This window comes from Pholcus phalangioides, unplaced genomic scaffold (assembly GCF_987345545.1).
Source record: "Pholcus phalangioides strain wild (caught in Gottingen) unplaced genomic scaffold, Ppha-v1.0 ptg000041l_1, whole genome shotgun sequence".
Classification (NCBI taxonomy): Eukaryota; Metazoa; Arthropoda; class Arachnida; order Araneae; family Pholcidae; genus Pholcus; species Pholcus phalangioides.
In genome coordinates, this window is record NW_028301627.1 from 3,243,363 (window position 1) to 3,376,191 (window position 132,829).

A 132,829-nucleotide genomic window follows, 5' to 3' on the forward strand; every position below is an offset into this window, starting at 1 on the left:
CCAATTTTTTTTTTTTTTTTTGCACTCATGATTGATTTTTGAGCGTCATGACATATAGGACTTGAAATCAAAATATCTTCTAGACAAAATGTCCGAAAAGGCAATGACCGAAATATTCCTTTGGAAAACGAATCGTCCATGTTTTCAGTGATGGGAGCTTGATATAACATAATCAGTTGACATATATAAGTTGGCAAACAAGAAGTAATAAAACTGTCTTGCCACACACATAGAAAACTTGTCTATTTTGTGACCTCGGTGTGTTGTCACTTAATGCGAGGTGTCCTTTCAACCACCAATAATCGTATTGGTTACATTCCAGCGAATGAAACCGATACGTTTACTAGTTGTATTTTTCAAGTTTTATGAAAGAAATTTTCTAAATATTTTATAGTGTTATCCCGTCAGACCAGACGCGACCCATGCTCTGTCCCTCTCGGGATATAAGCCTTTTACCCGTGTGGGTTGGGTCGTGCTGGGGAATATAGTGTTATCCCGGCATATTTTTTCACATTGATGTATGTGACGAAACGTTTAAATTTATCTAGTTTATCGGTGTGCGTTTTACCATATAAATCAACGCGAGCAAAACAATGAGAAAGCTTATCTAAAGCTGTTTTGTCTAGACGTGCCCAACCAGTGTGGCTCCCATTCTTAGGGTATGCGCATAGTGCACGCATGTTTCCGATTCCCGCTTTGTTTCTGATTGGTTAAAAACTCGAAAATTTCATCAGTGCAGAGTGTTTCGGCCTTTAGACTGTTATTTAATTCAATTGTCCATCCCGGAGTATTTTTATTACACGTCATGCAAAGCGTGGTTTAATTGATTGTGAAATAATGTCCATCAGTATTTGATAAAATTTCTCTCTCGTTGATTTATATGCACAGTTTATGTTATATTTTCAATAATTTTCTCTGAAATTATTTGTTTAAAAAATTTAAAAATGATTTCTTTCAGTTATTCTGAATATTCATTAATTCTGAAATTATTTCATTTATAACTTTTGAGTTTTCATCAATTTTTTCGAAAATTATTTCTTTCATTTATTCTAGAATTATTTTTTTTCAGTGTAATTCCGAAATTCTTTCTTTTATTCTGGAATTAATCGTTTTTCAATATTTTCAATTGTTTTTTGAAAATGATTGGCGGCTCTTCAAAAGAAATTCGAGGACCAAATGTGGTCCGCGGGCCATGTGTTGAGAAGCTCCCTCCTCCCTACTTTAGGCGAACGCTAAGAGAACTGTTAAGAATGAAACAGAGCATTCTATCCGATTTTTTGTGTTCAGTAAACCTAAGCCATTCGTCAATGAGAATTCCCAATTCGGTGACTAGTTCCATGTGGGATAGCAATCCCATTACACTGGTAAGTGAAGCCTAGATTGTTCGAACCAAAATGAGTGACTACACCACTTATCAATACTAAGAGTCATGATCCATTCAGTAGACCATGCTGCAATCAGTGCCGTAACTAGCCATTCCTGTGCAAGAATTTGCATTTAGGTCCCTTCTGTTTCTTTCTTGGGCACGGAAGCGATTAATTAATTAGTCATTCAAATTCGTGGAAATTAGTAGAATTGCGAATTGAGTGGCATGTATATCATGGGCCATATGTGAGGTGAATATTTACATTGTATTGAAACTTCCTATGAAGTCGCCATCTGGTGGGCATGTTTTGAGTGACTAACATTTCTGCCTTTATACGTAATTATTTAAGTAGTCCTCAATTGCCATTAATTACAGTATATAACTTCTACCAATTTGACAATAACCTTACTTATCTACATCAGTTTGTCCATAAGTCGTTCTTATCGTTGTAGGACTGTTGCTCTCTCTGTGGCGAGACTTTTTAACGGGAGATCGGCTGGCATTTGCGCCTTGAAGTTGGGAACCACAGAAAACCAACTTCAGCCGACCACCACTGTGGGGTTCGAACCCGGATCCTCGCATCGCGACTCCGTCACTATAACCACTCGACCACCACAGCGGCGATATCCCGTATTTTTATTCATAAAATTCTAGTTTTTCATATTTTTCTAACGAAATATGGTCATCGTGCCGTGATTTGATTAGGCGATGACAAGAACCGACACAAACAGATGTCGTGACAGTGATTAGTTAAAAACCGGGACGTCTGGCCACCCTTTATAAAACTAGCAAAAAACTTGTGTTTTGCACTGGATGATCATTTAAGAGGTACGCAGTACATTTACAGATAACTAAAATGACCCGAAGCACATTTACAGATCACTTAAATGAGGCAAAGCACATTTACAGATCAGTGATTGACTATATGAGTGACAGATTAAGTCAATTTCACACTCACTTGATCACTCATATGGTCGCTGAAGCGCGCTTGCGCTAACTGCGCTAACTTTCGTGAGTGACCATATGAGTGACAGAGTAACTGAATGTAAGAGTGACCTAAGTGATAGGGATTGAATAATTTACCGTATGAGTGACCAAGTGAGTGTTTGAGTGCTTGAGTGGCCGACTGATTGACCATATGAGTGGCGAAACGATTGACCGTATGAGGGACCGAGTGACTGACCATATGAGTGATCAAGTAAATGAGTGAGTGGTTGACAGTATGAGTGACCAAGTAAGTGATCAAGCGAATGACCAAGTGATTGACCGTATGAGTGAACAAGTAAGTAAATGAGAGCGAGTGAGTGATGACATATTTACAGATCACATGAGTTACCTGGACAAAGTTCCAGAACAATTAGAATACAATTAAAAGAAATATTACTCAGATGCCGTTCCGGAATATTATCAAATTTGGAATCCGATTTCACAGAGATGTTGGTATTACTCAAACTCCTCCCCCAACCCCCAAACTACATTTATTTAATGTAGCCCTTCATTTCCCCACCACTCCGTAATTTTTTGGAATTTCAGCAATAATCGGTGACTTTGCAATGTTATGACGTAATCACCAATTTTGTGATAGTTGGCATTGGAAATCTGGGGCCGTATTTCCGGCAAAATTTTAATAGAAAATGGCATGCGTATTTGTTATCATTATAACTTTCACCGTTAGGCGTCCTATCGCTTATCGCGTTTCACCAGAAAGAGTTATCTCCACTACAGGAAATAGCCTTAGATGCTGAAAATCCTGGATAATAAAGTCACGTCAAGTCAATCCCACAAATAGGGCCGGAGCCGTCACACCGCAACTTGTTGCAGTGTCTCAACGTTAAACTTTATTTATATATATTTATATTATATATATATATACATACATACATATATATATATATATATATATATATATATAATATTTTATTCACACTTTTTTTTAATATAATGAATCACAGATTGCGCTGTACAACCCTTATCCGTTTAGGATACAGCCTAGGAAAATTGGCTGTCTCTTTTCCCCCTTCTTCTACCCTCTGTACCGCCACCAGGTGGTGCCCAGCAGCCTAAGAGCTGCATAAATCTAACGCCCCTTACACCAACCATGGCAAAATTTGCACATCTGTGACTACAATTGGCAGAACAATGATGAAGTGGTTATATTGTGCCATAATGGCACCGAGGCACCACGTCTGACAAATTATGGCTTTGGCCAATATCACCTGTAAACGTGAAAACATATTTTGAACCTTCCAAAAGTGATTCTGCTGTCGCTGATAAATTTTTTGGTCACAAGGGTGTCACGCTTCAAAAGGTTTGCGCAGATGGCAATAGATGGCAAAAGTAGAGGCATATTGAATTGCTGCCATCTATTGGTAAACTTTATAACCTACTGTTATATCATAATGATGTGTTTCGGTTCATGGGCGAAGACCCTTTTACATTGGACATTCGTGTCCTATTTCGAATATTCTACTATAAATATTGATTAACCGAATAATAAGTTATATAAAATACAATATTCTAATAACTAATACTGTAGTTGATATTTCTAAAAGGTATGCGTGTATGAGTAATATTTTAATCAAGTAATGGTACAAAACGTTAACGAAATTATACGAAAGTATTTGATGACCGCTTGCGAATATCAGGAGCGGTTGATTTACTCAAGCATTTAAACCTCGCGACCAACTCGTGTATTTTTGCAATTGGAAAGAAAATTCGTTAAGTACACTTGGACAGGTGTTGCCTTGGTCCGACGTTATCCAGATTTTATCAAATTTTTATACGGTATCGAAATGTACTAGATGCCCTCTTAAGAAATTACCATTAGAATATAAATATATGTGAAAATAGTGTGTGAATCAATATGAAGTGGGAAATAGAACGAAGTTTGTCCATTACATTGGGGTCATTCAAGTATTACATCAGCATCGATGGGGAGGAGGGGGTTTCCTATTTGCTGACAGGCGGGGAGGGGGTTTGGATGATATCTTACGTCATCAACCACCCTTTATGAAAATATGAAATATTTTATCTTATGAAAATATGAAATATTTTCAATGGCGTCTTAATCGGTGCGTCAAAAACGCGAAAAACCTTTCGATAGTTTGTGGGCACTTGAAGTAACATTCTCCCCCACCCCCGTATGATAAGTGCCCTACAGAGCCACTGTAGGGTCTGATATCTAAATGTTTCGTGGATCTACAAGTGATCTGGAAATGTGTCTGGGCCGCTTAAGTGCTCTGGAACTGTGCCACGCATCACTTAAATAATCTGAGAATGTGCCGCGGGTAACTTGAGTGATGTAGAACCGCACTGTGGGCCACTTAAGTGCTCTAAAACTACGTCACATGTCACTCAAGGGATCTCTAAATGTGTCACGGATCGCTTAAGTGTCCTGAAACTGCGTCCCGGGTCATTTAAGTGATCTGAAAATGTGCCACGGGCCGCTTAAATGTTCTGGAATTGTACCACGGGACACTTGAGCGATCTGCAAATGTGCCACTTAGTTCATTTTTACAAAATTAGGTTTGAAGAGGGTAGGCCGCATCTGATAACTCCCAGGGCCATATTTGGGCCAAGGGCCTTTATGGGATTTACCATTATATGGCTTAGAGAGTGGGTCGCAATGAATTTATTAAAGATAAATTTTGAGTTCATGGCCTTCAAATGACATTAAAATGAACAGAAATTGATTAATTATAATATCATATAAAGGTATTTTCTTCCAAAATTTCAATTTAAAAAAAATATTTTTTTTGCATTGAAAAAATAAATTTTTGATTTACACCCCGCCCCGGTGTACGTCTTTGATCCCACCAATATGCGTTAAGATTCAGAGGGGCAGAGCTGATGACGTAATTTTGCTGACAAGGTGGGGGGGGGGGGGGGTCAAAAATGGCTAAAAATTTGCTTACGTAATACTTGAACGGCCCCCCTAACGAAATTTCGTTACAACGAAGAGATTTCTCTGGTCTCTTGGAGTTCGTTATAACGGGATTCGACAGTATTACTTTTTTGCAAATTTTTTCTCAGTGAGATTGGCGAGAATCGGCCATACCTTACCGAGGCTGCGCATCGATACATTGGTTAAGAGGCTTTCGTTCCCATAGCAACGAGTGATGCGGTTCCCTCGTAGCTTCCCCTTCACTGCAAAGTTAACCTGAAACGGACTATAATAAATATATAAACCTATCGAAACAAGCTACACACACTAGACATGGTTATGGCGATACTGTCGTGATACAGCGCCATCAAAAACAAAAAAACATTGGCAATATCTTGGATAATTTATCCTGCAGTTCGGTAGCAATAAAATGAAGTTACTTAATAATGCAATAAACCAGCGGTTCTCAACCGGTGATTCGCGGAGCCATTGGGGTGTATTAAAATACCTCGGCGTGTACATAGATTCTAGACTAACTTGGAGTCCACACATAGAAAAACAAACCGAAAAAATTAATAAACTTCTTCTCCAGCTCCAAAACAACGGCGGAGCGAAATGGGGAATCAAATATCGACACCGACGAGTTCTCTATTGGACAATAGCAACACGAATAATGGCTTACGCAACACCAAGCACTTCGGTAAAAGCTGACATTTCGTAACTTTCATGAAAATTAGTGAAAATGGGAATTTTCTAATTTTCATTAAAAATTTGAGAGCTTGTAATTTAACAATCACAACGATCTTGGTGCTAATTAAGATCATAATTAATTGGCTAATTAGTCATTCAAATTCGTGAAAATTATTAAATTTGCGAATTTACTAATTTTTATAAATTTGAAAGCTTGTAATTTAATAATCACAACGATCTCGATGCTAATTAAATTATTAATTAATCAACTAATTAGTGCTTCAAATTCGTAAAAATTAGTAAAATTGCGGATTTTTTAATTTTTATAAACTTGAAAGCTTGTAATTCCGCAATCACAACGATCTTGATGCTAATTAAAATCTTAATTAATTAACTAATTAGTCGCTCAAATTCGTCAAAATTTGTAAAATTGCGAATTTCCTAATTTTTAAAAATTTGAAAGCTTGCCATTTATCAATCACAACGATCCAGATGTTAATTAAAATATTAATTAATTAGCTAATTGGTGATTAAAATTTGTAAAAATTAGTAAAATTGCGAATTTTTTAATTTTCATAAATTTGAAAGCTAGTCATTTAACAATCACGACGACCCCTCCTATCACTATAACAACCCGAAGCACATTTACAGATCACCCAAATGACCCGAAGCACATTCACAGATAAGCTGATTTTTTCCAGTTAGCCCTAGCACCGAGAGAATAAAGAGGACATTGGTTGCGATCATTGGTTTCAATAAAATTGATTCTGCGTGTGTATTTAACATATTTTCAGAAAACACATTATTTAAGTGAATGAATGGATTTCTGAATAACTTTAAAGAAACAATTTGCATTTAAAAGCCAATTCCTTTTGCAAGTTTGAGCAAGATTCGGGCAAGAGACATTTCTGACAGTTCTATAATGTAGAAAAGCAATTTCTCATTGACTTAACATTGCATGAATGAGCTCGGAAAAACATCTGTCAAAAATCGAATATTCTTTCCAAATATTTCAAAAAATGTCCTGGTAATGGAGGCTATTCGAGGCTTCTGCTCCACAAAACTAATAATATTTAGAGAATAATTATTCCAGTAAAGAAATCATCAATAAACAGTTGTTTTGCGTTGCTTTATCATTAGAAGATGTCACGAGATGAATCTGATGACGTCACTAAAACTTTGAAAGTGAAAATTAAAAATCTGGTTTTACGGCCCTTCTGACGAATGACGTCACTTATCTCTTCAATGATTCGTTCCTCGTTCGTTCGCCCCTCCTACAACTGATGACGTTGCACGGTCTACGTCTCTCATTCGTTCGATGATGACGTCATGAAGTCCTTACGCTGAAGCTCAAGAGTCAATGCTAACCTTTTGAATCGGGGCACTTCGTTGATTTGAAAACGTGTCACGGGACACATAATCAAGTAATCTGTGAAGATGCTGTAGATCAGTCAAGTGATCAGCAACTCGTCCCTTTTTCAGAAATTTTGACACAGTTTGTAATTTTGCCAACATTCTCAGTGATATACCGTATTTTTCTTCATAAAATTCTAGTCTTCCATATTTTTCTAACGAAATATGGTCATCGTGCCGTGATTTGAATAGGCGATGACAAGAACCGACACAAACAGATGTCGTGACAGTGATTAGTTAAAAACCGGGACGTCTGGCCACCTTTTATAAAACTAGCAAAAAACTTGTGTTTTGCACTGGATGATCATTTAAGAAGAACACAGTACATTTACAGATAACTAAAATGACCCCGAAGCACATTTACAGATCATTTAAATGACGCAAAGCACATTTACAGATCACTTAAATGAGGCAAAGCACATTTACAGATAATTTGAATGACGCAAAGAACATTTACAGATCAGTGATTGACCATATGAGTGACAGAGTAACTGAATGTACGAGTGACCTAAGTGATAGTGATTGAATAATTTACCGTATGAGTGACCAAGTGAGTGCATGAGTGGCCGAGTGATTGACCATATGAGTGGCGAAACGATTGACGGTATGAGTGACCGAGTGACTGACCATATGAGTGATCAAGTAAATGAGGGAGTGAGTGGTTGACGGTATGAGTGACCAAGTAAGTGATCAAGCGAATGACCAAGTGATTGACCGTATGAGTGAACAAGTAAGTAAATGAGAGCGAGTGAGTGATGACATATTTACAGATCACATGAGTGACCTGGACAAAGTTCCAGAACAATTAGAATACAATTAAAAGAAATATTACTCAAATTCCTTCCCGGAATATTATCAAATTTGGAATCCGATTTCACAGAGATGTTGGTATTACTCAAACCCCCCCCCCCAAACTACATTTATTTAATGTAGCCCTTCATTTCCCCACCACTCCGTAATTTTTTGGAATTTCGGCAATGATCGGTGACTTTGCAAAGTTATGACGTAATCACCAATTTTGTCACAGTTGGCATTGGAAATCTTGAGCCGTATTTCCGGCAAAATTATAATAGAAAATGGCATGCGTATTTCTTATCACTTATAACTTTCACCGTTAGGCGTCCTATCGCTTATCGCGTTTCACCAGAAAGAGTCATCTTCACTACAGGGAACAGCCTTAGATGCTGAAAATCCTGGATAATAAAGTCAAGTCAAGTCAATCCCACAAATAGGGCCGGAGCCGTCACACCGCAACTTGTTGCAGTGTCTCAACGTTAAACTTTATTTATATATATTTATATTATATATACACACAAATACATACATACATACATATATATATATATATATAATATTTAATCACACTTTTTTTAAATATAATGAATCACAGATGGCGCTGTATTAATATCAACATAACCATGTCGCTACTGTAGCTTGTTTCGATAATTTTACATATATGTATATATTTATTAATTATTTATATATATATAGTATTATATATAATTACATAGATATATGTTACGGTAAAACGCTTGTAAATAAATACATTTCGGACTTTCACCACGCACTTTGGTAAATGCTGTGAGTTTTCTGATTTTTTATAAATTTTTAAATCTTAACATTCATTAATCACAGTGATCCTGATGCTAATTAAAATCATAATTAACTAATTACTCATTCAAACTCGTGATAATTAGTGATGCGATTTATTCAACTTTCATAAATTCGAAGGATTGTCATTTATTAATCACATCGATCCTGATGCCAATTACGATCCTAATTAGTTAGCTAATTAGTCATTCAAATTCGTTAAAATTAGTAAAATTGCGATTTTTCTAATTTTCATAAATTTGAGAGATTGTCGTTTATCAATCACAACGATCCCGATGCTAATTAAAATCATAATTAGTTAATTAATTAGTCATTGAAATACGTGAAAATTAGTAAAATTTTGAATTTATATTTATAATTATTTTTCATCCTGATGCTAATTGAAATCATAATCGATTAACTAATTAGTCATTCAAATTCGTGGAAAATATTAGAATTGTGAATTTAGTAGCATGTGCATCATGGGCCATATGTGAGATGAATATTCCTATTTGATAGTCGTAATTATCGTATTATGGTTTATGAGTTGGGAAGAGATAGTTTTAATACTTGATTTCAAAATGAAGAATAAAAGTTGATTGAGATTTCGTAGAAAAAAAAGGTACATCTTCCAAAAAGTCACAGGATGGCCAAAATGACGTGAAAATACGGGATGTTCCGAGAAATACAAGACGTATGGCCATCCTTAATATAACAGCATAGTATTATATTAATTGGAAAATTAATTTTAAAATTGCAATAAATGTATTTAAAGCCACTTATGACAACCGTGTGGAAATGCCATTGAAAATATAAATCAGCGTGTTTTTCATCTTTTCAGGAAAAGTAATCAATTTGCAGGAAAAGGATCAATTTGCATCCATAAAACAAGGTGTGCAGGAGGCACTCTCGGTATGGGAGTAGATCCAATCCGAATATGCTGCCACATTGACGTACACTGCAGTTCTTTCTCCACAAGGCTTTCCTAAATGGAATGAAGTGACACCTACTTGAATGTATTCCTTGGTCACAGGATGACGTAAAAGAATGGGACCTCCTGAATCTCCCTGAAAAAATAAATGGATTTTTTTTATAATTTTCTTTAAAGACAAAAGATAAAGTGAGAATCGAACGATATTTCGGGAAATATTCAAGACAACTGTATAATCATTCCCTCTTACAATAATTAATTATGTAATTAGGATGCGTTCCAAACGGAACTAAAAACGTATCATGTAACATCATCAAAGCAACTATTCGCGTGTCTTGCGGCGAGATATTTGCAGGTAAAAAAAACGATTGGGAAGGAAAAGTAAGGTGAGAATTTCATGCTCCTAGAATGCTTTTACAAGCGATCGAAACCGAATCATGGAGTGTGAAAATACATTATAATTTGATCGAACGGCATTCTGCGTACCCTTTGCCATATGTTTGCCGCAGTCAATCTATTCTAATTCTCTATTTTTGACAATTTTTAATATTCTTTGCATCAAGGCTTTTGCTCTGAAAAGATCTTGATGTAACCCATTTATTTTAAGTGCGACCATTTATGCAAAAATTGGCACAGATTGGATGAAAATTGTGTGAATTTTTTCGAGATTTGAGGCAAAGACAACTGGGAAATAACCCACGTGGGCATTTTTAACGCCAATTTTATTTTATTTTTTTGCATTCATGATTGATTTTTGAGCGTCATGACATATAGGACTTGAAATCAAAATATCTTCTAGACAAAATGTCCGAAAAGGCAATGGCCGAAATATCCCATTGGAAAACGAATCGTCCATGTTTTCAGTGATGGGAGCTTGATATAACATAATCAGTTGACATATATAAGTTGGCAAACAAGAAGTAATAAAACTGTCTTGCCACACACATAGAAAACTTGTCTATTTTGTGACCTCGGTGTGTTGTCACTTAATGTGAGGTGTCCTTTCAACCACCAATAATCGCATTGGTTACATTCCAACGAATGAAACCGATACGTTTACTAGTTGCATTTTTCAAGTTTTATGAAAGAAATTTTCTAAATATTTTATAGTGTTATCCCGTCAGACCAGACGCGACCCATGCTCTGTCCCTCCCGGGATATAAGCCTTTTACCCGTGTGGGTTGGGTCGTGCTGGGGAATATAGTGTTATCCCGGCATATTTTTTCACATTGATGTATGTGACGAAACGTTTAAATTTATCTAGTTTATCGGTGTGCGTTGTACCATATAAATAAACGCGAGCAAAACAATGAGAAAGCTTATCTAAAGCTGTTTTGTCTAGTCGTGTCCAACCGGTGTGCTCCCAGTCTTAGGGTATGCGGATAGTGCACGCATGTTTCCGATTCCCGCTTTGTTTCTGATTGCACTGATGAAATTTTCGAGTTTTTAACCAGAGTGTTTCGGCCTTTAGACTGTTATTTAATTCAATTGTTCATCCCGGAGTATTTTTATTACACGTCATGCAAAGCGTGGTTTAATTGATTGTGAAATAATTTCCATCAGTATTTGATAAAATTTCTCTCTCGTTGATTTATATACACAGTATATGTTATATTTTCAATAATTCTCTCTGAAATTATTTGTTTAAAAAATTTAAAAATGATTTCTTTCAGTTATTCTGAATATTCATTAATTCTGAAATTATTTCATTTATAACTTTTGAGTTTTCACCAATTTTTTCGAAAATTATTTCTTTCATTTATTCTAGAATTATTTTTTTTCAGTATAATTCCGAAATTATTTTTTTCATTAAATCTGAAATTATTTCTTTCTTTTATTCCGGAATTAATCGTTTTTAAATATTTTCAATTGTTTTTTAAAAATGATTGGCGGCTCTTCAAAAGAAATTCGAGGACCAAATGTGGTCCGCGGGCCATGTGTTGAGAAGCTCCCTCCTCCCTACTTTAGGCGAACGCTAAGAGAACTGTTAAGAATGAAACAGAGCATTCTATCCGATTTTTTGTGTTCTGTAAACCTAAGCCATTCGTCAATGAGAATTCCCAATTCGGTGACTAGTTCCATGTGGGATAGCAATCCCATTACACTGGTAAGTGAAGCCTAGATAGTTCGAACCAAAATGAGTGACTACACCACTTATCAATACTAAGAGTCATGATCCATTCAGTAGACCATGCTGCAATCAGTTCCGTAACTAGCCATTCCTGTTCAAGAATTTGCATTTAGGTCCCTTCTGCTTCTTTCTTGGGCACAGAAGGCCCATTCTGGACCCCCTTTCCAAGTGGGCCCTGTGTGGGTGCACCTGTTGCACCTGCCTAGTTACGGCACTGGCTGCAATCATATTGTCGCGGATAATTTTCCACAAGACTTCGGGATTGCAAAACAAGAAGCGGTTCGACGGACAAACACAAATTTTTTTACAAAACAGCAATTTACACGTATTTACAGATTATTCAGAGAGCTAACAACTTTCTCGCAAAGTTTAAACACAACTGACCGAATCTCCTTGTGCCTGTCTAGCCTGCCATCTTGTGAGCGCCGCACTATTTATAACCCCGACAGAAACTTCGAGAAATAGAACATTCCACAAAATTCTATCTTACAGTTTCCTAGTCGGCGGCGCTACTGTACGGAGGGGTTGGACCACTGTCAGGAGAGGCGGGGCTTTCTAGAATGTTCCCGCCAATTTTCCGCCAATCGCATGCCTATGTGCCAGACCGAAACCGGTACCAACTGAATTCGACATTTTCAGAGCCATCAGAAGAAATCGCGCCATCTATCGTCGATAGTTCGTAACAATATTCAAGTTTGTCTGAAGCATTTCCCCATCGCTTGTGATGCGGCTGTAACATAATTTTACTTGATAATCACGCAAAGAGCATTCGCGCCGGGGCACATACAGTAATTTGGCGTAATACCGAATACTGTTGACGAGAAACAGAAAAACTATGTGCGCATATAATTTTTCTCTCAATTTATATGGGGTAAAAAATTACTTTCGACAATTTATGGGGTAAAAAATGATTTGAAACGAAACATCGTTATCACCCCGCGTGATGAGAAAATAATGATAAATTTCAAAATTGAAGCGGACTCGCATCGCCGTCATATCGGGAAACCCTCTCATACAGTTCTCGTGCGGTAAACACTGATACAACTTACCAATGAAAACATGGATTATAATGACGTCGCTAAATAAATCACACGAAAAGCATTGTGGGTAAGAGATGAGGGTTTCCCTCTCAGCGTTTAAAGTAGTAGTTTCAAGAATTCACACACACACACTGAAAGTACACTGCCGATTCTTCAAAACGCGTGTCGTCAAGTCGAAAGGTATTTGTCATTTTCAAAAACACAATTAATGTAGTCATATGAAAATCATAAAAACTGGTGGGGAGGGAGACGGTTAACTAAAATTTTATTGAAGGTAATTTAAAATCGGTGATCGGTTTCTTTCAACGACATGACGACACACGGAACAAAGGATTATTTATTGCATATTTATTGCTTGATTATTTTGCCGCTGTGGTGGTCGAGTGGTTATTGTGACGGACTCGCGATGCGAGGATCCGGGTTCGAACCCCACAGTGGTGGTCGGCTGAAGTTGGTTTTCTGTGGTTCCCAACTTCAAGGCGCAAATGCGAGCCGATCTCCCCGTTAAAAAGTCTCGCCACAGAGAGCAACAGTCCTACAACGATAAATCATTCAATCATAACACTTCACTCATAGTTTGAAAAACTGGTGGCAGATGGCAGCACTACACATAACAAGCATTACAAGGAAACAAAAATATTCACGTCAGGTTTCACTACACGTACACGCATATTCCCGCATGTACCGATTCGTTGGGGGGTTCCGCGGGGGGAGGGTGCATTTGTGGTGTAGCAGTAGTAGGTAGGGCCTCCATAAAATGGCTCGGGGATCCATGATGTTCTTAAGTCAGCCACCTCGTAGGGCAATTTGCCTGTTGTGGCGTTGTATTTGTATTATTGAAGATAAATTTCTCTGGAAAAACGCGTCTAAAGTTGTATTGTGCTGTATAGATGGCGGTGCATTGCTTATCGAAATCAGAGTGGGAAACCTGCAATTGACTATTTGCAGGCATTTGCAGTGCTTCGGGAATATTTTACTTGACGAATTAAAGATGATGTGACGAGTAGTTATATTCATTGGAGGAGGAGGTGGGGGCGTGGAGTTGGACACCGTAGGCGTCGGAGACAATGCCCCCCAGTTTACAATGTATATACAGAGACATTGTTTGGAGCGTCATTATAGTTCGTGCCATGGGAGGTCCCAGATTTGTTTGGGACCCCTGTATTTCCTTAGTTCTTCAGTGTCATAGTTTACAGTGTCCTGTATATTTTAGTGCTGAAACCCGACCATCTTATCGCTCCCTCTCATGTCGCTAAAAAAGTTTCACTTCAAAAAAATTCGCACGTCATTGCAATGTATTTTCAAGCATGTTAATAATCTGTTTTTTGTTGTTTTTTCACTGCATTCACGCGAACTTGCTAAGAAAAACTAGCAACACCCTTCTCATAAGGTGATACTATGGCTCAGCATATCCCAATTTTTTTTTTTTTATAATCTATTCCCAGTCACTTTCTTTTAGCAAGTTGTTTAGTTGTATAAAAAGGTTTTTGTTCGTATTGCCTGAACGTTTTGTGCTATCTATGATATTATATTCTGTTGCAGTAGTCTACTCACAGAGCAAGTACCATAGTTCAGGATTTCTCCGGCGCAAAATCTTATCGTTCTGTTTTCCTCTGCCCCAAACAATTCATCGCACCGTTCGGGTGGAATCACTGGAAGGTGAACATATCGCAAAATGTCTAGCGGTTTTGAATCTGAAAAAATAAATGTCAGACATCCCGAAAAAAGGATTAAACTCAAAGAAATCCACATAAAATAAAAATTGTGTTTTTAAATCAATCAATTGAAAAAGAAATCAGTCGCAAACAAAAGTATCTTGATAAATTTCAGCCAAAATTAATTCATATGAATTTCGATGAGAGTATTTATCTCATTAAACTATAAATCTCATTAATATATAATTGGATACATTATGAAAGCATCTGAAATTACGATCATTAAAGAAAAAGTTTTACCGTTTGTGAATCGGCGACCCCAACCAACTGCAGTTAGCCATGTTCCAGGTTGCAGCGCAAAGTTTTTTGTTGGTAACTTGGCCGTTGTGACGGGGATTGCACGGGACCGATAATATCCAAAGTCGACGGGTGTGTCAAGCTCGATCAGTGCGAGGTCGTTATTAGCTGTTGTTCTATTATAATCCGGATGAATAACGTATTTAGCTGGACAACTTGTTAGCCTCTCGATTTCGTCCAATATATTTACTTCGCCGATGATCAAAGTGATACAATGTTCTCCTTCGGAACTGACATTGCATTTGAATGAAATTGTACAATTAGATCATGTATATACTGAGATACCGGTGCAGCATTTTATATAAGAATTCAACACACTGATAGGAACACAGTGTCTGACGTTTGCAGTCTCATTAAGACCATCAGGACGAGAGTCTCGAATATAGCGTCATTGTATAATTTCAAGTCTGCTTGTATTGTAATTTCTTTGAATAGGAAGTAATTTGGAAGATTAGTTGTGTATTGAACATTTTCATCATACGCTACTTTCAATTCTATTTCTTTGTTTCTTTCTGAATTTTTTGTACATTTTCATTAAGTTTTTGTTCGGACGCGATGAGACTACGACGACATTCAGACGGCCATCATGTGGCCTGGGTCAAAACGTTCGTCTCGGTGATCGAATCTGAAGCTGCAGAAATCAGACGCTGCGGACATTCCACACATAAAGACATGCAATGCTAATCGTAAGCTGCGCGCTTACATGATCGCGCTCATGAAATGACCATATGCACCACAACGGTATGCCATGGTTAACTAACTGCCCTGTGCGCTTTAAAAATGCTTCGATACTCGAAAGGAAAAATGCCGGTGCTTATAATATGAGGCTGACTTTTATAATCCGTGTAATAGGAAAATGAATGTGCAGAAAACAAATATTTTTTGCACTGGCGGGGAGGACCCACGGGGCCCCAAAAAATTATAGAAAAACATAAATTATATATATATAGGAGCTAGTTATTACTTTTTACCCTCTTTCTTTTTCTGTGCTTTACTTGATCCCGTAATGTTTGTTTGATTGACGTTGCTCTAGGGTTGCGGGATTTCAAAGTTGATTCTGGGCCTGGAGGCGTTCTCAAAATATAAATATTTAGATTATTTTTCAAGTGACCCATTACAATTCCTTCGAATATTTTTATGCATATCTATATGAGTTGGATCAGTGACAATTTTTTCAAAACTTTTTTAAGACGTTACCCATGAACCATTTTCTTGTGAGCTGCAAAATATGTAAGCTCAGCATTACGTACAGTAGATGTAAAATGTAGAGTAAAGGTGGCTACACACACACACACACACACGCTACTCTAATGAGACGTAGTCCCACGTCACGACAGATTAGTCTGTAGGCACTACCCTAAAAGCTGAAACACACTACACTGACGTGACGCTATTATCACGTCACGTCAGAAAAGTTGTGAACGTTAATTCGCGAAAATTCTGTGACGTTGAATTCATATGACGTGAAATTCCCACGTCACAAAATTTGTACGAATCAGAATTTACATCTCTGAAATTACGCCGAGTCACATCACGTCAGTGTATTGTGTTTCAGCCTTAAGGCTCGTAAAAACGTGGCGGTCACCTTTGGTTACCTAACTCAAGCGTTTTAAAGATAACAGAAATGGTGGTTGAAAAAAGTATTTTCTTTTATGTGTCAACTCGCAGAATTATACTAAATTGTAAATTACTATTATCCACCATTGCAGTCAATTATTAGAATTGGAAATTAAATTAAGATGAGATAGTTTTTCACATCATCGTAACTCACGTGTTAACTGGACGCGTAAACACTTTCTTTTTCTTCCTCCGATCACACATTCTTCTTGTAGGCGCATGCGCGTTTTTGGACGCATCACACTTTTCGGTCATAAATCACTAGCCGCCGCACAGAGGTTTCACTATTTCTTCCAGCGTTTCTCGAAATTTCTGTGCCAAAGCGACACCGATAAATCTAAAAAATTCGACGGATCAATGATTTACAACATGAGTATAGTGACTATAAGTGACATTTTCACTTATATTGGGCCGCTTTTGTCTTTCTTTATATTATTCCCCAGTTTTTCAACGAACCGCGTTGGAATTTGTAGTCTTTACTGAAATAGTGAATGCAAGATGATTTTCATAACTTATAAATTTTTTATGATATAATTATGGTTATAATTTAAAAGAGTACATACTCATCGCACATATTGGCATTGTTCAACATTTTCCCCCGTGAACTACATTTCGATTAACGGCAATTTAATGTAGTCCTTCATTTCCCCCATCACTTCGTAATTTTTGCAATTTTAGCAATGATTGGTGACTTTTCCAAGTTATGACGTAATCACCAATTTGGTGACAGTTGGCAATGTTTTTTTAAAGATCCCCCCTATCTATATTCGCAATTTCTTCCAATGAAACACGACCGCCTCGTGATGATGAACTTTTTTATTCCTTAAAATGCGTTTTTTAGCCCTTTTTTCCCCTGCGCTTTAGCACTTTTGGCATAATTTTTTTTTCCCAAAAAAAAAGAATTTTCCCGCTGCAATTGGTATTTGGGATCGTAATTTCCAGCATTTTTGTCGATGGGATACGGTGAACCTTCGTATATGAAAGTGAATTTTATTTATTAGGAACCGATGAGCACAAAGAGTATTCATTCTTACGGACAATGCGGGCCAATTGAAGTTTCCATCGCTGTCCTCGGGCTACCAAGTGATACCGCGATTTTACCGTTTATTAAACAGATTTCTCCAAGTTATTGAACACTTTTATTCACTCAAATTATTTCTTTTACTAAATTTGAACTTTCATTTATTTTGGAACAGCTTCTTTCACTATTTCTACATGTTTTATTAACCATTTCTTTTCTTAATTCTGGAATTTGTTCGGATGATTCTGAAATTATTTTCGAATCAATTTTAAATTTTCATCAAGAGTATGAAATTATTTTTTTTTCACAAATACTGCAATCATTCATCTCAGTAGTTCTGCAATTATACGTATCTTACAGCCATTCTGTAACTTCTTTTCGTTAATTTACATTTTTCATCATCAATTATGAAATTATTTTACTTAATTATTGTAAAATTATTTCATTCATCAGGGTGTTTTTCAGCATTTCAGTTTTCTCTAATCATGCCAGAATTCAGGATGCTGAATTTTGCCTATTGAAATATTAGGAAATCATAGTCCTAAGTGTGACCTCGGGTCTCACGAATTCATTACGACGACCCTTTTGATGCGCACACCGTTAGCACTGAACCTGGTAAGTATCTCACAGTTCTACATACAGCAGTACAGATTTCATTGGCCAGTGCTATTTAAAGTATTTTTTGGTTTTAATTTATTCATTTTTCTCTGTGAAGTAACTATCTTCTGAAAATGGTCTGCGGGCCACTTCAAAAAGCCCCGAGAGCCACATTTAACCCACGGGTCATAGATTGAAGATCATTGTTATTAGCTATTGTAATACCTGCGATAAAAGAGTCAAAGAGTACGACTACTGTCATAGTCTACTGTAGTGACATAGTCTAGTATTGACTACTGTCTGCGGTCGTCACGGACCTCGAGATGGTCCATGGTTCCAGAAATGCTGATTTATTCGATTTGATCAAGGGTGGAGGTTCACAACTTTCAGCTCACATGTCTGATATTGAATCACGCTTGTATTTAATTTATATACTTACGAAAATACACAGTGAGCAGCCGTCAACACGTGTCTGTCCGTGAGTAATGTCCCAGTACAATCATTACCTCCAGCGTGATTTTTCGATGCTGTCCCTTCGACTGTATCCGATTGAACGTAGACCTTGTGATAATAAAATTTGCACAGTTATTCACTCTGATAAATTTTATCGCAGTTACAAAATTCAAAATAATGCTCGTCAAATTATATGGAAGTTATAGCTCGACAATTTATAGCTTGCACTGATATCGACGATGAAATACGTCACCTTTTCGATTTTTCACGTCATACATGATCCAAAATATCAATTGAATGAATAATAACTGACAGATATATTGATTCCCGGATTATTGTTAAAGAAACTTAGAATACAGCACAAACTCACAGCAAAAGGGAACATCCCTTGAGGAGCGACTTTTCCACCGACGATTTGTTGTGGTTCTGCGAGGGAACAATGGCAAAATGGTCCTGCAATAGCAACGAAATGAATTCATGCACTGTTTCATAAAGACACGTTCACATGTGAGTGAACGAAAACCAAAACTGGAATATAACTTAACACAAAAATTTGATTAGGGGCCATTCAAGTATTACGTAAGCAGATTTTCAGCCATTTTTGACCCCCCTCCCCCCACCACTTGTCAGCAAAAGTCAGCAAACCACTGACCCTCCCCTGTCAGAAAAATTTCGTTAGCAGCTTAGAATATTTCATATCTTCAAAAAGTGGTGGTTGATGACGTAAGTAACCTCAAAACCCCCCTCCCCACATTATCAAAAGTCAGCAAATCCGAAAAACCCCTCGCCCTCGATGATAACGTAATACTTGAATGACCCCCCTCAATATCACTCTGTTAAAAGTGTTACATAAGAAATCATGCTCTTACGTAGTTCCTGAACGTGTTCGTATCTCGAGATGCGTGGTTCCCTAATTGATAAACCCAGCGAAGGTACCTGCGGAGCTTCTTGAATCTAAGAAAATTAACGGATTTACCATCAACACTTGACGAGAATAGACACCGAGCACAAACATACTCTGCTCAGAGAAACGACGTCATTTCTCATACAAGGTATTAATCAATAATTGTATACCTACCGGAGATGAATTTTCGAGGTAAATTTCTTCATTTACCTCTGCAGGGAATCGAACCACCGTCTCTTAACCTGCCCTTGCGAGTGCACGAACCATTATACTACAGATGAATGATATTATTTAAACGGAACTGTGTGTGTGTGTGTGTATTTCTTCCGACGCCGGTGCATCCGACCCGTAATAGTATGGGCCATATTTACACCCATCAGTTCAGGTTCCAGTCTCTCACCTCCACGCAATTTACCAACATGCAATTCAACGACTATAGCTAGATAATGAGCGAGTCAGTGAGCACTCCCTGCAAACTGATTTCCTCAATTACTCACTCCCATTCGCACTTACTTACTTAATTGGCACTATTATGCTCACTTACTCACCAATTTTCTCTCTCATTCACTCATTCCTATGCTCACTTGCTCATTCACTACTCCTGCAATCTTTTCCTCAATGTGCTCACCTGCTCTTTGCTTTGGCCACTTGATGTCTCATTTGAATGAGCAAATCAGTGAGCTAGTGAGCGTAGAAATGGCGATTGAGTAAATAAATCAGCTAGAGAGATTAGGAATGGCGATGGAGCAAATAAATGAGCAAGGGAGAATAGGAGAAGCGATAAACTAAATAAGTGCGTAAGTGAGCACAGAAGCAGTGAATGAGCAAGTTAGTGAGCAAAAATAAATATATAAAATACAAGAACCAAAAGAGAAAAATAACAATAAATAACAATAAATAAAAATTTACACTTTTTGCTTGCGATGTGGAAATAAAGCGCAGCAAAACTTGCAATAAAACTGCGAGCTTGAAGTGTCCCGATGCCATTTCTGCGGTGGAACACGCCTTGATTCTTAAGTGAAGTAAGTAAGACTTTTTCTCTTAGAAAGTAATGACTTTAAAGAAAGAGACTATAATTGTGTGATGGAAGAGCGAACACGGGATTGGTGAATTACTGAAGAATCAATGTTCAGTAACGCAATTTATAGGCTAATGACAATCGTTTCTGTGACGATTATATTCATTTTCAACAGGTGCCTATAAACGATTTCTCCACTCTGTAATTTTCACCAAAAAACATCAATATTTCTTAATTCTTTCCGAAACAAAGCACCATTGTCATTCGGAAATCTTTACTACCTATTCATTGAATTCAATCGATTGACGCACACAAATGCACCAATCACGGTCGATGAGGTGTGTATTGAGGAGAGATAGAACAAACGTAATTGCAAAGAAAGTAACAACATGTACACTGTTGTGGATCTGAAAAATCACAATTTTTTTTTCTTTACCCGAACCGAATGTTGCAATAGCACGCCGTGATGAATATTTGCAACAACAACTCCTCGTCGACACAATAGGCTGAGAATAAACACTTTTTATTTCCATGCATATTGGATATGGGCATCTTTTTCTCAGCCACATCGTTGGGCATTTCGACTGTTGAAGCGTTGTATTTGTAACCGCACAACATCATCATGTAACACTTTCACCCTGCAAATGTCATCGATATCAATATTAATCGATTATTTAAATTTTGACTCCCTTCCCCGGAACCCATCAATTGATGAAAAGCTTGCACACACATCCAAAAACATCTGGCGTTAGCACATTAACCCTGGGGATGACAAAACAGGATTTGGCTAACAAGACATCCACAGCCGAATGCCGTTGTCATATTATTTTTCGCCATTTCTTGTATTCACTATTCATCCTCCCAATGATGTGCGTCCCGTTGAAAGTGTGGGGAAAGAAAAACAGCAGTGTTCAATGAGAAGCCCGCGGGGCACCATGGAACTCGAGATGTAAATTGCAAACGAATATTGTGTTAGTAACTCCCGCCAGCATTGAAACCAAACATTTATATACGAAAAAAAAATTGTACACTGTACACCCAGAACACGTGCAATTTTAGGGAAAAGCGAACTGCTGATAAGCATACAGTGAATGAATGCGTGTAATCAAAGATCCCTGGTTGTTTTGTAGAAGAATATAGGACCTATATATTCTTATATTTAGTATATTTCCCACTCGAGGGAAAAAAACTCGTTTCTATGGTACAGCATCACCAATGCTCCCCCACGCAAAGGTAGGGCCGAAACCCCAGCCCTGGGGCCCGAAACGATTAACAATTTTTTTTGCTTTCATAATAGAAATTCACCATAGAAGGAGACCTTGAAAAGTCTGGTTGGTGGGGGGGGGGGGATGGAACGAAAGATCCCGGCCCTGCTCCAGGATGGGGGGGGGGGGATATCAATACTTACCATGAAACTATGGTGTGTTGCAATTTCTTTCAACTCAACTTTGTCCGTAATCCAGCTGCATATAGAATGGGATTTTTTATTGCCGTACACGAGGGCAACTATTTTTTTGTCTCATAGATAATAATCACAAAGTTGCACTATTGGAATGATGAAAACAAGGTCTCTGCACAGGAGTAGGGTCGAGAGGGCTCCAGCCGGGAGGGCCCAGGAAATATTTTAATGTATTTGTTTTTTCACACTATAAATTCACTACACTGGAGCTTGTAAAAAATTTAGCTGGGGCCCAACATAGATGGCAGCATAGGGGCCCGGCTAAAGGATGTGGGGGGGGGGGGGCCCACAGATGAAACTCTCCTATGCTGAGAAGAAAAAAAAAAGGACTATTGCTTAAGATATATTTCCTAAGAATTTCATAGTGACACATTGAATGAAGAACTATGGATTCTACTTCACTCAAACGCTAAGTTTTCTTTTATTGAAATGAGTTTTCGGTGGTTTTGTTTTTGCTTGCTTGGAAAAAATAAACCTCAATCGTTTAAGTAGACTGTGTCGAATTCAGCTAAGAAATGTGATCCGCTTCAATCTAATTTTTCTTTCGCGATTCCAGGATGTTCCCGGTCGAATTTCACGCACGGGAACCCAGGAGAGAAACCCTAGCGGGAACTTGGGGGGATACACTTTTTCCTGACTAATATATTTGATCATTTTTATCGCACCACGGACATTTTCTGCACACGAGAGCTAATTAGACCGTACCTACAGTTTATCGATTCCGAACGGCGGATTTTTTATACTCACAGAGGGGTTGGTGCGCTAACACATCGGTTTGTACTCCCTGCTGCGGTAGCAATCATTTTTTGTGGTCATGTCGCCGTTTGTGCTTTACCCCTGTGTCAGGAACGTTTCAGGACGAAGCGACTGATATATACAGGATAACGGTCAATTCTATTGTGCTATCTCTTTGGTTCCCTTGTTCTTGATGAACAGTTGTGACCTCCCGGCACAGAATTCTGTCTACGACCCTGATAGAACATGACATAGTGATATATATGAGAAAGAATCTTCTGCAACAAAGATACTTTTATTGGCGCCGGTCGGGGCTTAGGTGAGAGCCTTTGGGCTATGGTTGACCATCTGGGGAGATAAAAACAGTGTTAAGTGGATATAAACGAATGGATGAATTCGATTACAATACGATTTTTTCAAACTTGTTTGGGAACCGAAATGGGATGAAGCTGGTCAATCCAGAAAAACATCCGTTTGCAGTCACTAATTGGAATATGAAGAAATCATGGTACAGAATGGTAGGCGGGGGGACGCGCGATTTGGTCCTGCTTCCCTTTACACTCACAGTTCTGAACGGGGCCTTCTTTCGTGCAGGAAAGAGCGCGCGCAAGAATGTGTCTCTTTTTAACAACACGCTCTTGAACGCCGCGTTCCTTACCACCATCCAATCCTGCTCGCAAGAACGTCCCGCTCCGGGCGTGCGGGGAAGATTGCATGAGTGAAGGGGCTTTAACCGCCTTCCAATCCTGCGCGCAAGAACGCCCGCTCCGGGCGTGCGGGGAAGATTGTACGTGTAAAGGGGCCTTAATCGTCGGACGTGAGATTGTCTCATCTTTTTTTTTTTTGGTAGCGGGTCGAAATTGGACATATTTTACCGCGCTCTCAATGTTGGCGCTGTATCTCCCATTAGTTTCCCCAACCTGCTAAATTTCGACAAAATCGATCCAACAAGAAACCGGGTCGAAAGGCCTCCGCAGTCTGCTTGTGACGTCAGTAAGTAGTTCATTTTCCCTCAGAATATTCAGGGAATAAGAATTCCCTGCTCGTGCCAGTATCATCATCGTGAGGAAAGGAAATGATCGGGCTCAGAATTGGCGATTTCTATGCCCCACATGCAAGCACTGTGTAGTATTTGTGAGCGAGTCAGGAAGATTCTACGCCAAAATAAGAAGAAACGAAATAGAATGCTGTGTCTTTCAAAACGTGGCAAACTTTCTAGGTAGTCTGAATGGCGTTCATGGCAAACAGTGCAGATGCCTTCTATCTCTAGGAGGTGCTGAGAAATCTTGCAGAGCTGGCGATGTTGGCAATTTATCCCTAAAACTGTTAAAAATACTAACTGTGAAGGTTGTGGAGCATTTCACCTGCAAAATCGTGTTGAAAAGATCAGTATCAGACGGTTACCTGGATTTAACAAAATTTTATCTCTCTATGCAGACATGCATTAACAAATATACAAACAAATTAAACATAAACTCCCTTGTCTGTCTCTTCATACGTGATCTCTACGGGGCGGGGAGAAAAATTACATTCTGATCTGATGTGTGATTTCGAGATGTTAGGCGACGTCACCAGATGCTTCATATGACCTCTTCTAATGAGAAAGTAATGTAAAAATTAATGTTTTTTTCGTGAATTGTTCACCAGAGTAATTTTTCTGTTAACATTATGAATTTTTCTGAGCAAAAACCTCTGATATCGTCTATTGCCATTATATTTCTTGTAAATCTTTAAACACAATACTAGTTTGTTTTTGGCAACGTTTTTTTCCGAGATCATACACGCAATATGATCTAAAGGGAAATATTACATTTCTCACTAATAATACGAAAACTGAATTATTAGGAATGTCGTTTTTGGGAACTGACTTGAGATATATAACTCCTCCGTTATAATAAGAGCTCGGGATTTTACGCATACGTGCATTTGTATTTACCTATTTCGGACTGTTCTGATAATAATTTATATAAATACATAAAATTGAAGAATTTTCAGAAAAACTGCATAGAGAGGCAAGAGTTTCAAAATGATGTTCCGGTAAACGTGATAAAAATCGGTCATTATGCAAAATACCCTGGTGCAATTGATGAATTTGATGAATATGAAAAAAAATTCCCAAACGAATCTAGTATGTTTGACTTAATCCCGTAAGTACTTCCCCGATTTCATCTGAGTTTGCGAATAACATTTTCGCACACGTGTCTTTTAAAAATTCATTAAATTTAACTTCGTTATATCGGGGTCCAATAGTAGAGACCATTAAAATGCGTTTGTTAATTGAGGTCTTGATTGCTTGGAATTCCCGAGAAATTTTTGTTTATTGTCTAAAGTTTTCAATTAGCATCAGGATGGTGATGATCAATAAATGACGAGAATTCAAAATTTATGAAATTATTCCCCATTGAAGTTTTTGACATCACCTTGTTAAGCTATGGGATTTTTGTATTTTTATTATTAATTTTATGTATTTTATATTCCATCTTATATATTTAATTTTCGATTTTATATTCAATTTCATAATTGGTTTCTATTTTACTTTTTTTTTTCATTTTACTATATATCAAGGCCTATATATCAACTTTATTCGTCGATTAAATGTTTTATTTTTTTTAGTCCACCTGTGGGCATAAGCTACTGTGTATTTTTATTCGTGTACTTTATGAATTTTTTTTAAGCTTTATTTTATTACTTTTTTGTTCGATGCATTTTTTTTACCCTCTCCAACTGTAACTGGATATTTTCTGTTGTTGGATGATGAATGAATGAATAAATAGGATATTATATTACAATTTTCTAATGGTAAAATCAAATGATTTTTAGAAATCATGTTCCAAACTCAAATAAAATGTCAAAAAGACCATCCTTCATAAAAAGTACTAAGTTTTTATTGGTATAAAAAGGAAAGAATTGTTGTAGAGTCGATTAAAAGAGTTTAATTGAACCCAATAGTAGATTTCCTAATGTAAAACCGCAACACTAAAGTGGGCGTAACTTCGGTTTAAAGCGTATACAAAACAAGGCCCGTTTTGGAATCGAGAGATTAGGCTTTCATAAAAAATGAATTATGTAAATATCTATTTTATTTTCTTCTAAATTGATGTACAAAACGTATTCATATGCATTAATATGATCCGAATACCAAAGTTATCATGTATCACGCAAGGAATCATATATGGAAGGATGCAGTTAACGTGATCTAATGAAAAACAGTTTCAAACGTGGGAAATATTCGATTGTGACACAACAATAAAAATATTTATCATAATTCTGAAGTCGTCGATAGAAATCTCATTCCGAAATACGATTATTAATTTTTTTTAATATTAATCATATGCTCACAAAGACGTATTAAAACTATACCCGGGGCCGGAAATGGAAGGGCAAAGGCCATGGACGAAAATTTTTGAAAAAGTACAAAAATACTGTTATGAAATCATTGAATCTGGTAGCACACAGTTGAGTCAGAAAAAAAATGTTGGCCTTCCCCCCATCCTCCTCACAAAACTCCTGGTTCTTTTGCTATAACTTGTGAAGACAAATTTTTGAAAAATTTACAAATTTACAACAGTTATTCTTCTTGAGCATTATTTTTGTGAATTAATCATTCACTTTTCTCGGGCCACTTGACACAATCACAAACAAATAAAGGAAACGTTGATCGAATAAAAAAAAATTCATCATGTGTGTGATATATTCAAGTAAGAGAACTTTTGTGTGTCCATATGGGATACTGGAAAACAAAAATTCCATCAGTGTAGCTTGCAGTATGCATTGAGAAAGCTTCACTAATAATTTAGTTTCCGTCACAATCGGTAAAAATTTCATAGAAAACAACTCGACGCCCGTCAATTGTCAAAAACCTGTGAAAACTTCTTGCAGAATAAAAAAAAAATATATTCATTTTTAAAATAGGTTTTGGAAGAGTTCTTATTGGATTTTTTTTATGTGTGTACTTATTTTCTTCTCTCTCGCCCCATAACAATTAAAAGAGGGTGCAGGTTCATCCACTGAAATATGGTAGCAAAACCAGGGCTCGGCAAATCACAAAAAAGTCACCAGAACAGCTTTTCAAGAGCCAAAAATTTTTTCTGAGGAAAAAGAGGTACAAAATAATGTTTTTTTTCAACTTTTAAACGACATCCTTTCCATGTTCGTGCATATATACGGGTATAAGTTCTAAAATTTTGTATAGTTCTCAGACTTGAATTAAAAAACCAAAACAAAGGAAAATTTGGGTACCTATTCTGTAGTCGCGATGGCAACTGGGGATTCATCAAGCCTTGATTAGGACATCTTCTCATGCTAAGCTATTTGCTTGACACCACCTATTTCATTTGAACCCCATCAAAAATGAATTAACTTGAGTTTCACCAGATTAAAACTGGACGGGAACTTCTGGTAAGAAAAATCACATTCACGTGGCTTCTCTTGTGTGGACTCTTTCGTGTCGATTTAAACTGTGAAAGTGATTAAATGTTTTACCACAGATATTACACTCATGCGGCTTCTCCCCAGTATGGATCCTGTTGTGCAATTTTAATTTGCCTACTTCAGAAAATTTTTTACCACAGATTTGACACTCATGGGGCTTCTCTCCCGTGTGGATTTTTTTGTGTTGTTTCAAACTGCTTCTGTGATAAAATGTTTTACTACAGATATCACACTTGTGTGGCCTCTCTCCAGTGTGGACACTTTTATGTGATTTTAATACACTTACTTGAGTGAATTTTTTACTACAGATATCACATTCATACGGCTTTTCTCCAGTATGGAGCCTGTAGTGTAATTTTAAAATGTCAATTCGAGAAAATGTTTTACAACAGATTTTGCACTCATGTGGCCACTCTCCCGTGTGGACCCTGCGATGTAGTTTTAAATGGACAAGTTGAGAAAATGATTTACCACAGATTTCACACTCGTGTGGTTTCTCTCCCGTGTGAACTCTTTTGTGTGTGTTTAAATCACCTATTTGAGAAAATGTTTTACCACAGATTTCACACTCATGCACCTTCTTCTTCATTTGGACCCTTTTGCTCATATTCAAAGTGCTGTGGCTAGAAAACGTTTTACTACAAATATCACAAAATGTGAGGTTCAAATTATCTACAAGAGAAAGTGTTTTACCACATATTTCAACACTGGTGTGAATTCTTTCCAGTGTAGACTGTTTTGTATTTTGGTAAAAACTGTCAGCAATTTTTTTATCACTGAATATCACACTTGTATGGCCTTCCTTCACTTCAGATCCCCATTTTGTTATTTAAATTGCCTACTCGAAATAATATTTTATCACAGAGTTCCCAATGATACAACTTCTACTGTGCATGGATTCTTTTGTATCAGTTCAAATCACTGATGTCAAAAAATGTTTCATCACAATTATATGGTTTCCCTATTGTATTTTTTGTACATCTACATTTTTGCAAAACAATTATTTTCACAAAATTCACAGTCATGTGGCACCTCCTCAGTGCTAGTTTTTGTGTGCTAGTTCAAAGTGTTGATCGACGTTTTTCCACAGATGCAGCATATTTTTGTTGTCTTTTTTTACAGAATTAAATACCTGATCCATGGAAAAGTCTTAATAGAGATATAACACTAATGTGTGTTTTCTACAGCGTGGACATTTCAGTTTAATATTTTTATGGACACAAGTCTAAATCATTCAATTTTATCAATGTTCTTCTGCTGTACTGACACTCGTGAGTTTTCTTCAGTTTGAAATTGATCAGAAGCTTTTTTTTTTGAAACAGGCACATCTTTTCTTATAGAGCTTCTGTTGTTTTATCCTGCATATTATGATGGGAATCTTCGATTATCTGCAAAAGAAAAAGTATCATCTTCACAAATTCTAAATCTATTATAATCAAGGTTGGCAAGGATTTGGTCAATACAGTAAAACAATTGGTATCTACCATATTTTCCAAAACACTTGCTTCAAAAACCATACATCAAAATAGGAAATCAAAGTAAAGATAATGGGCCGTATTAATAAAAAGGAGGAAATGCTCACAAGCAAAAGAATCAAAGTAAAAGCAGAAGCTTTAAGTAAAAGGTAAAAGCAAAACCTTCAATACGTATTAATGATGATTACATTTAACTTGCAAGTAAATCCTTCTCATCTATTAGGAGTAAAGTGAACCGGATCCACTTATGTTGATACCTGGAAATCTACAGATTGTGCCGATTACACTGTTCAACAACTTTTACTTTACTTATTTTTAATATTAAAGAGTGAAATAAGTTTATTTAGACTATTTTGTGATGCTGTATTCAAATATGATTGTAAAAAATCTTTAAATAGAGCACAGTTTTTTCTGTATTAATGATTGTCATTTTTTTTAAATACAAATATACAACAAAAAACTTACATATCTAGAAAATGGATATAAATGGCAAATATAGGCTACTATTAAAAACAAATTATTTTGTTTTCAAAAAGATTTTGAGGTTTTGCTACAAACAATGATTTAAAAAAATAATTAAATACCAACTGAAACAAATTAAGAAAAGCCATACGACAGAGAAATGAATGAAGAACTAGAAAAAAAATTACTACCAGAGTAATCTGAAATTTTGTAAAAAAAAATTATAAAGTCTCGGAGAGAAACAGCTTGTCGACTTTTTTGGGGAGTGGACCATATTTTTCCCATCTTAAAATGTCCACTGTGTTACGGTCATTTGGGAAATATATTTTTATTCCAGTTTAAATCTGATAACACTTTTGAGCTCATTGGAAAGTTCACTTTTAATGCTTAATCAACTTTTTTTTGGATTCGACTTTAAAAAAACGACCTACGATACATGTTACGTCTTTAGTACCAGATTTTTCTCTGCGTAATATCCAATCTGTTGCTGTTATACTGTAAAGGAATTAGCAAAGTTAAATAATAGTATCGTTCGAGGGATAATGGTATGAAAGGATGGACTTTGAAATTATGTATTTCAAAGCCATACCAGCCAGGTGTTATCCAGGTGTGAGTCCCAAAGAATACGGATCTCTCATGAAAGAAACCTATAAATTTGGCGCGTAGCACGTAAGGAATACAGAATCAAAGAAGTAGTATAAAAAGTAGCGATAAACAGATCTATAAATATGGGGACTGAAATGAATCGTATAAGAGGTTCAGGACATTATGAAAGAAATCGGTATAAGTTGTATAAGAAGAATATGGTAATAAAATTCAGCGGCCGTGCTCATATTTCAATGATATTTGCAGCTGGTCAGAATTTTGTATACATGTAAAAGCATGAGAAAATCCAGGGTTAGAGCAGATGGTATTGGTGAAAGGAGATTTGCGAATTCCGGGAATAGTTCCCACAGGAACGTCAACTGAACCAAAGGGATAGCAGTAACCAATGAAACGCATGTCCATAGGAAAATGTTAGCCAATAATGTAAAGTGAAGAGAAGTTTGGTAAAGAAAATTTAGGAAAGAAAATCGGAATTAGCGAATGAGATGAAGTTTATGGAATATAGGTAGGAGTAGGCGGATAGCCAAAGAAAAATATATATATGAAGTTTGAGAAGAGTGGAGACTCAGAGAGAGAGTGAGAGAGACAGAGTTGGAGAGGTTGTGGAAGTCCACAAGATAAGTGTGAGATGGGCACTCTCGAAAGAGTGAAGTCGATCTCCACCGGATTTGGGGTAAGTCACTCTTCCAAAATATAAACCAAATATTTAACATTCACTCTCCATGTTACTCGTATAATGTAATGCAGTATCCTAACTTTTAATGTACATTCATATATGTGGTCATAAATTTTAGAGTAGCCTAATTATTAAAGATTAATTAACTATTTTATCTTTGTTTCCTTGGACTTGTCATTTACCCGGGCATGTGGTTATTGACTTCGGTTCACAGCGCAAAATGTATTTAAGGGGCATAAATTTGTAAGTTTATGAATTAAATTCGATCACGGCATTAAGGATGTTTACATTAGAGCGATATTTAGATTCAGTGTTGCAGATGGGTAACCCATGACATTTGTAAGTCGGTGATATGAAACAATATTGAAAGTACTGCCCGTTAACAATAAAAATAATGCACCACCCGTTAACAATGGTGCCTCATACCAGTACCGTGTCAATGTGAGTCCAAGGTTGCATTAATATATAACGTAATTTCATATTAATATTCAAGAACTTTTTGTAAGCGGTATATTACAATGCCTAATCACGGTGGTAGTAGTGTGGTGCATTCATCGGGCGAAGCACCCCAAGTAAAGATCAACACAATCACTGGCTATGCACCACCCATTAACATTACGGCATTATCATAAATAATTAAGTTCCTTTTTTTTTCATCTATATCAACGTCAAGTGATAGTACATGGATATATGCTTCAAAATATAACAAAATTTAATAAAATTATCAACTATCGATCATTCAAATTTCTAATGATAATAATTCATGTATTTTTTCCACTCCGTTACGTGTTCTAAAAACTCAAGCAACGCCAACCAATGCAAACTATGATTTAAAGTCAAGTTTTCTTAGTTAAGAGGTTTTGAAGTTTTAAGTTAAATTTAATAAATTATCTCTATTCCATTTAAACTCTCCACTGCATTATCATGTTATTTTTTCAGTTAAATTACAAAGTCAAGCGGTACAAATTGGCAAAATCACTGCCAGGCACAGATCCAGTAAGATGTGTCAAAAGCGGCATTTTATTATGAGTAAAGGTCATTCTATGACAATACGTCTTGTACTTTATGAAACAGAACCATTGTTTTCCTATATTATTTTTGTTTCCACACTGTACCCCCCTCCCCCCCCACAATCCACTGTGGATCATCAATGCAAGATTTATCCCAACACTACATTACAATTCATTCAATATGAGCAAAACATTTTCGAAGTAAAACAAAAAAATCATCCTGATGATACAAAGTGAAACCTCGATATAATGATACTCTACGAACCAAGAAAAAATATTGTTGTAGAGGGGTTATCATTGTGTCGAGAGGTAGCATTGCCATCAGTAGCCACCAAATTTGTACTGTTGTCGGAATTGTGTTGTTAGTAACACCACCACAAAATGTATTTATTAGTCAGTTATTTTCATGAACTCAACTCTAAGTAATTCTCTAAGATTTCCCGCTTACAATGTTTCTTAAGCTGGTTTTTTGAAAAACATTACCACTGTAGTGTCTCTCCTCCCCCCCCCCCTTCTATAAAAAAAATTACCATTAGTGTCATCATTATTTTTCTGTGCCATTCGCCTGTACATTAGTCGAATAATGGACTTTCTCCTTCACTTAAAGACATTCTTGTTTTTAATACTTAAACCAAAATGCTGGTAGCAAAAAAATATTATTACTTAAGGACTTCAAATGCAGCAGACAAAGAATCTGAAGTAGCGATGGTTTCGGTACACTTTGATGGTTTACTCATCGGCTCAAATGAAAGATCAACTTTTGGCTAATGTTTCTGATGAATCGTAAACAATATTAGTACGGAACACCTACGGAGAGAAAAAAATGAATAGTATAAACAACAAAAAATGATTTACGAACAATCAGTAAATTGCGATTCTTGTACAGTGACAAAATAGTGTAATCTTTATTAATTTTCGGCATTCTTTCCACAAAATACAGTTGCGATTCTATTAAAAAAATTTTATCTTAATATACTTATCGAAAATCAGTTTATGTTCATTACAATCGATGTTTCTGATCAAATAAACAGTTTTTCACTCTATTATCACTTAATAATCTCAGCAATAATCCTGTGATTATGCTTGAATTTCAGAAATGCCCATTTTCCACTAAACATTGTGTAACTCTGAAATAGCACAACTCATTGTAGCCTAAGTTGGGGGGCGTTATTACCTTCGAATGGATTACATTGGGATTGGATTTAGATTTTATTGGCGTAAGAACCAATCAGGTTAAGCTGCACCAAGCAAATGGGTGCTTTAGATGAGAGGTAAATGCTTCCAGAGTACGGATTCATGCAAGAAGAATGATCACTACTTAACCGACAATATTCGTGAGACCAACGTAACTGAATAAAGTTTTACTTCCATGAATTTCTTTGTTCACATTTTTTATCCATTTAAAATTTTATCCTTCAATTTTAAGTAATGATATGATTCACAGCTAAGAAAATTCTTTTGTTGTTTTTTTAAGGAAAAAAATGGCAGCAACGAGTGCAAAAATAAGAAAAGTTGAGCTAACCAAACTGAAGAGCAAAAAGTTGAAGAAAGAGAAAAGGTTAGGGTTGATATGAAGTTATTGAGACTGAAGAGAAAAAAATAATGCGAAATGGATAGAGAAAGAGCACCATGCGTAAAAATAAAGAATGCAAAAAATGTGTCAGAAAAGAAAGTTTGAGTTATCTTCACCAGATGCCCAAAGCAAATCTTTTCGGAGGTCCTCAGAGCTTTAGAAAGGCTCTCCAAAAAACCAAAAGTACACTACCACCTAGTCCAAGAAAATAAGTTGCACTTGTTAAAACAATGGCTACTAATTTAGGGATTCCAATTTCTGGTAAGAGTACAATATAAAGTAATAAGAAAAAGCTGTAATGAAAAAGTAAGGTTGAAAACTTTTATCGCGGAGATGATATTTCTCGTCAGCCTCTGGGAAAAAAAAGATGTAAAATCAGTTAGAGACCCAGTAACTAAGGAGAAAGTGATTTTGGCAAGACGTCTCCCAATGTTCAATTTGAAGGAGGTGTATGAATTATTCAAAACTGAAAATCCCAATGCCACAATAAGTGTGTCTAAATTCTGTCAATTCCAACCAGTGGAAGTAAATACTGTCAGTTCTTAAGATCAAGAAGTTCTTTTGTTGTTCTTATTTCTGATACATTCGTGTGTGGATGGGAAAATTCCAATATTGAATCTGTGAATGATCTTTTGGCAATCATCATTTCTGATATGAAGTCTGTTAATTGCACGAAAGCATCATGTGAAACATGTTCATCACAAGGAAATTTCTAACTCTGTCAAAGTTAAACCTGAATAATGGAATGGAGGTAAATTAGAGGCGAAAAAATTCACCCCTAGTTTGTTTGCTTCAGAGTCAGCAAAACAGACTATGAAGATTGCAGAACATGTCTACAACATTGAGTCACCAAGCAAAAGAGCGGAGAAAGCAGAAAGGTAATTTGCTGCCAAATGAGATCATGCTCCAAACAGATTTTGCTCAAAACTATCAAATAAAACACCAAAATGAAGTGGTGATAGCTCACTGAAAAAGTGACAAGGACCCAACTGTAACCATATATACTGCTGTAATATATTACAGAAAAGAACTAGATGATGATTTAACAAAACAGTCATATGCCATTATATTCGACACAAAAAGCCTACATCCTATGAAGTCAAGATTTTTAATGAATATATGATAGCCAATTTCCAAAAAAAAACAACTCAATGTTGCAGTACGAAAAGCTATAATTTGCAGCGATGATGCTGCTGCACATTTTAAGAATCGTAACTCAGTGGCTGCAATGTCGTGTTCAGATTTAATTTGATTCCCAAATGCGACACCACGGAAACATTTGTTTATTTTCGCTGTGCTCGTCTGATCCAACTGGATTACACTGTATTTTTTGTCTGAAAGCTTTGACTCTGGTTACTGAAGTAATATTAATACCGGGGGTGGTGAAAACAAAGCCGATATTTTCAGGTCCGGGGGCCCCAGCCATCAGCCAGAACAAAGTTCGACCTACAGGTGTAGTTACTAATAATCAAAAACATGTTTTTTTGTGTATATGTGTAATACTATGTGTCATTTTGCCTTCAGCATTCTGCTCACAGTTGCGCTTTATCACCAATTTTTTTTTCAATTCTCGATGCCGTTAAACAGCTTCTGTTGGGCCAAGACCTAAAAACTCCCTTGTAACTTCGAACAGAAATGAATTTTTCCAGTGATTTAATTTTGCATTTTCTTGTGTGACTTTTTTCTTTTAAATTTGGTAGTATTTGTTTACTGTCTATTCAATTCTGTGTCGATTATTTCGATTTATACCTTGAATTTTGGATTATTTCATGTGTATGTGCCCTATGGGTTATTCCGATTTCTAACAAAGATTATTGCTGGGCGGTGGAGAAAGGAAGATGAAAAAAAAAAACAGGTGAGCATTGAAAAAAAGTTTTTTTATTTCCCTACGTTATGTTTCGGGATGCAATAGGGTTGCAACCTGAGAACTAGGTGATCATAAGCGTAATTAAAATCCATTTTCACCCTGAAGCGGTACCAGATCAAGATAAAGAAGCGGAAAGCAAGATCATCATGAGTAACATAGTGGAAGGGCTTCGCAAGTTCAAATCAGCACAATATTTTTTTCATGACATAGATCCTTTATGGTATGTTGTTCACGTGTAGAAAAATTGGTAAAGGAAGTCTTGTCAACACACTCTTACATATTTAATGATATGAAGAAGAAGAAACGGTAAACATAAATCACAATGTTCTTACACAAAACATCGACAACAATCACTGCACCCTCTCTTTTATATTCCCTTCTACCCTCATAATGTTCAATTAACGAGATATACAAAAAAACGTGTGTTCTGTATTTGTGGTAACTCTCGGAATATGATGGAGGTGGGGGCGACAATAACTATGAAAAACACAATCGGGCTAAGCAATTTTCTGTGAAAATTACACATTCAAAGTACAGTTTAACGGATTATTCCTGCAACAATAACGATTATTCAGTGATAATCAACTAAGGGCTATTCATTTGATCAGCAATTTCATTGATTCTTGGTTTTTAAAAGCTGCCATAGAAGCTGTAAAAGATAAAAAACGGGGTATGAAGAAAATCATGATTTTTCTTAAATTTAAATCAGATTTTTCTCAAAACAAGTCTTGTTAATTAAGTTCTCTCTCTCTCTCATTTGGCTACAACTTCTTTCCATCTGTTTAGCCAAATTTCTACAATTGATAAAAAGTAGGGGAATCATGGTCCCAAGACCCACCTAATCATGGGAAAACCCGGCGTAAAAGACTTCGGGGTTAACAAACCATAATGCTTTGCGCATGCTCATACTTCACGTACTTTCATTCACCGGCACCATATTGATCTTCAGTCATCGGAAACCTCATGCACCGATGAGCAAAATGTCGTTATTAATGCACCGATGACTAATTAGTCAAACTAAAATAATATCACGATGAATGAGGGCGTAAATACTAACGCTGAAGGAAGCCACAATCGCTAAGTGAAAGCATTGTTTGTTTCCGCTTCTTTGTTTGTACACTTTCTCTGGCGTTGCCAAACCTGAAAACCAAAAAAAGAAAAATAACAAACCCTGACCATATATTATAAAGCAATAAAAGTAGTGAATTAAAATGTATATCTCGATGTGTAAAAAGGCTCAACATGAGAAAAATATGTTAATTGTGTATGATGGTTGGAAATGTTCAAAAATAGACGATGTCTTCAGAGAAAATAATTTACAAAATATTCATCAAAACAACAACCACTACGAACTGTACCCTCTGTTTACTTCTCGAAATTCGTTCGGTCACAGTCGACAATGTTTACCCGAGAAAGGCACTGCAGTAAGGATCGTTGATTTTGATCCTTAAATAGCCGTAATTGATCATCAAACGACACAATTAGGATCGCTGCTTCCTTGAATTCACTAATTTCTCGAGTGTATTTATCCGTGTTCAAGTACCGGTTAGTAAATGCATGTAGCGTAATGTTTTTATTCTTCAGGAGGTTTCTCCCGAGCTTATTTTGCTTGTTAAAATTCTGTTGAAAAATGAGCAATAATTAAATTTTTTTTTTAAATTTCTGGGTATTCGAAGCCCGCGGGTCCCTGTTGGCCAACCCATCTGTTAAGGACCTTGCCCTGTGTCTTGATGGTCATCTCGAAAATAAATTTCTCGAATCCGTCGCTAATTAAAAAAGTTCGCGTCCATTATTCAATTATTTTTGTTCTTTTGCATGCAGGTAGACGATAATTATTTCATTTTTCATAATGTGGCAACGAAAGAGTTGAACAAAAAAAAAAAAAAGTCGGACTTGATTGTTTTGAAATCAACCCTGGTTTCTTTCCGAGAGGCTTAAAAGGGTAGTTCTAGCCAGGGCCGCAACTAGATGCTTAGTAACCCGGGGCAAGTGCGCATTTTGGCGCGCCCTTGTAATGTTGAAGGAGAGGTTTGAGAATAAAATTTGTACCTCCTCTGGTCCGGGGCACGAGACCTGCTTGCCCTCCCCCCCCCCACTAGTTGCGGCCCTGGTTCTAGCACTTGGAATTCTAAGGTGGTGGTAATTTGAGAATGAGGGTTTCTATTAAGGCTTGTGGAACTTTTCGGAACTCCCAACATTTTTTTTAAAACATTTTCTCGATTATTTCTTTTTCATTCAGTGTTTTCTTTGGAAGGAGTTTGACCACGTGTTTTTAGCAATTTGTGCCAGTAAGAGGCTGACTTTGGTAAAAGAAACATTGATAAAGAGCGTTTTTTTTATCAAAGTTGCCCATTACACTATCAAATTTTTTTGTCAAACTTATTTTATAAATAATCTTTGACAAATAACTTTTATAGTGTAAGGCCCGTATTACACCATAAAAGTTTTGTAAAAGCTCTTTGATAAAACGTAAAAATTCAACCAATAAGATCACCGGTTGCAACCTATTGGTTGAATTTTTCAACTTTTATAAAATATTTTTCATAAAACTTAATAGTGCAATCCCGGCCTTAAGCCCGCGCGCGGATTACACCATAAAAATTTTATAATTCTTTTAAAAATGCAACCGATTAGTGAATTTTCTCACCCACGACCATTTACCAACATCGTGAATTCCTAAAGTCCATAACTTCGCGTTACTTCATACACCTAATAGAAATTATAAATTCAAATGTACTGAAAACAAAAGTCAAATTCTATGATTGTTTGGCGATCGACCAAAATCCGTTACGATTTCCGATCACGATCGACAAGTTGCCGATCGCTTCTCCTAATCTCGCACATTAAGAGAAAACCCTGAAAGGAGTGACCGGTATATGCCTGCCGTTCACTCAGCTCACTCAGAAAATAGCCAAGCCAAATTCTAAGGGCAAGCCCGAAACCTCCGTCCACTGTCATACTAACGATCTCGATAGGCTGACACGAACCTAATTTGTTTTAGGCCTTTCGTGGAAGAAGGAGTCCTTCTCACCCAGACATCGCATATACAAAGAATTCGCACCACAACATTCTTTTTTATAATGTCCGAACCCATTGCATCCATTGTTGAAGACTGATAGAGAGTGCTCATTGTTGACAGTTTAGAAATGAAGTTAGAATTTCTACAAGATATACAGAAGACTGGATGTTGTGAAGATATTTATTATTTGAGATGTTAATTTTTTTTTAAGGAAGGGAAAACTCATCTCTGCCTCTACCGGGAGTCGAACCCGGGTCCCTCGATTTCCGGATGAGGGCTCTAACCACTAAGCTACAGAGGAGATAGCGATTTTCCTTCACTAGAGCGTAAATATGCCGAACGGAACCGTGCAATGGACGGTGCAACCGATCAGCTAATAGCTCATGGACGACGAGCCACCAGATGGCTATATATATGACATGAATGTCGCTCTCCACTTGTTAATACAAGATATACAGAAGACTGGATGTTGTGAAGATATTTATTATTTGAGAAATAAATAATAATAAATATCTTCACAACATCCAGTCTTCTGTATATCTTGCATTAACAAGTGGAGAGCGACATTCATGTCATGTCATAAGTTAGAATTTATTTCCCTATCATTGTTGAAATTGTCTCCCATTGTTAAAAGCGAAGCTTTTGTAGATAATTCGATGACGTTTCATCCCCGAACAGGTGAGTTGCGTCGGAATATTTTGTTGGGGGATAGGGTTGCCAAATGCACTCATTTCTGGTACCATTTTAAATAGCCTCGTGTGAGTTTTTTTTTTTAGTTTCTCCCTTTCTCCTGCATTATCAGGGTAGCAGAATTAATTCTAATTTTTTTCTGTCGAGGAGGAAAAATAAACCGAACCATAGAAAAAAAAAATCTGTTTGCACACATACGTATTTAAAAGCGCTTATCAATTACCAGCGAAATTCCCAGAAAACGACGATGTGATTCGCTCCTATATATTGGGCATGTTATATCACTTCATGGTACCGCTTGCGTCAACACCTTTGGAAGGAGGAAATCGCAACATCCATCTTCGGAACACTATTTCTCGCTCAACAACAGCTGATGTCGTGCTAGAGAAGATTACACGAGCTGTCTCAAGAGGCATCATAGGCTTCCTGGGAAAATCGAGAATTGCGGTCTGACTTGTCGCCATCTGGTGGCAGCGTCAGCAGCTGTGAGCTTGGCCTGAGTCTCGTCCGGCCGTCCATGTACGGTCCCTTTCAGTGTACACGAGCTCCAAGGAAAGATTGAGAGATTCTGTGCCTCTGTAGTCTAGGGCGTTCACCCGGAAAGTGAAAGGACGTGGGTTCGATTCCCCGCAGGGGCAGTTGAATTTTCTCTCTTTCCGAAATATATCTTCGCAACATCCAGTTGTTAAAACCGTCGGTTGACTTTATTATTCAGGATATTCCGCATCTAAGGCTATTCCCTGTAGTGGAGATGACTCTTTCTGGTGAAACGCGATAAGCGGCAGGACGCCTAACGATGAAAGTTATAAGTGATAAGAAATACGCATGCCATTTTCCATTATAATTTTGCCAGAAATACGGGCGCAAAATCTCCAATTCTCGCCAATAGCGCAAATTTTTGTCAAAAAAATTGCAAATTGTTCGCCAAAAGTTTTGACGAACCATCGCCAAATACTTCTGTCACCAAAAAGTTGCCAACTGTCACAAAGAAGGAAAGTTATTTGGAAACCTTCTCTAACTGGAAGCATAATTCTATGATCAACGGTTCACCAGTAAAATGTCATACCCCCCCCCCCCGTTTGCTATGCGTCTTGTATAGCAGTGGTTCTCAACCGGGGGCCCTAGGATATTCCAGGGGGCCACGGATGAAAATCTTGCAAGAGGAGAGCCACGAACAAATTTGTGAATAGATTGACAAAAAAATTTAATTTCAAACGACATGCACAGAATATCTTTCTCGAAATTTTTCCCCCCATTCAAATACCATTGACATGAAGAAGCAAATAAAAAAAAAGTTTCGCATGTAAATGCTCGCACACACACATATACACACACACACGCAGGTTACAAAAAATATGTTTTAAATTTTCTCTCTCTGTCATTAATTTGCTGAAATGAAAAAAAAAAATTTCAAATGATTTTAATGTTTTTCATGAAATGCTTCTTTCTATATTGATCCCAGTCCCCCCTCCCCCCCACGTGATTTCCTCCGTCTCTTCCCTCCCTCCTCTCGCTCTTTGGTATACACAAAGTTTCAAAATCCCCGGATTAGAAGTAACACCAATCAAAGGGCTTGAAATTTCCCGCCACCAGAGAGAGAGAGAGAGAGCAGACGACTTTTTTGTGTTGCTCCTTCAACCAGGAGCATAAATTAGTAAGAGCTCCCGGATGTGAAAGATGGCCCAATGACCAATAAGAAGGCTTGATGTTAATTTTTATTGTTCCTGTATGGTTTTTGAAGCAGGTGTTTTATACTAATGCCAAGTAAATACCAAGGGTTTTATCCTATTGACCAAAACCTTGCCAACCTTGATTATAATAGATTTAGACTTTGTGATGATGATGTACTTTTATTTTGCAGGTAATCGAAGATTCTCATCATAATCTTCAGGATAAAACAGCAGAAGCTTTCAAAAGGATATGCTGAGAGAATTTTTTTAAAAAACGTCAGAGTTCAGACGAATCACAGAAACTATAAGAGATTTGGTTGCCTGCTGTCCGTTCCAACGCATCTTTAATAGTATGGGTGAATCATCTGCGAGATCACGTAATGAAGATGATGTGGATAAAGGCGATACCAGTTTTATGTTAATTTAGACAGAATTTATAGCTTCTGATCAATTCGAAAACTCACACAAGTGTTAGTGCTGCAGAAGAACATTGTTGAAAAGAATGATTTAGACTAGTGTCCGTAAAAGTATTAGACTCAAATGAAATATTAGACTCGCACACTGTAGAAAAAACACATCGGCAGGATATCTCTAGTAAATCAGCAATTTTTAAATCTACAAAAAAGAAGCCACATCTGTGGAAGAACATTTCATCAGATGAACACTTCAAACAAGCACACAAAAATTGACTTTGAGGAGGTGCCAAATGAATGTGAATTTTATGAAAAGAATTGTTTTGCAAAGAATGCAAATGTACACAAAACTTTCCACACGTAAGGGGCATCATATAATTGTGATGCATCCAAAAGAATGCATGCATAGAAGAAGCAACACGAATGGGAATTCTTTGGTAAATATTTTTTTCGAGTAGGCACGTTAAATAACAAATCGAGGGCCCATAGTGGAGGGCAAAAGTTTCTGACATTTCACTTTTTTACCAACACAAAACATTCCACACTAGGGAGAAGTCACACGAGTGTGAAAACACATTGGTAAAACATTTTCTCTTGTAGGTTATTATAACATCCACATTTTGTGATATTTGTAGTAAAATGCTTTCTAGCTCCAGCATTTTGAATATGCACAAAAACGTCCAAACGAAAGAGACAGCACATGAGTGTGATGTCTGTGGTAAAACATTTTCTCAGAGTAGTAATTTAAATACTCACAAAAGAATTCACACGGGAGAGAAGCCGCACGAGTGTGAAACTTGTGGTAAGACATTTTCTCAAATAGGCAATTTAAAAGTGCACAACAAGATCCACACTGTAGAGAAGATATATGAATGTGATGTCTGTTTTAAAACATTCCACGTAGTAAACAATTTAAATAGGCACAAAAAAGTCCACACTGGGAAGAAGCCACATGAGTGCGAAATCTGTGGTAAAACATTTTCTCAACTTGGCAATTTAAAATCACACCACGGAGTCCATACTAGAGGGAAGCCACATCAGTGTGATATCTGCAGTAAAAAATTTTCTCGAGCAGACAGTTTAAACAGACACAAAAGAGTCCATACAGGAGATAAGCCACACGAATGCGAAATCTGCCGTAAAATATTTTCTCAACTGGTCCATTTAAAAGTACACCACAGGGTCCACACTGGAGAGAAGCCCTACGAGTGTGATATCTGTCGTAAAACATTTTCTAGAGCAAACAATTTTAATACACACAAAAGGGTCCACACTGGAGAGAAGCCACATGGCTGTAAAATCTGTGGTAAAACATTTTCTCAAGTAGGCGATTTAAAATTACACCGCAGGGTCCATACTAGAGAGAAGCCGTACAAGTGTGATATCTGTTGTAAAACATTTTCTCAAAGTAGCAATTTATCCAAACACAAAAGTGTGCACACGAGGAGAATCCACATGAATGCGATTTTTGTTACCAGAAATTTCTAACCAGTTCTCATCTGAAGAAGCAAAAGCTGATTCATTCTGAAGAGACTTCAAATGAAATTGGCAGTGTAAAGCAAATAGCTTAACACGCACACACACGAGAATATGTCCGAATCAGGGTTCGTAAAATCCCAGCTCGCCATGGCGACAAAAGAATTGGTATTGGTCCCTAAATTTTCCTTTGATTTGGTTTTTAAATTCAAGTCCGAGAACTATTTCAAATTTTTGGAACTTATACCCGCATATGTAGGAACATGGAAAGGAGTCACGATGTTTTTTAAAAGCAGAAGAAAAAACAACAAAAAAACATTGTTTTGCACCTAATTTTCTCAGGAAAATAATGTTGATCTGGTGCCTAGATTTTTTACGATTTCCCAAGCCGTGGTCATATCACGATATTTCAGTGGGAGAACATACACCTCAATCAAGAGATAAAGGGGGGAGGGGGGAGAGAATAATTCCACACACACAAAAAAAATCCAATGAGAACTCTTCCATAAGGGATCATTCAAGTATTACGTCAGCATCGAGGGGGTTTCGGATTTACTGACACTTGATGGCAAGGGGGGGAGGGGGGGTTTGAGGGTTGCTTACGTCATCAACCACCTTTTTTGAAGATATGAAATATTCTAAGCTGCTGACGATATTTTGCTGACAAGGGGGGGGGGTCAAAAATGGCTAAAAAAAAATCTGCTTACGTAATACTTGAATGGCCCCTAACCTATTTTAGAAAATGAAGTGAATGCTGCTTCTTTTATTCTGTGAGAAGTTTGCACAAGCTTGACAATTTCAACTATAGTTTTCTGTAAAACTTTTATAGGTTGACGTGGAAACTAGGTTATTAATGAAACTCTCTCAATGCATACTGCTACTACACTGATGGGTTTTATTTTTCTCAGTATCCCATATCGACACACAAAAAGTCGCTTATTTGAATGTATTAGCACTAGGTATTTCACATAGTGAATTTTTTTTTTCATTGGATCAACGTGTTATTTATTTGCTTGTGATTATTTCAAGTGGCCCAAGAAAATTGAAGGATCGATTTAAAATGTCCGAAAATGATGCTCAAGAAGAATATCTGTTGTGTGTAAACTTGTCAATAAAATTTGTTTTTACAGGTTTGTTGTGTCGGAATCTTGTAGGTCTGATGATCACGCTGTGATATCCAACTGAATGTATTTAATAAAGCTCAACAAGTAACAGATCAGATTAAGACTTGTTGGACAGGATCTGAAAAACATCGTGAGAGCCATTGCTTTCTCGACAGGTATATAAAAGCATGGCGTCGATGCGCGAGCTGCTTAGTCACATTTGCATACACTGAAATACGCAACACATCTCTCCTTAATCGAAGCGACTAATTTTCATCATGTTCTTCGATATCTATCCGGTTTTTTCGGATCCTGGTTGAACGTTAAATTGCACATTAAGTTCTCTGGAACAGTTTCGGTATCATTAGGTGCAGCCAATTCAAAACTGGAGATTTTTCAAAATTCTCGAAATTCCTAGGAGCAATATCAGCATAACCATGTCTCTACTGTAGCTTGTTTCGATAGTTTACATATATACAGTCAAACCTCGTTAGTGCGTCACCCGGTTAACCCGTCACTCCGCTTATCTGGTCATGAAATATTCTAAGCTGCTGACAGGGGGGGAAGGGGGTAAAAAATGGCTGAAAATCTGCTTACGTAATACTTGAATGGCCCCTTACTTATATTTTCCGATGGGCTTGAAATCCTGGTAATGAATCATTATTATGTTCACATGAACAGTTTTGTCACTGCGTTACGCAATTACAAAACCCGTATGTACTGGGTGACTCGAAATGTTACGCCGCCAAAGCAGTTTTTTTTTTTTTTTTTTTTTTGGGCTTGTAGCGTTTCCGCAAATTCACAATCGCACTAACAATTTTAAAAGGGAATTAAAATTAATTTGATACTCACGAATACTTTAAGAAATTCATTTCTAAAAATATTGTTGGTGCTGCTACCTACTCTCAAAATCAGAAGTGCCTTATGTGGTGATGGGGAAGCTCAGGTATAAACAACTGAATTCTTCATTCAGCTACGCTCCTTATAAACAAAGCTTATAAACTGACCTGAAAGATCAAACTTCCATGAACGACAGATGGCAGCATGAATACTGAACAAGCGCTACATAAATACATTAGGGGCCACGCATTCTGGCATGTGCCGATTCGTTAGAAATTCCGCAGGGGAATGTGTACGAGGTGCATGTGTAACCTGGGGAAGAAGTAGAAGAAGAAGTCGTATGCAATTCTGCGTCACAGTGAATAAAAGGCACGCACTCAGTATTTGCGCCATTATCCCGTACGTTACAACCATTAGAATGGTTACACGCTGGAATAACTTCACTGCTTAGTTCATTTTTACAAAATTAAGGTTTCAGGAGGTAATCCATATCAGACAAACTTAAGGGCCAGATTTGGTCCACGGGTCAAGGGTTTGCCATGTATTGCTTAAAGGGTGTGGGGCACAATTAATTCCTTAAACAGAAATTTTGACTTCTTACCCTCCAAATAACATTGAAATTAACAGAAATTGATTATAATAAGATATAAAGATATTTTATTTCGAAATTTTAATTTAACAAAATAGTTTTTGCATTAAATATTTTTTTTTCGTCTGGTAGGCGGAGATGCACTTGCCCCCCTATGCCCCCTCCTGCGTAAGTTTCTGGTCCCACCAATATGCGTTAGGAGATAGGGAGCAGTGCTGACGAAATTTTGTGACAAGGGGGAGGAGGGTCAGAATTTTGTTGACTATTGCTGACAGGGGGGGGGGGGGTTAAAATTAGCTGAAAATTTGCTGACTTAATTCTTGAACGTCTCCTTAATGTCATGCTTATGAACCCATGCTTAAAATACGGATGGGACGAGAAGAAGCATGAGGAGCAGATAGTACATCCGCTGCTTTCTTGATCAAGGATGAATTACAAATAGCGCAAGTGAGTTGCGAAGAACTGACGTAAGCTCTTGAGACTCATTCGTAAAAACGCAGCTCATGATCGTCATTTTTGTTTTCCGTATCGGAACCATCACCACTGGAAAGCACGAAATCTCATTTCGACCTCATTATTGCGCCACTGAAAACGAAAATCCCATCCCCCACACATCCACAATTTTGGAATTCTATATTTGCCGAAAGCTTATCTGTTGTTCTATAATGTTGATAAAATTCAAGAATAATATCTAATGGAGGATCCTTTATTATAATGTAGTGTCCGCCAAGTGTGCACTCAAACTTTTCAGGCCTATACACACTTGGCGAACAACCTAGGATTCCGTAAGAGAACCGAGCGAAGGTTTTGACCCTTGATGATTGCATCGTCATGCCATTCATCAAGCTCCTTTCTGAAATCCAATTCAATGATCGCGGCGTCCCGCAAATTCATCTAAATCTATCCAGAAATCGGTCCATAGTTCTTTCGCCTTTACCCCATTCTGAGGTAATTAGTAAAAACCGGACGAGGTCATGCCTTGGTTTCACCAGTGCGCTTTACCGGTTCTGACCCACCGCCTCATCCCAGAACCATAAAAATTCTATTTTAAGGCTAGTCTCACGACTCAGAAAAAAATGTACTGTTCTTTCATTCAAACGCTAATTTTGAAAAAGGCCGTCACTGAACAGAAAAAACATCTACACCAGGATCCGTAGCTAAGATAAACACTGTAACACGGCGTCCCGCGTCTTAATCTGTGTTTTGCTGCAAGAACACAGAAAAAAATACTGCAGGCACATATCTCTTCCCCAGTAAATATACTTTTTTTGTAGCTTAGCAAGCGACCCTGTTGCTATTCCAGGGTCAATTTACTCAGACTGTATTGAAGCAGTATCACAGCTCTTATATCGCTCCACGCCGACCCGCTCCTGTACTTTACCAATCAAATTACCCTCATCCTCCTACAACAACACCATACCAGAGACATCTCATCATGGCGTTGCTGAATCCCGGTTAAGAAAATAACCAAAAAGCTTCATCTGAGATTTTCGTGGTCGAATCTCTCTTTTTTTTTTCTTTAATGATACGATGATTCGCACTGTTTATATAGTGATGTTAAATCACCGACAACAATTATAACAAATAATAGAGAACAACAATGGTTTTTCGACAGAATTTCATGATTTTATTTCTTTCTGTTGGCGAACAACGAAATTCCATCAACAATGAAAGCCTCGTATGAAACTGTTTGGACTTGTTCCTGAGAATGACGGGCACTAGAACAATCTGAATTGCTTAAGCCACGTGACAGACCCTCACTCCCGAAGCAACTTCACAAAGTCACCGAGTCCTTTTCTAGGCTGTTCTTTCCCAAATTACCTCAGTTTTTCTTGAATTTGCAAATCTCTGTGAATATTCCGCTTTGAAACATGGATTATTTTTGTTGCAATACGGATTTTATCATGACGCTCTCGGAAAATTATCGTCACGAATTCAGTGATGAGCAATTCCTCGGAAGATGGCGCTTGAGCCGTTGAATGAAAAATTTTGGAAGGAATAAAGCTCTGAAAATTAAATCAGATTTATTCTAACAATAATTTTGTAGAAAGTTCAATAAAGTAAAAAAGAATGCTCAAGATTAGAATAAGAAGACAATAATGTCACTTCAAGAAAAATGATTTCGAAAAACCGCAAAACAACAACTACGACTTTCTTCCCTTTGTTTATCTCGGGAGTGGATTTTTGATCAAAGCCGACGATGTTTACCCAATGGGCAGTGCTGATGAGATCGTGCTTTCGCTGATTTTGACATTCGATAAACGATAATTAAATTGTCATAATTGGTCATCGAGGGATCCCATTTTGGCGTGGATTCTCTGGTTCCTAGGACAGATTCACATGCCCACCAGATGGCGACTTCATAGGAAGTTTCAATACAATGTAAATATTCATCTTGCATATGGCCCATGATATACATGCTACTAAATTCGCAATTCTGCTAATTTCCACGAATTTGAATGACTAATTAGTTAATCAATAATGATTTAAATTAGCATCAGGATGGCAAGTTTATAAATATCAGAAAATTTACAAATTTTCACGTATTTCAATGACTAATTAATTAACTAAATGACATTTTAATTAGCATCAGGATCGTTGTGATTGATAAACGACAATCTCTGAAATTTATGAAAATTATAAAAATCGCAATTTTACTAATTTTAACGAATTTGAATGACTAATTGGCTAACTAATTAGGATCGTAATTAGCATCAGGAACGATGGGATTATTTAATGACAATCTTTCGAGTCTCAGATTTCAATGATTTTTTTTTTATTTGTTGCATTTACCATCCCTATTAACCGTGTGAAATATTATTTGCATATCTCTAAAACTTTTGGAGAAAAAAAATGTTGAAATTTATCAAAAACTGATGCAGATGACTTTTCCGAGGCTCAATTTTTAAGCGGCATTGTTTGAGAAAATGAATCATAACTTTTTCAATTTTCAATATATTCAAGTGAACTTTTCACTAAAGTGTTCACAAAAACATACAGAATATGAATAAAAATAATTCATACACTTACATTTGAAATTTACATGCAAAAAAATTATGTAAACTTTGTTTTTGTGGAATTTTTCGTTAGAAAAAAAATACAATTTTTCAAACGTATTTTTAGACCAGAGGCACAGCAGTTACCAAAACAACTTTTATTTTAAATTTCGCCTAAATATATGAATTAAATTACTGGAGAAAAAAAATAATGGTTTCTTGACCATTAATATGTTTATTCTGGCTCGCAACACAAAATTCATCGAAATAAGACTGGATCGTTCCGATTTCAAATCATTCAACTAGATACTGAAATGCAACCCATCATCCCGGATTCCGATTATTATTTTTTATTTATTGCTTCTACCATGCTTGTTGACCATGAAAAGTTTCATGTACATATCTCAAAAACTTTTTGAGAAAAAAAATGTTTTCTAACCTCACGAATGAGACGTCTCTTAGGCTAACCCCATTCAAGCAATATTATTTGTGAAAATATATCATAACTTTGCAGATTTTCAATATATTCAAATGAAATTTCCACTAAAATGATCACAAAAAATGTAGATTATGACTAGGGAAGAAAATTTAAACCTTAGAGGGAAAAAGTCATTTAATTTTTTTATTCTTAACACAATTTTTTAAACACTTTTTTTTGGATGCACAGCATGAATTTTAAATTTTTTTTAAATTTAATCCTCACTCACCTGGTCACTCATATTCTCATACAATCAGTCAATAATATAGTCAATCACTCAGTCACTTACTTGGTCACTCATACAGTCAATTACTCGGTCTTCAGCTTTCAATCAGCACTGTCACTCATATGGTCAATCACTCAGACACTCACTCAGTTACTTGGTCACTCATATGGTCGATAATTCAGTCACTCATACAGTCAATTACTCAGTCACCAACTTGGTCACTCATATGGTCATTCCATCGGCCACTCACTCATTTACTCACTTGGTCACTCATACGATCAATCAGGTCGTCAATCAGTCAATCATATGGTCAATCATTCAGTTACTCACTTGGTCACTCATATGGTCAATCATATCACTCGGTCACTCATATGGTCAGTCACTTGGTTGTTCACACATGAATATTCACTCACTCATGTTCACATACTCGTACAGTCACTCAGAGGAGCGAAGAGTCAGGGATAAAATTCCACGAATACCTGCGATGCCGTTCAACATCATTTAAGTGATCTACAACACATTTGCTGACCACTTTATACAACCCGCTGCACAGTTCCAGATCTCTTTAGTGACCTGTAGCACAGATCGAGATCATTCAAGCAACCCACACACGTCACATTTAAAAATCACTTGAGTGATCCGTGGATTCAGATCATTCAAGTGACTCACCGGACATTTGAAGATCAGTTCTAGATCACTCAAGCAGCGCAGCGCATTTTCAGATCACTTAAGTGATCGCGGCATAGTTCCAGACCCCTAAAATATTCGTCGGCCCTTTCCCAGGTGAGTCGTCGCGTATTTACAGATCACCGCGGCACATCACCAGATCACTCAAGTGACCCCGAGGCTGATCACTTAATTGATCTACAGCATTTTTTATAAGATCACTTGATTAAGTGGTCCGCGCGAAGTTTTCAAATTGATGAAGTGACCCAAAAGGCTGGCATTGAGTCGAGCTTCAGCGTAAGGACTTCATGACGTCATCATAGAACGAATGAGAGACGCAGAACGTGCAACGTCATCAATTGTGGGTGGGGCGAAGAACCAAGGAACGAATCATTGTAGAGATTAATGACGTCATTCGTCAGTTGGGCCGTAAAACTGGATTTTTAATTTTCGCTTTCAAGGTTCGAGTGACGTCATCAGATTCATCGCGTGACATCTTCTAATGATAAAGCAACGTAAAACCACTGTTTATTGATGATTTCTTTACCAGAGTAATTATGCGCTAAATATTATTAATTTTTTTGAGCAGACGCGTCAAATGTCCGCCATCACCAGGACATTTATTTCAAATTTTTGGAAAGAATATTTGATTTTTGACAGATGTTTTTCCGAGCTCATTCATGCAATGTTAAGTCAATAGAAAAATGCTTTTCTACGAGAAAGGGATTATCAGAAATGTCGCATTTGTTGGAATCATGCTCTAATTGCTTGTGGAACGTTATTCAGAAATTGAATGATTCACACGAATGATTTGTTTCCTGAATATGTGTGAAATATGCACGCACACACACAATTAGCTTTATTCAAACCAATGATCGCAATCAATGTCCTCTTTATTGTATCGGTACTGAGGCTAACTGGAAAAAAATCAGTTTTTCCCTCATTAATTTAGTTCTCAAACCGTGGCCCTCTGGCCACACTTTTGTCGTGTGAATAATAACCAAATCACTCAAGTGGCGTACGAATGATTATTAAATCCCTTTATCGACCCGTTGCACATTTCCAGATAGCTTAAGCGAACGGAAAAGTACATATCTAAATCATTTGAACGCCCCGCGGAACGTCTCCACTTCATTTAATTTGCACGCTGTTCTATGTGGAGTGCAGATGACTTAGGTGAATGACATGTATTTTCCAGATCACTCAAGAAGGCAGCGCCACGCTTCGAAATATTTTGAGTGACTTGCAGCATATTTATAGTTCAGGTGAGTGGCCCCTGCACTTTTATTATCTAGATCTGGCACTTCCAGATTATTTTGATTGCTTTCTACACATTTCCAGGTGTCTTAAGTGGCTCGCGGCACTTTTTCAGATTAATGAAGTGGCCCGTATTCTCCTAACCGTTGTAAACCCTCGACAAAGCATGCATATGATAGAGGCTTAAGCATCAGCATGAGGCTTTCATAGCGTCATCATCGAAGAATCGGGGCAAATGAGAAATAGACCCCTGCTACAATACCGGCTAAATTTTTTTTGTTTAGCTTATTACGTTCCCACTTAGAACGTTTCCCCGCTTGTGGTCTCGGTTCCAACTAATTCTCATAAGAATTTCCCGTTTAAAACGTTTATCTAACACTATAAGGGAGACTTCAGTGACATCACGAGCTTCGCACGGAGGCCTTCTGCTATAGAAGGTGTTGCTCCGGCCCGACAGATGGGAAACGCAGTATCTAGACCACAGAAGCCTGTGAAAGAAACCGTAGCCTCCACAAGCGTGGAGCTGGCAGGGCTCAAGCCCGGGAGTTCTGTCTTAACGCATACGCCCACTCGAGCATGGCCCGGGAACCTCAAGAGAAGAGTGGCCTCAGAAAAACGAGAGGTAGTTGTATTTTTCGGGGATTTCCCATGTAGGGAATAAGAAAAATCACTTGGCTCTCGGGCCCATGATGCTCTTAAAACGGCCCTGCCAGGAACCCAGAAGAGTTCTTAAATTTTTTGTTTAATAGACGGTGAAAAATCTGGTCTGGGACCCATACCTAATTTTTAAAATCATTGTACCATATTTCGTAGGCACCTATGCGCAATTTGAGGCAGCGTCGTCTTGAGGCATGGGCCAACCCGGGCACGTCACGGAGGCGTTGAATAACGAGAGCGGGGGGGGGGGGGAATAAAAATTGAGATATGGTTAAGATTTGCGAGATTAAGCATGTGAATTGGTAAGTTGGCATTTGCAGTCTGGATAGAAGGCTGAGCAGAATCAATTTCTCCGGGGGGGGGGGGGCATGATGCTTTTAAGACGGCCTAGACTTCAGGCCATATCTGGGCCGTTTTTCCAGGAGAGAGAATGTGTAGCCCTGACTTTCGCAAAATTTTAAAAAACTATATTTTTTTACAAAAAAGGGAAAAATTGGGGGGGGGGGGGAGTTAGTGATTACAATAGGAAAAGAGTTATAAGCCACTTTTGCAGGTTAGAATATCGTCAAACTGTAGCTCGCTTGTTGCTTCATAGATGGCAGCACAAGTTCAAATACTTTGGCTACTTTTTGGCTACTTTTGAAGAGGATTTTGGCTGGAAATTTTTTAAGGACCTGGCAACTCTGTCGTGTGGGTTCACTTCATTTGTTGCAACTGCCACGGTTTAAGTGAGAAGTGGGAAGTAATCCACTATTGGACGTATCCTTACTTATCAAATGACATACGTAAGTCTCCCTCTCTCAACTCGAAATGATCAGAAGTCTATCTTAAATACTATCTAAATTATTCTATCCACTCTTCATCAGTCATTAATACTCTATATGTACAAACTTTGACAAAATGAATAATCTCTCTGACTAGATTACTTTAGTCTGGATTCTTGGTTACTCGGGTATTTTAATTTTAATGAGACTATTGTTTCACAGGTTCGTTCTGCTTCTTAGTCATCTGTCCCTCACTAATCCTAGTATGTGCATTCAGGACATTCGTTGTACCTTTAAAAATAAATGTTATAACTATTTCAAAAGACCATTTTCCTCTCAATATCCAAAAATTTGATTACATTTTCACAAACTGTTGTAAAAAATTTTTTGGTTTTTTTTTCTGTAACAAAAGAGTTGAAGCGATCATCTATTCTTTTATATATTAAAAAGAGCTACCCTTAGTACCTATCTCCATTTATGAAGATCATTCATTCAAAGCTTCATTAGGAAGCTTTCCCCCCCCCCCCTTTTACTCTTACTGTAAGGTCCGTGAAACTTCTAAACACTTTGGTTTTTTTGTCTTAAATTTTCCGTATTCGGTATTTCAGTATTCGGAATGAAACCATTTTTTTGTAGCTCAGAAGAATTTGGGTAGAAATGATTTAGAATTTGGATTCAGTTCTTTTCTTTTAGCCCTTCTGAGTCTATCCCATGTTTTGAAGAGTTCATTAGTTTAAGTTTTTATCTTCAGGTTTCGCTGTCATTCTTCTCCTCCAGGTTTCTCTGCTCTCTCTCATCCTCTGTTTCTTCTCCTTTTTTTAAGTTTGAAAAAAAGATAAATTTTACTTTCTGTCTGTAATTTATTTCATGCTGTTTGTCTAGTTGAGTGATTTTTTTTCTTGTTTTTGCCCTGATAATTGTTACTTCCTCTTTTGTTGCATGTCTTTTGATGATTGTTAAGTGCTGCTTTAATCTAGCCTCTTTCATAATTATTGCATAATTTTTTTAATTGTATAGTTTTGGTCATTATTGCATGAACTTTTTGTGTTGTCCTTTCGCAACTGGTGTGGATAATGGAATTAAAAGAAATTCTAGAAAAAAAAAGACAAGATTTCCGTAGTCTTTCACGATCTGCCGTAACTCCGTATTTTATGGTAGTAATTCGTAGAAACTACGAAAGTTCCGTAGCAGTTTCCAAGAATGGCCCAGTGGCTCATAAACCACAGTTTCTGATTTCAAAATTACAGGAATGTGGGGGAAGACTTGTGAAACAAAAAAGATGATGAAGAGTTGGCATGTTGAAGTGGGAGAGAAGTTTGAGGGTTTAGAAAATACAGAATACGTACAAAAATATATACGTAATGGAACATGACTTGGGGTGCTTGTCTTCTGTAGTGGAAAATATTCCGGGATCCATAAGAGCTCGTCTTCATGGGTTACGTCGCAGCTGGTTGCTGTGGGTGCCCATTCTCTATAGTAGTTATTAGAAACAAAATTTTATCACGCATGTGAACCAGAGGGGATAGAATAGTCAGAATTCAAATAATTGATTGATATTGATATCGATGACATTTGTAGGGTGAAAGTGCTACACGATGGTGTACACAACATGCGAAATGCCCAACGAGGTGGCTGAGAATAAGATGCCCACAACAAATATGGATGGAAATAAATAGTGTTTGTACTCAGCCTATTGTGTCGATGAGGAAATGTTGCAAATATTCACCATGGCGTGGCATTGCGCCTTCGGTTCGCGTCACCAGTGTACATGTTGTTACTTTCTTTGCAATTACGTTTGTTATATCTCTCCTCCATACACCTCATCGACCGTGATTGGTACATTTGTGTGTCTTAATCAATTCAATTCAATGAACAGGTAATGAAGATTTCCGAATGACAATGGCGCTTTGTTTCGGATGATGCTTTGTTCAGAGTGGAGAAATCGTTGGGACACCTGTCGAAAATGACGACAATAATCGTCACAGACACGATTGCCATTAGTGTTATATTCCGTTACTGAACATTGATTCTTCAGTAATTCACCAACGGTGTTCGCTCTTCCATCAATTTCAGTCTCTTTAAAAAGTCCTTACTTTCTAAGAAAGACTTACTTCTCTTAAGAATCAACATTTTCGCGTATTCCACGGCAGAAATGGCATCAGGACACTTCAAGTTCGGAGTTTTATTGCAAGTTTTTCTGTGCTTTATTTCCGCATCGCAAGCAAAAAGTGTAAATTTTTATTTATTATTATTTATCGTCATTGTTTCCTTATATATTTGTTTCTTATCTTTATCTATTTATTTTTGTTCACTAACTTGCTCCTTAACTACTTCTGTGGTCACTTGCTCATCAAATATTTCTGTGCTCATTTGCTCGAGCTTATGCTTATTTGCTCATTTACTACTTCTGTGCTAGTGAGCTTATTATTTCCTCGATCGCAACATCTATTCTCCCTTGTTCATTTATTTGTTCAATGGCCACTCTTACGCTCACTTGCTCACGGATTTGTCATTGAATCAAGCCTACGCTCATTTACATGCTGATTCACTGTTGTTAACCTGCTGACTGATTTGCTCATTCAAATGAGACATCAAGTGACCAAAGCAAACTGCAGGTGATCACAGGAGTGAGTGAATGAGAAAATTAGTGACGAAGTGATCATAGGGAAAATGAAGTGAGAATTAGAGTGAGTATACATGAGCAAATCAATGAGGAATCGACCAGAGGAAAGATAAAATGAGCATGAAAGTGAGCAAAGAGCAAGAGAGAGTGAAGAAGTAAGGATTAAGCACGTTAGTGAACAAGTGAGCATAGAGGAATAAATGAACGAATAAATCAGTGAGCAGGAAAGCACAGAAGTAGAAAATAGTGAATCAGCAAGTTATATGATTCAGTGAATGTGAAATCAGTGAGCAAAAGAATGAATGTATGACAAATCGTTGAGCAAGTGAGCACTGAAGTGAGTAAATGAGCAAATCAGTGACCATAGGAGTGGCGATTGATAGAATCAGTGAGCAAGTGGGCACAGAAGTAGTTGATGAGTAAGTTACTGTGCGATTGAGAATAGGAATGAGTGTGTAGCAAATCAGTGAGCAAGAGAGATAACAACTAGTAAATGAACAAGCAGTAAGTAAACATAGGAAAGAGTGAATGATAAATCAATGAGCACGTGATCACTGAAGTGAGTAAATGAGCAAATCAGTGCGCCAATGAGCATAGGAGTGGCAATTGATCAAATAAGTGAACAAGTGAGCACAGAAGTACTGAATGCGTAAGTTGGAGAGCAAGTGTGCATAGGAATGAGTGAATGAGCGAATCAGTGAGCGAGGGAGAATAAGATTGGTGATTGATTGATTGGGAGTGAGCGGGTGATCAAGTGAACATAGTAGAGGTTGAATCTGTAAATCAGTGAAGTAATGACCGTAGGAGTGGCATTAGCCCAAATACGTTAGCAAGTGAGTACAGAAGCAGTGAATGAGCAAATTAGTGGGCAAGTCAGCATATAAATGAGTGAATGAGCGAATCAGTGAGAAAGCGAGCATAGGAGTGAGTAAATTAGAGAATCAGTGAACAAGTGAGCATAGGAATGAGTGAATGAGCAAGGGTGTATAAGACTTGCGACTGAACAAATAAGGAAGCAAGTTAGTGAGTAGGTGAACATAATAATAATAATCAGTGAAGTAGTGAGCGTAGGAGGGGCAATTGAGATAATAAGTTAGCGAGTGGGCATAAGAGTGGCGATTGAGCAAATAAGTGAGAAATCGAGAATGGGTGTGGTGAATGTTCATGTTTGTGTTTTGTATCAAAGATTGTACTTGTAGTGTTATTGGCAAATGAAAAAGTTAGTAAGAAAGTGAGCATACAGTGAATAAGAAACTGAGTGAGGTAGTGAGCATAGGTTTGGCAATTGAGCAAATACGTTAGCAAGATAGCAGAGACGTAGTGAATGGTAAGTTCATGTTCAAGTGAGCATAGGGGTGGCGATTGAGCAAATAACTAAGCACGTGAGCATAAGAGTGGCGATTGAACGAATAAGAGAGCAAGTGAGCACAGAAGTAGGGAATGAGTGAGCATAGGAATGTGTGTATGGCAAATCAGGGAGCAAAAGAGAACAGGAGCGAGTGAATGAGCAAGTGAACGTAGGAATGATAGAATAAACTAATGAGTGAGCAAGTGAGCACAGGAATGAACAAATGAACTTGACATTGAGGAAATGATTGCAGGAGTAGAGAATGAGAAAGTTAGCATAGGAATGAGTGAATGAGCAAATTGGTGAGCAAGTGGGTACAAAAGTAGTGAATAAGCACGTTAGTATGCAAGTGAGCTTAGACATGAGTTAATGAGCTAATCAATGAACAAGTGAGCATAGTAGTGACGATTGAGCAAGTACGTACGCATTAGAGTGAGCGATTGAGCAAATCAGTTTGCAAATTAATGCTCACTGACTCGCTCAGGATCCCACTCACTAACTACAGTCGTTGAATTGCATATTGGCAAATTGCGTGGCGGTGAGAGACTGGGACCTGAACTGATGTGTGTGCCCGTACTGTTACGGGTCGAATGCATCGGCGTCTGAACAAACACAGTATATCGATTGCACTGAGGCGTGTGAATTTTCCTTGAGGGAAGAAAATATCACTCATCTGTAATATAGTGGCTCTTGCACTCGCACGGAAGGCAAAGGAGCGGTGGTTTGATTCCCTGCAGATGTAAATGAAGTAATTTACCCCGAAAATTCATCTCCGGTAGGGGGAGTATCCAATTATTAATTAACACCTTGTATGAGCGATTGAAAATGACGTCGTTTCTCTGAGTGGAGTATGTTTGCTCGAGGTCTATTCTCGCCAAGTGTTATGTTAATGGTAAATCCGTTAATTTTCTTAGATTCAAGAAGCTCCGCACGTACCTTCGCTGGGCTTATCATCTAGGGAATCACGCATTTCGAGATACGAACACGTTCAGGAACTACGTAAGAGCATGTTTTCTTATGTAACACTTTTAAAAAAGAGTGATGTTAATCAAATTATTTGTGTTAAGTGAAATTCGAGTTTTGGTTTTCGTTCACTCACATATGACCGTGTCTTTTTGAAGCAGTGCATGAATTCATTTCGTTACTATTGCAGGGCCGTTTTGCCCTTGTCCCCGTGATCATATCGTCGGTGGAAAACACGCTGCTGAAGGCATGTTCCCTTTTGCTGTGAGTTTGTGTTCCATTCTAAGATTTTTTTTAACAATAATTCAACAATCAAAATATCTGTCAGTTATTATTCAGTCAATTGATATTTTGGGCCATGTATGACATGAAAAATCAAAAAAGGTGACGAATTTGATCGTCGATATCCGTGAAGCTATAAATTGTCGTACTATAACTTTAATATAATTTGACGAGCATTATTTTGAATTTTGTAACGTCGATAACATTTATCACAGTGAATAACTATGCAAATTTCATTCTCACAAGGTCTACTTGATAATGCGTTCAGTCGAAGGGACAACACCGAAAAATCGCACTAACGGTGGCAAATGTAGTGGGTCATTAGTTACGGACAGACACGTGTTGACGGCTGCTCACTGTGTATTTTCGTAAGTATATAAATTAAATACAAGCGTGATTCAATGTCAGACATGCGAGCTGAGAGTTCTGAACCTCCACAATTGATCAAATCAAATATATCAGCATTTCTGAAATTATGGATCATCTCGAGGTTCGTGAGGACGGCACAGTTGATTCGCAGACAGTACTTGCGCATTCAATTACAATTAAATGTGTGAATACTCCGAGTCTGTTGTCACAGACATTACAATAGCTATTAACAATGATCTTCAATCTATGACCCGCGGGTTAAATGTGGTTCTCGGAGCTTTTTGAAGTGGCCCGCCGATCATTTTGAGAAAATAGCTACTTTACAGAGAAAATTAAATAGCGCTTTCCAATGAAATCTGTATTGCTGCATATAGAACTATGAAATACACTGCTCAAAACAATTAGGGGAGCAAGCAAAAAAGTGAAGAAAACCGTGCGAGACAGCCACGTATTGGCATACAATGGATAGTACACGCGTATCAATGCGCGATACAGAAAAAATTTGGAATTAAGCTTTAATTCTTTGAAAATATGGAAAAAACATGAAAAGATGATTTAGGGCAACAATTTGGTTACATGTAAACGATAAAAAAAAGTACTGTTTAGACATGATGCATGAGTTTTAATAGGGCGTGTGGTCTCCTCGAACAGCTAAGACTTCTGCACACCTGTTTGCCATGGATGCGATGACGTTATCGATCAGACTTTGGGGAATACTGTTCCACTCCTCAAGAAGTGCAATCTGCAAGTCTCGGACAGTAACAGGCGGCCTTGGTCGCGCAGCAATGCGTCGTCCATGTAATGAGCATGTCCAATCGAGCATGTTTGGGACATGCTCGATTGGATTCAGGTCAGGAGAGCATGCTGGCCATTCCATACGCTGTATTGTTTCAGCTTCAAGCATGTTCTCCACCAGACGAGCTCTATGCGGTCGGGCATTATCATCCTGGAAAACAAAGGAATCTCCAATGGCTCCAGCGTAAGAGATGACATGAGGTCGCAGTATCTCGTCTGCATACCTTCGGGCCGTCAAAGTGCCTTTCCGAATGATATGCAGGTCCGTACATCCGCCTATGCTGATTCCACCCCATACCATCCAACCAGCTCGTCTGTATTGTGACCTTTCACGAACGAATGCGGGGTTATTTCGAGTGCCCCTGTCCCTCCATACCAGAACACGTCGGGTGTCACACTCCAGACTGAATCGGGACTCGTCTGTAAACAGCACTTGGCTCCAATCATGTTGCTCCCAATCTCGATGTTCAGCAGCCCATCTTCTTCGGGCCGCACGGTGGCAGGGGGTCAACGGAATGCAGACCATTGGCCTACGTGCATAGAGCCTTCCCTCATTGAGCCGATTACGTACTGCTTGGCTGGACACCCTTCGTCCTGTTGCCAAGAGCAACCGTCTTTGCAGCTGCGTAGCATTCTCTGTTCTGTTTCGACGGGCTGTTAACCGTATATACCGGTCATCAGTTGCTGTAGTGGTGCGTGGCCGACCTTGCCCTGGTCGACGTCTAACATTTCCTGTTTCTTGGAATGGATTCCACAGCCTTGCAACAACACTTCTGGCGACTCCAACAGCGTCCGCGACACTACGTTGTGTTTGCCCGGATTCCAGTCTGCCTATAGCACGCCATGCCATGGATTCCGGTAAATCACGTTGTTGAGACATCCTCAAGTCACCTTGTCTCAAAAAAAAAATACTGCGCAATCGAATTTCACAGTTACGGCAGTAAAACAAACGTTTCTGCAACATCCCGATTTCTGCCCTTACCTCCTTTTTCTGGTTTTTGACGTCATGAACTTTGATTTGCATATGAAGTTTTCTTCTTCCGTTCCTGCTAGGCTTTAAATTATGGATGATTCATTTTATGTTACTTATCGGTATACATCTTTGCCGTCATTCGTCTTCGCCGTCGTTGGGAACGGACGTGCTATTATCGCGCTCCGCTCACCGATCAATAGAAGAAGTTTTTACAAGATATACAGAAGACTGGATGTTGTGAAGATATTTATAATTTGAGATGTTAATATTTTAAGGAAGGAAAAAACTCATCTCTGCCTCTACCGGGAGTCGAACCCGGGTCCCTCGATTGCCGGACGAGTGCTCTGACCACTAAGCTACAGAGGAGATAGAGATTTTCCTTCGTCCGGCGATCGAGGGACCCGGGTTCGACTCCCGGTGGAGGCAGAGATGAGTTTTTTCCTTCCTTAAAATATTAACATCTCAAATTATAAATATCTTCACAACATCCAGTCTTCTGTATATCTTGTATTAACAAGTGGAGAGCGGCATTCATGTCATAGAAGAAGTTTTATCCGAAACCGTTGCCGGGGGATTACCGAAGGATTATCCGTCACGCCAGTGCGCCATTTTGTGTCTTTCTTTGTGTTTTTCTTCCTTCTCGTGAGTTTTACTTAGCGTGTTGTTTATTTTTGGGTCATATTCTGCGGTGATTTTCTTTTTTTTTAGCGCACGTTGGATTGTGAGATAAGTGGGTTTTTTTTATTATATTGCTCTCATTTTTTTTTAATTTTCGTCGTGTAATTTCGATCGACTTAAATTTATTTTTCTCGTTCGCATTTCATTTTCGTTGTTTTTTCGCCAGGTTCGCTCGCTTCTTTGATATAAGTCCGTAGGTGTTTGGACGTTAGTGTTAGCAAACAGTGTATACTTTTTCCCGGGTACTCTCAATAACTTTGTTTTCCTTCCATTTGGGCCTATTGTTGTAGTGTTAGTGTTTTGAGATAGTTAGCTAATTCTAATAAGTATAAATTGTACTTCGTAGCTTAATACTTTTTTTAGAGGGTGTTGTATTCTTTATATACATATTTATTTTATTCTTCGTGATTTAGCGCTAAGCATTCTACTTTACGTAATTTTTTCGTATAATCTCTTACGTATATTTTGTTGCGAAACAACGGGGTGGGTGGACTGGATACATCGTGTAAGTGAAATACACTAATCACACAAGGAAACGCACGTCCTTCATCATCACACTTTATTTACGGGAGACATTCCACTTAACATGTTGCCAAAGGGAGAACAACAATACTCTTCATGCTTTTGGCATAACCAGCCATTATAAAGGCTTCACATTTATATCGTAACACTCCTCCTTGCCAAAGCATGACGAAAGGAAAAATAACGTTGATGCGCCTCATCATCCCTGCCTGAAGCTGGTCCGCCGCTGCCGCTGGACTTCCCAGCCCCCGGCCCATTCTTTTCCTTCTCGTCTTCTTCGGCACCGTTATCGACGTCGGACCCATAGTTCCTCGACCTCCCACCTTGGTGACCATCACCGTGTTTCTTGGACGGCAAAACTTCATCCTCTTCTTTCTCTCCAATACCATTTCTTCGTCCCTTTTTGTCTGCCGGCCTACGGCCTTTCGCTTCGGTAACTTTGATTCGTAATCTGAATCCGAACCGGTGTCGTCATCACTGTCCTCCTCCTCGTGTTCGGAACCTTCTTGCTCGTCATCTTTAGCTTTTGTCATCGTCGACTTGCGCTCGCGATTTTTCGGACTGGCTTTCACGTCGGCGGTACCATCCTTGTCGGAGTCGTCGTCTTGGTCGCTTTCCTTGGCAGCTGCATTAGCGGGTCTCTCGCGCCTTTTCCGACTAGAGTTATCGTCGTTATCAGTCGTCTTCTTAGCCGATCTAGCTGCCCGACCACGTTTCCTGGTTATCGGTTTCTCTTCAACGACAGCGTCACTCACTTTGCCAGCTTCCTCAACAGCCACTTGTTCTACTTCTTCCTTCATAGCTGCTTTCCACATTTCTGCATCAGATGATTCCATCGCTTCTTCGACGGTGGCGGGATCCTCGATCCGAATATCAGCATTAAACTGCGCTTCATTGACAGCTTTGTATGACACTGGATTCCCATAAAAACTAGTACGTCTTCTTTGTCTCTTGCTTCTTCTAACATCTGGAGGTTGATTCGCAGTGGTTGTAGGCTGTTTCGAATGTCCAACCATTTGCTCTGCATGCTTCAAGTCGGGCAATGCATCCCTTAGAGAGGCTCCAGGAGGTGTCACTTGTACTTCTTGGTCATTTAGATTGACTATTAATTCACTTCCTTTCAACTGACAATCTGTTTGACTCCTCCTGAATGGAAAAACAGTCTCATCAAACCTCACATTCTTACTGGGGAAAAATATGTCTTCGTCTACGTTCCACAACTTGTATCCCTTGCCTCCTTCAGGGTATCCAATGAAAACGCATTCTTGTGAGCGCTTTCCTAACTTTCCCTTTACTTGCGTTTTATTGATGTGCGCATACGCTTTGCAACCAAAAATTTTAAGATGACTAGTTTTGACTGGCCTTTTGGTCCAAAGTTCTTCGGGTATATCTCCCTGGATAGCTTCAGATGGGCATTCATTCCGCAAATAACTGGCGGTAACGATGGCATCTGCCCACAAGTTGTCTGGAACCTTCGAGTCTAGAAGAAGACATCTGGTCATGTCGAACAGGGTGTGATTCATTTTCTCGGCTACCCCATTCTGCTCTGGAGTTCTAGGGACCGTGAGCTGCCTTGATATTCCATTCTTGTTCAAAAAATCGTCAAATTCACGACTGATATAGTCCCCTCCATTGTCGCTTCGTAGAGTAGCGATTTTAACTCCATGGAAATTTTCAACAGTCCTTTTGAACTCAATAAATTTCTCGAGGACTTGACATTTGGATTTCATAAGCTTCACTACTGCATACCTTGAGTAGTCGTCAACAAAGGTGACAATATACCTTGACCCTCCTTTAGATGTAGGCATGATAGGTCCTGTGACATCACTATGAATGAGCTGAAGTGGCCTCGATGCACGTTTGGTCTCTCCTTTAGGGAAAGGAATTTTTCTCATCTTTCCAAGGACACAAATAGAGCAAATATTTCCATCTTCTATTGCTTCTGCACAACTGTTGACAGTGTCATCCTGCTTCATGAGCTTCTTCACTGCATTCAAATGAAAATGTCCTAAGCGTCGGTGGATAAGATCCTCATGCCTTGAGATATGCGCTTTATAAGTCCTCGCTTCTTCAACCTTATAAAGTCTCCCACTTCTATATGCAGTAAGGATTACTCTATTTCTTTCATTAGGGTCCTTGACGATGGCCTTGCCTCCTTGAAATGAAACAGTCATTCCCATCTCCTCGATTCTTCCCACTGAAAGGAGGTTACCGTCGAGCTCTGGTACGTACAGAACGTCGGCTAGATAGAATGTTTCTTTACCACAGGATTTAACAGGCTTCAAAACAACGTCACCTTTTCCAACCACTTCCATTTTTTCGGAATTAGCTATTTCCACTTCGGACTTCACAGTTGTCAAGTTGAGAAACTTATATTTTTGTGAACACATGTGCTCCGTTGCACCACTGTCTAGATACCAATCACAGCTAGGCTTCTTGTTACCAGCGTTGGCAGTCAGTGTCCGATTCGCGTTCTGCGAAACCTTATCGGCCCGATGGGACGTGTTCTTCGACGGGCAGTTTCTGGCTATGTGTCCCCAAACACCACAGGAAAAACACCGAATTCTTCTCTCATTATTTCTGGAGTATCTCCCTGATTGTACGCGAGTTTTTCCTATATCGTCAGTTTTAAGAGCTCTATCGCCCACAGCTACGCGATTCGTTTGCGTATAGTCACGCAGTAACTTCTTCTCTTCCACAATCAGACGCGATTTTACCATTTTTGTGGACAGTTCGTTCTCATCACGCTCCAAGTTCAGTATCAGACCTTCGTACTCTTTGGGTAGACCCATTAACATCACAAGAGCGACTTCCCTGTCAGTGAAACCATATCCACAGGACGCTACCTTTCGATGTAAGTCCATCAATCTTCCCAAGTATGCACTTACGCATTCGTCAGGCCTCATCGACACATTAAAAAAGTCTCTAAGAAGCTGCAGTGCGTGTAATAATCCGAACTTCGTGTGAATGTCCCTCAAGGATGCCCAAGCTCCCTCGCTCTCGCACAGTCCGCGATATCGTCTAAAAAGTCATCTTCGACCACTAAAAACAGAAACGTGAGGGCCCTTTCATTGGTTTTCCTCTCGTCCTCCCTCAGTTCTGGTCCGTATCCGGGTTCTATGGCATCCCAGCAGTCTTTCTGCACCAGTGCGGCGCGCGTTCGTATACTCCACGCGTTGTAATTGTCCCTATTGAGCTTTGGAATCTTCAATTCCTCCATCTCTGTTAGGCTTAGTTCCGCGCGTGTAGAATTTTTTTTTCGATCCTTTGTGAAATTAGATTTAACTTATCTACTTCCCACTTACCGATGAAACGTCTATCCAGGAGCCATCGTGCTGATAACGTGTTGCGAAACAACGGGGTGGGTGGACTGGATACATCGTGTAAGTGAAATACACTAATCACACAAGGAAACGCACGTCCTTCATCATCACACTTTATTTACGGGAGACATTCCACTTAACATGTTGCCAAAGGGAGAACAACAATACTCTTCATGCTTTTGGCACAACCAGCCATTATAAAGGCTTCACATTTATATCGTAACTTATTTTGCATAGTAATGTATTTTACATTATTTTTATTTCCAGTTAACGTTTCTCATTTTCCTATTTTTAAGTATTATTATTATCTAGCTTTAGCAATAGTGTTAGTATGCCTCGACCTCGACTAGTGTTGTGTAGAGCTTGCGACGGGAAGTTTCCCTGGTCTAGGGGTATAGTAGCTGATAGTTTCAATTTTAAAGGGTGCTTTGATAGGAAAACGCTGGAACTCGAGGTCGAAGCTTTACGGGAAAAAGTTAGGGTGCTAGAGGGCCCGGTTATAACGGAGCCTCTGGTCGTCGAGCCACATGTTGATGAAGAAGCAATCTCCACGAACAACGACATTTTAGAGGGCGAATGGGTGGTCGTGGATGAGGAAGAGGGGGATAGTGATAGGGGTTTAATCATCGGCGATTCTATGGTTAGGGAACTTGGGAACCGAGTGTGTAGGGAATTTCGGGGTTTCGAGCGCTGTTGTCTTCCTGGGGGGAAGATTGGCAACGTTCGAGACGTTTTTCATCGCCGAAAGTTGCAATTGCGGGTGATTCTGTGGGTGGGAACAAATCAGGTAGGACTGAATATTAGTGAGTCTCTGTCAGAGTATCGGGATTTACTATTATCCGCTAGGGAGGGGGTGGGGTTCAGATGTGGCAGTGATTCCAGTGCTGCCAAGGGGTAGTAGAGGGTATAGGATAGGAGGGTATAGGAGGGTATAGGTAGGATCCAACAATTCAATATAGGCCTGAAGGACATTTGCTCCTCACTTGGGGTCACGTTTTTTGAGCTTCCCGCATTTACCGATAGGTGGCTTCGTTCGGATGGGATCCATCTAAATAAGAGAAGGGTCTGGGAGGTTTACGATAGTCTTAGGTCAGGTTTTTTACTCCCAGACCACGTAGTCGGGAATGCGGGACTTATGAAAGAGACTTTCTTAAGTTGGTGCTCGAAAATTTTTTGTATCAGCATGTATCAGAAGCCACTAGGGGTACTGCTATTTTGGATTTAGTTCTTACTAGTTCTGAGGATCTAGTTGAACATGTTTCGGTGGGGGAAGAGTTTTCTTCCAGTGATCATCGTATCGTCAGATTTCACTGTAACTTTTCCTCGGGTAAGGTTGATGACAAAAGACTGGTTCCTTGTTTTCGGAGAACTAACTTTGATGTTTTGAGAAGAAGGTTAGCGGAAGTTTTCAAAGACCGGTTGGAATCAGTAGGGGTGGTAAGTCAATGGGAAGAATTTAGTACGAAGCTGTCCTCTGTTTTGCACGACGTCATACCCTTTGTTCGAAAACAGCGTGTTTGTACATCGCACCCTCTATGGTTCACGGATAGCGTGCGGAACCTTTATCTTGAAAAGAAAAGAGCATTCACAGAGCATAAAAGTGGAAGAGGTGACCTATCATTGTTTACTGATAAAAGAAGACTGTTGAAGAAAGCGATAAGGGATAGTAAAAAGGTACTTGAATCTAGGTTGGCAGATAACATTGGCTCTGACCCAAAATCATTTTTTCGATACGTCCATAATGGATGTAAGGAGACAGTTGGCCCCCTCTCGATAGGAGGCTCTAAGGTAGAGAGCAATGTAGGCACGTGTAGAGCTTTCAATGACTTTTTCGCGTCGGTTTTTAATGGAGATAATGATATTCGATATACGGGTGTTGCATGGGGTAATAAAACCCTCAACGATATTCAAGTAGAAGACGTGGAGGTCCTAAATCTTCTAAGCAATGTATGTGCAAGCAAAGCACCAGGACCAGATGATATCTATCCCAGGGTTCTCAGGGATTGTGCTAATGAATTGTTGGGGTCAGTCGCGCAGATATACAGGAGTAGTTTTGCTGAGGGTATCGTCCCTAGAGATTCGAAACTTGCTAACGTTGTTCCGATATTTAAGAAGGGAAGTAGAGAAGTTTTGTCTAATTATCGTCCAGTGAGTTTGGCGAGCTCCCTCTCGAAAATTTTGGAAATTATCATCAAAAGGCAGTTCGTGAAGTGGATAGACGAGAATAATCTATTGTCGGATAATCAGCATGGGTTCAGGAAGGGGAAGTCATGTGTAACTAACCTCCTTTGCTTCTATGATTACGTGAGTAAGGCTTTGGGTAAGAGCGAAAATGTCGACGTTGTTTACCTTGATTTCCAGAAGGCATTCGATCGGGTCCAACATGGCAAACTCTTAAAGCGTTACACGAGATTGGAATAGGGGACAACTTGTTAATGATAATCATAACAGTACTGACGGGGAATTACCCACCACTGACTTGAATGGCTTCTCGATTGTTAATAAATTAAAATGTGTGCAAATTAATGCCAGGAGCTTGGGTAATAAGAAAGATTTTTTAGAAACTATGATGGTTGTAGAGGGCCTGGATCTTATAGCTATTACTGAATCTTGGGCAAAGGTGTGGGATGAATCTTTCTTACACATCTCAGGATACGATACTTTTTTAAGAAATAGATCGGATAGGAAAGGGGATGGAGTGTTGATATACGTGAAATCCTGTTTGAAGGCTAGAGAGTGTAACGTGAAGAGAAGTGATATTGAAACTGTATGGGTTGAGCTTGAGAACAAAAGACGTCATAAACTCATTGTTGGGGTTTGTTACAATCCACCGAATAGGGATCAAAATTACATCACCAAATTGCACGATGAAATTTCCTACATGTGTAAGCGAAAGAGGGTTCTCATACTTGGGGATTTTCATTACCCAGGTATTCAATGGGGGAACCTTTTATCTGGAAACCAGTATGAAAGTGACTTTCTTAAGTTGGTGCTCGAAAATGTTTTGTATCAGCACGTATCAGAAGCCACTAGGGGTGCAAGCAAAGCACCAGGACCAGATGATATTTATCCCAGGGTTCTCAAGGAAGGTGCTAATGAATTGTTGGGGCCAGTCGCACAGATATACAGGAGTAGTGTTGCTGAGGGTATCGTCCCGAGAGATTGGAAACTTGCTAACGTTGTTCCGATATTTAAGAAGGGCAGTAGAGAAGTTTTGTCTAATTATCGTCCAGTGAGTTTGACGAGCTCCCTCTCGAAAATTTTGGAAATTATCATCAAAAGGCAGTTTGTGAAGTGGATAGACGAGAATAATGTATTGTCGGATAATCAGCATGGGTTCAGGAAGGGGAAGTCATGTGTAACTAACCTCCTTTGCTTCTATGATTATGTGACTAAGGCTTTGTTTAAGAGAAGAAATGTCGACGTTGTTTACCTTGATTTCCAGAAAGCATTCGATCGGGTCCAACATGGAAAACTCTTGAAGCGTTTACACGAGATTGGATTAGGGGCAACTTGCTGAATTGGATAGAATCGTGGTTAAGAGATAGGTCGCAACGAGTTATGGTGAACGGGGAATTCTCTGGTTGGACAGACGTCACAAGTGGAGTTCCTCAGGGAAGTGTCCTTGGCCCCATACTTTTTTCACTTTTTATCGACAAACTCGATCAGGGTATCGATGGTATAACTAGTAAATTCGCAGATGATGTGAAGCTAAGTAATCGGGAATGAAAGCGATAGGGAGTTGCTTCAGACCAACTTAAACAAGATTGCAGCATGGGCAAATGAATGGAGCATGGTTCAGCGGTTGTCAAAAAAGCGAATAGAATGCTTGGTCTCATTTTCAAAAAGGTCTCTTCGCGTTCTCCTAAAGTCATTCTTCCGCTTTTTCGAGGCTTAGTTCGTCCTGGACTGGAGTATGCTGTAAGGTTTTGGAGACCATACCTACAGAGGGACATAGACTTGGTTGAAGGAGTGCAGAGAAGAGCTACGCGTGTCCTTATTGGCACACAGGGCTTGAGTTATGAAGAGAGACTTCATTTTTTGAATATGTTTACATTGGATGAACGCAGGTGTCGAGGAGATATGATCGAAGTGTTCAAACTTTTCAATGGGATGGATAGGATGGACCATGAACTTTTAGTACACCGCCAATCGACTGTTTTTACAAGGGGACACCAGTATCGATTGGTGAGGGACAATGCAAGGTTATGGTGTCGCAGGGAATTTTTCTCTAATAGGGTTGTCAATAAATGGAATAGCTTACCCCCGGAGGTAGTAAATTGTAACACAATTGACACGTTTAAAAAGAAATACGATAAACATGTTGGGGTTAATCGAGAAGCTCTTTCCATACTTAGAATAAGACAACCATAAGTATTCTTTATGGGCATTGTATAGTATTTTAGCATGTGTATATATTGTTTATAATTTGTGTTAATTGCATTTTTAATTGGGTTGCTGTATTTTTGAATCATATGACATCCATATTTTTATGGGCATCTTTTTATCAGCCACCTCGTTGGGCATTTTGCCTGTTGTGGCGTTGTATTTGTATTTGCGTAATTTTGTTAAAACCATGTGCTTCCCCTAATTGTTTTGAGCAGTGTACTTTCCTGATTCAATACTAATGGTGTGACCATCAAATGGGTCGTCGTAATGAATTCAGGAGACACGGGGCCACACTTAAGCCCATGATTCATACAAATTTGAAGAGGCAAAATTCAGTATCCTGAATCCTGGCATTATTACCTGATTAACTGAAATGCTGAAAAACACCTTGATGGATGATTTAATTTTACAATAATTAAATAAAATAATTTCATAATTGATTAAAAATTTAAAGAAGTTACAGAATTGCTGTGTAAGATAAAATTGCAGAACTACTGAAATGAATGATTGCAGAATTCGTGAAAAAAAATAATTTCATACTTGATGAAAATTTAAAATTGATTGAAAAACAGTTTCAGAATCATCCGCACAAATTTCAGAATTAGGAAAAGAAATGATTAATAAAACTTGTAGGAATGGTGATAGAAGCTGTTCCACAATAAATAAAAGTTCAAATTTAGTGAAAGAAATAATTTGAGTAAATGAAAGTGTTCAATAACTTTGAGAAATCGGTTTAATAAACGGTAAAGCTCCGGTATGAGTTGGTGGCCCGCGGGCAGCGTTGAAAGTTTTAATTTGGCCAACACTGTCTGACAGGATGAATAGTCCTGGCTTATCGGTTTCCAATAAAAAAATTCACTTTCATATACGAAGGTTCACCGTATCCCATCGAGAAAAATACTGCAAATTACGATCCCAAATATCAATTGCAGAGGGAAAATATTTTAAGGAATAAGAAAGTTCATAATGTGAATAAGTGGCCATGTTTCTTCGAAAGAACCACTGATAATAGATAGGGGATCTTTAATGAAAAGCATTGCCAACTGTAACCAAATTGGTGATTACATCATAACTTGGCAAAGTCACCAATCATTGCCAAAATTCAAAAAAAAATCTAAAAAAATTCAAAAGAATAATGGGGAAATGAAGGGCTACATTAAATTGTGGTAAATCGAAATGTAGTTCGGGGGAAAATATTGAACAGTACCAATATCTGCGATGAGTATGTACTTTTAAATTATAACCATAATTATCATAAAAAAATTTATAAATTAAGAAAATTATCTACATTCACTGTTTTAGTAAAGACTACAAATTCCAACATGGTTCGTTGATAAACTGGGCAATAATATAAAGAAAGCCAAAACAGTCCAATATAAGTGAAAATTCCAAAATGACACTTATAGTCACTATACTCATGTTGTAAATCATTGATCCGTCGAATTTTTTAGACTTATTCCTGTTGCTTTGGAACAGAAAGTTTGAGAAACGCTGGAAGAGAGAAATAGTCAAACAGCGGCGGATCGTGATTTATGACCGGAAAGTGTGATCCGTCCAAAAAAGCGCGTGTGCGCCTACAAAAGAATAGAATGTGTGATCGGAGGAAGAAAAAGAAAGTGTTTACGCGGCCATGAACACATGAGTAACGATGATGTGAAAAACTGTCTCATCTTAATCTCATTTTCAACTCTAATAATTGACTACAATCGTCGATAATAGTAATTTATAATTATGTGTAATTCTGTGAGTTAACAAATAAAAGAAAACATGTTTATCAACCACCATCTGTTATTTTTAAATCGCTTGAGTTACGTAACCAAAGGTGACCTCCACGTTTTTACAAGCCTTAACGATGAAACACACTACACTGACGTGATGTGATTCCGTGTCATTTCAGGGACGTTGTAAATTCTGTTTCGTGGAAATTCTGTGACGTGGGACGACGTCTTATTAGAATAGCATGTGTAGCCACCTTTACCTTTACTCTATTGAATCGTATATGATAGGTATGCACCACTCTCCGAATTTTGAACACGAGATACCTCCCTTCTTTATGGTACATTATTAAAATTTTCACGAAATAATGGTTCGCCTGTTTCCGTAAGAATGTGTATTTTGTTAGATTTTCGAGATGGAATCGTGAATTCGGTTATCGTAATGTGAATTTCCTGCCCGTATCGGTGAAAAATCATTTTACATCTACTATGCGTATATAATACTGAGCTCAGATATTTTGCAGCTCACAGAAGAGAAAAGGGTTCATGGGTGACGTCTTAAAAAAGTTTAAAAAAAATTACAACTGATCCAAGATATGTACAAAAATATTCGAAGGAATTGTAATGGGTCACTTGAAAAAAGAAATATGAATATTTATATTTTGGAGGCCCAGAATGAATTTCGAAATCCCGCAACTCCCAAGAGAGCAACGTCAATCAAACAATATGCGATCAAATGAAACACGAAAAAGAGGGGGGAAAAGAGGAATAATTAGAGTTTCTAGAACGAGAATCTGGAGGAAAGAAAAGAAAGCGGAAGCTTTTTAAATAGATATCGCCAAAAAAATCGTGAGGAGAGCCTCTGTTGTAATTTTTTATAATTTTTTGCGGCTTTAATAATTATTACATTCCTGAAATTATAATGCACTTGTTTTTCCATAATTTTTTTAGGCCTACATCATGGGATCCTTTCCTCCCTTTCAGTGCAAAAAATATGGTTTTGCTGCACATGCATTTTCCTATTAAACATAATATAAAAATTAGCCTCAAAATAGAAGCAGCGGCATTTTCTTCTTTCGAGCACCGAAGCATTTTTAAAGCGCACCGGACAGTTAACCATAGCACACCGTTGGTGCATATGGTCATTTTGTGAGCGTGATGATGTAAGCGCGCAGCTTACGATGAACATTGCATGTCTTTATGTGTGGAGTGTCCGCAGCGTCTGATTTCTGCGGTTTCAGATTCGATCATCGAGACGAACATTTTGACCCAGGTAACATGTTGGCCGTCTGAATGCCGTTATCGCACCGAACAATAGTTCAATGAAAATGTACAAAAATTCAAAAAGAATCAAAGAATTTAAATTGAAAGGTGTGTATGATAAAAATGTTCAATACACAATTAATCTTCCAAATTACTTCCCATTCAAAGACATTGCAATACAACCTGACTTGAAATCATACAGTATATTTGAGAGGCTCGTCCTGATGGTCTTACTGAGACTGCAAACGTTAGACACTGTATACCTATCGGTGTGTTAAATTCTTGTATGAAATGCTGCACCTGTATCTCAGAATATATGATCTAATTGTACAATTTCATTCAAATACAATGTCAGTGAAGAAGGAGAACATTGTATCAATTTGACCATCGGCGAAGTAAACGTATTGCATGAAGTCAAGAGGCTAACAAGTTGTCCAGCTAAATACGTCATTCATCCGGATTATAATGGGACAGCAATTAATAACGACATTGCACTCATCGAGCTTGACACACCCGTCGACTTTGAATACTATTGGTCCCGTGGAATCAACGTCACAACAGCCAAGTTACCATCAAAACACTTTGCGCTGCAGCCCGGAACATGGCTAACTGAAATTGGTTGGGGTCGCCGATTCACAGGCGGTAAAACTTTTTTTTTAATGACCGTAATTTTAGATGCTTTCATTATGTATCCAAATATATATTAATAAGATTCATAGTTTAATGAGATAAATACATTCATCGAAATTCAAATGAATAAATTTCGGCTGAAATTCATCAAAATACTTTTGTTTGCGATTGAATGCTTTTTTGATTGATTGATTTAAAAACACACTTTCTGTTTTGTATAGCATTCTCTTTGAGTTTAATCTTTTTCTCCCGGGACATCTGACATTTATTTTTTCACCATTTTTTTTCCAGATAAAAAACTGCCGGACTTTTTGCGATATGTTCATCTTCCAGTGATTTCGCCCGAATGGTGCGATGAATTTCCATGGGAAAAAAAAAACAGAACGACCACATTTTGTGCCGGAATCCCGAACTATGGTGCTTGCCATGTGAGTAGGCTACAGTACCAAAATATAAATCTGCATACTGCTAATATCATAGGTGGCGCAAAACGTCCGGGCAATACGAACAGAAACCTTTTTATGCAACTACCAACTTGCCAAAAGAAAGTACATGGGAATAGATTATAAAAGAAAATTAGGGTAGGCTGTGTGTCATAAAGTAGTATCACCTTATGAGAAGGGTGGGTAGCAATGGAAACACATCAACAAAAAGCAGATTATTATCATGTTTGAAAATTTATGGTGCAAAGAAATACGATTTTTTTGAAGTGAAACTTCTTTAGCGACATGAGAGTGAGCGATAGGATGGGCGGATGGGATGAACACTTCGATATTATCTCCCCGACACCTGCGGTCATCTGATGTAAACATATTCAAAAAATGAAGTCCTCTTCATAACTTAAGCCGCGTGTGCCAACGAGGATTCGCGTAGCTCTTCTCTGCAACCCTTCAACCAAGCCCATGCCCCTCCCTGGGGCGTCGGAAGTATTTTCAATCCGTGGGTGCTCACAGAGGTGTAAGCAAGGATGGGGGGGGGGTCAACATATTAAAAAAAACATTGATTTTTTTTTATTTCTATTATATTTCTGTAGAAATACTGTATAACAGCGGTTCTCAACCAGTGCTCCGCGGAGCCCTTGGGCACCGTGTGCACTTCCAAGAGATCCCAGGGCAATGTTGCGTTGAAATTTGATGGATAAATTTTTACACTTCTTTATATTCATTTTTTTTATTTTCTGCCATTTTGTACACCTGCATTTTTGGAGACATTCGAGCCAGGCACAGATTGCCGCGCAGCTATTCTTTGCTCTAATAGCTTCAACATAATACAATATCCTCATCTCGTTCTCGTTCTTTTCTCCCTCGCAAACATTCCCTGATACGCTTTGTCTAGATTTTTGCAACGCTCCTGGAAATTCTTCTCTCGGCGGACGAGACACGACCCTAACTTTTTGTGACGTAGAAGTCACCTTTGGCTTCTTTTTCTCTCTCGAAGGGCGAGCGTCCCCCTTTTGTCGAGGAGTTGGTTTTTTGGTGGTTTGAAAGAAAGAGGTTCGAAAAAATGTATCGCCCTGAGAAATGAGCCCCCGTTAGGAGTGCAGGCTTGTAGCTAAGCCCTGAAGATTCGTTGGTGTGCTCTCGTAAAGGGTTTTGTTTTTAGTTATAAACAAAATTAGTAGTCAAATGTTGTATCAGAGAACCCTCCCCCCTCCATGCCATCTCATTTGTTACCTTACACTTGCCATATTATATACACAAGATACAAAATATGTGAAATATAAAAAATCCATCGGAGCGAGCCATTTCGCTTAACACCTTATTGGTGAGGAAATGGGTTTGATAACTTGCGGACTAGAGGCCAGCATCAGTTTCATTGGGTTGAGTTCACTCGCTTCGGTGTATTTAATGAAAATATACAAAATAGAAGTATTGTGTGGGGCAACATAACAATTAGGGATCACCCGTGCTATCTCGCTTAGCACCTTATTCGGTGAGCAACATGAATACGACAATGTGAGTACGCACGTGTGTTGTGGACATGAAATGCATGAAGAACTTGAATAGAGCAAAGAGAAATAGACATATACACACATTTATATACATATATATAACTACCAGGTCGAGTCGTCTCGCCCTAACCCTATTTTGGTGAGCAATGTGGGCTTGGTTACTGCTACGGGGAACCCTCCTCTCAGCTTGTATGTCGAATACGACGCGCTCGATCTTCAATCCTGCATTTGGATAGAGAGGTTTCGGTGGACGGAATTTTGATAAGACCTGATGACTATGAAGTGAACGATAAGAGTTGGCTTCATCATCGTAGTGTGGACTTGTTTCGAGATCAAATTCCGCTGCCTGGTGAGGAACAATTCCCATCAGATAGAGTTATCAGCATATTCACGGACGGATCAAAAAGAGAGACAGCTACCGCCTGTGCATCTGCAGTTGTGAATGCAGATGTATCAGTTGAAGAGGCTTGGAGTCGACGGCTGCGGCAAAGAAACAGCATCTTTCAGGCGGAGGTTCTGGCCATGCTAGCTGCCGTGGAATGGGCGGTTAAGCAAGGTAAGCAGATGAGGATATATACTGACAGCGCGTCTAGTATTAATGCGTTCGCGATCAGCGCACTCCACATGAAAATACTCGGCGAATACGCAAGCATTTATACAACCATCCGTCTATGGGTCAAAGGCCATGCAGGAATGGCGGGGAATGAAACTGCGGACAGATTGGCCAAAGATACTCTTAATCTCCCAACGGAAGAACAACTCTTGCTGCCACGCAGTCACATCAAACAGGTGCTAAAACGTGACCTGTTACAAAAGTGGCAACTGCTATGGGACAAGAATGCCCATAAAGACGCCTACAAGGTACAGAAACGCTTCCGTTGGAATAGTACCATTTGGTCAACAGAGAAAGTGATTATGATAACCGAGCACGGTGCATTGCCGACATATCTAGAACGTTTCAAGAAGTCGAACAACGCCAAGTGTGCTTGTGAGATTGTATCTTTTTGGCATTACCTGACTGAGTTATGTTTGTTGCGTCCGATTTACAGATAATACCGCATATCAACAGGGATGGGACGAAGTAACTTGAGTTACCTGAAATCGTGTCCATATACCAAAAAATTTCATTTTCGGTCATTCGTTGACCCCGAGAACGGTCAACTGTGTTCAAACGGAGAGTTTTGTAGAGCCCTATGAGCCTTGCTCGGGTGCGGTGGATTATATTGTTCCTCGATAACAACTTACACCTCATACATACTACGAAGACTGGCAGTGCGGGTCTGAGCGGCGGGAGCAATGATGAGTTCAAAGCGGCAAGAGCCCCACTGATTGATCTTAAGAGGAAGTATGATCTCCGACCACGTTGGCATCAACAGAAGGCAGTTGGCAGCCTTCTGAAAATCAAAGTAAACAACGTCTACATTTTTGCTCTTACCCAAGGCCTTAGTCACGTGATCATAGAAGCAAAGGAGGTTAGTTACACATGACTTCCCCTTCCTGAACCCATGCTGATTATCCGACAATACATTATTCTCGTCTATCCACTTCACAAACTGCCTTTTGATGATAATTTCCAAAATTTTCGAGAGGGAGCTCGTCAAACTCACTGGACGATAATTGGACACAACTTCTCTACTACCCTTCTTAAATATCGGAACAACGTTAGCAAGTTTCCAACCCCTTGGGACGATATCCTCAGCAACACTACTCCTATATATCTGTGCGACTGGCCCCAACAATTTATTAGCACATTCCCTGAGGACCCTGGGATAGATATTTCGTGGTGCTTTGCTTGCACATACATTTCTTAGAAGATTTAGAACCTCCACGTCTTCTACTTGAATATCGTTGAGGGTTTTATTATCCCATGCATCACCCGTATATCGAATATCATTATCTCCATTAAAAACCGACGCGAAAAAGTCATTGAAAGCACTACACATGTCAACATTGCTCTCTAACCTAGACCCTCCTATCGAGAGGGGGGCCAACTGTCCCCTTCATTCCATTATTGACGTATCGAAAAAATGATTTCGGATCAGAGCTAATGTTATCCGCCAACCTACAGATTCAACTTCCCTTATCGTTTTCTTCAACACTCTTCTTTTATCAGTAAACAATGATAGGTCACCTCGTCCACTTTTATGCTCCCTGAGTGCTCTTTTCTTTCAAGGTAGAGGTTACGCACGCTATCCGTGAACCATAGAGGGTGCGATGTACAAACACGCCCTTTTCGAACAAAGGGTATGACGTCGTGCAAAACGGAGGACAGTTTCCTACTAAATTCCTCCCATTGACTTACCACCCCCTACTGATCCCAACCGGTCTTTGAAAACTTCCGCTAACCTTCCTCTCAGAACATCAAAGTTAGTTCTTCGAAAACAAGGAACCAGTCTTTTGTTATCAACTTGACCCGAGGAAAAGTTACAGTGAAATCTGACGATACGATGATCACTGGAAGAAAACTCTTCCCCCACCGAAACATGTTCAACTAGATCCTCAGAACTGGTAAGAACTAAATCCAAAATAGCAGTACCCCTAGTGGCTTCTGATACGTGCTGATACAAAACATTTTCGAGCACCAACTTAAGAAAGTCACTTTCATAAGTTGGTTTCCAGATAAAAGGTTCCCCCATTGAATACCTGGGTAATGAAAATCGCCAAGTATGAGAACCCTCTTTCGCTTACACATGTAGGAAATTTCATCGTGCAATTTGGTGATGTAGTTTTGATCCCTATTCGGTGGATTGTAACAAACCCCAACAATGAGTTTATGACGTCTTTTGTTCTCAAGCTGAACCCATACAGTTTCAATATCACTTCTCTTCACGTTACACTCTCTAGCCTTCAAACAGGATTTCACGTATATCAACACTCCATCCCCTTTCCTATCCGATCTATTTCTTAAAAAAGTATCGTATCCTGAGATGTGTAAGAAAGATTCATCCCACTCCTTTGCCCAAGATTCAGTAATAGCTATAAGATCCAGGCCCTCTACAACCATCATAGTTTCTAAAAAATCTTTCTTATTACCCAAGCTCCTGGCATTAATTGGCACACATTTTAATTTATTAACAATCGAGAAGCCATTCAAGTCAGTGGTGGGTAATTCCCCGTCAGTACTGTTATGATTATCATTAACAAGTTGTCCCCTATTCCAATCTCGTGTAACGCTTTAAGAGTTTGCCATGTTGGACCCGATCGAATGCCTTCTGGAAATCAAGGTAAACAACGTCGACATTTTCGCTCTTACCCAAAGCCTTAGTCACGTAATCATAGAAGCAAAGGAGGTTAGTTACACATGACTTCCTCTTCCTGAACCCACGCTGATTATCCGACAATAGATTATTCTCGTCTATCCACTTCACGAACTGCCTTTTGATGATAATTTCCAAAATTTTCGAGAGGGAGCTCGCCAAACCCACTGGACGATAATTAGACAAAACTTCTCTACTACCCTTCTTAAATATCGGAACAACGTTAGCAAGTTTCGAATCTCTAGGGACGATACCCTCAGCAAAACTACTCCTGTATATCTGCGCGACTGACCCCAACAATTCATTAGCACAATCCCTGAGAACCCTGGGATAGATATCATCTGGTCGTGGTGCTTTGCTTGCACATACATTGCTTAAAAGATTTAGGACCTCCACGTCTTCTACTTGAATATCGTTGAGGGTTTTATTACCCCATGCAACACCCGTATATCGAATATCATTATCTCCATTAAAAACAGACGCGAAAAAATCATTGAAAGAACTACACATGCCTACATTGCTCTCTACCTTAGAGCCTCCTATCGAGAGGGGGCCAACTGTCCCCTTACATCCATTATTGACGTATCGAAAAAATGATTTTGGGTCAGAGCCAATGTTATCTGCCAACCTAGATTCAAGTTCCTTTTTACTATCCCTTATCGCTTTCTTCAACAGTCTTCTTTTATCAGTAAGCAATGATAGGTCACCTCGTCCACTTTTATACTCTCTGAATGCTCTTTTCTTTTCAAGATAAAGGTTCCGCACGCTATCCGTGAACCATAGAGGGTGTGATGTACAAACACGCTTTTTCCGAACAAAGGGTATGACGTCGTGCAAAACAGAGGACAGCTTCGTACTAAATTCTTCCCATTGACTTACCACCCCTACTGATTCCAACCGGTCTTTGAAAACTTCCGCTAACCTTCTTCTCAAAACATCAAAGTTAGTTCTCCGAAAACAAGGAACCAGTCTTTTGTTATCAACCTGACCCGAGGAAAAGTTGCAGTGAAATCTGACGATACCATGATCACTGGAAGAAAACTCTTCTCCCACCGAAACATGTTCAACTAGATCCTCAGAACTAGTTAGAACTAAATCCAAAATTCCTAGTGTCTTCTGATACATGCTGATACAAAAAATATTTGAGCACCAACTTAAGAAAGTCACTTTCATACTGATTTCCAGATGAAAGGTTCTCCCAATCAATACCTGGGTAATTGAAATCCCCTAGTATGAGATTCCTCTTTCGCTTACAAATGTAGGAAATTTCATCATTTGATCCCTATTCGGTGGATTGTAACAAACCCCAACAATAAGTTTATGACGTCTTTTGTTCTCAAGTTCAACCCATATGGTTTCAATATCACTTCTCTGCACGTTACACTCTCTAGCCTTCAAACAGGATTTCACGTATATCAACAGTCCACCCGCTTTCCTATCAGATCTATTTCTCAAAAAAGTATCGTATCCTGAGATGTGTAAGAAAGATTCACATTCACTTCGTTTGCCCAAGATTCTGTAATGGCTATAAGATCCAAGCCCTCCACAACTATCATAGTTTCTAAAAAATCTTTCTTATTACCCAAGCTCCTGGTATTTATTAACATACATTTTAATTTTCCCGGTGATTTAGTGTCAATCGAGAAGCCATCCAAGTCAGACGTGGGTAATTCCCCGTCAGTACTGTTGTAATTATCATTAACTAACCCGCATTCCCGACTACGTGGTCTGGGAGTAAAAAACCTGACCTAAGACTATCGTAAACCTCCCATTCCCCCGTCTTATTTAGATGGATCCCATCCGAACGAAGCCACCCATCGGTAAATGCGTGGTAATATCGTAAATCGGTAAAAAGAACGTGACCCCCCCAAGTGAGGAGCAAATGTCCTTCAGGCCTATATTGAATTGGTGGATCCTATTCCTATACTCCCTACTACCCCTTGGCAGCACTGGAATCACTGCCACATCTGAACCCCCCTCGCTAGCGGATAATAATAAATCCCAATACTCTGACAGAGACTCACTAATATTCAATCCTACCTGATTTGTTCCCACCCACAGATTCACCCGCAAGGCAAACTTTCGGCGATGAAAAACGTCGCGAACGTTGCCAATCTTCCCCCCAGGAAGACAACAGCGCTCGAAACCCCGAATATCCCTACACACTCGGTTCCCAAGTTCCCTAATCATAGAATAGCCTATCCGCTAAAGCTATTTTCGTTGTTTCTAGACAATTATATTAGTGATACATCACGTTATTTTTGGGAAAAACCGAAATTTCTGCATTTTGTTTTGGACAATAATTTTTGAAATTTTCTTTATTGGCTTTTATTTCACTACATTTTTGTAGAACTTGCTACGAAAAATCGAAGGACACCTCACATTAAGTGACAACACACAGATCACTAGCTAAATAAGTTTTCAATGTGCGTAGCAAGACAGTTTTAGTACTTGTTTGCCTACTTATATGTCACACCGAAATCAAGCTCCATCGCTGAAAACCTCGATGATTCGTTTCCCAACGGGATATGGAACATTGTCTTCGGACGATTTGTCTAGAAGATATTTAGATTTCAAGTACTATGTCGTGACGCTCAAAAATCAATCATGAATGCAGGAATAATTGCCTATAGAAATGCCCATCCCTTTTACGTAGTCATTTCCCAGTTGTCTGTGCCTCAACTATCGAAAAAAATTCTAAATTTTCATGCAGTCTGTGCCAATTTTTGCATAAAAGGTTCCACTTGAAATAAATGGGCTTCATTGAGACCTTTTTGGAGCAAAAGCCTTGATGTAAAGAGTATTGAAAATAAATTATCAAAAAACCAATAACAGAGAATTCGAATGGATTGACTATATGACAAATATGACAGAGGGTACGCAGAATGCCATTCGATCAATTTATAATGTATTTTCTCACTCCATGATTGTGCTTCGATCGCTTGTGAAGGCTTTCTAAGGAGAATGAAATTCTCAACTTGCCTTTCCTCCCCAATCTTATTTTTACCTGCAAATATATCGCTACAAGACATGCGAGTTGTTGCATTGATGATGTTGCATGTGATACTTTTTTGTTTGTAGCGCATCCTGATTACATAATTATTGTAAATGAGAATGCTTATACAGTTGTTTTGAACAGTTCCCGAAATATGATTCGATTCTCACTTTATCTATTGTCTTTAATTAATTTTTTAAATAATTTTCTTTAATTTTTTCAGGGAGATTCAGGAGGTCCCATTCTTTTATTTCATCCTGTGACCAACGAACACATTCAAGTAGGTGTCACTTCATACATTATGTACTATGGAAAGACGCGTTGTGGAGCATTAGGTACAGTATTTATGAAAGTGGCAGCATATTCGGAGTGGATCTACTCCCACACCGAGAGTGCCTCCTGCGCACCTTGTTTTATCGATTTAAATTGAATCTAAATTCATTATTTTGTAGGAGTTACCTACAGTCGGAGACCATCTGCTAACTGCATAATTGTACACAAAACACGACTGATCCGTAAGCAAAAGAATTACTAAATAAACTACGTTGTTAAATATTGGTCTAATGAGTGAAATGTTTGTCATAAAATGTCTCGAAATTGTTTTTTTTTTGGCTATTGTTTCAAAGACGGCATCAAGGTGACAGTTCATGACGTTATTCCAACTTCGAATAATCCCCTTATTGTCAGTACACGTGATTTTTAGGCGAATAATAAAAATTATGGGGAATCATACACGAAGAGACGGAGGGCCCCAACATGTTTGCACGGCCCAAAAGTAATTTTCATGGATGGATGAAAGGGGCGCAACGACTCGCAGATTCGAACACAAAATCATGGACGAAGGAACGCAGGTACAGTCAAACCTCGTTAATGAGTCACTCTTGGGAGAGCAAAAATATGACTTAGTAAGCGGAGTGACTCGTTGAACGGAGTAATACATGATTGCGCCAATTCCTGCCCCAGGACAATTGGGACTTCCAAAAAGTGACCCGGTAAGCGGAGTGACGTGTTAACCGGGTGACGCACTAACGAGGTTTGACTGTATAGGCACGTACAAAAATGATTTTCGTGGAGGGACGGAAAAGACCTTGCATGTTCCACAGTGCCGGAAACAAAATCACAGCGAAAGACGGAGGGCCCCAACCGAATTGCACGTGCCAAGAATGATTTTCTTGGAGGGGCAGAAGGGGTGAACCAACTGTTCCAGTACCAAAAACAAAATCATAGATGAACAGACGGAGGGACCCCCGACATGTTACACACATTAAAAAATAATTTTTATGGAAGGACGAAAGATGCCCAGCAGTTTTTGCTATGTGGTAAGTAAAATCATGGATCAGGGGTTCTCAAACGGTGCGCCGCGGTAGTCTGGCGTAAATCCAACCTTTGCCAGAGGCGCCGCAGAGCAGTGATCTTGACAAAGGTATTTCGACAATGTTCTCTGTTAAACAGCTCTGGGAACCCTTCGAGCTCATGCATAAGTATTGAATTTGGATAAGGGGAGCCGCGAGTGGATAAAGTTCGAGAACCCCAGTCATAGATGAAGAGACGGACGGCTCTCAACAGGTTGCATGCGCAAAAAAATTAATTTTCGTGGAGTGACGGAAGGAGCCCAGTAACTTTAGCAGTGATAAAAACAAAATCCCAGTCGAAGAGACGGAGGGCCCTCAACAATCACGAGCCAAAAATAATTTTCTCGGAGGGACGAAAAAGGGGCCCGGTAACGTTCGCTGTGACGAAAACAAAAATATATACCAAGAGATGCAGGGTCCCCAACAGGTTTGTGCTTGTCAGAAGTAATTTTCGCGAAATTACGGAAGTGACGCAGTAACTGTCGCAGTGCCGGTTAGTGGAGAACAGTCATACACACAGACGCAAAATCAATTTTATATACAGTCGGCCCCCGTATTCGCGGTTTTTTTTCTTATACTTTAGACTGCCATCTATCTTTGATACATTTTCCTAAGAATCAAACGAGAAAAATTTGCTATATATATATATACACTGCTGGCCACCGTAAATGCAACACCCTGAAGGAAGCATGCAAATAATATGAAATTTACAACATGCATTAGCGGAGGTGAGATATGCAAATGATTAGAATTTCAGCGCAGACGCACATCACGCGCGCCTGTGGCGCCACTTCAAAGCGCTATTTAAGGCTTGAAGATTTCGACGATTTGAAGTACGGCAATTGTGTTTTTCTTGTGGTTTTTTCAAAAAAACGATCATCTTTTGATCAAGTATCCGAGTTCGACAGAGGAACGATAGTGGCGTACCGAGATTGTGGATTATCTTTCAGGGAAATCGGTAGTCGTGTTGGACGAAACCAAACAACTGTAACGTGGATATGTGATCGTTGGATGCAGGAGGGTACGACGGACCGACGTGTTCGATCGCATCCACCTCAGTGCACCACTTCACGTGATGACAGGCGTATGGCAGTGACGGATCGCTCAGCCACATCACGAACCATAGCACAGCACATTCAGTCTGTACCGCATCATCCAGTATCTGCGCGTACCATTTGACGCCGTTTACAGCAGAGTGGTCTGTCCGCAAGACGTCCATTGCTTCGTCTACCCTTGACGCAGAACCACAGACGTCTCCGCCGCCAATGGTGCGATGAAAGAAGGATGTGGACGGCACAATGGAATGAAATTGTCTTTACTGACGAGTCACGCTTCAGTCTGCAACACCACGATGGTCGGATTCGAGTCTGGAGACACCGTGGAGAGAGGATGCTGAACAGCTGCGTTATGCACCGCCACACTGGTCCTGCACCGGGTATTATGGTATGGGGCGGTATTGGATATCACTCTCGCACTCCTCTAGTACGCATTGCCGGTACTTTAAAAAGCCAGCGCTACATCTCCGAGGTGTTGGAGCCAGTTGTCCTTCCTTACCTTCAGGGCTTGCCCACAGCCATATTTCAACAGGATAATGCGCGACCACACGTGACACGCATTGTCCAAAGGTTCTTCGTCAATCGCCAGATTGAATTGCTTCCCTGGCCAGCTCGCTCTCCGGATCTTTCGCCGATAGAAAACATGTGGTCCATGGTTGCTCAACGATTGACCCAGATTACATCCCCAGCTGCCACACCAGATCAACTTTGGCAACGCGTGGAAGCTGCTTGGTCTGCTGTACCCCAAGAACACATCCAAAGTCTCTTTGAATCAATGCCGAGGCGTGTGGCAGCGGTGATCTCCAACAATGGCGGCTACTCTGGCTACTGATTTTGGCAGGAACCACACTTCACAGAAGTCTATAAATTTAATCATTTGATGCTTGGTCAACATGTTATCTACAAAATAAATATTGTTGCGATATCTCTTGTCTTTCTTGGTGTTGCAATTTGGGTGGAAAGCAGTGTATATACATATATAACAATTTGACATAATTTTATAATAAATGAGAACAATAACGTAAAATCAAATATCTTGTCTTGCTTTAATAAAGAAAGTGGAAAAATATTCATTCAAGTATTAATTATTTATTGATTAATTATTTCATTTATTATGTAGTATTCGATTTCTTATGGTCGAGTACACTTATATAACATACGATATTGTGATCTCCAATTTTTGGCCCATTCACATCCATGCAATTTTACCTCTATTATTACATTCCGCGCTTAAAACATACAATTTGGAACAGGGGCGGCTCGTGAAGGAGGCGCAAAGGTGCCCAACGCAGAAAATTTCAAGTCATTAATTTAATTCCTCGAATGTATTTGACACTAACTTAATACCATTGAATTTCTTTATTTTTCAAATGAATTTGATAAATTAGAAAAATATTTTCGGAAGGCACTGATTTAAAATGAAATTGTTCCGTATACTACGGGCTATATGGTCAAGGTTTGGCGGAGCCTTCCATGGAGGGAGCTCCCCCCCTCGTCATCAGTTCTGCCCCACTGAATCCTAACGCATATTAGTGGGATCAGAGGCGTTGAAAAAGACGGGCTCGGTTGTGCGTAAATGCCTCGAAATTCAACTTGTGCGCAAGGGGATTCGTTCCTCACTCTCAGTTTTATGACAAAATTTCACATTTATGAGACGTTTGACTACGGGCACGATTAATCTCTATATATATAGCTTTCAATATTAAAATATTTCATTTATACGAAGCACAATTTCAATTATTTTACATTTTCATTTTGATTCGAACTCCAAATCTTTGGCATTTAGATATAATTTCCAACTATCAAATCCAAGCAGTTTTTGCAGATTGTGAAAACGCGTCGCTGAATTGGTTTTGCACGCGTATTATCAACACTAAAAACCATAAATTTTAAGTTGACAGATACAAAGAGACGCATTGAGCGGGTTACGGACATTTCAAAGTGAAGACTTACGTGTGAATTTATTGCACTTTTTTTAGAAATCAGCAGATGCAGTGAGTCTCTAATAAACGGATTTAAATTGCTTTAAATGTAGTCATACGCCTTTTTAGAATTTTTTTTCTAATGTCCACAACATTGTTCTTGCAGGACAGGAAAATTCCATTGAAATTATTTAGGATGTGCTTCAGGCCAGTAGTAGGGCAGTTAAAAGGACGCATTACAGTATCGATTAAAAAAGACTTTAAAGATGTGGTGCCAATGTTAGAGGAAGTCCCAATACGGGGCGTCTCGAGCTTACCTGCCGCCCGGGTGCGAAGCCTCATGTGCCGCCCCTACTGGCGACCCTGCCAGGAGGATGATAGGGCTTCGGTGAAGGGCACCTGGGGATAAACCTGATTTTTTTTTTTCCAGAAGAAAGCCGAACATCATTGTTTATCGTGCAAAATGATGTGCGTGACCATACGTCCCGCTTTTGAAGTAGAAAATTTTTTTGTCTTTGGTTTTTGTTCTAGAATTATTTTACCATTCTTAATAAATGCCAGATAACTTAATCCTTGAAAGAGCACTCGTTTTTGTGAGCCATCATCACTTATCTTGTAAAGATGATATTTAACGGGGTAATTTTTATTAAGAAAATTTATTCAAAGGCGCTTCCAGGGGCCGGAAAAGTGAAAAACCGAATTTTTCCTTTGCCTTCATTTGACTATTGTAGATCAAATTCTGAGTGAGGCTATGGGCCCCTAAGTTGGGATCTTTTGCAGACCCCCTCCCAGTCAGATTTCTCACGGCCTATTCTATAGTTAATTTATAGCCTGAAAAAGTCAAAAAATTATGAGAATTATCCCTGGGAGCCATAGGTGAGGGAACCAAAATGCACAAATGGCCCTTGTAATAGAGTACAGGGGTGGCGCTTGGCCATGCGACCCATTGCGACCACACGGGGCACCGCTTAAGAGGATGCTAAATCCGGGGTGAATGGGTAAAAAAAATTCCATTGGCCAAAAAAAACCGAACTGTCGGCACGGGGAGGGGGGGGGGGGAGGTGCAGAATCCGAAATGAAGGGCCGAAAAAAATGTTTTCTTAGGAGTTGTTTGTTATTTTTTTCCTTCTATTTCCTTTCTTGATACTTCAGTTTAAAAATACCAATCAAAAACATTCATGAAAAAAAAATATTTCCTGCATACTTTCTGGACTCACCCGTGTCCATAGAAAGAGCATTAGAAAGCGATGAAAAAGAAAATTAAATTTCATTCTTCCTCAAAAGTTGAAAATTTTAAAAAATTAAATTCATGGCATAAGAGAGTGCTGAAATGTATGAAATTTTCGTTTCCTAAATTAAGTTTGGAATTTCAAATCTTCAGGGTAAAAAAAAATGAAGTGTTTGCAAATCAAAGTTTCTCTTTCATGAGCAAAAATAATTTTTTTCTAATCATTGAAACTGATGTTCCCAATTGGGAATATTGGAACTAAAAGGGTTAATACTGAATTTGGCTAGCAACACACAATTAATGATCACTAACGAATAGGATTTCGTTGCCTGTAGTAAAATAAATTAAGGGAGAAAAATAAAAAAAATTAGTTATACGACTATTGTTTCGATTTTTAATTCCACTAAATTTTACTTTCAATGATAAAGCAATTTGAGCCAATTACTCCCAATCTACAAGCGATAAGTGGCCAAATCAGCAAATCTCAGAAAAGAAATCAAGCGCGATTCTAGTGAGTTGATTTTCAATTAATTTGAATTCACTTTGATGTGTTACTTAAGAATGATAAAATAAGCCTATTTGTAATTTAAACATGTTGTTTTCCCTTCAATACATAAAAAGGGTTACGATTCTTTCAATATAACAGCTACAGGTCACTGCCGTGTAGCAGTAATTGGTCAAACTTGAAACAGAAAACGTGAGCGATCAGAAATGTTTCAGGATTAAACTAGCTCTTAGAAATCGTCTAGTTATGCATCATTTCTCCTAAATCATGCGGAATATAAGAAAAAAATGATTTCAAATTTTAAAATAATGTGACTCTTATGCCTAAACACAACGCGCCATTATAGCGCCATATGTCGTCTGCTATTTCCCACCGATTTCTTTTTATTTCCATTTTTTCATTTAGTTCTTATTTAAAAACGTTACCACAAATATATGATTCTTTTTTAAATTTCTGCAAATTAATTGCACGGAGAAAATTTAAGACCAATTTTTTGTAAAACCTATGCATTTGCATGTCTTTCTTCATGTTAATGTTATTTAAATGGGGGGAGGGGGTTTACGGAAAATATATTCTATGCATTTCGTTAACAGTGCGTTACAAGTATTAACTAACAATCCTCCTCTACATATACTTTTGGACAACGAAGTACAGAAAGCAAATTTAAGGCTAAAGCGTGAGATTAAAATAAACAATGTAACATATCTTCCTACAGATGTAGAGCATAAACATCCACCATGGACGTATCACCCAGTGAAAGATATTTTGTCAACACAGGTCTTGACCACAGATGCAGAAGAATCAACAAATCGAATTATTTTCACAGACGGTTCAAAGACCGTGGATGGCGTAGGGGTCGCCTACATCAGTATATACATGGGTGAAGTAACAGACAAATGGAACTGCCGATTGCTAAATAACAACACTGTATTTCAAGCAGAGTTATACGCAATCTGGATGGCGGTCAGTTATGCAAAAAATTGTGCAGAAAAATCAACTGTAAAGACAGACAGCATGTCATGTATACAAGCAATACGAGACGTAGAATCCCCTTATAGCCTAGTGCATGACATTAGAAAAACACTAATGGGCCACAAGAAGATTGCAATACGATGGGTGAAAGCTCATGTAGGCATTGAGGGGAATGAAATGGCGGATAAATTCGCAAAAGAGGCTACAAAACATCAACATGAAAACAATCTAATGAAATTACCGGCATCCTACATTAAAAATCTGCTCTCGCAAGAAGCGTCAGAGAAATGGCAACACCATTGGCAAATATGCACAACTGGAAGAAAAGTCTTCGACGTAATACCAAAAGTGGGTAAAATGAAAGAAGTCATGCCGAGAGAAATAATAATGTTCCTCACAGAACACGGTCCATTCGGTGAATACATGCAAAGGTTCAAAATCAGCCAGACCAGCACGTGTAGATGCGGCCATCCGGGAAGCGTGATACACTATGTGACACAGTGTGAGTACACAAAGGGATACCATTTACAGGCGCCACCGAACGGACGAGAGATCTTGTGGAAACGGAAAATTATTTTACAAAGATCTGCAACGAGGAAACTACAACAAGTCTTGGGCTATCTGATAAATTATAAAGAAACTATTTTGATAATAACTGGAAGTAGTGAACAATCCACTAGTGATTCGGAAGTGGAATCTGAAACGGATGCGGGTTCCATATAGAGGGGCGCACTTGGGCTCCTAAACCATAACATTTGAGTAATACACCCTGTATAATTTATGAATGTTTTTGTATATACAATTTCATAGTGTGATGGTGGTTTAGTAACCTTGTATATTAGTAGGAGCTCATTATGGCATTTGTTGTGAATATGTGACGTACATAGTAATGTTTATGTGCATCAACAATTATTATAAAAATGGGAATTTATATTTTGTAATTAGCGTATATTATATAAATATGTGTGGGTAATTCAAATGTGATCGCTGCCACCCAGCACTGTGAACAGGGGCTGTATTTGATTGTTCCCACCGCACTTTTTAGTATGATAGTAATTTGTAACCTTGAATATATATTTGTATGAGTTCATGGTGATATTTGTACCCAATACTACCTTCATACAGTAATGTTTTTGTGCATTCCCAATGGTATAAAAAAGGGAAATTTTTGTAAAGTAAATAATATATGCATGTAATTCAAATGTGAATGCCCAGCACTGTCAACGGAGGCTCTGTTTGATTATTCCCGTTGCAGTGCAGGCTCTGTGTGAATTCTGTGTGTGTGTGTTGTGCAGAATATTGCATATTCTGCAATAGGTCAGGCAAAACTGCTCAGCACTGTGGACGGAGGCTTTGTTTCTTCGTTTCCAGTCACAGTCGAGGCGCGGTATATATGTAATTTGTATACATTGTGTATTGTGTATTTTGATCATTCTCAAAGCTCTCTCACTTCAACTTGCCAGCTTCTTCCTCTTCTTTCTTGCCCACAAGTCTTTTCCACATTTCTTTCGGAATCCCAGGCTGCGGTCTCCGGCCCTCATGTGCCACTGGGCGCACGTGCAATTTTTCTCCCTAGTCATTGGATTCAGTCACCCATTTTTGTCAAATGGCTTGTATGTTGCATTGGTTGATGGCTGTCTTCCTGGGGAGAACGACGCGAGTAATTCGAAACTTGCGAGCACGGGGCAAGGGGAGCCACCACTATAAATCTTTGCTTACTTTTCCGACACAACTCTGCCTCTTTTGAGGGAACGGAAGTAAGGTGCTTTGCATCAGTCCGGGGTTGTGAGCGGTTCTTTCTATCTATCTATCTATCTATGCATTTCGTTTGAAATTAAATTTTTTTGTCACACTTTTCACAAATTTGTTTCTTGGGCCCCTTTTGCAAGATTTTCATCCGTGGCCTCCTGGAAAAAGTTTAATGCACCGCGATCTCCAGCGTCCCGTCTTTTTTCACCCCTTTTTCAGAAATTTTAACACAGTTTGTAACTTTTCCAACATTCTCAGTGATGTCCGTATTTTTCTTCATAAAATTCTAGTCTTCTATATTTTTCTAACTTAATATGGTCATCATGGAATGATTTTATTAGGCGATGACAAGAACCAACACAAACACATGTCGTGACAGTGATCAGTTAAAAACCGGGACGTCTGGTCACCTTTTATAAAACTAACAAAAAACTTATGTTTTGCACTGGATGATACGTTTTTAAATATGACCACTTACCTCTCGAAAATGCTATATATTGGTACAGTGGAAACTCTCTTAACGGACACGGCACATTTACAGAGAGAGAGATCACTAAAATAACCCGAAGCACATTTATAGATCACTAAAATGAGCCGAAGCACATTTACAGATCACTCAAATCACCCAAAGGACATTCACAGTTCATTTAAGTGGTACGCAGTATGTTAACAGATCACTAAAATGACCCGAAGCACATTTACAGAGCACTTAAATGACGCAAATCACATTTACAAATCACTAAGTGACCGGCAGTGCAGTTTCACATCATTTAGGCAGTCCGCGACACAATTTCAAATCCGCGGCACAGATGGCCTTCTGATATTCAACACGCTCAGCATTTTTTCGGTTAATTACAGTTCAATTCCCCGCGATTTCCACTGTCCCGTCATTTCTCTCCCCTTTTTCAGAAATTTTAACACAGTTTGTAATTTTGCCAACATTCTCAGTGATATCCCGTATTTTTATTCATAAAATTCTAGTCTTCCATATTTTTCTAACGAAATATGGTCATCGTGCCATGATTTGATTAGGCGATGACAAGAACCGACACAGTTAAAAACCGGGACGTCTGGCCACCTTTTATAAAACTAGCAAAAAACTTGTGTTTCGCACTGGATGATCATTTAAGAGGGTACGCAGTACATTTACAGATAACTAAAAAGCATTTCCATCCAATTTTTCAAAGAAAATTCAAGCATTTCCAGCCCGAAGAATGGTACGACCCATAGTTTTCAAGGAAAATTCGAAAGAAAAGTATGACGTCATATTCGGTGCAAGGAAAAGGAAAAACTTTCCACATCATTCCACGGCGCGCGCATGCATACCTCGATATGTGGGATGGATATTTTGAGCATCTTCCCATGTAAACATCTGCAAATACCGATGTTCATGTTTCCAATGCAGTTTTCTTCTTCCCTTGCACCGGATATGACAAATAGCCAAAATAGCCAATTCTGCTTCAGTATGCCCGAAATTTCGGAAAAGACGCCAGAAAATGTTTGTTCCTGCTTTCCGCGAAACGATTCTTTCCTAGAAGAGCGTGTTTTATTCCTCTGTACTTAAATACAAGTCAGGGCTGTCTTAAGAGCATCATGGGCCCCCGGGCCGAGGGATATTTTTGAGGCCCTACCTGGCAAATTCTTGAAAAGCTCTAATCGGCCAAAAAAATGTAATTGTACAATTATAAAAATCATTATTAACCTGCTGCTGCGTTTGTTTTTCTCCCACACACTACAATGTATGTAGAAGAAGCAAACTTTACAGGAGCGAGATGTCAAAATTGAAACACATTTTTCATAAGTTCTCAATGAAATCTGCATTCGTACAATTTTCTCAATTGTGATTGATAAATGACAAGGTTCCAAATTTATGAAAATTAGAAAATTTTACTAGATTTTACGAATTTAAATGACTAATTAATTAACTAATTACGATTCTAATTAACATCAGGACCGTTGTGATCGATAAATGACAAGTTTTCAAATTTATAAAAATTATAAAAATAGCAAATTCGTGCAGTGCCTTACTTTTTCGCCCTCAACTGCAAACTTTTTTTTTTGCTTGTTCTCTTTCTCACTTCTAGGTACAGTATATATATGTATAATAGAAGGATCAGTTCTGAGAGAAATATGCATTATATATGTGGGGGGGCTGACTTATGGAGCTGAAACATGGACACTCACAAGCAAGACGATGCAAAGGCTACAGACAACACAAAGGAGCATGGAAAGATGTATGCTAGGCATCACAAGGGGAGACAGAAAACGAATCACTTGGGTAAGAAACCACACAAAGGTATATGATATCATGGAAAGAATTAAACGTTTGAAATGTAAATGGGCTGGACATATTGCAAGAAGACGGGACAACAGATGGACCACAAGTATTCTACATTGGTACCCCATGGTGTTACACGTCCGAGAAGGTGTCCCCACGCAAGATAGAGTGACAAGATCAAGAAAGTGGCTGGAATCAACTGGATGGCTAAAGCATCAGACAGAGCAGAATGAAAAAATTTAGAGGAGACCTTCATCCAGCAGTGGATTGAAAATGGTTGTTGATTATCAGCTTCGTCTTAACGCCTGGGCCCGGGGGACTCAAGAAAAGAGGGGCCTCACAAAAACAAGAACCGGTTGAAATTTTCGACAATTGGCCAGGTACAGCCTCAGAAAAATAACTTTTCCCGGAGGCCATGATGCTCATAAGACGGCCCTGTGTGGGGAGGATGCTGTGGAGGACGAGGAGGAGAAAAAAATCTGAGAACCACCATCGTTATCTCAATTGCTCGTTATCAGTTTATCGTTATAAGACGTTGAAGAAAGTCAACTTGATTGAATTTATTCCACTGGCGTTTGGATGCAATATTATGTCCCTGATCGTAAAGGGGGTTAAATGAATCTGAAATTGAAGTAACTTAGCAGCTGCAAGAATTGGACAAAATGTTTCGTGGACCGGCGCCGATCTGCCGAACCAGCGGTTGAAGAACATTATTCTAATCTAAGAACTGTTCTAAATCAGTTGGTCTCAACCGAGGCCAATATGGCCCTGGTATAATCTAAGTAGGCCACGGGTGAAAATGAAGTAGAAAGGTAGCCACGCCAGCCGATTAAGGGAGCAACAGAAAGAAACTTCAAATGTGAAAAAGTAGCACTTCTAAGTAAAATACGTTGAGATAAAAGCGTGACTACTTTCAGAATCCAGCAGAACTGTTAATCAAAATCCGGTCAATCTTAATGCATGGGCACATCTGAGCTTATCCTGGGAGCCTCATCTCTATATGCAGATGGGCCTACACGATGAGATCTGGTATAATGATTTTCGACAGTGAGTATGTAAGTATGCAAGCTGATAAGCCCGAGGTACACATGCTACTAGACAGCACAAAAGCACGCTACTTTCCGGCAAAAGCAATCAATAATGGAAACATTTGCTTGAAAATAGCATGCTTTCGTGTCGCTAAGTAGCTTATATATCTCGGGTCTTACTTTCAGCCAAGTCCGACCCAGAACAATGCATTACATATAGAAAAACTTTCTGTTCACGATAAATTTACTACGGGGAAAAAAATCAATGTTTAGTGATCTTATGGAGCTGAAATCCCTCGATCTATTGCCGTAGATGGAAAGAACCGCTCAAAAAACCCCGGACTGATGCAAAGCACCTTACTTCCGCTACCTCCAAAGAGGCAGAGTTTGCAATATCGATTTTTTTTCACCAAAATATACATTGTTTTCTCATTTTTGGTCATCTTGAGGTGGGGGGCACGGGCTCCCTGAGAGCGCCTCTCCCGTCAATCAACTTCTTCGACAAGGAGACACCACTATCATTTAGTAAGGAACAATTCTAGGTTGAGGTAAGAGAGAGAGGCGCCTTATAATATCCTTCATATGTGTATATAAGGGGTTGTTAATAGCGGCTATACTGATTTTTCGATAAGGAAACAAACAGTAGGTCTTCGGGTTTTCTGTCATATTGATCAATGACTGTAAATACAAATTTACTCACAACAAACACATCACTGTATTGAGAGCGTCATCTAGAATAATGCAGCGACAACTCCTCACGATCATGAAAGATTCTTATCAATATTGTAATCCTGAATTTCTAAGTTTCTAAATGATTTTAGAAAGCAGTGAATGAAATCATTCATAAATTAAAATTTGGAGTTGGAACTGCTCCATCACAAACTTTCTGTTGATAGTTATTAAAAGTAATATTTTACGAGTAGTTTCAATAGCAACAAAGAACCTAGGAATGCTCAATAAAATCTATTTTCCCAAGAGCGGCCTCTCACTGAAAAACAAAATGTACTTGTACAAATCAGTAATTAGGCCTATTATCACCTATGCTGCCCCAGTTTGGGCATTCGCCACAAAGAAAAATGTTCACACACTTCAAATCTTCGAAAACAAAAGCTATCCAAAATTTACAAGAGCCCGTTGGTTCATGAGGAACGCAGATTTGAGAAGGGATCTATGCACGAATACGTATCTTGATCACGTAAGGAAACTCGCTGAGTCTCAATATGAAATCATCAGAAATTCAGAGTATCGACATCTATCTGAAATTGTGGATTATAATCCAGCGGTCATCCTCAGGTATGGACGGCCGCAGAATGTTCTCTTTCGCCCGTGGTAAATGTACAAATTGTATATATTGTAAATAGTGTAAATACACGTTTCATTATTCATTTATTACTCCTTCCAATTTTTTCGTTTTAAACTGCATTTAATATAAAAACCATGACGAAGAAACATACTACCCTTTCATGCTGAGGAAACTGGACCCCAAACTGGCCATACTGACCCTGTCCACCGGATCTCGCTCCCGGCTCATTTGGTGAAGCGTCTACGGGAACCACAGAACATGTTCAAGTGCCAACTGCCAAAAACAACCGAGAAATTACTGTAAAATGAAATATAGGAAGACTTGCCATCGCCTGGTGGAGGCCTAAGCGTTGTGCAGTCAAAATTCCTACTGATACTGAGTACCGCAATCAAGTAGAGCCTTACACTTGGTCAATCGAGATTGCATCATTGCCGGGCTCCTTATTGTGAGGAAAAGTGAAATAAAATCAGCGTCAATGAAATGACACTGATCTGAAATGCGAAAAAAGAACAAATATTCTCTGAGAACTCAAAGAGAACAAATATCTTTCGAGTACCGCTAGGGAGGCGGCATAGAAACCTCCCAGCGAAGAAACTAAAATGCACAAAGGCAGGCACAGGAACCGTTCCCCATGGGGGAAAATGGACCAACGTGCTAACGCTCGATATCTGTGGACACAGTGAATAACAAACGCACATGAACTGTGCTGGCTGCGTTGAAAAACTGTGTCAACGCAAGAATAAAATGTGCCTGGACCGAGACCACCTCACGAAACTCTCCCCCCAAATCAGCCCAACAAATGGCGCTGACACCTACCTTCTCTGACGAAAAGCATGACCATTTATAGTGCATAATTATAGTGACTCGTGATAATTCTCTTTCAGTTGTGGATATGGCATTTTGCCTGAAGTAATCTGTTAAACGAGCTTAGAGTCCCGATTTTGACTTAAATTTCTACACATACAGCTCTACACACTATTCATCACACACACTTTTACACAACAAAATAGGCCAAGTACTTCTTGTGCCCACTGCTAAGACCGGTAGAACGGCCATCAAAAATTGTGCCGCGGGACCGGCGAATCAAGTTCCATTCAGCTCAGCTCAGTTTAAAGAACGAAAAACATTTCCCCGTATTCGTGCTGTATTGGTCTACGTGATTAAATACAGCGAGTAATGCTAGTGTCTTCAGTTAATTCCGGAAGGGTTCCTGTGAGTGGCATTAAACCGGCGCTCTTTAGAAGAGCTGATCAAAACAATCTAGTGAGAATTTTCTCGTTTATAATTCCCCCTCCCGAGTATCTAAAAGGGTGCTCAATCTTTATGAGAGTGCGGGACACTTGGGTAATCTAACTATGATAAATAGCATACAAGCTAGATAACATGCTCGAAACTTGCAACTCTTTTGCAATTTTTGTAAATAAGTAATCAAAGTGTGGTAAAAACTCTTCTTTTTTTCTATTTTGTCGCTTTTAATCGTATATAATCACGAAGTACATAATTTTCTAATCTTTTGAAAAAAATTTATCTTCCTCGACCGAAATCAGGCGTGAGAAGAATCCCTCTGGAAAGACAATCAAAAGTTAAATAATTGCGTCATTCATCCATTGGCGTGAACTATAAACAGCAAAAAATGATCGTACCTCATTTCTCACCTCCGGAGAGGGTTCAAACGACATGGTGGAAACCGTTCAGAGCGTATTATGCCAGATGAGCTGAGTTAACAAAAATAATTGATATAAAAAATATACTTAACCAAATGTTGTACGTTACGATTTGAAGGCCTCTATGTCCAACATTATTTTATTTTATTGATCATGTTTTGTTAAAGCGAAATTTTTATTTTTTTCTAGTTTTTCTGTCTGGTTTGATGAAAAATATCGTAAGATTTTAAACTGGACTTCTCCAACTCCATGTAGCATAATTTGCAAATAGATGTCGCGTACAAAAAGCGATATCACGAATAGAGTTGCCTGCCATCTAGCGTTGATATATTTTCCTAAGAATCATACGAGAAGCATTTGCTATATAAAGCAATTTGACTATTTGACCAAATAAAAAAATAATAATTTAAAAAAAAACAACAACCCAGACTCACCTGATTGCGTTCACGCACGCATATAATCAGAAATCTTTTATTTGAACTTTTTTATTTTTACTCGCATTTACTCTGAAGTTACTAGTACAAGATTTTCTGATTAATTAAACCTCTAAGGACTGCTGTTCACCAGTTAAATCATATCTATCATATTTACTCACCATATTTAATCAAGATTATCCCCTTTACTTTTCCTCTAATTTCTCGGCCCTCCCCCGAATTCATCTATGCCCATTTAATAACATATCAATGGGTATATAGCCATGTCGATTACCATAAAACTCAAATGAGTCCCATGATGGAGAAGATGCGGCGAAAGCCGGTGATTCGTACCACTGTCCACGGTAACGGACAAATGAATAAACATATTTTTTTTATAATAAATGAAAATAATAACGTAAAATCAAATATCTTGCGTTGCTTTAATAAAAAAAGTGGAAAAACATTCATTCATTTTAACTATTAATTATTTCAATTTACAGTAGACTCGGTAACTCAACACTCCAAAAGTACCGACAAAATGTCGACTTCAGCGGATGTCGAGTTGGCGGGGTTTCACTCTAAATTCTTGTCCGATCGTTTTTGTGTACGCAATTATATACATTCTAACAATTGTATTAAATAAAATGCAAATTCTCATTCATTTTTATTCGGGGGTTGTTTCCAAATTGAATCAAACGTGTAAAAGAAATTTAATTCATGAAAATTAATCAAGTACATTTGCTTGTTTTTCTTTATGAAGAGAAAACAAAAAATTTTCTATACACTATTCAGTTTATACCGCGATTGTTCGCCTTTTTCCTGACTGCGTAGGAAGTGACGTATCACATCTAGAGTTTATAGTGCATCACGGAGAGATGGTGCAGAGATACTTCATCTGAACTTTCTGTGTGATTCTATTTCTTCGAAACATGAAGCACTTGCTTTGGGTGATTGATTCTAGAATATTGTCGTCTGCTAAAAGTGCTAAAGTTACAAGATCAGAGTCAATACTCACAAATTCATCGTCGATACAATCACCCATAGTGCTATTTGTTTTCTCCACACTTAATCTGGGAGGAATCTTCGGAGAAATAATCGTTTCCCAAAGACTCAGAACAAAAACCAACATGACGGAAGCAGTTCCGAATCGTGGCACACGTGCCTGAGTTCCATGCACAATCAATCATTTCAACTGCATCTAAACTAGAAATTTTTGCATCCATTTTAACATCGCAAAATTCACAATTTTTTTTGTCTGTAATTTTCTGTAAAATGTTTTCATACTTAGGATAAATCATAATTTCCTTGATTGAGACTTTTTGAAAAATCTTTTGCTTTCACTTGAATTATTGGTCCTGATAATGGGATTGAGTGAGATTGAGGGATTTGAACCACAAAAGAGTAGCTTCCTCTACATTGCCGAATTCTGATTTCGTATGCGTTTTCTGCTTGGTTTATAAGAAGATTCAAACGCTGAAAAAAAATTCCCATCATTTTTAGCAAATGTTGAAATGGGTTCCGTACAACTCCATATTCTTCGGCGAGTTCACTCTGCGTTTTTTTCACTGCCCTTTTTCTTCTCTCGTGTGGCATCCATTACTTTATTTTACCCTTCCCACTTCCCTTTAACTACACAACATGCTATTGAGGAATTATTACGTATGGGAGAATTAGGTGAAAAAGGAATGGAAATGATAAAGAAAATTAGACAAGGATTAGACGAAACTCTCATGTTAGTATTTAAAAATATAGGTGAAATCTTAAAGATTGTAAAAGAATATGGAACACAGAGAGAAAGCAGTCCGAAACCTTTTGTTGAAATAAAGAGTAAGCAAAAGGAAGAGACGAATTTCCTATAGTTGAAAAGACTCATAGAGTTAAGAAGAAGAGAAATTTAATTCGGATGAAACCATTAGAACAAACAGGAGATATACTACAAGCTTTGAAAAAAGATATTAAGGGGACACATGACGTTGAACTCATCAAAAAAGCGATTTTTACTTTTGTTTTAAAATTGTATCAAATTAACTTATTCACTAATTTTGTACTTCCGAACATAAAAACGATAATTCAAATCGATGATGAAAGAACTGATAATCAGATAGTATTACTTTCAATTAGTCAAAATTTTCATTATTATTATTATTATTATGAATATAAGTTATTTCTTAAATCAATTTCAAGTCTTCATTTCTTTGGTTCATTTTTTGTTGTTGTGGATCGAATTCCCTTGTGGGTCGAATTTCGAAAACCCCCTCTCAGTCAGTCTTTACGTCACGAAGTGAAACTATTGACCAAATTTGATATTTGTAGCTTCAGCGGTTTTGGCTCCGTGAAGATGAATCATTCGGTCAGTCAGGGTCAGGACATGTTATTTTATATACAGGGTGTCCGTCCACTAGACCACACAAACTCTGCACAGCCAGATTCCTCGATTGGAATATATAAAAAATGCCCAAACTACCTGTACGACCCAGTTTTCGAGAAAAATGTGAAAGAAAAGTATGACGTCATATCCGGTGCAAGGGGAAAAAAACAACTTTATTGGAAACACGAACATCGGTATTTGCATATGTTTACATGGGAACATGTTCAAAATATCCATCCCACATATCGAGGTATGCATGCGCGCGCCGTGGAATGATGTGGAAAGCTTTTCTTTTCTTGCCACGGATATGACGTCATACTTTTCTTTCGAATTTTCCTCGGAAACTATGGGTCGTACAGGTACCGTTCTTCGGGATGGAAATGCTTGAATTTTCCTGGAAAAATTGGATGGAAATTCTTTAAATTTAAGTCTATATCGTGTTGAGGTCTGCTGCTCATCAGCAAGTGGCCCGCGGCACATTTATAGCTTATTTAAGAGACCCGTGGAGCAGTCTTAGATCCTCACGCGGCCCGTGGCACATTTACAGATCACTCATTTCTCTGACCCACGGCACATTTACAGACCACTCAAGTGGCTGACACGCGGTATATTTCCAGATCACTTAGAAGAAACGTAGACTATGTCAGTGAGCGACATAGTCTACGTTTCTTCTACGCGATCTGGAAATGTACCGCGGACAACGTGAGGATCTTGACCATATGATTGACCAAGTGATTGGGTGAGCAATCTTTGTAAAGGTAATTCCCCTCTTCATCCCTCCCCCCATAGGTGGTTATGTAGTACTTTAATGGGCCCTAAAGATTTCGAATTGGCAGTGAAGCATGAAATAAGTTTTTCCAAATTTCGTTGCTGCAAAATTTTTCTACATAAGCTGAAGTAGAACGGTCTTGAAGAAAAACATTAAAATACTCCCAAGGTACCTTCATGGTCGGAGATACGGGGGGGGGGGGTTAACTTTTTTTATTTCAATAACTATAGTATAGTGTAGAACTGAACACGCCCAGGCTCTGTCGCTTTTGTGATATAAGCTCATTGATCGTGAGATCGTGGGCGTGCCGCAAAACCTCAAACCGGCCGGGAAAGCACACCCGGTTCGGACCAACATCCCGCCAATCCTTCAGCACAACCACACACCCAAACCCCCGATCCCAGGGCACATCACCGCGGGCGCGACCCCCCTCAGCCCCGAACGGCGCGGTACACAACGCCCCACGAAGGGAGACCACCGTCCACCCCCACCCCCAAGAACCTCCACTGCGGACACGAAAGTGAACCTGCCACAGGACGGGAACACCACCCCTCATCAAGGAAAACATAGAACGCCTCGCGACAAGGGTCCCAATCAACGCGCCACTCCCGACCACGCATGAAGCCATTTGACCCGCCGACACCCAATCGCGCCCTCCTTGCCACTTCCCTCACCTCCGAACGGTCCGGCCTCCCGTCCCTCTTTTCACCCGAGAAGCCACATGCGGGTGCGAAAGTCAATCTGAGCACTACATGCTATTTGGAAACTTTTCCTAATTGGAAGCATAACTCTGGGATCAACGGTTCACCAGTAAAATGCTACATACCCCGTATTTGCTATGCACCCTGTATATATCATCATTATACATTACGATCTGGCTAGTGCTGATAATGTGAAACGATTTTTTTTTCGGACACGCCCATCCTACAAGAGCGCTTCCATATCTCACTGAGATGGGTGTATGTGAGATGGGTGTGACTGGTCTTCAAAGGTGTACTACAAATGTAGATACAATCACGAAGTACATAATTTTGTAATCTTTAAAAAAAAATAATAATGGAACAGAATAATCTGTGCCTCTGGAAAGACAATCAAAAGTGACGCATAAAAGGTGAATAATCAATAACCGCCATTCATTCACACGTTGGAAATGTTCATTATTCTGAATATCCACTGACTTAAAAGGGTCGCTCACCTCCCGAAAGAGATGAAACGACTCACGTGGAAAAATGTGAAGTAATCTCCAGGTAAATTGTTAAAACACAAAAATAATTAATATAAAAAATATACTTAAATAAATGTTATACGTTGCGACTTGAGGACTTTTATGTCCACCATGATTTTATTTTGTTGATACTGTTTTGTTAAATCGAAATTTTCATTTTTTTTCAGTTATTCTGCCTGGTTTAAATGAAAAAAAAAATTGTGATTTTTCAAACTTGACTTTCCATTCCAAGTAGCATAATTTACACAATAGATGTCGCGCACAATCATCGATATTACAGGTACTTTAGACTGTCATCTATCTTTGATACATTTTCCTAAGAATCAAACGAGAAAAATTTGCTATATATATATAAAACAATTTGACATACTTTTATAATAAATGAGAACAATAACGTAAAATCAAATATCTTGACTTGCTTTTTTTTTTTTTTACACATGGATTTCTATGAGACTTAGGCTTTACGTTGGCCATCGGATCGACCCCGGGGGCCTCAAGAAAAGAGAGGATCATAAAAACAAAAATCGGTTGAAATTTTCCACAATTGGCCAGGTAGAGAATCAGAAAAATAACTTGTTCCGGAGGCCATGATGCTCATAAGACGGCCCTGTGTGGGGAGGATGCTGTGAAGGACGAGAAGGAGAAAAAATCTGAGAACCACCATCGTTATCTCAATTGCTCGTTATCAGTTTATCGTTATAAGAGGTGGAAGAAAGTCAACTTGATTGAATTTATTCCACTGGCGTTCGGAGGCAATATTATGTCCCTGATCGTAAATGGGGTTAAATGAATCTGAAATTAAAGTATTTAGCAGCTGCAAGAATTGGACAAAATGTTTCTTGGACCGGCGCCGATCTGCCGAACCAGCGGTTGAAGAACATTATTCTAATCTAAGAACTGTTCTAAATCAGTTGGTCTCAACCGGGGCCAATATGGCCCTGGTATAATCTAAGTAGGCCACGTTGAAAATGAAGTTGAAAGGTAGCCACGCCAGCCGATTAAGGGATTAAGTAAAATATGTTGAGATTAAAGCGTGACTACTTTCAGAATCCAGCAGAACTGTTAATCAAAATCCGGTCAATCTTAATGCATGGGCACATCTGAGCTTGTCATGGGAGCCTCATCTCTATATGCAGATGAGCCTACACGATGAGATCTGGTGTAATTATTTTCGACAGTGAGTATGTAAGTATGCAAGATGATATGCCCGAGGTACACATGCTACTAGACAGCACAAAAGCACGCTACTTTCGGGCAAAAGCAATCAATAATGGAAACATTTGCTTGAAAATAGCATGCTTTCGTGCCGCTAAGTAGCATATATATCTCGGCTCTTACTTTCAGCCAAGTACGCCCCCCCCCCCAGAACAATACATTATACATGGAAAAACTTTTTGTTCACGATAAATTTACTACGGGGGAGAAAAATCAGTACATAAGTAGGGAATATTCCGTTCCTGTATGAGGTTGAGGACCTATGGTTAAGATGCTTGTGACATCACTGAAGAAGGCCATTTCTCCTATTGCCATTGGACATACGGCAAAAAAAATCTAAACATATCGCATGCGTCGCCCTGCTATATCCAATGGCAATAGGTAAAATGGCCTTCTTAAGTGACGTCACAAGCTTCGTGCGGAGCCCTTGTTCTGTAGGTGGTGTTCGTCTTAACACGCTTTTATTTCCAATGTGGCAGTTATAATTCGGATCAAGAAAACTTTAAAAACCGTTTAAAGGGTTAAGGCTTTTGAATTGCTGGTAAAACCCCCTACTTCAGCGGTTCTCAACCGGTGCTCCGGGAAGCCCTTGGAGCTCCGCGGCTACGCGAGGATAATAAAATAAATCAATAAATTTGATAAACAAACAAAAAAAGAGGCCTAAAGGGTACCGCCATATAAATAATGTACTGGAAAGGGATCCGCGAATCAGAAAAGGTTGAGAACCACTGCTCCACTTGAAAAGTTTTCTACTTTATTATTTCGAGAATAATTTTTCACAATTAACATACTCAGTCATGAACATTCTCCAACGAATGTACCATCATGTGCGTCTTCAAGCTGGAGCTAACTGAGAATGATTTCTCGCAAAAGTTACACGCATATGGCATTTCTGTGGAGTGGACTCTTTTGTGCTCCTTGAAACTGGAGCTTTCCGTAAACTTTTCTTTGCAAATGTCACACTCGTGTGAATTTTCTTCGATGTGAGACTTTCCATGATTATTCAAACCTGACCTGCGGGAAAATGTTTTACCGCACACTTCACACGCATGGGGCTTTTCCCCAGTGTGAATCATTGCATGTCTTTTCAAATTGGAGTGGTGTTTAAAACGTTTGTTGCAAACTTCGCATTCATACGACTTTTTTTCACTATGAATTCTTTCGTGGCATTTCAATGAGGAGTTACGACGAAACGTCTTCTGGCAGAACTCGCACTCGAATGGTTTTTCTCCGGTGTGCATCTTTTTGTGACTGTTTAAATCAGATTTACATGTGAATCTCCTACCGCAATGGTCACACTCATAGGGTTTTTCTCCAGTGTGTATTCTCCTGTGTCTAATTATATGAGACATATCGTAAAATGTTTTACCGCAAACCTCACATTCATGTGGCCGTTCTCCTGTGTGGATTCTTTTATGAATTTTCAAGACGGAATCAAATGTAAACCTTTTATTGCACAACTCGCACTTATACGGCTTTTCCCCGGTGTGGATTCTTCTGTGTTTTTTTAATCCATAGCTGTTCGAAATTATTTTTCTACAAAACTCACACTCATACGGCTTTTCTGGGGCATGAACCTTTTTGTGACTGTTCAGACTAGACACACGCCCAAACTTCTTAGAGCAAATCACACACTCGTGTGGTTTTTCTCCTGTATGGATTTTTTTATGACAGTTCAAAGTAGATTTTGTGCGAAACATTTTGCCGCAAGATTCACACTCATGTGGCTTTTCACCAGTGTGGATCAATCTGTGTTTGAGTAGATGTTGTTTTTCCGCGAAAGTTTTACCACAAGAATGACATTTGTGCGGTTTTTCTCGAGTGTGCACTTTTTTGTGACGCTTTAACGTAGACTGTTCTGTGAACTTTTTACCACAAAACTCACATGCGTATGGTCTTTCTCCAGTATGCACTCTTTTGTGATTTTCTAAACCTATCTTTTGTCTAAATCTTTTATCACAAGCATCACACTCGTACGGCCTTTCTCCAGTGTGAGCCTTTTGTGAGTTGTCAAACTATGCGAAAACCCAAATCTTTTGCCACATACATCACAATCATACGGTTTTTCTGCGGTGTGGACTCGTTTGTGCGAGCTCAATGCAAACTTTCTCGAAAACTTCTTATCGCATAAATCACATTCATGTGGCTTTTCATTCGTGTGGACAACTTTGTGGTTAATTAAATTGGACAAGTCCGAAAATCTTTTGCCACAAAATTCGCACTCATGTGGCTTTTCTTCTGCGTGTCTTCTTTTGTGAATTTTCAAAATGCCCGAAGTCCCAAATCTTTTACCACATAAATCACATTCATGCGGTTTCTCTCCAGTGTGAACTCTTTTGTGTAAGCGTAATGAATAGCTTGTCGCGAACTTTTTATCGCATAAGTGACACCCATAAGGCTTATCTTTGGTGTGTGATGAATTAAATTGGACATATCCGGAAACCTTTTGTTGCAAAATTCGCACTCATATGGCTTCTCTCCAGTATGGCGCCTTTTATGGGGAATAAAACTCTCCTTATGCTTGAAGCGTTTACCACAAACTTCACATTCATACGGTTTTTCTTCACTATGAACCTTCATGTGACGGTTCAAACTGGCCTTTTGCACAAACTTCTTGTTACAAATTACGCACTCGAACTGCTTCCTCCCAGAATGTATTTTTTCCTCATCTGTAGTATCTGTTGCTGTTGTTGTGACAGTAGATAACTCTTCCATATCAAAATCTTAAAAAATATCAAAAGATAGAATGAAATTTAAAGCAGAAAATGACGTTTTCTTCCACAATATGTTTCCCGTTGACTGGATATTGTTCTATGAGCTGTAACGGTCCATTCACATTCGCAAAACTGCTAATTTTCTTCTGGAGGATTTGATGGCGATCTTTATTCGCCTGCAAAAAAAATGAAGTCATCATCATGAAAAGAGCCACCAAGCAGACGCTTGTCTTTTTAGTTTAAACCGTCAAACATGGAAACTTACATAAATGAAAATTTTGTATGGAATATAAGAAAAGAGAGGACTGAGTAAAAAAACTTCTCGAATTAAAATCTTCTGGCAGGTGGAAACTTGCAGCGTAAATCCATGCTGATGTTGTCTTAGAAATACACATGCAGTATGCTTAGTCACAATAAAACATCGGGTTTTTTTTTCTTTTCATTTAACCAGCAATATATGTTTAAAAACAAAAAAATAGCTAACTCACTAAATTGGTCACCGTTTGGTGATCACGGTGTTGTTGTTGTTGTTGCCACTTACGTTTCTGAATTTTGAGACTGGGTGTCTCTTAAACTAACTCGATCTCTTAAAAGTTTTAGTTACCACGAAGACATGCCAACACATTGACCTTGAAGAATTTCAGTAATAACGAATCATACACGACATTTAATTATGTGGTTTAAGCATATGTAAAGTGATATTGAGGGAGAGAGAGAAAATGTAGGTACTTCTCGTGTGAGACCTAGAGCAGATCTGGTATTTCTCACATATGAACCCTCGGACAATCCGAGGGGGCATCCGATCACGTGATCATCTCGTGCTCCAGTACAAAATGTACTGAGATTCTTTCACGTGACCAGCGCGTGCTTGATATGAGAGCCAATGTGCAAAACATAATGATGTCGAGACTCTACACCAGGCATCTTCTACCCGTTGCTCGCGAGCACCATGGTGCTCACTAAAACACCCAGGGGGCTCGATGCTCGTGTCCGATTCGGTGCTCGCGAGCACTTGACCAACGTCCCAATAAAACTCCTTGTACAAATTGCATTCAAGGGTTGAAATCATCCCAATTTCGTGCATTTGTTTGTCAAAGCATGCTATCAGGGTGTTCTTCTTTTCACGATGGGTACAGGCAGTGACTATAAAAAGGTTGAAGACCTCTGCTCTACACATTCACTTTCTTGAGCTAGTCGGCAATTTATAGTGCCTACTAACGGGAAGTGGCCATCTTCGCTGACAAAGTGGTGGGAATCGCGAATCTTCCTCAGAAACTGATGCTTTTCATCAAGGTTCAAAACATGGACAAATCACGTCTTCAACACTGGCAAACACGAAATGACCCGTAATGTTCACCGATTTGTATGAACAGAATAAGAAGAATATGACCACAAAATGAGTCGAGTCATTTTTCCAAAAGTAAGTTCTTTTCTCATGGAAATTAATAGTTATTTTCATCGGTAATATTCGAGTAATTTTTTCCAATTCTTTATACCGCGAAATTTTTGACAACGTGCGTTCCCAGTTAGCGGACATTTATTCTGAATTATGCGAGTATTAGGAGCCTGAGGATAGTCTAGCGAAGTGCTGACTTGGGCTATCCACTTTAGGAAGGACCTCACGGCTGTTGGCGTTTTTTTTTTTAATTTTGATACGTTCCATTCACCGGAATCACTTTCGCTCGAGCCATTGCTCTCAAATGCTTACAACAGCGTGGCTGCTCTGATAATATATGTAAAATATGATAGTCAACTGCGTAAAATGTCTGCATTCTGATTTGTTGTTCCCTTGGCATTTCAGTATAATTTGCATATCATTCTGTCGTTGGTTTCTATTTATTTTCAATTCACAAATTCATTCGTGGCATTGATTACTTGGATATATTCATTTACTTGTAATATACTCAAATAAGTCATATTTCTAACAATGCAATGATAATTTTTCAACAAGTACGTACTTGGGTCGTATTTTACGTTTTTGAAATGTTAATTATCTAACAGAGTGTAATTTCATTAATTAATTCCGTAAGTAAATTAACTAATCACGTTTCTCGGGGGTGTTAACTAAGGAAAAAGAAGTCTTCATGACTACTGTATACACTATAGACCACTCTTTTGGTCACTCACCGATATGGTCTCTCGATCACTCTTGTGGTCGTTCACCATGTTTACAAATTCTATAGATCACTCTTTTGGTCACTTCCAAGCTTGCACACCATAGAAGAGATGTAGCAGTGTACTTTCTCGAAGTTTCTCTCCTCCTATACCTCTTCTAAGTCATACTCTCTAGGCCATTCTTGTAGTCGGTCGCTGACCTGGTCATACGCTCCAGATCACTCTTTCGGTTGCTCACACGAGCTCTAGGTCACCCATATGCTTGTACAAGGCGGGGGCAAGCATGTGACTCTTTTTGGACGTTCTCATGCTTACTTCCTAAGTCATACTTTTGCACGTTCTCATGCTCACTCTTTTGATCGCTCATTCACCTGGTCTCTCGCTCTCTAGGTCATTCTTGTAGTTCTTGACATACTTGCACACACTCCAGGCCACTCTTTTTGCCGCTCCCACGCTCACTCTCAAGATCACTCTTTTGATCGATAGCTCACAGATGTGGTCCCATATTTTCTAGATTTGTCTTTTGGTCACTCCCATTCTTACACACAAAATGAGCAAACTTGCACATTTCTAGATCACTTAACTGACCCGCGCTGCAGTTCGGTATCACTTAAGTCGTCTACGACACATTCTAAGATCAATTGAGCGACCCGCAGCATATTTACAGATCACATGAGTGACTTGCGGCAATGTTTCAAAACACTTAAGCGGACAGCGTCTCGTTTTCAGATTAATTTAGTGACTCGCGCCGCTGTTTCAGATCGCTTGAGTGTACCAGAGCACATTTGAAGATCACCACGGCACAGTTCTATAACATTTAAGCGACTTGCGGCACACAGTTTCAGATCACTAAAGTGTGGCGACCCATTCCCAAATCTCTTAAGTAACCCGTGACTTATTTTCAGATCACCAAGGAGCATCATAACTCACTCTGAGTAACCCACAGCATATATGCAGGTCACTCGGCAAAGTTCCAGCGGCATAATTACAATTCACCTAAGTGACTTTTGGCATGCTTACAGACCACTCGAGTAGCCTACGGTACATTTACAGATCTCAAGTAACCTTCGGCGTTGTTCCAGACCTGCGACACGTTTCTAAATCAATGAAGTGGCCCGTATTCTCCTTAGGCTTCAATGCGCTGTCAGCTCGACGTCATCATCGAAGAACGAATAAGAAACGCTCACCAACGTTGTCTGTAGGCGGGGCCATGAAACAGGGAACGAATCACTGAAGAGATAAATTACATCATCCGTCAGGTGGAGCATAAAACTGGATTTTTTGAATCCCGCTTTCGAGATTTTTAGTGACGTCACTAGATTCGTCATATGACCTCTGCTAATGAGAAAGTAATGCAAAATTGCTTTGGTTATGAATTGTTTATTGGAGTAATATTTCTAAACATTGCAAATTTTTTTGAGCTCGAATATCGTCCATTGCCAAGATATTTATTTTAAATTTTTTAATAAAGTAGTTCATTTTTGACAATTTTTTCCTTCAGACCTCATGCAAGAAATGCTAAATTTATGAGAAATTGCTTTTTTGTAAGGAAAATGCAGGAACAGAATCATCAAAAATGTCACTCTTTTGTAGTCGTAATTATCGTAATGTAATTTCTGAATTTGGGAAGATAATTTTATTAGTTGATTTGAAGAATAACTAGTCAAGTTGGCTTCGTTGAAAATACGTGAAAAACCGGGACATTTTTGCAAAAAACTCGTTACAGCCAGAAAATCAGAAAAAACTGGGACTGTCCTGGCAAATACTGGACGTATGGCCAGCCTTGAAAAAAACACCCCCCCCCCCTCCCAACAGTGAGCTCCAGATACGTCCCTTTCCGTGATACAAACACGATAGAAACAATGAAAATTCGGAAACAATTTAAAAAATAGGCAAAGAAACAATTCCAAAAACAATGAAAATTAACAAATATTCAAAGAATTTGTAGAATGAAACAAAAACAAAAAAAGAAGCAATGGAAATTCGGGAATATTTTAGGAATTAGTGAAAGAAACAATTTCGGGAAGAGTGAAACTTCAGAAACAATTTCAGAGAATTAATGAAAAAATAATTTCAGCGACAATGAAAAATTCAGATATAATTTCAGAACCAATGAATCAATCGGTTTCGGTAAAAATAGAAATTCTAAAACAATCTAAGAATTAGTGAAAGGAAAAATTTCAGAAATAATGAAAATTTCATGAAGCAATTTCCGGAACAATGAAAGTACAAAAAAAAAAATTCAGAATTAATGAAAGAAACATTTCCGGAAACAATGAAAATTAGATCCGGAATTAGTGAAGATAAACAATTTTTCTATTAATGAAAACTCAAATAATTTAAGAAGTAATGAAACAATTTAAGTAGTGAAAGGACCAATTTCAGGAACAATGGGAATGAAAATTTAGAAATAATCGGAAGAGGAATCCGGAAATGGAAGAAATAACTTCAGTAACAATGGAAATTCAGAAACAATTCAAGAGTTAGCGAAATCAAGAATTTTAGGATAAGCGACGATTCAGAACTAATTTCTGGAACATTGAATATTCAGAAACAATTAAAATATTAGTTATGTCGTCCGCTTCTCCCTCATTTGCATCAAATCCTATATAAAAACGATAAAGCACTTCTTCATGATTTTGAAGCACCATTTTATATGGCAATTCATAGATGGCAGCACATGCGAAGCAGAAAGCTTCGAAGGAATATGTTAGAAAAAGAAGAAATTTCACCATTTTTGTTTTTTGGTAGAAAAAAGGAAAAGAGACTCACCTTCAACGTATGAAGTTGGCAGCGTCTTAAAACTATCAATAAACAGGTTAATTATGATGTCAATTCAATCCACAGATGTCTAATGGGAAGCTAAAAATTAATGTACCGCTAACCGCGGGATAACCCGCCCGAGCGGTGTTAATGTATCCTTGTATCAAATCCCCTTGGATTGCTAGTGCGTGTGCGCAAGAAAGCGCGCGCTTCCCAACTAAGGTATAACGTGACCATACGTCCCGTATTTCGCGGGACAATCCCGGTATTTTCTATTTTTTTGGCCGTCCCGACTTTTTCGCATAAGTGTCCCGGTTTTTCCCGTTTTTTGCATGAAGCCTACTTGAATTTTTATTCTTTATTGAAGTCAAAGATCGAAATTATTTTTTAACACAAATTATATTATGATAGTTACGACTACAAATAAGAACATTATTCTCCCACATTTGCCTTGGTGAACGTTTTATGTCGTGGAATTCATTTTAATCCACTGCAATTTGCATTTCCCGCCATATTGTTTTTCCCTGTAATTTCAGAAATATTTAGCAACTTTGTTCAGTTTTGGCGATAATTGGCGATGTCCAGTATTTTCCCGTATTTGGAATCCCAATTTCCCGTATTTCTCTCGAGGAAATATGGTCAGCATAGGTCGTCCCAAACTTTTTTTGCAAAAAAAATGCCCCGATTTTTGACGTATTTTCACTGAAGCCAACTCGACTTTTTATTCTTCAGCCACGGACACTGAAAGGAATTCGTTACCATTATGAAATACTGCTACTTACTAGCTTATGTTACTTGAGTAACATCACTTCATGAAACTTGCAGCTTGCTGTTCAGAAATCTTAGAAATTGTGGTACGTCGCAGACTAATTTTTTGAGAAGAAACTTTTTACCTAAGGGTTATTTTGTATATAAATACTGTAGAACAGTGTTTTCTCAACTTTTCTGAACCCAAGGACCGGTAAAATGTCTGAAACAATTCGACGGACCACTTGCGTATTACGGAGCATTTCTGTATTTTTAGTTGTTCTGAATTTCTTTTTATATATTTTTATACATACGTTTTTTCAATGACGTTTTTTTAAATTTATAATGTTCACTAAATTTTTCGTTAATAAACAGCGTTTTTATAACTTACTAGTTATAATACCCGGTGCTGCTCGGGTTTCTTTCAATTGCTGGGAGAATTGAAAAAGTTAATTGAGTTAGTTAGTAAAGTTAGAATTGAATTGCCTGCGGACCACCTACACCATCTCCGCGGACCATAGGTTGAGAAATGCTGCTGTAGCATGTTTGAACTTGGAAAAACTTTGTTAGAAAGAAACTTTGTTAGATGAGAGCGTTTGTAGACAGGACCGTCTTAAGAATATCATTGGGCCCCAAGCCAACTGATTTTTTCCCCAGAGGCTCTGGAAAATTACTCTCGAAAATTTCCAGATCTGATTTTTGTGAGGCCTGAGTGAGCCCATGCGTCCCAAACGAAGCAATGGAAACTATTCGGCGTAGCAAAATTTATTGCATCAAAAAATATGTTCAACGATTCCTTCAGAATCGACATAAGTTAGAAACTAACTTTTTACAATAAACAAAATCATTCGTGGGCATTCTCAAGCCAGTGTATCATCATGTGTGTTTTCAAGCTAGAGCTAACTGAAAACGATTTCCCGCAATTTTCACACGCATATGGCATTTCTATGGAGTGGATTTTTTTTTGGTCCTTGAAACTCGAGCTTTCCGAAAACTTTTCTCTGCAAATGTCACACTCGTATGAATTTTCATTGGTGTGGAATTTTGCGTGTCTACCTGTACCTGAATCAGACTTGCAAGGGGAAGTTTCACCGCAAACTTCACAAGCATGGGGCTTTTCTCTAGGATGAACTATTCTCCTTAAAACGTTGGTTGCGAACTGCACATTCATGTGAGTTTTTTTCACCATGACTCCTTTCGTGGTATTTCAATGAGGAGTTACGACGAAACGTCTTGTGGCAAAACTCGCACTCGAATGGATTTTCTCCTGTGTGCATCTTTCCGTGACTGTTTAAATCAGATTTAGATGTGAATCTCCTACCGCAATGGTCACACTCATAGGGTTTTTCTCCAGTATGTATTCTCCTGTGTCTAATTATATGAGACATATCGTAAAACGTCTTACCGCAAACCTCACATTCATGCGGTCGTTCTCCCGTGTGGATTCTTTTGTGAGTTTTCAAAACGCAATAAAATGAAAACCTTTTAGAGCATAACTCGCACTTATACGGCTTTTCCCCGGTGTGGACTCTTCTGTGGTTTTTTAATACACAGCTGAACGAAAATTTCTTCCCGCAAAACTCACACTCGTGCGGCTTTTCTATAGCATGAACCTTTTTGTGTCTGTTGAGACCAGACATACGTGCAAATCTCTTAGCACAAATCCCACACTCATATGGTTTTTCACCACTAGTTACACTCGTATGGATTTTTTTATGACCATTCAAACTAGATTTGGTGCTAAAAGTTTTACCACAAAATTCACACTCGTGTGGTTTTTCACCAGTGTGGACCATTCTGTGATTATCTAGCTGTTGTTTTTCCGCGAATGTTTTATCACAAGTATCGCATTTGTGCGGTTTTTCTCGAGTGTGCACTTTTTTGTGACGCTTCAAACCAGAGTGTTCTGTAAATCTTTTACCACAAAACTCACATTCGTATGGTCTTTCTCCAGAATGTACTCTTTTGTGATTTTCTAAACCTATCTTTTGTCTAAATCTTTTACCACAAGCGTCGCACTCATGTGGCTTCTCTCCAGTGTGAACTTTTTTATGAACATTCAAAGTTCGCGATGCCGCAAATCTTTTACTACACACATCACATTCATATGGTTTCTCTCCAGTGTGAACTCTTCTATGCTTACCTGCACCACTGTTTGTCGAAAACTTCTTATCACATAAGTCACACTCATATGGCTTTTCTTTGGTGTGAACTTTTCTGTGGTGAATTAAGTTTGACACGTCCGAAAACTTCTTGCCACAAAATTCACACTCATACGGCGTTTCTCCCGCGTGCCGTCTTTTGTGAATTGTTAAAGTGCACGAAAACCCAAATCTCTTGCCACACAAATCGCACTCAAACGGTTTTTCTCCGGTGTGAACTCTTTTGTGCAAGCGTAATAAAGTGTTTGCCGCGAACTTTTTATCGCATACGTCACACCCATAAGGCTTATCTTTACTGTGGACTCTTTTGTGATTAATCAAATTGGACATGTCCGAAAACTTTTTGCCACATAATTTACATTCATATGGCTTTTCTCCAGTATGGAGCCTTTTATGAGTGGTGAAACTCTCCTTATGCTTGAAGCTTTTGCCGCAAACCTCACACGCATACGGTCTGTCTTCGCTATGAACTTTCATGTGACGGTTCAAATTACTCTTCTCATGAAACTTCTTATTACAAATCACGCACTCGAACTGCTGCTTCTTCTCAGAGTGGGTTTTGTTTTCACCCGTATTATCTGTTGCGGTTGTTGCCACAGCACATAACTCATTCATATCGATGTTTTAAAGTTCATCAAAAGAATGAAACCGAAAGCAGAAGATGTCGTTTTCTTCTACAATATCTTATTCTTTGACTCGATGCTGTAACGGTCTATTCACTTTCACAGAACTGCTAATTTTCTTCTGGAGAATTTGATGACGATCTTCATTTGCCTGGAAGAAAAATTAAAACATCACAAAAAGAGCTACCAAGCAGTTCAACGTTATATCTCGGACACTTCGCTTTTTGGTATAAGCTGCCAAACGTGCCAACTTACATAAATGAAAATTTGTTCAGGAATATATGAAAAGTGGGTTTGGATGAAAATTACCGAAGGATAATCCTCTGGCAGGTGAAAACTTAACGCATAAACTCATGCCACATGCTCATCTTGTCTCACATGTCCACATGTCACGTGGTTTTCACTAAATTCAACATGTTTTTTTTTTTTCATTCTCTCAATCCGATAATGCAATGTTACTCAAAGTGTACGCCACAAGTGGGTCTCAAGTGTTAGCCTTTATCAAGGGTGTCGCAATGAGCTGTCGACATTAATGATCACCTATTCAATGCCTCGAATTGTGGTTTTTCTTTTAGACCATGGGTTCCCAACTTTTTTGGAATTGACCTCTGACTATTTAACATGCATAGATAGACTTGGTCAACTGCACTGTTGCACGCGCCCGGGAAATGCGCGCTGATCTACAGGGTTTTGAATTTTCTGTACTTGCTCAAAAAGACATCACCTTGTCCTCAACGCCAACTCAATAGCCCCGTTTGCATGGGAAATGAAAAGATAAGAGAGAAAACCTCCACCCACCGAAGCCAAAAAATTTTCGCCGAACCTTTCTCAAACAACTCGGTGCACCAAAAACGAGAAAAATCTTTCGATAGTTTGTGGGCACCTGAAGTAACATCCCCCCCCCCCTATTGATAAGTGCCCTACAGAGCCACTTTAGTGATCTCTAAATTTTTCGCGGATCCAAGTTATCTGGAAATGTGTCCGGGCCGCTTAAGTGCTCTGGAACTGTGCCTCGCATCACTCAAGTGATTCGTAATTATATGTCGCGGATCATTTAAATACTCTGAGAATGTGCTGCGGGTGACTTGAGTGATATAAAACCGCACTGCGGGCCACTTAAGTGCTCTAAAACTATGTCACATGTCACTCAAGGGATCTCCAAATGTGTCACGAATATATATGTCTCGGTTAATTTAAGTGCTCTGAAAAATGCGCCACGGGCCGCTTAAATGCTCTGGAATTGTTTCACGGGACACTTAAGCGGTCTGTAAATGTGCCGCTTAGTTATTTTTTACAAAATTAGGTTTGAGAGGAGGGCAGGCCACATCAAATAACCTCCATGGCCATATTTGGTCCACGGGCGTTTATGCGATTTATCATTATATGGCTTAGAGGGTGGGTGGCAATGAATTTATTAAAGATAAATTATGAGTTCATGGCCTTCAAATAACATTGAAATTAACAGAAATTGATTATAATACATATAAAGGTAGTTTTTTCCGAAATTTCAATTGAAAAAAATCTTTGATCCCACAAATATGCGTTAGGATTCAGAGGGGCACAGCTGATGACGAAATTTTGCTGACAGGGGGGGGGGGGGTGTCAGCGTTTTGTTTACTTTTGCTGACAGGGGAGGGGGTCAAAAATGGCCAAAAATTTGCTTACGTAATTCTCGAACGGCCCCTAAGCTTCACCACGAGGGGAGCTACACAAACTCCTCCTCAATCATCATAAAAAGCAGCCCGATAAAAAATTACTAAAAAATTTATTTTTGTATTAAAAAAGAGTTTAATTCTGAATTAATTACTGAATTTAATTGAATTTCTTTAATTTAAATTTAATTGAAAGTACACCACTCATAGACACCGGAACTAAGGGCCTCAGGTCATCTTAGTCCACTTTCTCCAAGCAACTTTGTGATTTCACCGAATCCCTCAGTAATTCACGAATATCCAATGCAAACCCTTTCTGAATACGCCGTTTGCGGGTCGTATATGAGGACACCCGGGAACTCAAGACTCCCTTTACCCCAATGTTTTATTCGTGTCAGAGCTCCTACGTCACCTAGAAGAAACAAGTTACTCACACGTTGAAAAAGCTTTCAGCGCATGCGAAACGACTAAACATACTATTGGTGCATATTACAGATTGCCTTCACTCACACAGACCAACAGATCGGCGCAGGAAAAATTGGAGGGAACGTTGCTTTTTGGAGTGCCGAAACCATCGTAACGATACGAACATAGTTCAGGCAGATTTCCCGTTTCCGACAGTCGACGCACGGGTGACCTGCACTGAACAGCACAGTAGACGGCGTAGACCAGTGATTCCCAACGTGGGCGATGGAATGCTCCGGGGTGGGGGGGGGGGGTAGAAGCTACGGGTATAACATAAGATTCTATGGATTAGATTGCGTTGGTGGGGGGCGATGGGAGAAAAAAAATTCCGGAGAAGGGGGGCTGATGGAACAATAACGGTTGGGAAACTATGGTGTAGGCACTACAAGCAGATTTTCGGCTTCACTCATACATAGGCCTACATTCAAAGCATTTTCACACTCCGATATATACTATACGACTGTAACAAGGATCGGAAACCCTGCCTATGAAGATGGTGCAGGAGTAGGAAAATTCTCTTAACTTTTAAGCCGGATCCACACCCCGCACAGTACTCCCAGTTTCAACCCGCGGAAAAACTGGGTTTGAGATGCGGCTATATGGCGCTATTTTGTTCTATTTTTGTAAAAAAAAAAATTTTTTTTTTTTTTATTGTATTACCACGCATGCGGGATTTCTTCAAGCACGGGGCCTTGTGTGGCCGCACGTGTCACACACCCCTGAGGGCGACTCTTGTCAATTTAATCGAATACTAAATATGCATGTTTAATAAATAGCCTCGGTTATTTGCAGTGAATTTATGGTGCAAAAAAAATCAAAACAACATGGTGTCCCGGGACCCTCTCTGCTGCTACCCCGCCTTGTGTGAGCCCTAACGTGAATTAAAAACCTATTGGGACAACCATCGGCCCACTATACACATACAACTCCTGAGCGAGACATTATGTAAAACGCGTGGAGAGAAAAAAGAAAATTCTAGTTTTCCTCTGCTTTTCTAACACGGGCTGCGTTCATCTGAAGCAAAATCATTCACACCGAACGACATCTGGTCAAATCAAAGTCAATGCATGGCAACACCAATGTCTCAGATCACTTGGTTGCGCCTAAATGGGTTGGGAGGGGGACGGGGCGGGCCTTCTGATGATATATTAATACTGAGCGTTGAAAAATTTTAAAAAAACAGCAATTCTTTTGAAGTTGTGATTGCCCAAAATATCCATGTTTTACGTATAATGGCCTCTGAAATTCACTAATAAACTTAAAACTATGTTAAAATAGGCATTTATGGCACGAAAATTTCAAAAATGCTCTATTTACACCAACAGTTTGTACTCGAAGAGGTTAATACACACGTGTAATAACCCATAATCCACACGGAATCGAACGGACTGTACACTGATACTACCGAATTAAAACACGAAAATGCGAAATTAAAATTCACCGAAAAAAATTAATTCCGCGGGATTCGAAGTTGCTAGGCCTCGGCCCAACAGAAGCAGTTTAACACCTTCAATAATAAGGGGGAGGGGATCAGTGCTGAAACGCGACTGTGAGCAAAATATGCAGCACCATGACACTAAGTTCGACAGTGCAATAGTACAGAAAACGTTTCGCCCAATCGCTTACATAAGTGCTTGCGAATATACAAATGAGACATAAGGGTTGGCTGACCATATTTGCTCAAGGAAAATACGGGACACTGCCAAAATGCGGTTCATCGCCAATTATCGCAAAAACTGATGTCAAAAGTAAGCAAAGTCGCCAAATCATGCTAAAATCACAGAAAAGTAGCCAATCGCGTGAAATGCAGCGCTCCTGGAATTTGCTGTGAATTTAAAAAGCCACGTATTTAAGATGAATATTCTTATTTGTAATCGTGATTATCGTTATGTAGTTGCTGAGTTTGGAAGATAATTTTAATAGCTGGTTTGAGAAGGATAAAATGAAGAAAAAACAAATCAATTTGGCTTCGCTGAAAATACATGAAAAACCGGGACATTTTTGCAAAAAAAAGTCGGGACAGCCAAAAAGACAGAAAAAACCGGCACCGTCCCGGGAAATAAGGGACGTATGGTCACCCTATCTGGAGGTGGTGTTATTACGTCGACTAGGGGAACGTTGTGAAGTTCCTAGCTATAACCATAGATGTGATTTTGCTTCGTCATGAACCCTCAGCCCCCCCCTCCCGAATATAAATAATAATTTTAAAAAATGAATAAGAAATGCTACGGCTTACCGCAATGCAAATACTACAACATTTCAATATTTGTGAATCAGTGCATAATAGCAGAACCCAGCTTCTCGAGCCGTTATTATTGTCCACTTGATGCACCTGAACCGCATTTTATTAAATCAGAAAGAAAACGTAATTTTTTATAACGCCCCCGTTATTAATAGTGAAACCTGTACGAAACGGAACGTCAACAGACTGAAATAATCAGTGCCGTCTTTACGCATGGGTCCACCCGGGCACGGTCCGGGGACCTCAAGAGAAGAGGGCCTTCGAATAATGAAAAGTAGTTGAGTTTTTCGAGACTTTGCCAGGTAGGGCCTCACTTCGCCCAGGGGCTCATGGTGCTCTGACGGGGCCCTAGAAATAATTTTCCGTTGTATAAAGGCGCTAATCGTTGAACAGACTACAACTAAACCAGACATGCGCCTCATCCATATTCCTCTGCAGAACTTCTAATGAATTGGCGCATGTTGGAATGTGTGTGCACGTATAGTGAACCTTCCGCGAATTTTGTTTCTTTGTAATGCTTGTTATGTGTAGTGCTGCCATCTGCTATCTATTTTTTTAACTACGTGTTTTTCTGAACTCGTAATGAATGAATAACTATACCGTTGTAGGCCTATTGCTCTCTGCTGCGAAACTTTTTTAACGGGGAGATGGGCTCGCATTCGCGCCTCGAAGTTGGGAACCGCAGAAAACCAACTTCAGTCGAGCACCACTGCGGCGACGGTGAGGTTTGAACCCGGATCCTCGCGATGCGAGTCCGTCACTATGACCACTCGACCACCACAGCGGCTCATTGAACAGACTATATTTTGATTTCGTTTAAGACAGGTTTCCGTCCCATACAGTGTCCGTCTTAGACAGGTTTCGCTGCATTATTTCACTAAGCAGATTTAAAGCCCTAGCAGAGCACAAAAAAACAGTATAGTCCAGTTGGAGCAGGCCATGGGCGGGATAGACTTGGACGTGTGGGGGGGGGGCATGGTCATTATTGCTCGGGGAGCACGATGATGATGTCAATTCATTTATACATATGTAATTTAGATCAGCCGACTCCACCTTTGACGCTGGGGGTGCCTCCCCCACAGTATCTCCGCCCATTGCAATGCCCCCCCCCGTCTCTCCGCCCATGAAGCAGGCATGCACAGAGAAAATAAACAAACATTGCAAGGTGCAACATTTGGCGACTTTCTGAAGGGTATCTAAGATCCATGCTACCCTTCACACTGCTTGGGGGCAACTTTTAGGGTACGACTGGCTCCCTTAAGCCGAACCGACCTGATTTCCTTTTAAATCTAGTTCTTTAATTAATGTAGTATGTAATACACACGAGTTTTCTTGCTACAAGGGGCTCCCTAGGACAGGGGATGATGGTGGGTGACTCTCTCTCTGTTGCCAGTTTTTTTTGTTTTTTTTTAAATTTTGAGTGGCTTTTGGGAGATTATCCTATCGTTTTATCAGCTTTTATTCAACACTCCATGCCGCTTAGGGCGGTATTCACCGACATGGTTTAAGCTATAGTCACAATTTTTTGATAAGAGATCGACACAGATTGGTTAAATTCAGGGTTTTAACCAATCTATGTTGACCTCTTATCCGAAAATTGTAACTACAGGTTTAAACCACGTCGGTGAATTTGGCCCTGAATGTGATGACATCGGGACCCGGAGTTTCCGTTAACAATAACCGAATGACAACTATATCCGAAAAAAGTCGCGTTAGCGCGTACGGTGACCATACATCCGGTTTTTGTCGAATGAGACGAATGCTATAAACGGGTATTGAAAAAACGAAACAACTCTTTTTCTTTCCGACAAAATGTTCAAAATCGGTTTCACTTTTTTTCCATTCGTTTCTGAAACGGGACTTTTTTCCCCCTTTAAGTAAAAATCCTGCATTTTTTTTATTCAGCCAAATTGTGAGGTGTTAGAAAGGAACTGTCTAATGTATGTTACGAACTACGATGTATTCTGTATAATACGTTCCATGGATCAATTGAGAAAGTCTCTCGGAAAAAGAAATTTACATTTGATCAACTGAAAGAAACTGATCAAGAACTGAAGGAAAGGGGTTTTTTTTGTCATACGTTTGCCTTCACTATAGGGAGGCTATTTTTTTTTCCAAACCGAGCACAACCCAATTCTCTTGCCATAGGCAATTTACTACGTAGTGAGTTGTACCGGAAGTGTGTGTACCTAACAGTGTGAGTGCGTATCTAGTGTTGCGTCTGATTCTACAGCGCTGCCATCTATATTTCAGAAGTGAATGAAGTGTAATGACTGAGTATTTGTACGCCTGTTGATATCTGTGGCAAGACTTTACCTAGGGGAGATCAGCTCTCGGTTGCGTCTCGAATTTGGGAACCACAGAAAACCAACTTCAGCCGACCACCACTGTGGTGACGGTGGGGGCTTGAACCCGGGTCCCCGCGATGCAATTTCGTCACTATGACCACTCGACCACCACAGCGGCATAAGGATTCCATTATTGCATTATTGCAAAATGGAATCCAAATTCATTTGATTTATGAGTTTAATTGAAGATGTTCTTAAAAAATATGTTTGAATGCTTAATAATTGAATAAAGTATAGAAGCGGCACATAACGCACATAGGCGGGGATAGACTTGGAAGTCTGGGGGGGGGGCGATGATGATGATGGCAATTCATATAATATATACATTAGATCAGGCGACTCCATGCCCCCCCCCCCCTATCTCCACCCATGATAACGCAAGAGTCAGAATGTATTTGATTCAATGAGTATGTTTTTGATTTAATTTTTATTTAATACTTTCGCGACACGACCCAACCACATGTATAATAAGCGATTTATCACATTCATCGAAACAATCTCTCACACTCAGTACCAAATGTTTGCATACTTTTTAACTCACAGATGGCAGTATATCAGAATTGGATGTGTTGAAGAAACCTCGTCCACAAAAATTAACACAATTCCCCACATTTTCGATCGGGGAAAGAAAAATGAACTCGCCTTCAATTTACGAAGTTTGCAACGCTTTCTAACGACGTACAAATACGTTAATTGATCGGTAGGAGCTACAATTCGATCAACTGATGTAAGGAACTAAAGTTATATAACTAAGATACACGACGACATTTGGATGCCTGCCGAAAGATGTCTATCAAACGGAGTGCACGTGCGTCTCAATCCTGTGGTCGGGGTGTTGCCAACAGTCAACAAATTCTTCGTCGAAAACAAAGAGGGGCTTTTTGAATAGACGTCATAATCACCATCATCATCACTTTGAAAGACGGGCACAGAATGATCCCCACGGAAATCAATGTCAAAATTGCCGATTTTTTAAGTGGGAATTTCCACCACATCAATGATTTTAATATAATTAAAGTAAATTCTCTATTTTCGAAATATTGAGTTCGCTTAGAGATACGAAGCCCAGTAAACCTATGTATATATAGGCTGACCATATTTTCTCGAGAGAAATACGGGACATTGAGATTCCAAATACGGGGAAATGCGGGACATCGCCAATTATTGCCAAAAACAACGCCAAAACCAAACAAAGTTGCCAAATATTGTTGAAATTACGGAAAAATCACAATGGCGGGAAATGATGAAAGGCTGCAAATTGCAGTGGATTAAAATGTATCGCACGAAAAACACACGTTCAAGGCAAATGCGGGAGATTAATATTCACACATATAGTTGTAATTATCGTAAAATAATTTATGAGTAGAAAAATAATTTCAATCTCTGACTTCAATAAAGAATAAAAATTCAAGTAGGCTTCGTGTAAAATACGGGAAAAACCGGGACACTTTTGCCAAAAAGTCGGGACTACCAGAAAAATAGAAAATACCGGGACTGTCTCGGGAAATATGGGACGTATGGTCACTCTGTGTATATAACATTGATTTTTTTCTGTGTGTGTGTATGTTCTCTAAACAAATCTACAATTTTAGAGCGATCGTCACCAAATTTTGCATATGGGACCCGACTTGAACGATAGGCTATTTTAAAATTTCGTCAGAGCAGGGCAAATGCCCCAAATGGGCAAAAAACTGTCGGGCATCAATGGTTTTTGAGCCTCAACAATCACTTTCCGAACGTTTACTTTGGTTTCCGTGGTTCCCTAGCAATGCGTTTCAGATACGCATATGCCTTTACAATGGTTTGCCTCTTCTTTAATCCTGTTTTAGTATAATGTATATGCATAATAGTAGTTTATGACTTTATAATGGTTTGCCACATTTTCAATACTCTTAGTAATGAGGCTTTTTGTGATTTATCGTATTTTAATTTATACAAAAATTGCCACGTTTTTAAGACAAATAAATTTAATTGGTCGAATGGTCGACGCGTTTCGGCTCTTCAATGGAGAGCCGTCATCAGGACTTCGTTGTGAGAATTCACACGAATGAGTCGTGGAAGAGTGATGTTTACGTCTGGTCGTCCGAAGAGTTCGCCTTTGTATTTGCTGCGTCCGAGTGGAAAAGATGGCCGAATGGCCCAGCCGGCCCTAACGGGAAAAGAGGTAACTTAACTTTACCGGACACCCTCCAGGATAGTAGTGTAACAATAAGTATTCTGACCTTTGATACAGGAGGGAAAAGAAGCTACGTAACTCAGCCTGCCCTATTTGGGAAAAGAGGCTCAAATGCCCACCGGCATACCCTCAGATCTTACCTTGAGATGAACGAAAGGTGAAAAGAATATATTCAGCTCGGCCTTCCCAATAAGGGAAAAGAGGCCGATAAGCCCACCGGTTTCCCCTCGAGGAATTGTTAGGATGATGGCCGTACAAGTAGAGAAGTTGGATACCCTTGTAGTCAGGCCAGCGGGGCCCTGTACGTGAAGAAGACGGATAACTGTGTAGACAGGCCATAAGGGTCCTACACGCAATGCAATAAATAACTGAGGAACTGTTGAGAATTGACGTTACTACTAACACACAGATGCGCCGTAAAGGCGTGGGTCGTGAAGCATCCAGATCTCTGTAAATATGTTTTGTTAGTAACTATTTACTGTTTTGATTCATAATGAAGCTCCAGAAGGGGGGCGGGATGGTTCTGGGGGCGGAGGGGGTATTCGGTCGTGGGGCGTGATGTGGGGATTTTGAGTGGTCGGGTGGAGGCTGTTGTGGGACTTGGTTGAGAATGTTTAGTTGGGGTGGGGGCGCGAACGTCCTGGTGGTGCCAGGCGGCGATGCTGGGCTATTGTGGGGTTGGAAATGGGATGAGGCAGGGTGCCGAGAGAGTTGGCGAGGGGCTCCCTGGGGTGGTGGGTTGGCTTGGTGTGGCTTCGCCTGGCTGATACACCAGTAGGTTTTCCCGGCACGTCCGTGGCCTTATGACTACTGTGCTTAAATTGTAATAGCGATAGAGCCTCGAACGTGACCAACACGATTAATGGTTGTTGTTTTTATTTTTCAAGCTCTGTAAAAGAACTTTAACAAAACTTTTATAGTGTAATCCAGGCCATAACTGTCTTGTCTTTTGTCTATTCGCTGAACCCCCAGCTTTTTATGGTGCAAACTTTTATAGTGTAATGCTGTAATGTCATTCTTTTAGGCTGGGATTATACTATAAAACTTGATAAATGCCACCAGCAAGATTATTGGTTACATTCTGGAAAATGCAACCGATGATCTTATTGGTAGCATTTTCAAAGTTTTACAAAATGAGTTTTATAAAATGTCACAATTTGCTCAATGTGGACATTTCGGAATACTCGCATGTCACTCTATCCGCTCAAGCCATTTTCGTTGTTTCTAGACAATTTTATTAGTGATATATCACGTTATTTTTGGAAAAAACCGAAAAATTCTGCATTCTGTTTTGGACAATAATATTTGAAATTGGCGTTTATTTCACTACATTTTTGTAGAACTTGCTACGAAAAATCAAAGGACACCTCAAATTAAGTGACAACACACCGAGATCACTAGCTAAACAAGTTTTCTATGTGCGCGGCAAGACAGTTTTAGCACTTCTTGTTCGCCAACTTATATGTCAACTGATCATGTTATACACTGGTGTAAGAAATTAAGAGAATTTGCAGACTTGGTCGATTATCTCTAGAACTATTGTACCGATTTTAATGAAATTTGATATGTACATACATACATTGATACAATACAGAACAAATAACCATTGAATAATTGTAATACACACGCATGATCGTGCGTAACACTCGTTGGATTCGGAAGGTATAAAACAGCGGTTGCAGAATAAACAGAAAAATGGGTTAATAGATGGGTTAGTAGGGGGTATGGTCCCCTCTTACATATGTAGAGGTCTCGCAGCGTGATTTCATACTTGAAATAAGGCAGTTTATCATTTCCTGTGGCAATTGGGCGATCGCTTGTGAAGGCTTTCTAAGGAGAATGAAATTCTCAACTTGCCTTTCCTCCCCAATCTAATTTTTACCTGCAAATATATCGCTACAAGACATGCGAGTAGTTGCATTGATGATGTTGCATGATACTTTTTTTGTTTGTAGAGCATCCTAATTACAAATACAAATACAATGCCACAACAGGCAAATTGCCCAACGAGGTGGCTGACTTAAGAACATCATGGATCCCCGAGCGCCTACCTACTACTGCTACACCACACATGCACCCCCCCCCCCCCCGCGGAACCCCCCAACGAATCGGTACATGCGGGAATGTTGCGTGTACGTGTAGTGCAACCTGACGTAAATTTTGTTTCTGTGTAACGCTTGTTATGTGTAGTGCTGTCATCTGCCCCCAGTTTTACTAACTATGAGTGAAGTGTTATGGTTGAATGATTTACCGTTGTAGGACTGTTGCTGTCTGTGGCGAGACTTTTTAACGGGGAGATCGGCTCGCATTTGCGCCTTGAAGTTGGGAACCACAGAAAACCAACTTCAGCCGACCACCACTGTGGGGTTCAAACCCGGATCCTCGCATCACGAGTCCGGCACTATAACCACTCGACCACCACAGCGGCAATTACATAATTATTGTGAATCAGAATGCTTATACAGTTCCCGAAATATGATTCGATTCTCACTTTATCTATTGTCTTTAATTAATTTTTTTATAATTTTCTTTAATTTTTTCAGGGAGATTCAGGAGGTCCCATTCTTTTATTTCATCCTGTGACCAACGAACACATTCAAGTAGGTGTCACTTCATACATTTTACCCATTAAAGAGGGGCATTGTGGAGAATTAGGTACAGTGTATATGAATGTGGCAGCATATTCGGAGTGGATCTACTCCCACACCGAGAGTGCCTCCTGCGCACCTTGTTTTATTGATTTAAATTGAATCTAAATTCATTATTTTGTAGCGGTTACCGAGAGTCGGAGAGCATCTGCTAACTGCATAATTGTATACGAAACACGACTGATCCGTAAGCAATAGAATTACGAAATAAACAACGTTGTTAAATATTGGTCTAATGAGTGAAATGTTTGTCATAAAATGTATCGAAATTGCTTTTTTTTTGGTCATTGTTTCAAAGACGACATCAAGGTGACAGTTCATGACGTTATTCCAACTTCGAATAATCCCCTTATTGTCAGTACACGTGATTTTTAGGCGAATAATAAAAATTAAAGGGAAGAGACGGAGGGCCCAAACATGTTTGCACGGCCCAAAAGTAATTTTGGTTCCCTTGTTCTTGATGAACAGTTGTGACCTCCCGGCACAGAATTCTGTCTACGACCCTGATAGAACATGACATAAGAGTGATATATATATATATGAGAGGGAATCTTCTGCAACAAAGATACTTTTATTGGCGCCGGTCGGGGCTTAGGTGAGAGTCTTTGGGCTACGGTTGACCATTTGGGGAGATAAAAACAGTGTGAAGTGGATATAAACGAATGGATGAATTCGATTACAATACGATTTTTTTAAACTTGTTTGGGAACCGAAATGGGATGAAGCTGGTCAATCCAGAAAAGCATCCGTTTGCAGTCACTAATTGGAATATGAAGAAATCATGGTACAGAATGGTAGGCGGGGGGGCACGCGATTTGGTCCTGCTTCCCTTTACAATCACAGTTCTGAACGGGGCTTTCTTTCGTGCAGGAAAGAGCGCGTGCAAGAATGTGTCTCTTTTTAACAACACGCTCTTGAACGCCGCGTTCCTAACCACCTTCCCATCCTGCTCGCAAGAACATCCCGCTCCGGGCGTGCGGGGAAGATTGCATATACTCGCTCTTTCGTACTGAGCTGAGATACACTTCTCCGAGGTGTTATCGGAATTTGACACCACCTGCCCCTACAGATGATTATATTTATGATGGCCGTTGACTCTGAATAAAAAAAAAACGAGTGTGTAGGTGAGGAAGAGAGAGTACCCCTCTCCCCCACAGATTGTTTTAATTTCTATATGACTTTTTTTTCTCTCTCTCCATTTTTATCACTTGGTAAATAATCTCCTTGGTCCAAACTATAAACAAGAATGCATATAGTCAAACGAAGCAAATGGCCGTCTTTTTATTTCCAGCTGCATTTAAAGATTCTATCCTTTTTTGCGGGTTTGTCACATACAAAAAATCTATCGGAGATCAATCCGAAATAAAAACAAAATTAAAATTTCTATAAAAAACACATCCACACACACATATATACAGACAGATAAAAAATTTATATACATGTGTAGATTACTTACAGAAATGTTTAGAACAATTAATTATTGTTAATTTACGCTAGGGTTATTATATCCAAATCACTCTTGTTAATTAATTTACTGAACATTTTGATTACACCGAACCGGCTGCGTTAAAGACTTGAAGCAATCGACACAGCGTCGTAGTCAGCATACGGCAGCGACACGGGTAAAACGCTATCATGCACAGCAGTTCTTTAAGATGAATTTCGCAAAGACTTCAAGTCATTCTCAACAGATGGCGCAGCAAATGTAAAGAACCAAACATTTGTTAAGTGTCATCTATTGATCGTACTTTAAAACTTCACAGACCCCGTCCCCCCGAAAAACCTACAAAGAGATGTTACTCTATGAAAACTCACAGGAATCTAACACTTCTAAACTATTATTTCAGATAGAACAAAATATAAAAAATGTTTCAAATTGTAAACATTGTGCATGTCAATTTGAATTTTTATTTTTGGTTGATCGTTGTGAAAAGTAATTTTACATGTATAATAAATTGTATACTTGTGCATTGACGTCATCCCATCAACACATTCAACACATAATTCTTGAATGAGACACCCACGAGAGAAGTCACACTTTTTTCAGCTCCGACAGACACTGTACGCTTGGCCAACGTTCTCCCGTAGGGGCCCGGCCAAGGGAGTAAAACTCGGGGACCTAGGCCGCAGTCAGGCCGGACGGGTCCCATTGATTGATTATTGAATACTGATCTCCAAATTCAGCGAGAAAGATTCAACACGCCGCAAAAGAGATCGAGTGCTCTTCGCCGGTAGTGACAACAAGGCTGGCGGCAACGGTGCGCTAGCCACAGATTCCCCACAGTGCACGCTTCCCCTCCCCCCCTTTTTTCAGTGACTGTTCTTTTTCCCCCCTCTCCCCTCCAATGGATTACTATTGGATAACCTAAACAGGTAAGTGACTTTTGTTGTGCGCTTATCTATTTTGAAATGAGTATTTTATGCCCCCATGCCTCGGCCAAGGATGACGTCATCCTTAGGCAACTAATCGAAAGCCACGAGAACTACGATGAGCTCTCGAAAGAGCAACAGCTAGCTTTCTTGAAGGTTCTCCTTCCATGGCTCCAGTCGAAAGAAAGAGTAATAAACGACTCGCCAACAATTCAGCATGACAGCTGTATCATCGACTCAAAACTCGAATCACTCGTAATCAGCTATGCTGAATTAAGTAATCGCCTTGAGAGCGTCAATAATATCTCAACAATAGCAGTAATCGAAGAATCAGAACAATCGATAATGGACTCCTTCGTTTTTGAAACACGCGATTTTCTGGACTTCTTCCAACAACATACTTGTATTCATAACAAATCGAAAATGTTCAGAGTACAAAAAACATCGACTCCAATAAACCAGGGAACAGCACGAAACCCCGGAGACAGCACCCCTAAAAGAAAAACAAAAAAAAAAAAACGTCGCCCCCAAAACGGGACTGACACCCCCAGTGCTGACGCCCCCATGGAAAGCACTTGTAGTGAAGATGACAACCCTAGTTTCGATCTCCACCTCTCAGTAACGGACACCACCCCCCGTGAACTTAGCACAAGCAAAGATTCATCAAATATTTCCACTGACCATTCATCCAGCAGTCAGAATAATTCGACAGATTTGTCCAGTTCAACAAACAATAATGCATCGGAATCCTCTCCAAACACTTCAACAGACCACTCCATCGAAACTTCTAAAATTCCCAAACATAATGTTTCTCAAAGCAGCACCGACAGCCCCACCAAATCGCCCCCAAAGGACATACCATCTGTCCCGCAGAAAACAGATATTTTGTTAGAAAATACAGAACCAGGTGATAGCCAGCCTTCAAATCCTGTTGCAGGCACTTCGAAACAATGTTCGCCCCCCCCCGCAAGGCTCCCCCCATTCTTCAGGCTCCCTAGCGGAACAGGAAACGAACACCACCCCAGGGGTGGACCAAGACGGCTTCACTACAGTTACTTACAAAAAACAAAATAAAAAATCGAGCACAACGCAGTCGCCCCCAATCCAAAATCCCCCCTCTTCAGCGCAAACCTCAGGGAGGAAAAAGTTTAATATACCACCGATCATCCTAACAAAATGGGGGGACCATTGGCTCCGCGATTTTGCAGCAGCCAGAGCACTCTGCACGTTCGCCCCCGAGGCAAAACCCACATCAAATTCAATTGTCTTCCAAGCCTATTCAGAATTGGACCATCGCGCTGTAACAAAATTTTTTGACACAAAAAAATTCAAATATCACACGTACAAAATACAGGGCGAACCAACACTCAAGTTCGTAATAAGAGGCTTGCCGACTAATGTCAAAACCACCGAAATAGAAGAGGCTCTCCGCACCCAGGGCATAAAAACAATTAAAATATCGCCCATGAAAAATCATACCACTGGAAGATTATACCCTCTCTTCCTCGTGGAAGTTAACATCGCCAACAAAAATTTTGCTAACATAACTAACATCGAAGGCGCCCCCATAGAGGTAGAACGACTCAAAGGAGGAACTTCCCCATTGCAATGTAGGCGGTGTATGGCCCCGGGGCACTCAGCCCCATATTGCAAAAATTTACCTGTGTGTGCCTTCTGCGCTGGGGGCCACGAAACAGTCAGATGCACACGCAAAGGGGACAACAATTTCTTAAAATGTTTCTTCTGTGGTGGCAAACACACGAGCACCTTCCCAGGGTGCAAAAACCGCCCCCAAGCATTAAACGCCCGGGGTAGAACAATACTACCCAAAATATCACCCACACTAATCGCCCCCAATCCATTCGAATTCCCAACGCTACCAGGCGCCTCCCCCATCGACGACATTGACGAAGACTTCATTTTGGGCACGGCCCCCATTGAGGTTCGCCCAAGCAACTCCCCGCTCAGATCGCCCCCGATACCACAAGACGACCCCCAACGAAATTACTGCCCCCAAAAAATCAGCAATGACATCGAAAAACAAAAACAATTGCACGATATAATCAGACCCGGCGCCCCCCCTTTTGCAAAACCGTTCAAAGTCAAATCCCAGAAGGAGTATGAAATTGAACTTGAAACATGTAATAATCGAAAAAAATTCCAACTTTGCCTCTATGAACTTATTTACCAGAGGCCCAGACTCAACATAAGCGGCATCAGTGACATCGACGTCTCGCAAGAAAAAATAAACTCGCCCCCGGTCGCCCCCAAAAGTGCCCCATCTCCTCAAGCCCCACGACCAGCCCTCCTACCCACACCCACTGTTCTCCCAACCCAACCATTCAACACTGTCGCAGACAACAACCCAATTTCCACGGACATCCACCAGTTGCCCCCCGCCCCCAAAATTAACATTCACGAAAAAATCGCAACCCATCTTGCCACACTTTCACAGGACACCATATCAGCCCTAATCGAACTTTTATCTGCACTTAAACAATAGCTAATACAAGAGTCGCCCCCCCCAGGCCATTTCTAGTGATGGCCTGGAACTGCAATGGTATAAAAAACAGCCTACGTGAACTCCACGCAGACGCCACTAGACTTCAAATAGACGCTCTTCTGCTCAATGAAACCTGGCTTCTTCCGAGTAATAGAATCAAATTTCCAGGATACACCATCTTTCGCAAAGATCGAACACACGCACAAGGCGGTGGCGTAGCAATTTTCCTGAGAAACGGTATTCCCAGCCACCCTCTTCCTCTCCCCCCCTCCACAGATATGGAAGCAATAGCTATCTCTATACATGTTCACCGTCTCACATTTAATATTTGCGCCATCTATAAACCACCAAATAAAAAAATTGATACACAACTTCTGGATTCACTCTTCACAGATCGCACCCCTACTCTCGTAGGGGGCGACTGGAACTCCAAGAGCAACCTTTGGTATAGCCAGCAATCCAACATCGAGGGAAGAAGGCTCCGAACGTATTGCCTCAGGCACTTTCTCCAAATACACGCTACTTCAGACGACACACACTTCCCAAACCGCCCGGGACACCGGAGTGATATCCTGGATTTCGGAATATCTAAAAATTTTATTCACGAAATTTCCACACATACAGCGCCCTTACTAAATTCACCACACAACCCCGTCTTCTTCGAGATAGAACTTCTCCTCCCAAGAACAAAACGTATTATCAAGCAAACAGACTGGTGCAAATTTCAGGAAAACTTGTCCCTGGATCCCCCTCTCGAGCCTTCGCCCCCAACACCCAACGTCATAGACCAAGCCGTTATTCAAATCACCGAGCGCATTAAATCTGCCCTTCTTGACGCCACAGCCGAAATTGTCGGAAATGACCTTCGATTCGGAATCCCTCAGGAAATTCAGAAAAAAATTGCCTTCAAAAACAGGATCAGGAGAAAATGGCAGCGATACAGACGTCGTATAGACAAAATGCTTGTCAACCGTCTCCAAAAACAACTGAAAAAAGAAATTGACGAATTTGTAAATAACCGCTTCACCGAATTTATAAGTAATGCCACATCCGAAAACGGGAATCTTTGGAAGGCGTGGCGAATTTGCAAACCAAGAAATCCCAGAATTAATAAAATTAAAAGGGATAATACTCTAATATTTAACGATGACGAAATAGCTGAAACCTTTGCCGACACCTTTCAACAACAATTTTCGGCCAATCGTGTTCAACCACTTGAAACGTCACGGCGAAATCGGCAGAGATGCTCCGCCTACATACATCGTCATCTCCAACAAAACACTGACCATATGTCCCTCACAAACACCGATGAAATTTTACAGTACATCAAGCAGCTCGCCCCCAAAAAATCACCAGGAATCGACGGAATCGGAAACAGGGCAATAAAATCTCTCCCCCCGAACATAATCTCTTCTATTACAAACATTTTTAACTGTTGCCTCGCCACAAGCTACTTCCCATCCCCATGGAAACATGCCATTGTAAAAGCGATTCCCAAACAAGGGGCCGACCCCCTCAGTCCCCAGAGCTTTAGACCGATCAGCCTCCTCCCTTGCCTCTCCAAACTCTTTGAAAAAATAGTGGCAAACCGACTGTCCGAATTTAACAAACATCACAATATTATACGGCCAGAACAACACGGCTTTCGCCCGGAGCACTCATGTGTTACACAACTGCTCCGGGTAACAGAATACATAACAAATTCATTTAACTACAACGACTCCGTGGCTGCACTCTTCTGCGACATATCTAAAGCATTTGATAAATGTAACTTCGCCACGCTTCTTCACAAACTTATTAATCTTAATTTTCCTCCACACTTCATAATTTTCTTCTTCCGGTATCTCACCCAACGCACTTTTCAAGTTAAACAAAACGAGGTCCTCTCATCAAAACGTAACATCACTGCCTCAGTCCCCCAGGGTAGCGTCCTCGGCCCACAATTATTTTTAATCTACATAAATGATTTCCCATCCCCCCGGAGCGGAATCTTAGCACTCTTCGCCGACGACGCAGTCGCCCTCTGTGGGGCAAGAAATGCATCTTACGCTCTTTGGAACCTCCAAGACGAAGCTCAAAAGATTGAACAATGGTGCCTTGAATCAGACGTAATTATGAACGTCAATAAATGCGTCTTCGCCTGGTTCTCCAGGAAAACAAAGCTACCTCGCGCCCCCCTCCGTTTCGAAGGACAACGCCTCCAACCCAAAACAACAGTCAAATATCTGGGTGTCACACTCGATAAAAAGCTGCTATTTCGCGAACATATCGCCCACGTCCGAAATAAAACAACAGGAATCATCGGAATGCTGAATAAAATAACCTTCCCAAACGCTAAACTCACCGTTAAAAATAAACTTATCCTTTTTAAATCTATAATTCGACCCACAATGCTGTACGCATCCCCAGTATGGACAGTGGCCCGTAAGGGAAACATCACCATCCTTCAAAAACAACAAAATAAAGCCCTACGTCGCCTATTACAAGCACCACGCTTCATTAGGAACGTGAATATACGTTCAGATCTGGATCTCCCACTTCTCCTCCCCTATATTCTCCAACTGAACGAAGCCCAATTTAATCGTATGCTCGAATCTGAACACGCCCACATACGAGCCATCGTTGACTACGACCCTGGTGAACGAAGGAAATATCGTCACCCGAGACAGTTCACTGATCTCGGTTGGGAAATAACCTAGTTCGATTAAACTCACATAGATGGCAGCACTGAAAATCGTAGTTCTCTCGGCTTCCCATCGTTTTTCCCCCACTCTTAATCGTTTTTCTCATTTCAAATTTTGATAAGTATACAACCGAGTCACTTGCCAGTGTCTCCCACCCTCTCTCCACCTCTTGTTCTCTCCCCCCTTTACTTTGTCACCCTCTTCCCCCCTCCCCTAACATACTAATATTTTTCCTCTATCTCCCACTTTTTCTTCTCATCGCCCAGGCTCTCCTGCACCACAGCTGGTTTTGCCAATTTTCATGTCGCATTGTAACATCGGAAAAAAAAAAAAAAAAAAAAAAAAAAACGTTTTCTTCACAGCTTCAACTTCGCTATCTCCCTTCTCATGTTAACACTAACATCTGAGGTTGTGCCGGAATTTTTTCTGCAAATGTGTTAAAATCAAGAACCATTTTTTAATCGAAAAATCTTTTCCCGAACATGACAAAAAAAAAAAAAAAAAAAAATGTTGATGATGATGATGACCTTTCCTCCCACATACATTCACTACATAAAAACACAAACATTACTCTCTTGTCTTTCCCTTCATCAGGGGGACGCGACGAGCCCCCAGCCTGTATGGGGAATATATGACCCGCATAAGGGCCAGGCATCCCCTTAAAATTTTTATTCTGGTTCTGATTCTGGTGCATTGACGAGCCCCCAAATGTGGGAATTAACAACCATGTGGATTTCTGTCAGTTCACGTGGAAGACAGGTGATAAGCGGTAGCGCACGATGCATTTTCTCAGGGATTCCTTTCAAGGTGTCATGAAGATTTTCTTTCGATTCTGAATTGAGAGACATATAAAACACTTTATATGTTGAAATTATAAAAGTTACTGAATTCTGTCCTAAGCAATAACGATTGGAAACTGACTAATATTCCTTTCATATACAGTCGGCCTCGCTTAACCAGTTATCAACATTCCTGCACACAATATCCGATTAATTTATACAAAAATTGACACGTTTTTAAGACAAATAAAATTTAATTGGTCGAATGGTCGACGCGTTTGTATAAATTAAAACCAGGTAAAGTTCTAATTTTTGTGATAAAATATCCGATGTGTGAGGTATCTGAATTGTCATTTTACAACGTGAGTATAGTTTACAAGGGATGAAGTATCAATATTAATGAAGGTTCTCGAATAAATCCGACATTAAAAATGAAATGAAAATTATATATATTCAATTACAATGATCACACCAAGATCCCGATGTCGTTGACCTAAAAAAGCCGTAAAAAATAACCCGAAAAAATTCCTTCAAAACTAGGAGCAAATGCGACAAAAAATGGTATTAAAATAATAAAACACATTTCTTTAGAAACTAAACCAGTCATTATAGTGTGTGCAGGTGAAAAAAATAATCTTCCAGTTCCGATTGAAAATCCCATTCATTCATACAAACAATTCGTAATTTACGAGTAGATTATGAAATCTAAAAACAAAATAGAAATTTCTGAGAAGACAAGATAAAATTCTCTCAACATCAACAGATGTTATTGGGGATATTTAGAGTAGGGGTGAATCTGGTCTACGAACAGTATTGATTTCTCTTCGATTTCGAAACTTCTAGACGTTCCCTTAAACACATAAAAAAAAATCTGCTAACAAAAAGTCCGCTTTTTTTCTCCCATCATTT

The 132,829-nt window shown here is 39.2% G+C and overlaps 4 protein-coding genes and 2 long non-coding RNA genes across 8 annotated transcripts; 2 read left to right on the forward strand and 4 right to left on the reverse strand.

Annotated features, from left to right (window-relative positions):
* Positions 1-9,409: 9,409 nt before the first annotated feature.
* Positions 9,410-20,739, reverse strand: LOC149065068 (granzyme D-like). The gene is made up of 7 exons (XM_089254422.1): positions 20,558-20,739; positions 19,614-19,698; positions 19,115-19,197; positions 18,731-18,852; positions 15,000-15,286; positions 14,599-14,738; positions 9,410-10,009 (listed from the first exon to the last, which is right to left on the reverse strand). The coding sequence occupies exons 1-7, from the start codon at positions 20,633-20,635 to the stop codon at positions 9,812-9,814; spliced, it is 993 nt and encodes a 330-aa protein (XP_089110548.1). The 5' UTR covers positions 20,636-20,739; the 3' UTR covers positions 9,410-9,811.
* A 4,984-nt stretch (positions 20,740-25,723) lies between these two features.
* LOC149065069 (uncharacterized) lies at positions 25,724-36,091 on the reverse strand. The gene is made up of 3 exons (XR_016195675.1): positions 35,879-36,091; positions 32,184-32,327; positions 25,724-28,679 (listed from the first exon to the last, which is right to left on the reverse strand). It is a non-coding gene; the product is annotated as an uncharacterized LOC149065069 (long non-coding RNA).
* A 200-nt stretch (positions 36,092-36,291) lies between these two features.
* On the forward strand, positions 36,292-40,802 carry LOC149065070 (uncharacterized). The gene is made up of 2 exons (XR_016195676.1): positions 36,292-36,505; positions 40,531-40,802. It is a non-coding gene; the product is annotated as an uncharacterized LOC149065070 (long non-coding RNA).
* A 6,160-nt stretch (positions 40,803-46,962) lies between these two features.
* Positions 46,963-80,427, forward strand: LOC149065071 (trypsin-3-like). 3 transcript variants are annotated; one of them, XM_089254424.1, is made up of 8 exons: positions 53,891-54,034; positions 56,690-56,774; positions 56,929-57,002; positions 57,267-57,388; positions 71,403-71,689; positions 71,969-72,105; positions 80,104-80,215; positions 80,333-80,427. In XM_089254424.1, the coding sequence occupies exons 1-8, from the start codon at positions 53,957-53,959 to the stop codon at positions 80,413-80,415; spliced, it is 978 nt and encodes a 325-aa protein (XP_089110550.1). In that variant the 5' UTR covers positions 53,891-53,956; the 3' UTR covers positions 80,416-80,427. The 3 variants fall into 3 exon arrangements, with proteins under 3 accessions (XP_089110551.1, XP_089110550.1, XP_089110549.1); XM_089254425.1 differs by lacking the exon at positions 53,891-54,034 and adding an exon at positions 46,963-47,142 and having other exon boundaries at positions 80,104-80,391; XM_089254423.1 differs by having other exon boundaries at positions 80,104-80,391.
* A 21,266-nt stretch (positions 80,428-101,693) lies between these two features.
* LOC149065072 (uncharacterized) lies at positions 101,694-103,509 on the reverse strand. Its single transcript, XM_089254281.1, has 2 exons — positions 103,222-103,509; positions 101,694-102,944 (listed from the first exon to the last, which is right to left on the reverse strand). Exons 1-2 carry the CDS (start codon positions 103,507-103,509, stop codon positions 101,721-101,723), a joined length of 1,512 nt encoding a protein of 503 aa, XP_089110407.1. The 3' UTR covers positions 101,694-101,720.
* A 6,880-nt stretch (positions 103,510-110,389) lies between these two features.
* LOC149065073 (uncharacterized) lies at positions 110,390-119,537 on the reverse strand. The gene is made up of 2 exons (XM_089254282.1): positions 119,403-119,537; positions 110,390-112,204 (listed from the first exon to the last, which is right to left on the reverse strand). The coding sequence occupies exon 2, from the start codon at positions 112,043-112,045 to the stop codon at positions 110,390-110,392; it is 1,656 nt and encodes a 551-aa protein (XP_089110408.1). The 5' UTR covers positions 112,046-112,204; positions 119,403-119,537.
* Between the last annotated feature and the right edge of the window lie 13,292 nt (positions 119,538-132,829).

Excerpts from the sequence above, each read along its gene's own strand:
- LOC149065068 (XM_089254422.1), bottom strand. The coding sequence starts at position 20,635 with ATGGCATCGGGACACTTCAAGCTCGCAGTTTTATTGCAAGTTTTGCTG. Across the intron at positions 18,853-19,114 it reads AAGGGATGTTCCCTTTTGCT|GTCTACGTTCAATCGGATAC; the intron begins GTGAGTTTGTGC and ends TATTATCACAAG. Across the intron at positions 10,010-14,598 it reads TGAACTATGGTACTTGCTCT|GGAGATTCAGGAGGTCCCAT; the intron begins GTGAGTAGACTA and ends TTATTTTTTCAG.
- LOC149065071 (XM_089254423.1), top strand. The coding sequence starts at position 53,957 with ATGGCATCAGGACACTTCAAGTTCGGAGTTTTATTGCAAGTTTTTCTG. Across the intron at positions 54,035-56,689 it reads CCGCATCGCAAGCAAAAAGT|ATTCAAGAAGCTCCGCACGT; the intron begins GTAAATTTTTAT and ends TAATTTTCTTAG. Across the intron at positions 57,003-57,266 it reads AAGGCATGTTCCCTTTTGCT|GTCTACTTGATAATGCGTTC; the intron begins GTGAGTTTGTGT and ends CATTCTCACAAG.
- LOC149065072 (XM_089254281.1), bottom strand. The coding sequence starts at position 103,509 with ATGAAGGTTCATAGTGAAGAAAAACCGTATGAATGTGAAGTTTGTGGT. Across the intron at positions 102,945-103,221 it reads GCATGAATGTGATTTATGTG|TTTGACAACTCACAAAAGGC; the intron begins GTAAAAGATTTG and ends GTTTTCGCATAG.
- LOC149065073 (XM_089254282.1), bottom strand. The coding sequence starts at position 112,045 with ATGAATGAGTTATGTGCTGTGGCAACAACCGCAACAGATAATACGGGT.